We start from the raw sequence: 144,179 nt of genomic DNA, 5'->3' as shown, positions 1-144,179 counted from the left end.
AAAACTTGCAGATGACACAAAACTTGGAAGGGTAGTGAACATAGAATCATAGAATCATAGAAGTTACAACATGGAAACAGGCCCTTCGGCCCAACATGTCCATGTCGCCCAGTTTGTACCACTAAGCTAGTCCCAATTGCCTGCACTTGGCCCATATCCCTCGATACCCATCTTCCCCATGTAACTGTCCAAATGCTTTTTAAAAGACAAAATTGTACCCGCCTCTACTACTGCCTCTGGCAGCTCGTTCCAGACACTCACCACCCTTTGAGTGAAAAAATTGCCCCTCTGGATCCTTTTGTATCTCTCCCCTCTCACCTTAAATCTGTGCCCCCTCGTTATAGACTCCCCTACCTTTGGGAAAAGATTTTGACTATCGACCTTATCTATGCCCCTCATTATTTTATAGACTTCTATAAGATCACCCCTTAACCTCCTACTCTCCAGGGAATAAAGTCCCAGTCTGTCTAACCTCTCCCTGTAAGTCAAACCATCAAGTCCCGGTAGCATCCTAGTAAATCTTTTCTGCACTCTTTCTAGTTTAATAATATCCTTTCTATAATAGGGTGACCAGAACTGTACACAGTACTCCAGTGAGGAGGATAGTGATAGACTTCAAGAGGACATAGGCTGGTGGAATTGGCAGACACATGGGAGATGAAATTCACTGCAGAAAAGTGTGAAGTGATACATTTCAGTAGGAAGAACGAGGAGAGGCAATATAAACTAAAGGGTACAATTCTAAAAGGGGTGCAGGAACAGAGATCTGGGGGTATATGTGCACAAATCGTTGAAGGTGGCAGGGCAGGTTGAGAAAGCGATTTAGAAAGCATACAGGACCCTGGGCTTTATAAATAGAGGCATAGAGTACAAAAATAAGGAGGTTATGATGAACCTTTATAAAACACTGGTTCGGCCACAACTGGAGTATTGTGTCCAGTTCTGGGCACAACACTTTAGGAAAGATATGAAGGCAGTAGAGAGGTTGCAGAAGAGATTTACTAGAATGATTCAGGGATGAGGGATTTCAGTTACGTCCATAGACTGGAGAAATTGGGGTTGTTCTTAGAGCAGAGAAGGTTGCAAGGAGATTTGATAGAGGTATTCAAAATCATGAAGGGTCTGGACAGAGTAGATAGAGAGAAACTGCTCCCATTGGCGGAGGGGTCAAGAACCAGAGGACATAGATTTAAGGTGATTGGCAAAAGAACCAAAGGTGACATGAGGAAAAGCTTTTTTTACACAGCGAGTGGTTGTGATCTGGAATGCACTGCCCGAGGGGGTGGTGGAGGCAGATTCAATTGTGGTTTTCAAAATGGAACTGGATAAGTACTTGAAGGGAACAAATTTGCAGGGCTACGGGGATAGGGCGGGGGAGTGGGACTAGCTGGATTGCACTTGCAGAGAGCCACCACGGACTCGATGGGCCGAATGGCCTCCTTCTGTGCTGTAACCATTCTATGATTCTACGATTCTAATGAGGTACAGAGCCATCACTATCCCAGGAGTTACTTGATGATGACATCCATCAACCAACCACCTCACTTCCTTCACCCACTAGGGTAGCATCTAGAGGGAGCTCTAAATCAGACACACTCACCATACAGTCATACAGGGGTAGCACTGGGTGAAAAAAAACTAATTTAAAAATCAACAATCACTATTAGGGCAATAAATTATTTGACCTCTGGTTACAATTTATTCTAAGAGTTCATTTGTACAGCAGCCAATTTCTGCAGCAGGAGATGAATGGCTGCCATGCATTATAGATGAGGTCAAGTAGAAAACGATGGTAGCCATGGTGCTTTGAGGGCCAGTTTAATGACAACATGTTTTCAGTAAATGTTCGTCCTGGGCAAGTTTGTCGATTTTACATTACTGGATTCATCTCCTTGACTGCGGCTCGAGTGCAGCCTTCAACTTTTCAGCCTTGGGCTCACTATCATCCTCCTCAAGGACAGTCTGACCTTCCTCTTCCCTCCTGTTTTATAGGGTTGTAGAACAACACACCCCTGGACGTGTCCAAGGAGATGAACCTTTGCTTCAGTATGCCAGTAGTATACCCTATTTGTATTCTTGTGGAGACATGTGCCTCATTATTTCTGGTTACAACCATGGTTCATGAATTTCAAACTGGCATCATGAGCTGTGGTTCAAGAGGGTGCCCTTAGTCCCCAGAATTCATCAGTCTAGTATAGATAGTCCATTAAATAATGGTGGCTGTGTCGACTGATGTAGGATAAATGCATGGTGACAGATTCCAGCATGCCTGACATCCTCCTGCATGATGTGGTGATGATGTATTAATTTTAATTGATTGGGACCCCTTCCTATTCAGAAGGAGCCCATCTGCTTCTGGTGGTTATCAATTAGGAAAGCATTAGTCCTGGCAGACAAAGCATCAGTCACCTGATGTATTCAGTAATGCGGTGCTGACTGGTCGATCTGACACATATCACCTAAGGCAGCTTGAAAGGAGCCAAGTGCTTAGAAGTTCAAGGCAGTATTGACTTTCACGGCCACAGGAACAGCCATCCCACTCATAGATGAAGCTTGTACGTCAGACTTCAGGAGACAGCAACATTCTAAGACTGCCCTTCCCAGTGAAGCTTACACAGCAGAGACATATCTCTACTGACATGCCCAAGTAACTTTGTCAGGACTTGTCTCCTTGGGTAACAGTGGCTCAGGACAGATCTGCTCTATGTGTAGTGATGAAACTCCAGCAACAACTGCACAACCCCATCGAAAAAACTGATCTGAGCAATCCTAGTGCTGAATAGGCACAAGGCCATCTCCCAGGATTTTCTGACCTCCTCACCCCTCCCCCCGCCACTCCGATCAAGCCTTAAAAGCTGATAGCTAGTGTTCTCAATAAGTCAACGAGGTAATCATAACTAAAAACCAGTGGTAAACAGGTGATGACTTTTCTTGTAGGCACGTGCTTGACACTTGCAATAATGGACGGAAAACGCTATGGGATCTGCTGACCTCTGCACCCGAGTTCCTGTTATGTACTCCCGGCGGGCGAAGCACCGTTAGTAGAAACTTGTAAAATTCTCCCTATTGTATGTTGTACACATGAGAATTTGTACAGTCAAGTAGATCTCACAGACTAGTTGCCCATCAAAATTTACCCACTACTCTCTTGGATTATAAAACCCAGTGCAGATGTTTCCACATCATAAAGCAAAACTGTACCTCAAAAAAAGGCACCAAAAAAGGCAAGCATGTGTTCACAACAAAAATCGGCACCTGCTCACAATTTGTGCTTTAGTTATGACTAATTTACTGAGGGAAACGTAGTAGGTTTAAATGATCTGTGACAACATGTTGTTTGAATTAAATTCACTTTGTTAGCATAAGCACATACACAACAACTAAACAAAGGAAGCACATGGTGCAACTTTGCAAAAGAATAAACATTCTAACTTGATTGGGTTTTTAAAACAAGCTGTGTATTGTCAACTTAGGTTCTTGAAGCTATCTAACATGACATGGTCTAAGATGGACTGATCTCAGTGGGAAACATATGAATTGTTTTTATCTAACAGTGAGTTGTTCAAACAACTCACTGTTAGATAAAAACAATTCATATGTTTCCCACTGAGATTGCTTCAAGTGCTTCAGGTTGTGAGTTGTTCAAACAACAACTCACTGTTGTTTGAACAACTCACAACCTGAAGCACTTGATATTGGTCCATGGATCATTTTAAAGGCAGAAAAATGTATGAAGTGGTATAACTTATAGGAGTAGGTTGAAACCTGTTCAGAGGTCTGTAAGCGATAGATGTCTGAGAAACTGAATGCTCGGGGATGGTTAATTAAGGAGACTCCATGCTTCCAAATTTCTTCAGAAATTGGACAACAGCCACATCACAAGATTCCTGTTTAGCACAGACAGTACAAGGGAAATTCAGGGAAGTCTAGAATCATAGAATCATAGGAAATTTACAGCACAGAAGGAGGCCATTCGGCCCATTGTGTCCGCATTGACTTTAGTGCTTATCTAAGAAAGAAGCCTCTTTTTTAGATAAGTACTAAAGTCAGCCCCTATATACGACTATACTATTAAGGCCTGAAAATTCTCAAACAACCTACTAGCTACTGAATTAAAAACTAGACATAATGGCCCCGAAAATACATGAGCCACGATCCAGACCCCAAGTTATACCAAAATCACATCCACTGGAGTTTGCCGGGCCATTGGGGTGCACCTCATTTGCATGAGATGCCCAACCACTATGGACAGATCGCCGGCCTCTGGCCACCATCATGGGAAGGATAACCAGGCTCCTCACCGCCCCCACTCCCCCATGTATTCCCACCGTGTAAGGGGGCCAACTCTAAATTTAAAAAAAACTTTACCTGATCTTCAGGGGTTCAGGCCACTCCCTGGATGGAGTCCGCTTCTGCCTTTCTGGAGTCCAGGCTTCAATACGATCTCAAGAACAATTGGGATTTCCCAACTAAAGTTATGGCTTGGTGTATCTAGGTCCCAGTCTTTTTCTGACCAGCTCTGCTGGATTTCTGCTGAATTTACCATGGGAGTCTTCTCAACAAGATAATTAGCCGAGTCTCTGCTGAAAGGTCTGTTACTAAGGTAGCACTGGAGATTAGCTATTGTCAGGACTGCTAGGTGCTGATGATGTTGAAGCCTTTTGATTGCTAAGGTTGATACAATTTTTAAAGTGTATAAATTGTATTAGTGACTTAGTAAGATATATAAGAAAGTAAAAGAGATTATTTATTTTTTAGCCAGTGAAAGGCAGAGACCCCCAGAAAGGACACATAACATGGAATCATGGGAATCCAATGAACATATGCGTCATTTCATTTTTACAAGCAGAAGCACCTGAAAACTTTGATATGAACGCTTCCTTAGGTTGTCCAGGTATATCTCATGAACTAGTTGCACAGATAACCTATAGCCATTGTTTAGATAACCTATAACTATTGTACTAAACTCTGTGTAATCAGACATCTCTCACACTGGAACACATTAAGCCCCATCCTTTCTTCTGGCTCTAACAATACATCAATTAAAAATCCAAACTGCCGGCATTTTTACCTAACCCACAACATCCAGGAAAACTCACAATGGGAGAAGGGGGCGATCGCAAATATGTACATATGTCTGTGCAGAAGAGATATTTTGCTTTGTTTAGCAAACAGGAAGCCAGACAAATGAGGGTATCCGAGTGTCCACTTCAAAGTGAAAACATTGTTGCGCACTAAAAGTGTTGGCTTAGTATCAAGTTCACTAATGTGCACTGGATACAGCAAAGGCTATGGGCCCCGACAACATCCCGGCTGTGGTGCTGAAGACTTGTGCTCCAGAACTAGCCGCATCTCTAGCCAAACTGTTCCAGTACAGCTACAACACTGGCATCTACCCGACAATGTGGAAAATTGCCCAGGTATGTCCTGAACACAAAAAGCAGGACAAATCCAATCCGGCCAGTTACCGTCCCATCAGTCTACTCCCAATCATCAGCAAAGTGATGGAAGGTGTTGTCGACAGTGCTATCAAGCAGCACTTTACTCACCAATAACCTGCTCACCGATGCTCAGTTTGGGGTCCGCCAGGACCACTCGGCTCCAGACCTCCTTACAGCCTTGGTCCAAATATGGACAAAAGAGCTGAATTCCAGAGATGAGGTGAGAGTGACTGCCCTTGACATCAAGGCAGCATTTGACCGAGTGTGGCATCAAGCAGCCCAGTAAAATTGAAGTCAATGGGAATCAGGGGGAAAACTCTCCAGTGGCTGGAGTCATACCTAGCACAAAGGAAGATGGTAGTGGTTGTTGGAGGCTAATCATCTCAGCCCCAGGACATTGCTGCAGGAGTTCCTCAGGGCAGTGTCCTAGGCCCAACAATCTTCAGCTGCTTCATCAATGACCTTCCCTCCATTATAAGGTCAGAAATGGGGATGTTCGCTGATGATTGCACAGTGTTCAGTTCCATTCGCAACCCCTCAAATAATGAAGCAGTCCGTGCCTGCACGCAGCGAGAATATCCAGGCTTGGGCTCATAAGTGGCAAGTAACATTCACGCCAGACAAGTACCAGGCAATGACCATCTCCAACAAGAAAGAGTCTATCCACCTCCCCTTAACATTCAATGGCATTACCATCACCGAATCCCCCACCATCAACATCCTGGGGGTCACCATTGACCAGAAGCTTAACTGGACCAGCCACATAAATACTGTGGCAACAAGAGCAGGTCAGAGGCTGGGTATTCTGCGGCGAGTGACTCACCTCCTGACTCCCCAAAGCCTTTCCACCATCTACAAGGCACAAGTCAGGAGTGTGATGGAATACTCTCCACTTGCCTGGATGAGTGCAGCTCCAACAACACTCAAGAAGCTCGACACCATCCAGGACAAAGCAGCACGCTTGATTGGCACCCCATCCACCGTGGCTGCAGTGTGTACCATCTACAGGATGCACTGCAGCAACTTGCCAAGGCTTCTTCGACAGCACCTTCCAAACCCGCGACCTCTACTACCTAGAAGGATAAGTGCAGCAGGCACATGGGAACAACACCACCTGCACGTTCCCCTCCAAGTCACATACCATCCCGACTTGGAAATATATCGCCGTTCCTTCATCATCGCTGTGTCAAAATCCTGGAACTCCCTTCCTAACAGCACTGCGGGAGAACCTTCACCAGACCGACTGCAGCGGTTCAAGAAGGCGGCTCACCACCACCTTCTCAAGGGCAATTAGGAATGGGCAATAAATGCTGGCCTTGCCATGATGCCCACGTCCTATGAATAAATAAAAAAAAGTAATATGTTGCCTGTGTAACAAGGTAGTGTGAGTCGAGCATTTTAGTTAAGGATTTGATTTAAAATTTAAAAAAGGAATTAATGTTGGAAAGCTTACACTACTGCTGGGACAAAGTACAGTGCATGTGCACTCGATCAGAGCGAGTTACCTTTGTGCACACTCACAGTTATCTGCCTCATACCGAGCCCACACAATTATCTATCCGTCCACTGTGCTTCAGACCTGGGTATTTTAGATTTCCGAACAGCAAGTGCATGACAAGAAAACTGAACTAATCCCACAGTACTAACCTTCCATCCAAAGCACAATTACCGCACGCACCAGTTTGTTTCCGTCAACAGCATTTGGGTTTAGCCAGTCATCAAGTCTGGAATGCATCAAACTTTCATCATCAGATCTGTGCACAGCCTTTGTCAGTACCACATACTTACACTAAATTCTGCCAAGCAGTTAATTGTAATGAAGGTTGCACTCATACCTGCTTGGCAGTAATGGAGTGAATTGAGCGGAGCACCGTGGGAGAGGCTGAGGAGAAGGTTTAAAGAGCAGCGGCAGCAGAATCAACTCCCTATAAAAAGGTGAAAACAAAAACAAAAAACAAACAAAAAACAGTCAAGGAGTGACGTTCCAGGAGAGCAGGTAGGTAATTGGTTGGTGAGTGTTATGAGTATTACCGTTTCTCTTTGCTTTCTAAGCTCGGGCAGTGGTTTAAACTAAGAGCTGGGAAACGATAACTATTACTTTATTAAATTAATAACTTAAACTAGATAAACTAATTAGTTAATAAAACTAAAAATATTGAGTGAATAAAAACTTTAACTAATTAAATATATAAAACAAGGTTAGATAGGGATGGCAGGTCAGGTGGTGCGTTGTAACTGCAGCATGTGGGAGTTGATGGAGACCAGCGAGATCCTGAGCAACCACATCTACAGTAAGGGGTTGATTTTAGCACCCGCAATCGGGTGCGTTCCTGGCAGGGGGGCTCCGAAAATCGGGGATTCTGGGGCGGGTCGGTAGCCCGGCTCCAACCCGCCCACATCCAGGTTTCCCACAGACACGCTGACATGCGCACGCAGCCCCCGCATGTGGGACTCCCGCCGGCAATTAAAGCCGACGGGGTGCCACTTAAAGTATTTATTTTGGTACTTCAGGTCGTTTACAGACCAGCGTCGACAGCGGCGGAGGAGGAGCCTTTCTTTCTCTCTCCCACAGAGCGGTCGGCAGCGGGGAAGGAGGAGCGGACCTGGTTGGAGCGGCGGCGAGTCGATAAAGGGAGCAGCGGAGGCCTGAGGTGAGTAATTAAACTCACCTACGTGAGTCTTTTTCCCCAGCGGGGAAGGAGCTTCGCGGCTTTTTCAAAGGCAGGGGGCGGGGCCAATTCATTGGTACCCGTACATAGGTGGAGCGGTTGCTAAACCCGAGACACTACACTAGTAGTGACTCCCACCCTCCCACCTCCTCTAACCTTTTGGGGGGTAGAGGGAATTTAAAGGGTAGGTTCGATTTTATATTTTGTTTTCAGGGACTTAACTCCTGGACCTAAGATAAATAAGAAGCAAAAAGTAATCCAAGTGGGAAGTCACCAAGGAAGTGGTAAGTGATTGGCTGGTGAGTATTTTCCTGCTGAATTTGTCTAAGGTTAGAGTTTGTGGATTCTCGGGTCTCTGTTGTGTAGTGGGGAACTGTTCAGCAAGGGCCCTTGAGTATACCTTTTAATTGAAGTGAAATTGGTGGGATTCATTTAATTTGAATTAATTAGTTAAAGGGTAAGTCATGTCAGGACAGCCCAGCCCCGTGTTATGCTCTTCCTGCTCTATGTGGGAAATCAGGGACCCTTCCGGTGTCCCTGACGACCATGTGTGCGGGAAATGTATCCAGCTGCAGCTACTGACAAACCGCATTGCGGCACTGGAGCTGCGGATGGATTCATTATGGAGCATTCGCGATGCTGGGAACGTCGTGGATAGCACGGTTAGTGAGATGGTCACACCGCAGGTAAAGGTTGTACAGGCAGGAAGTAATTGGGTGACCACCAGGCAGAGTAAGAGGAGCAGGCAGGCAGTGCAGGGGTCCCCTGTGGCCGTCCCCCTCTCAAACAAATATACCGCTTTGGATATTGTTGAGGGGGATGACTTATCAGGGGAAGGCAGCAGCAGCCAACTTCCTGGCACCAGGGGTAGCTCTGCTGCACAGGCTGGGAGGAAAAAGAGTGGAAGAGCTATAGTGGTAGGGGATTCTATCGTAAGGGGAACAGACAGGCGTTTCTGTGGCCGTAAATGTGACTCCAGGATGGTTTGTTGCCTTCCTGGTGCCAGGGTCATGGATGTCACTGAGCGGCTACAGGGCATTCTCAAGGGGGAGGGTGAGCAGGCAGAGGTCGTGGTCCACATTGGGACCAACGACATAGGTAGGAAGGGAGATGAGGTCCTGCATCAAGGATTTAGGGAGCTAGGTAGAAGATTAAAGAGCAGGACCTCAAAGGTTGTAATCTCTGGATTACTCCCAGTGCCACGGGCTAGTGAGTATAGAAATAGGAGGATAGAACAGATGAATGCGTGGCTAAAGAGTTGGTGCAGGAGGGAGGGTTTCAGTTTCCTGGATCACTGGGCCTGCTTCTGGGGAAGGTGGGACTTGTACAAGTCGGACGGGTTGCACCTGAACCAGAGCGGGACAAATATCCTTGCGGGGAAGTTTGCTAGCACTGTTGGGGGGGGGGTTAAACTAACTTGGCAGGGGGATGGGATACAGAGTGGAGCTACAATAGGGGGTGATGTGCAGCCAAATATAGAGAAAAAAACAAGTCAGCTTGGAAAACAGGGCAAATATGTAAGGGCAAGACTGGATGGCATCTATTTTAATGCAAGGAGTCTTGCGAATAAAGTGGATGAACTGAAGGTGTTGATAAACACATGGGAGTATGACATTGTTGCTGTCACAGAGACATGGTTGAGGGAGGGGCAGGACTGGCAGCTCAATATTCCGGGGTACAGAATCTTCAGGCGAGACAGAGGGGGAGGTATAAGAGGAGGGGGGGTCGCAATATTAATTAAAGAATCAATTACTGCCATAAGGAGGGATGATATATTAGCAGGTTCCTCTAATGAGGCCATATGGGTGGAGCTTAAAAACAAAAAGGGGGCAAGCACTTTGATGGGAGTGTACTATAGGCCCCCAAACAGTCAGGGGGAGATAGAGGAACAGATATGTAGGCAAATCTCAGAAAATTGTGCAAATAATAGGGTAATAATAGTGGGGGATTTCAACTTCCCCAATATTAACTGGGATACTCAGAGTGTAAAAGGCTTAGAGGGTACAAAATTCTTAACATGCATCCAGGAGAGCTTTTTGAGCCAGCATGTAGAAAGTCCTACAAGAGAGGGGGCGGTACTGGACCTAATTCTAGGGAATGTGGCCGGCCAAGTGGAAGAAGTGCTAGTAGGTGAGCACTTTGGTGAGAGTGACCATAATTCGGTGAGATTTAAGGTGGTCATGGAAAAGGACAGGGAGGGGCCGGAAATAAAGGTTCTAAATTGGGGGAAGGCCGATTTTAATAGGATAAGGCAGGATCTGGCCAAAATGGACTGGGATCAGCTGCTTGTAGGAAAATCCGCATCGGAGCAATGGGAGTCTTTCAGAAGGGAGATTGAGACCATACAATGGCAACATGTTCCCGTAAAGGTCAAGGGTGGTTCCAAGAACTCCAGGGAACCTTGGATGTCAGGGGATATACGAGAATGGATTAGGAAAAAAAGGAGGGCTTTGGCAGATACAAAAGGCTAAAGACGGAGGAAGCCCTAGAGGAGTACAAAAAGTGCAGGGGGATACTTAAAAAAGAAATTAGGAGATCAAGGAGGGGCCATGAAATAACACTGGCGAGCAAAATAAAGGAAAATCCTAAGATGTTTTATAAGTATATTAAGGGTAAGAGGATGACTAGGGAAAAAATAGGGCCCATTAGGGACAAAAATGGCAATCTGTGTGTGGAGCCGGCAGATGTAGGAGGGGTTCTAAATGAATTTTTTGCATCTGTTTTCACTATGGAGAAGGACGTTGTAGACATAGAAATACGGCAGGGGGACTGTGATATACTCGAACATATTAACATCGAGCGGGAGGAGGTATTGGCGGTTTTAGCAGGCCTAAAAATGGATAAATCCCCAGGCCCGGACGAAATGTATCCCAGGCTACTGTGTGAGGCAAAGGAGGAGATTGCGGGGGCTCTAACACATATATTCAGAACCTCTCTGGCCACAGGGGATGTGCCAGAGGACTGGAGAACCGCTAATGTAGTACCATTATTCAAGAAGGGGAGTAGGGAAAAACCGGGGAACTATAGGCCAGTGAGCCTAACATCAGTGGTAGGAAAATTATTGGAAAAAATTCTGAAGGACAAAATTAGTCTCCACTTGGAGAAGCAAGGATTAATCAGGGATAGTCAACATGGCTTTGTCAAGGGAAGATCATGTCTGACTAATTTGATTGAATTTTTTGAGGGGGTGACTTGGCGTGTGGATGAGGGTAACGCAGTGGATGTGGTATACATGGATTTCAGTAAGGCCTTCGATAAAGTCCCGCACAGGAGATTGGTCAAGAAGGTACGAGCCCATGGAATCCAGGGTGCCTTGGCACTTTGGATACAAAACTGGCTTAGTGGCAGAAGGCAGAGGGTGATGGTCGAAGGTTGTTTTTGTGACTGGAAGCCTGTGGCCAGTGGGGTACCACAGGGATCGGTGCTGGGTCCCTTGCTGTTTGTGGTCTACATTAACGACTTGGATATGAATGTAAAAGGTATGATCAGTAAGTTCGCTGATGATACAAAAATTGGTAGGGTGGTAAATAGCGAGGAGGATAGCCTCAGTCTGCAGGACGATATAGATGGGATGGTCAGATGGGCGGAACAGTGGCAAATGGAATTTAACCCGGAAAAGTGCGAGGTGATGCACTTTGGAGGGACTAACAAGGCAAGGGAATACACAATGAATGGGAGGACCCTAGGCAAGACAGAGGGTCAGAGGGATCTTGGTGTGCAAGTTCACAGATCCCTGAAGGCGGCAGAACAGGTAGATAAGGTGGTAAAGAAGGCATATGGGATACTTGTCTTTATTAGCCGAGGCATAGAATATAAGAGCAAGGAGGTTATGATGGAGCTGTATAAAACACTGGTTAGGCCACAGCTGGAGTACTGTGTGCAGTTCTGGTCGCCACACTACAGGAAGGATGTGATCGCTTTGGAGAGGGTGCAGAGGAGATTCACCAGGATGTTACCAGGGCTGGAGCGCTTCAGCTATGAAGAGAGACTGGGAAGATTGGGTTTGTTTTCCTTGGAGCAGAGGAGGCTGAGGGGGGACATGATTGAGGTGTACAAAATTATGAGGGGCACAGATAGGATGGATACTAAGGAGCTTTTTCCCTTCGTTGAGGGTTCTATAACAAGGGGGCATAGATTCAAGGTAAAAGGCGGGAGGTTTAGAGGGGATTTGAGAAAGAACTTTTTCACCCAGAGGGTGGTTGGAGTCTGGAACTCACTGCCTGAAAGGTTTGTGGAGGCAGGAACCCTCACAACATTCAAGAAGCATTTGGATGAGCACTTGAAATGCCATAGCATACAAGGCTATGGACCAAATGCTGGAATATGGGATTAGATTAGACAGGGCTTGATGGCCGGCACGGACACGATGGGCCGAAGGGCCTCTATCCGTGCTGTATATCTCTATGACTCTATGACTCTATGATTAACGAGATATTTTAGGAGGGTTGGGATTTTACAAAAAAGTGGGACTGTTTCCCGTACTGGGGGAAACACTCCCAGTTCAAATGGACATGTTGCAGCCATCAGCCTGTGGCAGCTGCAAAGGTCCATTTCACAGGTGGGGGGGGGAGACCCTCACTCATTGCAGGAGGCCACTCTGTCACTTTGGACAAAGTTTGGCCTCCACCACCCTCCTCCTAACAATAAAATTCACCAACTTGCACACTTACCCCGGTGTCCAGACACATGTACCAACTTTGCGGACCCCCTCAGATGTACATCTTCTGGATTGGGGCCGCCGTAGCTGCAGTCATGACCTCCTCGGAGGGCGAACAGCATCACCAGCCGCGCCGGCCACGCCGTCCACCTCTGACACGTGGAGCTCCACGACACAGTGCTGTGACACATCCACCTGCACAGCAGGAGGGAGGGCAACCGCAGAGAGAGATGCGTCGCAGAGGGCACTACCCTCGCCACAGGGTCCACAGACCGAGGCTCAGCTTCCTGGACCTCTCTGAGCAGCAGTGCACACGGAGGCTCAGAGTCACTTGACATGTAGTCGTGGACATCTGCAGCCTCCTTCATGCCGAGCTGCTCCCGGCTGGCCCGAGCACCATCTTCTTACCTGTCGCTGTCAAAGTCACCACTGCCCTCAACAACTTCTCCTCCGCATCCTTCCAGGGTGCCACCGGGGACATCGCCGACATCTCTCAGTCGTCTGCACAAAAGAGCCCTGCAAATACACCTACACCCACTCTGCAGTGACACAATGGATGGCATCAGTTGCGGGTCTTCATTGTGATCCTCAGGAAAGGGCATTATTGCACAAGCCAGACAAGATTCGCAAAGACATGGCAGTAGTGGTGCCAATATAATATGTAATGTGAGTTGGTCAGAAATTAAATTTAAGTAAAAACCATAACAAACCCTCAAACACCCTTCTGCAACCCCTTCATGCTCACGACACGTTTGCTTTACGCTGCCTACTGCACATATGTGATGCATGCCCTGTGGCTGCAGCACAGGTAGTGGCAGGTTGAGTGAGGCTGACCGTGAAAGAGATGCATGAGAGGGTGAGGACGAGATAGAGCCATGAGATTGTATGAGGATTGGGTTGAGTGGTAGTGGCGGGATGAGTACTGGCGAGGTGAGTTCGTGCAGGTAAGATGAGGATGAGGTTTGAGTGGGTATGAGGGGTGATGTGACAGAGTAGTGTTGGCAGTGCAGAAGGAGATGTGGAGTGGGGGCGGTGATGTGGCAGACGGAGTGTAGGGGAATGAGTAAGTGTACTCACTTTGGCTGACCTGCTTAGGTCATTGGAGCGCCTCCTGCACTGTATGCAGGTGAGCGATATGTTGGTGGTTCAGGTGACCTCCTCTGCCACCTCAAGCCAGGCCTTCTTGGTGGCAGAGCCAGGCCGCTTCCTCCCGCCCGCCAGGGGGAAGATCTCTGTCCTCCCCCTCCTCCTCACCCCATCCAATAAGAGCTGGAGTGAGGCATCATTAAACCTGGGAGTAGCCTTCCTCCTGGGCTGCTCCATGCTGTAATTTTTCCTATTTCTTGCAGCATCAGTCAGTGGAGGACTGCCCCTTTAAATAGAGCTCCCCCAGCTGACAGACCTTACTGCACATGCTCAGTCCGCCCACCGCGCAGCTTAGCATCGGGGAACCCGGAACAAGAGGTAAGTGGATCCAATCAGCCTGCGATTGCGTTTGGGGCAGACTGATTCCACCGGGCACGTTACCCACGCGCCCAATCGCCGCCCCGCCCTGGTAATATTGGGCCCTAAGTGTCTACAACTCGAGGAACTTCGGCTCAGAGTTGTTGAGCTGGAGTCCAAACTGCAGACATTGCGATGCATCAGGGAGGGGGAGAATGACTACTTCCTGGACACTTTGATCCAGGAGGTAGTCACACTCCTTAGGTTAGATAGTAGCTTAGATTTGGGCTGTGGTCACGGACAGGAGGAGGTGACTGTGACTCAGGCAGGTATGGGGACCCAGGATGCAGTGATGGAGGAGCCTCAGCCTTTGACATTGTCTAACAGGTACGAGGTACTTGCTACCTGTGTGGATGAGAACAAAGACTGCAGGGAGGATGGGCAAACTGACCACGGCACCGTGGTACAGGAGGCCATTCAAGTGGGGGGATTAAAAAGGAATATGGTAGTGGTAGGGGATAGTATTGTCAGGGGGATAGATAGTGTTCTCAGCAACCGTGACTGGGAGTCCCGAAGGCTGTGTTGTCTGCCCGGTACCAGGGTTAAGGATATCTCCTCGCGGTTGGAGAAGAACTTGGAGCATGAGGGGAAGGATCCAGTTGTCGTGGTCCACGTAGGAACCAATAACACAAGTAGAACCAGGAATAAAGTTCTGCTGATGGAGTTTGAGCAGTTTTTTTTATTGATTGATGGGATGTGGGCGTCGCTGGCAAGGCCAGCATTTATTGCCCACCCCTAATTATCTTTGAGAAGGTGGTGGTGAGCCGCCTTCTTGAACCGCTGCAGTCCGTGTGGTGAAGATTCTCCCACAGTGCTGTTAGGAAGGGAGTTCCAGGATTTTGACCCAGCGACGATGAAGGAACGGCGATATATTTCCAAGTCAGGATGGTGTGTGACTTGGAAGGGACTTGCAGGTGGTGGTGTTTCCATGCGCCTGCTGCCCTCGCCCTTCTAGGTTGTAGAGGTCGCGAGTTTGGGAGGTCCTGTCGATGAAGCCTTGGTGAGCTGCAGCAGTGCATCTTGTAAATGGTACACACTGCAGCCACTGTGCGCTGGTGGTGAAGGGAGTGGATGTTTAGGGTGATGGATGGGGTGCCAATCAAGCAGGCTGCTTTGTCCTTGATGGTGTCGGGCTTCCTGAGTGTTGTTGGAGCTGCACTCATCCAGGCAAGTGGAGAGTATTCCATCACACTCCTGATTTGTGCCTTGTAGATGGTGGAAAGACTTTGGGGATTCAGGAAGTGAGTCACTCGCCGCAGAATACCCAGCCTCTGACTTGCTCTTGTAGCCACAGTACTTATGTGGCTGGTCCAGTTAAATTTCTGGTCAATGGTGATCCCCAGGATGTTGATGGTGGGGGATTCGACAATGGTAATACCATTGAATATTAAGGGGAGGTGGTTGCACTCTCTCTTGTTGGAGATGGTCATTGCCTGGCACTTGTCTGGCGTGAATGTTACTTGCCACTTATCAGCCCAAGCCTGGATGTTGTCCAGGTCTTGCTGCATGTGGGCACGGACTGCTTCATTATCTGAGGGGTTGCGAATGGAACTGATCATTATGAATCATCAGTGAACATCCCCACTTCTGACCTTATGATGGAGGGAAGGTCATTGATGAAGCAGCTGAAGATGGTTGGGCCTAGGACACTGCCCTGAGGAACTCCTGCAGCGATGTCCTGGCACTGAGATGATTGGCCTCCAACAACCACTACCATCTTCCTTTGTTCTAGGTGTGACTCCAGCCACTGGAGAGTTTTCCCCCTGGTTCCAATTGACTTCAATCTTACTAGGGCTCCTTGGTGCCACACTCGGTCAAATGCTGCCTTGATGTCAAGGGCAGTCACTCTCACCTCACTTCTGGAATTCAGCTCTTTTGTCCATGTTTGGACCAAGGCTCTAATGAGGTCTGGAGCCGAGTGGTCCTGGCAGAACCCAAACTGAGCATCGGTGAGCAGGTTATTGGTGAGTAAATGCCGCTTGATAGCACTGTCGACGGCACCCTCCATCACTTTGCTGATGATTGATAGTAGACTGATGGGGCGGTAATTAGCCGGATTGGATTTGTCCTGCTTTTTATGGACAGGACATACCTGGGCAATTTTCCACTTTGTTGGGTCGATGCCAGTGTTGTAGCTGTACTGGAACAGCTTGGCTAGAGGTGCAGCTGGTTCTGGAGCACAAATCTTCAGCACTACAGCCGGGATATTTTCGGGGCCCATAGCCCTTGTTGTATCCAATGCACTCAGCCGTTTCTTGATATCACAAGAAGTGAATCGAATTGGCTGAAGATTGGCTTCTGTGATGGTGGGGATCTCGGGAGGAGGCCAACATGGATCATCCACTCGGCACTTCTGGCTGAAGATGGTTGCAAACGCTTCAGCCTTGTCTTTTGCACTCGCGTGCTGGGCTGTGCCATCATTAAGGATGGGGATGTTCATGGAGCTTCCTCCTCCCATTAGTTGTTTAATTGTCCACCACCATTCATGACTGGATTTGGCAGGACTGCAGAGCTTTGATCTGATCCATTGGTTGTGGGATCGCTTAGCTCTGTCTATAGCATACTGCTTCCGCTGTTTAGCATGCATGTAGTCCTGTATTGAGCCTCACCAGGTTGGCATTTTATTTTTAGCTATGCCTGGTGCTGCTCCTGTATCCAAATGAATGAACAGAACCTCAAAGGTAATAATCTCTGGATTACTGCATGAACCACGCGCAAATTTGCATAGAGTCTAACACATCAGAGTGTTGAATGCGTGGCTGAAAAAGTGCTGTGGGAGACAGGGGTTTTGATTCATGGGACACTCGTACCAGTACTGGGAAAAGAGGGAGCTGCTCCGTTGGGACGGCTCCACTTAAATCGGGATAGGACCAATGTCCTGGCAAATTGAATAACTAGGTGGTAGATAGGGCTTTAAACTAAAAAGTGAGGTGGAGGGTTCAGGTAAGGGTAAATTTATTAGTCTGAAGAGAAAAGTCAAGGCCGTAGAACATTGTAGCGATTTGGGTAAAGATAAGCAGAGTGTACCAGGAAGGCACAGAGAATTTAACAGTAATAGTGCATCAGTGAATAAGGTCAAATCAGGGAAAAATAGTAAAAAAACTAAAATTAAAGACACTTTATCTCAATGCACAAAGCATTTGTAGCAAGATAGATGAATTAACGGCACAAATAGAGATAAATGGGTTTGATTAAGTAGCCATTACTGATACATGATTGGAAGCTAACCAAGGTTGGGAACTAAATATTCCAGGGTCCTTGACTTTTTGAAAAGACAGACAAGATGGAAAAGGTGGGGGTGGGGTGGCGGGTAGCCCTGATAATAAAGGATGAGATAGAGACATTAGTGAGAAAGGATCTTGGCTCAGAAGATCAGGAAATAGAATCAGTATGGGTGGAGATAAGAAATAACAAGGGGCAGGAAACATTGGTGGGAGTAGTTTATTGGCCTCCTGACAGTAGTCATACTGTTGGACAAAGTATTAATCAAGAAATAAGAGGAGCTTGTTAGAAAGGTAATGCAATAATCGTGGGGACTTTAATCTTCATACAGACTGGACAAATGAAATTGGCAAAAGTAGTTTGGAGGACGAGTTCATGGAATGCATTCGAGACAGTTTCCTAGAAGAATAGGGAACAGGCCATTTTAGATCTTATCTTGTGTAATGAGACAGGATTAATTAGTAATCTCACAGTAAGGGATCCTCTGGGGAAAGTGATCATAATATGATAGAATTTCACATTGAGTTTGAGAGTGACGTATCTAAGTCCGAAACCAGAGTCTTAAACTTAAACAAAGCCAATTTCGTCGGTACGAGGGGCAAGTTAGCTAATGTTGATTGGGAAATTAGACTAAAAGATATGACGGTAAAACATTTGGCGAACATTTAAAGAAATATTTCATAATTCTCAATGAATATACATTCCATTGAGGAATAAAAACTCCACAGGAAAAGTGTTCCATTCGTGGCTAACTAAAGAAGTTAAGGATAGCATTAGATTAAAAGAAGAGGCCTATAATGTTGCCAAGAAGAGTAGTAAGCCTGAGGATTGGGAGAGTTTTTCGGCCAACAAAGGATGGCGAAAAAATTGAAAAAGAGGGAGAAAGTAGAATGACAGTAAACTAGCAAGAAATACAAAAACGGATTGTAAGAGCTTCTACAAATAGGTAAAAAAGAAGAGAGTAGCAAAAGTAAATGTGAGTCCCTTAGAGGCTAAGACAGGAGAAATTATAATGGGGAATAAGGAAATGGCAGAGACGTTAGTCAAATATTTTGTATCTGTCTTCACAAGAGAAGACATAAAAAACATACCGGACGGAAAAGGTGGAGAACCAAGGGTCTAATGAGAGTGAGGAACTTAAATAATTAAAATTAGTAAAGAAAACGTACTGGAGAAATTAATGGGACTAAAAGCTGACAAATCTCCTGGACCTGATGGCCTACATCCTAGAGTTCTAAACGAGGTGGCTGCAGAGAGGGTGGATGCACTGGTTGTGATCTTCCATAAATTCCCTAGATTCCAGAACGGTCCCAGTGGATTGGAAGGTAGCAAATGTAACCCCGCTATTCAAGAAAGGAGGGAGGGAGAAAACAGGGAAATACAGGCCAGTTAGCCTGACATCAGTAGTCGGAAAATGCTGGAATCCATTATTAAGGATGTGGTAACGAGGCACTTAGGAAATCAAAATATGATTAAACAGAGTCAACATGGTTTTATGAAACGGAAATCGGTTTGACAAATCTACTGGAGTTTTTTGAGGATGTAACTAGCAAAGTAGATAAAGAGGAACCAGTGGATGTAGTATATTTGGATTTTCAAAAAGGTATCCGATAAGGTGCCACACAAAAGGTTGTTACACAAGATAAGGGCTCATGGAGTTGGGGGGTAACATGGATAGAGGATTGGTTAATGTTTAGAAAACAGACAGTAGGAATAAATGGGTCATTCTCAGGTTGGCAGGCTGTAACAAGTGGGATGCCAGTGCTTGTGCCAAGGATCAGTGCTTGGGCCTCAGCTATTTACAATCTATACTAATGACTTAGATGAAGGGACTGAGTGTAATGTATCCAAGTTTGCTGATGACACAAAGCTAGGTGGGAAAGTAAGCTGTGAGGAGGACACAAAGAGTCTGCAAAGGGATAGAGACAGGTTAAGTGAGTGGGCAAGAAGGTGGCAGATGGAGTGTAATGTGGTTATTCACTTTGGAAGGAAGAATAGAAAAACAGAATTTTTTTAAATGTTGAGAAACTATTGAATGTTGGTGTTCAGAGGGATTTGGGTGTCCTCGTACATGAAACACAGAAAGTTATCACGCAGGTGCTGCCAGCAATTAGGAAGGCAAATGGTATGTTAGCCTTTATTGCAAGGGGGTTGGAGTACAAGAGTAAGGAAGTCTTGCTGCAAAATTGTACAGGGCTTTGGTGAGACCACATCTAGAGTACTGTGAACAATTTTGGACTTCTTACCAAAGGAAAGATATGCTTGCCTTAGAGGTGGTGCAACAAAGGTTCAGTGGATTGATTCCTGGGATGAGAGGGTTGTCCTATGAGGAGAGATTGAGTAGAATGGGCCCATACTGTCTGGGGTTTAGAAGAATGAGAGATGATCTCATTGAAACATATAAGATTCTGAGAAGACTTGACAGGGTAGATGCTGAGAGGCTGTTTCCCCTGGCTAGGGAATCTAGAACTAGGGGACATCGTCTCAGGAAAGGTGGTCGGATATTTAGGACTGAGATGAGGAGGAATTTCTTCATTCAGAGGGTTGTGAATCTTTGGAACTCTCTCCCTCAGAGGGCTGTGGATGCTGAGTCATTGAATATATTGAAGAATGAGGTCAATAGATTTTTGGACTCGAAGGGAATCAAGGGATATGGGGATCAGTCGGGAAAGTGGAGTTGAGGTTGAAGATCAGCCACGATCTGATTGAATGGCAGAGCAGGCTCGAGGGGTCGTATGGCCTACTCTTGCGCCTGTTTCTTATGTTCTTAATGGATGATAGTTACAGTGGGTTACCAGGCACAGCTGTGCTGCACCTCCTATCGCTCTTCATATACTTGATTCTGAATGTCAATAGATAATGCATTATGGTCATGCAGTATCATGGTTGTGTACTGCAATACAGGACATGTTTTGATCATCCCAAATTACAAGTACATTATCAGATGTGGGTCCATTAGTGATGTCTTTTCGGACCCTGCAGTTCCTCAGTACATCACAATTATTTTAACTCACAGTTTTAAAGAGGAGTAATTCAATAAAACCATCTCTAAATATGAGGTCAGTTGAGGTCTTATATTTGAGTTAACTTTAATAGTGGTCAGTCTAGAAATTGAATTTAAATTAGCTGAGGAGCTGACAGGTACATACCTGTACATATACCACTTCCTTAGCAAACAGAAAACGATTCAATTCCATGAATGTGCAGAGGTCTGTGACCAAAGATGCAGAAGCCCTGCTGTCCTGGCAAGTGCCTCACTGGCAGCGGACCTGAGGTAAGTCTTGGAAGGAGGGGAAGAAGATCAGGTGGGGTTGACCAAAGTCAGGCAGTGGCCCTCAGGAGTGCTGCGGAGCCTGGAGAAGCACGCCTGCTCCTCCTGGCTCCATAAATAGGTAAATATAAAAACAACCTTTTTTGGTGGCAGCCGCTTGTTAGGCTGCAGCAATCCCACCAAAACCTAATCGGAGCAGGCCCGGCATTTGCTCTGCTCAGCGTTGACGAATTTTGCTGAGGGGTTCTTAAAAAGACGTTGGGCCACTCATTCGCATATGCAAGGGGCCTAATGCCTGATTAAGACGGCCATTCAAGATGCCTGAAACTTTACCAAAACCAATATGGTGCCAGACGTATTTCAGGAGTCCTTGGGGTGCAGGACATAACCCTGCAAAATTGAGCACTTTTGCCCCTGTTATGCGTTTGGAAAACGGGTGCAATGAAGACCAATTTCTACCCCACAGAACCCATTTCTATCTAGGATAGGAGAGATTTAAATTTTAAACATACGACCAAATACTGGGTTATGTTATTTTTGTGGCCCATGAAATCTGATGCACTAGAGCTGCCCTTTTCCCCTCCTTGGCATAATGAATTAAATGCTGAAGAGACATTAAGGAAAGGAGGCAAGTTTTGACTCTTAAACATAAAAGCATGTTTGCCATAGTGCTAATAAAGTTATATTTTATCACTCAGTGTGCTACTTATGTGAGCCACTAACTGAAGTGTTATACAATGATGAGAAAGTCAAAGTGAAGAAATTAAATTTGAATGATGTATGCAAGTGCACTGCTCACCACCGATAATGGAACAATACTAAGCTTTGCCAGGGAGATCGATAGAGTTCCCTGCCATCCTGGAGAATCAAACAATTTAGCAATAGGTTCATGTTGGTGTCAGCTTGGCTCAGTGGTAGGACTCTTGCCTCAGATGTTGTCGGTTCAGTCCCTACTCTGGCCTTGAGTACATAATCTAGAGTGACATTTCAATGCAGTACTGAGGAAGCGTTACATTATTGGAGATGCTGGAGGTGAAATTAGGCTTTGCCAGTAGTGCGAATCTGCAACTCGTTTTACACCATGCCCGATTTTCTTTTCCATTAACATGGTGTAAATCGGGCTGCCAATTCGCTAGGAGCCTGTTTCGTGCAACTAGGGAAGACCAATTTCATCCACTGCTGTTTTTCAGATGAGCTGTTAAACAAGGGCCCCACTTGTCTGTTCAGGTAGATGTAAAAGATCCTGTGGGACTATTTGAGAAAAGCAGGGCATTGTCCTGACCAACATCCGTCCCTCAAACAACACCACCAAATACAAATTAGCTGGTCATTCATTTATTTGAGGCTGATGGGAGCTTGCTGTGCATAAGTTGGCTGCTATATTTGCCTACCTAATGTACATTTGAAAAAGGGAAATTCATTGGCTGTGGAGTGCTTTGGGATAGCCTGAGATCATGAAAGATATTATATAAATGCAACCTCTTTCCATCTATCTGTTGTAAGGTAAGTAAGGAAAAAAACTGGAGCCAATTTATATTGAGTTGCAGCATGAACATACTTTTATTTCTGATTTCTGTAATAACTCTAATTGTGCTTCAACAAGTTTGATTCCAGACTGACCCAAGTAATTTGTCTCTATTTTCCACACCTACTTTTAATAGCTTGAGTTTTATGATTTGTTGACTGAAGGAACAAATGGGGGAGTTTATGATGAGTTTGTCAGTGCCTGAGTGCAGCTAGAATGGACATCTTTTGCACACACATTTTAAAATAAACTCCTCATGAAAGTGATAAGATGTTTACACAACCCTATCTTGAACATGCCAAGAAGCACTTAGTGGCCTTTGCTGCTCATTAACATTTTTTTCACCAAAAGCTGGAGTAAAGATTTTATATTCCTATTCTGTATCTATAATTACAATCAAATAAGTAGATCATTGTATAGTCAAGTGATCAGAAAAAGTGTAAAGTCTTACCAATTAGCCTTCTCAGTTGCTCATACATGGTTGATAAGATGAATTATTTTCAAGTTCACTGAATTTAAACCTGAGGAGGCAGGTGTTGTATAGTTGGATGCTAGTTGAAGTTATTCAAATTTGCCTCACTAGTAAGTAAAAATAATTACTTCACCAACAAAAATGGATGTGACTTATGCTGCTGCTGGTGAACAAAACCTTTGTACAGTTCACAGAAAGAGGGTTCTTTGATAACTATTGATCAGAATACAAGGAAAAATGAAACATGATTTTTTTGGGAAACAAATCTAGTAACCACAGGGAACCATTGAAAGGCGAGTCTATGACTGCCAAAAAAGTACAGGGAATTGCAGCAGACTGCAGAAAGAGAATAGAAATCTGAAACATGGGGCAAGATGGAAGTTTAGCCACAATTAAAAATGTTCTGCCGATGACAAAAAGGGGAAAAACCAAGTTTCTGTTATGATTAATAAAACTGATTCTCCAATGGCTCAGTATAAAAATACACAACTTAACATGCAGCTGAAACATATTAAGTGCATAGAATGCAAAAGCAAGGAGAGTAATGTTGAATTTGTACAAGATCTGAGGCTGTAGTTGAAGTATTGTGTGCAGTTTTGGGCATTCCATTATAGGAAGAATATAGAAGCAATGGAAAAGGTGCAGTGTTGATTCACTAGTGTGTTACCAGAAAGAAAGAGATATTTGAGAAGTTGTTTTTTTTCCCACTAGATCTGAGAAGGTTAAGGGATGACCTGATAGAGGTATTGAAGATTATGAAATGTTATGGTAAAGTAATTAAGAACAGATTGTTTACACTGTCCATGAGACATTAACGAGGGAGCACAAATTTAAGATAACCATAAAGAGTGTTAGAGGGGAGGTTAGAAAAAATATCTATACACAGATGATTAGAATGTAGAATTATTTGTTGCAAAAGTCAGTTGAAGCAGAGTCCATTCTTTTGAAAGGAAATTAGATAGTCACTTGAAAAAGGGGAATATCAAAAAGCATGGGAATTGAATGGAGAGTGGGATTAGACTTGATGGTTCATGAAGAAAACTCCCGGTGCAGATTCGATGGGCTAAATGGCCTGTTTCTGTGCTACAAAATTCTATGGAACTAGGCTCAATCCTTGCTCTGCGTGAATTAGCTGATCTCAGCTGAGATAACATTGAGTGTGAAACTTTTTCTCCAGAACATGTTTGATGTGAATTTAGTGCTAAACTGCATTGAGCAGATAAACTATCAAACTAAACTACTATATGTAAAAAAAATGTTTCTGTTGCATGTTTTGAAGTATTCCGGTAAGAATCAAACCATCTTGATACCTCAAAGCAAACAAACAGCTTTATAGATCACGAGGGAAATGGTTTCTCTTGAGAAAAGCTATTTTTGACAAACATTAATTAAAAACTTCCTCTTGCTGCTTCGTGACTGGATTCACTATGCAACAGATCATTCTAAAGGAAGTCACAGACTGGGAAAGGAAGGTAAACTGGTGCCGAAAAATTCAGTAGTTCTGATATTTATATAAAACTCTTGACTGTTCACACGGATATTTAATTAAATTGCTAATCTTGTCAATTTACGAAAGATTTGGATCTACTAAGTCGACCAGAATTAACTTGTTGAACAGACCTGAAAATTTAGATGTGCACTTTACATTGTATTAGATAATGTTTACAGCAGAGAAACAGGCCATTCAGCCCAACAGGCCTAAGCCGATGTTTATGCTCCATATGAGCCTCCTCCCACCTTACTTCATTCCACTCGATCAACCTTATCCAATCTCCATGCACCTCGGCATTCTACAAAAACAAATTTGACTTTTACATGAAGAAAAGTTAAAATTAGTTGGTACAACCTTCATAAGCAGGCAGTTTCCTGTAAGGTGGATGCTACAATTTCATTTATTTTGTCACTTTCATAAGTTGGCTTCTGGATTACAAAAAGGAAATACATTCACTTGGAAACAAAAGTAGGTCATGGTTTGAACATTTCCATTTTGGGTGGACAATCCCATCTAAAGCTTACTGAAGAAAGTTAGTATAGATTTTTAGATTATTTTGACATAAATATTATACAGATTCGCATTTTGGAATTTACAAAAGCTTTCTTGCTTGTCAGGAAGCCATGAATGTGTTAAAAGTGACTGTAAATCTAGCTAAAAGAGAGAGGCAATTGAACATTTTATTTTTGAGTTTTATTTTTCTTCTGTTTAGCTCACAGTTTATATTTATCCAGGTATTCCTTTCCAGGCCTTTGTCAGTGCCACTCTGCATGTTACTAACTTTCTTCAGTAAGCTTTAAATGGGATTGTCCACCCAAAATGGAAATATTCAAACCATGAACCTACTTTTGTTTCCAAGTGAATGTATTTCCTTTTTATAATCCAGAAGCGGACTTATGAAAGTGACTAAATAAATTAAATTGTAGCATCCACCTTACAGGAAACAGCCTGCTTATGAAAGTTGTACCAACTAATTTTAACTTTTCTTCTTGTAAAAATGTTACTGTTTGAAGGCTTTCAAGAGTAGCTCTGGATGACCCTTCTACATATTTTCACTCCCATTCCTTTGAAGAAGCAGTTGGAGTCCACTTGACATCTCCATGATAGGACAGCTAAAATTGGGAGCTCACATGTGAGGGATTATGGCTATAGAGCTACGGCCACATGGTGCTACACCATCACACTCTTCAGAAACAGGATTCTTTTTATGCAAGCTGCGGCTTCTGAACATTCCCTTTTGTGGGGCAAATATTTTTGGTACATGCTCGACAGCCCATTTATTATTGTTCCATATTCTGGCACAAACTTCTTCTTAACATAGAATTATTCAATACCAAACTAATGTCCATTCATTCTTGTATATGATTTCGGTACATTTCCTCATGACACATTGCATCATGTTTTCGGCCATCACTTTTTCAACATTAGAACTCCTCAGTAAGGCCAACTACAAACATGTCATAATACATGTGCTTTCATGATTAACAGTCTATCTAATTACGTATGTGAATTGCTTTAGAATGTTTCTGAGGGATAGAACCATGGTACCATAGAAGTTTGCAGTGCTGAATGAGGTTATTCGGCCCATCATGTCTGTGCCAGCTCTTAGAGCAATTCAAAAGTAATTATACTGCCCTGCTCATTCCTCATTGCCCAATTGCTCTGTTTCAAATATTTGTCCAACTCTCCCATAGAAGAACATGGGCATGTTCTAACTGTAAAAAAGAAGGTTGAGATGTGATATGATTACTGGTTTTAGGATTCTAAAGTGACTAAATAAGGTAGATCATGACAAGCTATTTCACCTTGTCCAGAACAGTAGAACTGGGGGTCATGGCCTAAGCTTGAAGCGGGATAAATTCAAAACTAATTGGTCAGTTTATGGAACAGACTCCCTAGGGAGACGGTGGAAGCAGATAGCATTGATTAATTTAAATGCAAATTAGATAGATTTCTTTCTGAAAATAACATTTTGGGATTCAGTATGAGTAATTTGAGACATGACATGTGGTAAGTGTAGCATGCTTGGCAGGAATAGGTGACTTTGGACCTATGGTTCCCAAAACTTTCCACCACTGGGGTTTTCCTCACCTTGGGGGTTAAATTGGTTAACCCCCGAATCCGGGCACGGGCATCGCGGTGCGCAATTAACCCCTTCCCAGTGGTACCGATGCAGCCAGCACGTTAGATTGGTGCTGCAACTTCATTTACCTGATTGATACGCAGCGTGGAGCCCGAGCTGCGTTCGCCTCTCCATTTTCTCCGTTCTCTCCACTTCTCACCAGCAGGGGGCCCAAATCTCGGGTGAGTTGCTCGCACCTCTTCAAGGCAGGTTGCACCTCTTATTTGCAAAAAATAAGATATGGGTCCACGCGAAGTCTGAATGCCAACTAGACATTGCACATGTAAATCACAGATGTAGGTCCCATCCCTATATTTACAAACTATTGAGTTATGTTAAAACATTGAATAAAGGTTGCGCACTATTAAATCCCACATCCTCCAATCTGCACACCAGACCTCACCAATCTGACGATCTGAGTTTGTACCAGGCTTGTGAGAGAGCATGAGCCAAGGTTCTCTGCTGATGCACTAGAGGCCTTGGCGCAAGAGAGCAGGAGGGGCATCCTATATCCGTAGGAGGCCTCGAGGCCCTCCAGACACATACTCCCGAGGCAGTGGGAGGTAGTAAACTAAATTACAAAATATTCAGCCAGATACAAATAGTGCCCACAAATAAAACAGAACATTCAATTCAAGCACTTTACTGGAGATTAATCTTATATTTTCACCAAAGGATAGGATCTGTGGATCTTAACCATTCTTTCATATTTAGGCACTGACTCAAATGCTATGGTAAATTTTCCTAAAAAATTATTGTAGGCTTGTATCCTTGTGTGTAAAAGGGAAAAATAGGAGAAAAATTAACTACATTTTTTACAACTGCAAGGCAAAAATCCATTAATGCTGCTGCTATTTTAAAATATTTCTAATGTAAATTCTGTTAAACTTGCTGCTGTTCCATCTATCCTAAGGCAGACCAATAACCCACAATCCATGAACTACGTACAGACAGCATTGATATTGTTTCTTTGACTAAATGTGATATCGTAATAGTTCATAGTTCACTACGTCTTATCAAAAACTTTTCCTGAAGACGTGAAACTAGGAACGGGAACAATGGGGTTTCTGTACCACTGGAGTAGACTTTATGCTAAAATTTCACTTAATTGTAATAGATAAGATACGGCTGCCACAGTTACACGCAGGAGAATTCACTTTAATTGAATCTAGTAAGTGGCGGCAGTATTAGCTGTAAGTATTCCAACACTGCAGCATTCTGCTTCTACATCTTATCCAGTCACTGATACTCCTCAGCCATTTGGGAGCCATTTCACACTGATTCTAATCTCTGATCAGGAAAGAAACCACTTACATCTAAATCACAGGCTCCAGTACAGGAAGGTTTGTAAGGACGTTTACGAATTGTTAAGGAAATACTCGGGTCAACTCAGAAAAAAAGCTAAAGTAGCCATTAAAAAAGTTGCAAGAATTTACTTTGTAACCTGAGTTACATAAAGGAGGATGCTGCTAATGAAAGACAAGTCAATAAAGTCCACTGTAAAAAGTCAGACATTTGACTTCAATCAAATATTTCCTGTTACAATTTCTAAAAATCTATCAAAAAATTGGAGATTTCAACTAGCACTTTCCAGGCTATCTGGTTAACTGTTCAGTCAGTTTTTGGAGTAAGTAACTGGATACTGTAGTTCATATCATCATATAGTTCAATATTAAATCTTACTCACGTGTGGGCCTTGACAGTCAATGTTGGCACAGAGGTATCACAGCCAAAACTAATCCTATTCTCACCCAATGGGGTGGATCTTGACTTTGTGCGAAAGTGTAAAACGGGTGATAGCAAGTCGGCAGCCCATTTTACATCTCTCTCTATTGAAGTCAAAGGAAATGAAAATCGGGAGAGATATAAAATGGGCTGCCAACTCACTACCACTTGGTTTACACTATCGCACAAAGTCAAAATCTACCCCAATGTTCATGCAGGTGCACTTACAGGGCTAGGGGGGAAAAGCAGGGGAATGGGACTAATTGGATAGCTCTTTCAAAGAATAGGCACAGACACGATGGGCCGAATGGCCTCCTCCTGTGCTGTACCTACTATGATATTATGATACTATGATTAACTCAGAGGTGATGAGGACAATTATAGTTGCGTGCTCCAACTGAATGTAGCTAACTCAGAACAGACTGTGAATCTAACCTGGGACTTCCCTGCACCATATGGTTCATTTACTAAGCAATACTTGGATATCTGTCCAATGGCATGGCAAATAACACAACATGAGCTTTATACTTGTAGTACAAACTTATAAGGGAGATTTTCCTGTTCTGTGCCTAGGTGCACTGATCATCAGGGTGCAGCAAACATTGGGAAATCAGATGGGTTCCTTTACAGGCATGTCCTCCAACCTGCCCAATTTTCCAATATTTGCTGAATCCAGGTGATCTAGTGCACCTAGGTGAAGAAGCAGGAAAGTCTCCCCTTATGTTTTCAGATACATTTATGATGAGTTCTCATCTTCAGCTTGTATATGAAGTAGTCACTGAATGTTGGTGGAACAATTCCCTGTAGTAGGGTAAAATAATCTAGAGGACAAGTCAGCCCAGGTCTTGCACAACTCCTAGTGGCCTGTGCAAGTTGTACAGGCTTATACATCTCCTAATGGTTTAATTTCCTCTGTGTTCTATTTTTAGTGTACCAGTTAACATGTCTGCGTAAATTTCTGCCTGTGCTATTTTAACATAGTTGTTAGTTCACCTATCTGAAACAGATGAATGACTGTATTAAAATAATGCAGACTAAATGTATACAAACATATTAACTGATGCACTAGAAATAGAGCACAGTGGAAATTAAACTCACTAGGGCTGGTTGGTCAAATGAATCCAAGTCTTGCACAGCCCTGGTTGCAAACAAGCACTGGTATAAATGCTGGGAGAAGATCACATGCCCAACTTATAGTGCTGCAGGCACCCCCCGAATCATGCGGAATAACTGACCACCCCGACCTCAGTGGGATCAGGAGCAGAGGTCACTAACTGGTGCTCCCCAACACTTATGCCAGTGGAGCGGTCCTATGGATTTTCGGGGCCAGTGAGCTGAAGGAGATAGAACCAGGTATGGAAACATTCACAGGAAGGAGGAGCAACCATTTGTGGCAGAGGACAAGTGGGCATCTATTGCTCAGAAATTCAGCATGGATTTTGCCTCTCCTGTGGTGCATAGGGATTCTGATCTCACAGGACCTGTTTATTAAAGGAGATTGTTGTCTGAACAGGAACATTTACCAAGAACCATGAGTCCATGAAAAATACACAGCAAGCTCCAGCTAGGAATATGGAAGTCTATTAGTTGAATCTGTTTGGTCATGGATGATCAATTGTCTACTCTGCAAGCTATCGTGGGAGAATGTTGTAATTCAACAGAGCCCTAGTTTCACAGACCCTAAGCACAGTGGGAGTATCTCACACAAATGCTCCGACTGCTGCTGTACAGTCCTTGGGCTCCACTTCATTTGAGGCTCCATTGTCTGGCTTCGACACGCTGGTTGATCAGATTGAAAGAACGTTGAAGCAGGCATTCACCTTGTTTCTGCCGACAGATCTGTCCCCATTGCAGATCAGCGTCCAGCAGCAGTGGCATGGCTGGAGTAGGTACCGATAAGGCTGCAGTCTTCTGTGCGATGCTAAATGCAACCGTTCCAACCTCCTTGTGCAAGTGATAGTAGATTATCAGAAAGCAGGCTGAGCCAGTTAGCCTCAGCAGCAGCAGACGTGGCAGAAACAGTTGCAGGTCTGTCTCATGAGGCAATCCAAGCGCCAAGTTAATCACTGTAAACCTGCAGCTAGCCAATATGCTTACTCCTTTCACAGAAGAAGCACTTAGAAGAAGTCATAGGTCAGAGGTTAGATGGTGCAGACAATCTACCAGCACTAAAAGGAAGGGCCATGTGAAAAGAAAGTCATGTAGAATATAGAAATTACATCAGTGAAGGAAGCTTTTTCATCCATCATCCCTGTGCTGATACCAACTCTTTAACTGGAGCTAACCATTTTAGTCACATTCTGTGCCCTTACCTTATATATTTTACTTTGTTCCTTTTCAATTATTTATCCAATTCCCCTTTAAATGATCATTCCTGGGGGTTTCTGATTTGCCTCATGAGGGGTGAGTAATCCACTTGCTCCTTTCAAGGCAAATGATGTCAAGGGGATGGCCCAGGCATGGGGATTTCACAGTCATTGGCCCCAAACAGGTTCCGGCATATCTGTGGGGGATGGTATGTCCAGTGAGGTAAGGTGTGCTGGCCTCCACATGGACAAATGTGGGCCAAACATTTCTAGATCGACTCCTTATTCTGGGGGCCAAGTGACGATTGGGATGGGAGTGAGGTCTGAGCAACCCAATCCCAATGGCAGGCAGATGCCAGAGTTTCTGACAACATGTGGCGGGCACGCCCTGGGGATGTGCCTGAAGTGGACCCCGTAAACTCTGGTGGATCAGCACTGGAGATGTCAGGTCTCAAGGAATTTCAGCCCCACAATCCTTGCCTCGATAATCACTTGTGGTAAAACATTCTTCGGTGTGACTATTGACACCACTGTGTCAGCCAATGAGTTGGAGGCAGGGCAGGACTTATGGCAGGACCTACAGTCAAACAGTGAATTTTACAGCAAACAGAACAAACAGCAAAGCAAACAATGTTTATTTACAAAGTCTATTTAAAAAGAGTCTCCACGAGCTGCAGCAAATCGTCCATAAAATCCATCCCAGTCACTTACAGCAGTGCGTTCTCCAGGCGTGATTGAGGGGGGAATCACCCAATCATCTCCATTCTGGCTGGGAATAGTGGTGTCACTTTATGCAGATGACATTCTTGGCTGATCTTCTACTCCTCGTTCTGGAGTGGAAAGTTGGGCAGGAAACTATTTTGCTGGCTCCCCATAACTTGCCTCCACTTCAGGGATGTTCCACTTGAAGTGACTGCAGGCACTGGATATGTGCATGCACATTCAAATAAGGCAGGTGGGAAAACTTCATATAACACATTTCTTGTCGTTAACAACGCTGAACGCAAGAAATGCTGGAGGTGAGTGTAAAATTTAAATCCCCAAAGGCGATTTCTAATTGAATGCAGGAAAATAATGATTTTGCCTTCAGCTGACCTGAAGGCAGCTGGCCCCTATCCATTGCTCCAGGTTCTCACGGCCAGTTGCACTTGACCTTTCAGCCAAGGTTAACACCAATTCTTAACCATTTACTATTGATTTAGACCTGAAGATGAAAGTTGGGCCCAATGTTTCTTTACTGAAGGTCACATTGATGTTCCATGATTCTTTGAACGTTAACTTAATCTTTAAAATGTGAACATGACCATAGCATCTTCCCTAATTACCTGCCATCATCTACACATCTCCCTAAGTGTTATCTCACCAGAAAATAACTGCTTTAAGTGTACACAACTCTGAATATTTAGGTCCAGTGTTACTGTAATTCTGCTTTGGTGCTTTCAGTACTTTTGCTGTAACATGACAGCATCACTTTACAGATGAATAAAAAGGAACAAAATGTATTTAGAGACAATGTGGCCTCTCGAACATCCAAAATGGCGTCTTGTCTGTGCACGCACGTTTTCAGCACGACGTGCGCCGAACGCCATCTTGGTATAGGAGTTAGCCCATGCAAAAATACCGAACAACAGAAGCATGTAAAGGAGGGAGAAAATGCGTGCAATCAGTGTGCAACGCTGATTTAAAGTAATAGACGCCATATTGGACCTTAACGCTCATCTCAACGCATAGTCTTAACCAAGCACACCTGAACATTTAGTGTGCCTGGACACCTCCTACCAGTGTTATTTAAAGGGATCATGCAGGATTTACAGGTTAGTTGCTGGATTATTGCTTCTTGCTGCTGGTGGAATAGGAAGTGTTTTTTGAAGCTCCCTTTATATTTACTGAGAGTTCCTAGTGTACATCTGAGAGTGGTTTAGCAGGTACTGCCTTACGGTTCGGAAAGTTACAACCGTGGCTGAACAACATTCCTGGAAACCATGGACGGTCTGCTAGAGCTCCCACTGGGAGCACGACTGGGAGCATGCAGAGAGGCCACGCACAGCAGGTCAAGCTGTGAGGAGACAGAGGACGAGGATGCGCAGGGCACTGAGCAGGAGGCCCTACCCAATGAGGGCCTTCCGGGACCAATTCTCTATCCTCAACATGACCGAGGAGGATTGCATCCGACGCCTGAGGTTCACCAAGGAAGCCGTGACCGAGATCTGTCAACTGGTGCGGCCACAACTGCAGCCTCAGAACAGGGCGAGGACAGCATTGCCTGTGGCCGTGAAGGTCACCGTGGCACTGATTTTCTACGGCTCAGGATCATTTCAGGCCTCTGCTGGCAACATGTGCGATATCTCGCAGTATGCAGTGCATTGTTGCACAAGGGAGGTCACAGATGCACTGTACCAGATGAGGAACAGGTTCATCACCTTCCCTCTTGACAGAGACAAGCAGAACGAGCGAGTATGGGGGTTTGCTCGCATTGCTGGCTTCCCCATGGTGCAGGGTGCCATTGACTGCACGTACATTGCCCTGCGTGCCCTGCATATCAACTCAGCCATCTTCATCAACCGAAAGGGCTTCCACTCCCTCAATGTGCAGCTGGTGTGCAATCCTGGGAGCAGTCACGATGCCTTCGTCATGTGGCAGTCCAATGTGCCAGCTATCTTTCACCCGCCTTGGCAAGTCAAAGGCTGGCTACTGGGCGACAAGGGCTATCCCCTCAAGACGTGGCTTATGACTCCGGTCAGGAACCCACGCACACGTGCACAGCAGATTGGTAATGAGAGCCATGCTGCCACACGCAACATCGTGGAGCACACCATAGGTCTCCTCAAACAACGCTTCCGCTGCCTGGATCGGTCTGGAGGAGCCCTGCAGTACTCCGCTGAGCAGGTGGGCAGATTTGTGGTGCTCTGCTGCATGCTGCACAACCTCACCATCATGAGGGACCATCCTTTGCCACCAATGATCGGAGAAGGCCCTGAGCCAGAGGTGGAGGAGGAGAAGGCCGAGGAGGAAGAGGCTGAGGAGGAGGAGAAGGAGGAGCCGGAAGAGGAAGTGGAGGAAGACGCAAGGGTGCAACAGGGACCACATGCCTTGTCTGCAAGTGCTCTGTGTGCTCGCCTGATCCATGCCCGCTATCAATAATATGAATTACATCCCCCAACTCACCAACAGTCCAACTCCCCACCTTTCTGCTCCCACAAAACAATCAAATCGTCTCCGTCTGATTGCATGTTGGTTTCCCCCTCAACTCATCGCACAAATAAAAACCACCACCAAATGCAAATTCAAAGTCTCATTTATCAATGAATAAATGAAATTATGGAAACAGAACAGAACAATTCACCCTTGTGCATTCCCTTAGTGCCTATTGTTCGTGTGCCTTTACCTATCCTAGTGCTCCTACGAGGTGCTTCCCCAGTGGCTGGAGCATGAGTGGTGGGAGGCTGCTGGCCTCGGAGGATGACCTTGAGCAGCTTTGGGCCGGGAGGGCCCGGCTTCAGACTGCATCATCTCAGCAAGGGCTGCAGCAGTCTGGCCTGGCTGGCTGATAGGCAACAACAGTGGCACTGGCGAGTGGCAGGGGTGGGAGCAGGAATGCTGTCATTCTGAGAGAGGACAGCAGGTCCGACTGCCATGGCGCCACTGCCACTCTCCCGGGGCGGCGCCTCGGCAATCCTGGTGATCAGCTGGAGAACGGATTGCTGGAGTGCTGTGACGCCCTGAAAGCCCCGTTCCACAGTGATCCCCAGAGCCACGATAGCAGCAGCCTGAGCTTCCATTGCAGCCGTCTGAGCAGTAATCGTAGCTTGTAAACCTTTGATGACATCGGTTTGTGCTGCAACAGAAGCCGCTACATCAGCCATCAGACGCTACATGGCAGGTTCCACAGGTGTGCTGATGGAGGTGACCACCCATTCCATGTGGGTAAGGATGGGTTCCAAGTTCTGCGCAAAGCCCTGTGCCAAGTTGGAGCTGGACTCCTCCATGCCCCTTCTCATTGTGCGCAGGCTTTCCAGTACCCCAAGCATTTGGTGGTGTACGCATATCAGCCATCTTCTGTAGCCTGGCCCATCGAAATCCTCATCTGACTCCTCTGCAGCAGAACTAGTGAGCGACCTCATCCTCCGGTGAGCTGGTATCCGTTCCTCGCGCCCCAGCTCCTGCGCATTTGTGCCTGGTGTCTCACCACATGCAGATCAGTGAGGTAAGAAAGGATCTGGTTCAAATTAGAGGGGCAGAAAATTAGTAAATGGGTCAATGGATCCACAGTGGGATCCAATCCCATCAGCGTCCTGCCGGGTGGGTTAGGTTAAAATTACCCTCAATGAATGGGAGTACTTGCTGAATGGAAAGATGGTGAAGGGTGGGAAGGAACAGAGCGATCTCGGGACATAAATACGTAATTCCTTGAAAATATGAATGTCAGTAGATAAAGCCATAAAAAAGGCCAGTCCCATTTTTGGGTTTGATAAATAGGGTCATAGGCTACAAGAGCAAAGAGGTAATAATAAATTTGTACAATTCTTAATTTATCATGGGAAAACCAGGTTTCTCTCTGAATCACACACTATCCTTCGTTGTCACTGGATCGATATCCTGGAATTCTCCACAACACCACTGTCAGAGCAACATGGACTGCATCAATTCAAGGAGAAGGCCCATCACCTTCTCAGGACAACTAGGGATGGGCAATAAATGAAGCCTTGTCAGCAATGTCCATGTCCCAAGAACAAATTTTTAAAAATGTACAAGGCAATGGTTAGGCCACAGAGTACTTTGTGCAGACAGCGGCATCCCATTACAGAAAGGATATTAAAGCCATAGTGTACAAAGTAAATTCACCAGGATAATACTGGGAGTAAGAAACTATAGTTATGATTATAAACTTGAAATACTTGGACTATTTTCGCTGTAACAGTGGAGGCTAAAGGAGATTTAATAGATGCTTTTAAAATTATGATCGGGTGAATAAGGAAAGATTACTTCCCTCATTGGGCATCAGTCATGAGGAATCATTAATTTAAAACTTGCACTGAGAGTTAGGAGAGAGACTTTGAGAAATTTCTTTACATAGAGAATTGTTGGAACATGGCATCCTTTTCCACAAAGAATAGTTGAGGCACAAACCATTGCATCTTTAAAGGGACGAATATATGAACACTTGAATCAGAAGAAGATATATGGCTAGGGAGAGAAAGTAGGGCAGTGGAATTAGTTTTGGATTGCTCTAGCTAAGACTCTGGCACAGACAACATGGGCCAAATGGCCTCTTTCTGTGCTGTAAAAACTTTTATGATTCTGTAGTTCTATATATTCTGCTTGAAACAGGATTTCTAGTTAATTATCATAGTATCATATTATCATAGTTGGTATAGTAGGTATAGCACAGGAGGAGGCTATTCGGCCCATTGCGCCTATGCCGGTTCTTTGAAAGAGCTATCCAATTAGTCCCATTCCCCTGCTCTTTCTCTGAAGTCCTGTAAATTTTTTCCCTTCAAGTATTTATCCAATTCCCTCTTGAAAGTTACCATTGAATCTGTTTCCACCATCCTTTCAGGCAGTGCAGTCCAGATCATTACAACTCGCTGTGTAAAAAATGTTCCCTCATGTCGCCTCTGGCTCTTTTGATGATCACCTTAAATCTGTGTCCCCTGGTTACCGACCTGTCTGCCACTGGAAACAGTTTCTCCTTATTTACTCTGTCAAAACCGTTCATGATTTTGAACACCTCCACTAAATCTCCACTTAACCTTCTCTGTTCTAAGGAGAACGTCCCCAGCTTCTCCAGTCTCTCCACATAACTGAAGTCCCTTATCCCTGGCACCATTCTAGTAAATCTCTTCTTCACCCTCTCAAAGGCCTTAACATCCTTCCGAAAATGTGGTGCCTAGAACTGAACACAATACTCCAGCTGAGGCCTAACCAGTGTTTTACAGAGATGTAGCATAACTTCCCTGCTTTTGCACTCTGTGCCTCTATTAATAAAGCCCAGGACCCCATATGCTTTTTTAACAGCCTACTCAACTTGTCCTGCCACCTTCAAAGATTTGTGTATGCACACCCCAGGTCTCCCTGTTCCTGCACCCCCTTTAAAATTGTACCATTTAGTTTATATTGCCTCTCCTCTTCCTACCAAAATGCATCACTTCACACTTCTCTGTGTTAAATTTAATCTGCCATGTGTCTGCTTGTTTCATCAGTCTGTCTATGTCCCCCTGAAATCTACTACTATCCTCCACATTGTTTACTACATTTCCAAGTTTCGTGTCATCTGCAAACTTTGAAATTATACCCTTTCTAACCAAGTCCAAGTCATTAATATATATCAAAAAAAGCAGTGGTCCTAATACTGACCCCTGGGGAACACTACTGTATACTTCCCTCCAGTCTGAAAAACAACCGTACACCACTACTCTCTGCTTTCTGTCCCCTAGCTAATTTTGTATCCACACTGCCAATTTGGTGTAATTAAGTATTACATCAAATGCAATAAGCTTATGGGTGTCCTTGTCACTAAAATTGAGACCATCCATTCAGCTGCCTCTGCTGCAATCCCCCTTACCCTTGTTGTCGCCTCCCAAGTCCGTGCCCATCTTTACCGCACTCTATGTCTGAACCTCTCCAATCAGGCTTCCACCTGTGCCACATCACTGAAACGGCCCTAACCAAAGTCACAAATCACATCCTCTGTGACTGTGACCATGGTGCACTACCCCTTCTCATCCTCCTTGACCTGTCTGCAGCCTTTGACATGTTCAACCACATGAACCTCCTCCAACCCCATTTCACCATTACCCAGCTGAGTGGGACATGCCTCGCTTGGTTCCATCCTTACCTATCCAAATGTAGCCAAAGCATCTCCAGTAATGACTCCTCTTCCTGCCTCATACCATTACCTCTGGAGCCCCCAAGGATCTATCTTTGGCCCCCTCCACTTCTTCATCAACACATTGCACCTTGGCGATATCATCTAAAGGCAAGTTCTACATGTACGCTGACGACACCCACCCATCACCAAACTTGACCCCTCCACTGCCTCTGTGTTGTCAGACTGTTTGGCATCCAGTCCTGGATGAGCTGCAATTTCCTTCAGTTAAGCATTGTAAAGACCATTGCCATCTAGTTTAGATCTTCCCAATACCCTCCAAACACATGCATTTCCTTACAAACCCTGTTTTCCACACATCTGGCGAAGTAACAGCAGCGGAGCTGAAGTAGCTCCAAGGAATTTCCTAGCTTATGTATTGACTTAATGGTTAATGTGGTGGCCTGATGTCTCATTGCTCCAATGCATTGTGCCACTCAGTGGAAGGACATTGGAATTGTACGTGATTCCTTACTCTCAGAATTCCTGATCTCAGTTATACCATCATGAGACAAACAGAGGCCAGATGATATTCCAAAGGCAGGTAAATAAAATCAAAGACACAATTACCTCAGGACACCCTAGCCCACCTCTGGCAGGTAGGTTATAGAACAATATTGGATGAACATGGGATTAGGTCATCTGTTCACCTTTAATTGAGGATACTACATGAGTGGGAGATCAACAGAAGATTAGGGGCAAAAATAAGACATATTTTGCAAAGGATAAAACATAGCCAATCTCACTATAAAAATAGATGCATTATTCTTTATGAGATTCAAATATGTTGAGAAACTGGATCGTAGCTTATTTTGTTGCAGTCCAATTTTTAAAATTCTTTCTTGGGATGTGGGCGTTGCTGGCAAGGCCAACATTTATTGCCCATCCCTAATTGCCCTTGAGAAGGTGGTGGTGAGCCGCCTTCTTGAACCGCTGCAGTCCGTGTGGTGAAGGTTCTCCCACAGTGCTGTTAGGAAGGGAGTTCCAGGATTTTGACCCAGCGATGATGAAGGAACGACGATATATTTCCAATTCTTATTGAAATCCTTAAAAAGGTTATCTTGTCTGTGGGTATCTATGTTTGGAGTTATTTTATTGTTTTATGACCAACATAGCACAATAGACCTGATTCAGGCAAACTATCAGTCAATACCTGTAGCTTCCTAAGTTGATTTTCACTGATAGCATTACTTTAAAAAATAAAATAGATATTGGTATTAATGTATCTGCCTGTCCACAATTCTACTGTTGTTACAAAATGAGAACCAATTCTGTGTATTCCGTGTATAATTTGTCATTTCTGAAATTTGATACACTTTTAACTGAAATCCATTTTGCATGCCTATAAGCTTTTAGTCAGTAATGATTTATTGGATAACGTCTCCTGTTCCACCTGGCAGCTGGTCACAGGATTTCTGCTAATGTGCAATAACAGCAGCAGTATCTTAGGGAGTAATTGCTTGATGTTTAATCACCTTTTTATATTCCAGGCACAGTTGTCAGACAAGGGCTGTTCCTTTCTTCGACAATGACTAGAGCATTTTGTCATCTCAAAAGAACTTTGGCTTGATATCTTCTGTGGGGTAAAATGAAATGTTATCATAACTTTGTACACCTGGTTAAATGAAATGAAATTCGCAAGATCACAAAGTAGATACAGATGAAGGAAGCCATTCGGCCCATCTTAACTCATCCACCCAGAATAAAAAACTTACATTCGCCCACGCATCAAATCTTCTGTCTCTTGAATGAGTCTAAAAACAGAGCTGCAGCTGGAAGGCTAGCAAGGGGAATGAGGCCCTTACTCTCCCACCTGAGTGTATAGGCCTGAAAGAACATACCTACAGTTCTCCAGGGAAGCACTGACAAACTTGTGTCACATCAAACAAGAAGATCTACAGCCAGGCCTGTTGCAGTCCAGATTGCTGCAGCACTGAACTTTTTTGTCTCTGGCTTTTTCCAGGCTCCCCATGGGGATATCAGTAATGTCAGCCAATCCATGTTAGTATTAAACAGACAACTGATGCTTTGTCTGCTGGAGCAAACACATTTTCCCCATCAGCATCTGGATTCAGCAAAATAGGGCTCTGAGGTTCACAGAGATTGCAGGAATCCCCCACATCAAGGATGTCATTGACTGTAAGCATATCGCCCGGTGTGCTCCTGCCCACAATGTTGTGGCTTTCATGAATCACACAAATATACAATTGGTCTGTGATGACCAGCGGTGTACCATGCAAATCTGAGCCTGCTTTCCTGGTGTTTCCAGAGTACATGTGGTACCTGACCCCATGTCTTCGAATGATGTCGCCAAGGGCACCATATAGATGAGGAAGAGGAGGGAGCCAAGGATAGACACTTGGAGGGACTCCAGAGGTAATGGTGTAGGGGCAGGAGAATAAGTCATTGCTGGAGATGCTCTGGCTACGATTGCATTGTTAAGAATAGAATCAAGTGAGGGAAGACCCACTAAGATGGACAATGGAGAAGAGGTGTTGGAGGAAGATGGTGTGGTCAACCGAGTCAAGTGCTATAGAGAGGTTGAGAAGGAGAAGGAGGGATAGTGCACCATGATCATAGTCACAGAGGCTGTCATTTGACTTCCTACATATAAAAGGCATTTCATCTTGAAACCATCTTGACAGCAAAGAGATCACTTACTCCCCCGCCCCTCCACCCCCCAGCTGTCCCAGCAGGATAGTCACTAGCTCATTATTAGACTGGCCCGATTCCAGTCCTTGCTACCTTGCGGAACAGGGTTGATGGACCAGCTGGTCTTTTCCTGCCTGTCAATTTTGTACGTTCATATATTAGTATGCATAGCAGATACCAGAAATTCTTCACGATAGACATTCATCCTATCCATTGAATAAATGGTGTTGTACGGCTCTCTGTTGCATAACCTTTATATCCAAAATGTGTCCCCCTACTGCCATGTGTCAGATCATTCAGAATCATGTAAGATATTTATAAGTATCAGAAAATGTTTTATAGAACACAACTGACAAACTTTCCATAGTACACCTAAGTGAAATAAATAGTCTACAATATGGTGGTTTCAAATCCTACAGTACTTTCTATAGGATATTATTTTCTATATAAATACACAGGGTTTTTCTATTTTGTTTACATATAACAGATTTAAATACAGATTGTTGGATGTTTCCTTAGCCTTCATTCCCAAGAGTGCAATCTTCAAGACAAGGAGCAATACCTCTGAGTTTATTTTGAATTCCAATCTGCTTAGGGCAAAGACAACAGAGGCTTTGCAGAGGTTAATAAGCAAGTATTCTAATATAAGCCATGCTGAATCCATATAGCTCTCTGGTCAGGCCACATGTTGGCTACTGTGTTCAGTTTTGGTCACCGAGGCACGAGGGAAGCCAAGGTACAATTCCTGTAAGTGGTGCAAAGAGGGGCCATGAAACTTACCCCTGCTGTCAGGAGACTGAGTTATGGTGAAAGTTCAGAAAAAATTGGATTCTTCAAGCCTGAAAGGAGGCGAATGAGAGGAGACCTTATAGCGGCAAATATGATACTTTTTTTATTCGTTCATGGGACGTGGGTGTCGCTGGCAAGGCCAGCATTTATTGCCCATCCCTAATTGCCCTTGAGAAGGTGGTGGTGAGCCGCCTTCTTGAACTGCTTGATACTAAGGGGGTAAAATTCAATTTCGGTGGCGAAAAGAAAATCAGGTAGGGTGTGGTATACGGCCGATTTGTTATTTCCCTTTTTGTGCCTCCTGCTGAAAGTTGAATTTTGTCCCCTTAAGTGGACAGGAAAATGTTAATCCAGAGCATTATTTCAATTTCAAATCATGACTGCAAGATAAGGGGTCAGAGGCACGAACTGGTTAAAGGCAACTTAGGGATGTCAGGAAGCATTTCATGTGGAGTGATTCATAGAGTGATCTTCCAGGTAGGGCAGGATAGCGGAAGCAAAAACTCTGGAAACATTCAAGAGCCAGTCAGATGCTGTGAAGGGAGCACTGTTGGTTTTTAATGAAGAATATAAGTTAGATGAGCCGAAAGGTCTCCCTTCCCTGTGCTTATCTTTCATATACTTCAAACTTTATCCATTATATTGTGTTAGCTTAGTGATGAATGAGGAATGAACTTTTGATGATTAACATTACCAGTTTAATTTCAAGTCTTTATAGAATCATAGAATCACAGGAAATTTACGGCACGGAAGGAGGCCATTCGGCCCATCATGTCCGCGCCGGTCGAAAATGAGCCACTTAGCCTAATCCCATTTACAGCACTTGGTCCATAGCCTTGAAGGTTATGGCACGTCAAGTGCATATCCAAGTACTTTTTAAATGTGATGAGGGTTTCTGCCTCTACCACCATTTCAGGCAGTGAGTTCCAGACCCCTATCACCCTCTGGGTGAAAAAAAAATTCCTTAGCTTCCCTCTAATCCTTCTACCAATCATTTTAAATCTATGCACCCTGGTGATTGACTTCTCTGCTACTCAATCTAGGCTCATCATAATTTTGTATACCTCAATTAAATTTCCCCTCAGCCTCCACTGTTTGAAAGAAAACAACCCCAGCCTATCCAATCTTTCCTCAGAGCTAAAATTCTCCAGTCCTGGCAACATCCTTGTAAATCTCCTCTGTACCCTCTCCAGTGCAATTACATCCTTCCTGTAATGTGGTGACCAGAATTGTATGCAGTACTCAAGCTGCAGCCTAACTAGTATTTTATACAGTTCTGGCGTAACCACTCTGTTCTTACTTTTTCTTTATTCGTTCATGGGATGTGGGCGTCGCTGGCAAGGCCAGAATTTATTGCCCATCCCTAATTGTCTTTGAGAAGGTGGTGGTGAGCCGCCTACTCGAATCGCTGCAGTCTGTCAGGTGAAGGTTCTCCCACAGTGCTGTTAGGAAGGGAGTTCCAGGATTTTGACCCAGCGATGATGAAGGAACGGCGATATATTTCCAAGTCGGGATGGTGTGCGACTTGGAGGGGAACGTGCAGGTGGTGTTGTTCCCATGTGCCTGCTGCTCTTGTCCTTCTAGGTGGTAGAGATTGTGGGTTTAGGAGGTGCTGTCGAAGAAGCCTTGGCGAGTTGCTGCAGTGCATCCTGTGGATGGTACACAATGCAGCAACTGTACACCAGTGGTGAAGGTAGTGAATGTTTAGGGTGGTGGATGGGGTGCCAATCAAGCGGGCTGCTTTGTCTTGGATGGTGTCGAGCTTCTTGAGTGTTGTTGGAGCTGCACTCATCCAGCCAAGTGGAGAGTATTCCATCACACTCCTGACTTGTGCCTTGTAGATGGTGGAAAGGCTTTAGGGAGTCAGGAAGTGAGTCACTCGCCGCAGAATACCCAGCCTCTGACCTGCTCTTGTAGCCACTGTATTTATATGGCTGGTCCAGTTAAGTTTCTGGTCAATGGTGACCCCCAGGATGTTGATGGTGGGGGATTCAGTGATGGTAATGCCATTGAATGTCAAGAGGAGGTGGTTAGACTCTCTCTTGTTGGAGATGGTCATTGCCTGGCGCTTGTCTGGCGTGAATGTTACTTGCCACTTATGAGCCCAAGCATGGATGTTTTTCAGGTCTTGCTGCATGCGGGCTCGGACTGCTTCATTATCTGAGGGGTTGTGAATGGAACTGAACACTGTGCAATCATCAGCAAACATCCCCATTTCTGACCTTATGATGGAGGGTAGGTCATTGATGAAGCAGCTGAAGATGGTTGGGCCTAGGACACTGCCCTGAGGAACTCCTGCAGCAATGTCCTGGGGCTGAGGTGATTGGCCTCCAACAACCACTACCATCTTCCTTTGTGCTAGGTATAACTCGAGCCACTGGAGAGTTTTCCCCCAGATTCCCATTGACTTCAATTTTACTAGGGCTCCTTGGTGCCACACTCGGTCAAATGCTGCCTTGATGTCAAGGGCAGTCACTCTCACCTCACCTCTGGAATTCAGCTCTTTTGTCCATGTTTGGACCAAGGCTCTAACAACGTTGGATTGATCGGAGCCGAGTGGTCCTGGCGGAACCCAAACTGAGCATCGGTGAGCAGATTATTGGTGAGTAAGTGTCGCTTGATAGCACTGTCGACGACACCTTCCATCACTTTGCTGATGATTGAGAGTAGACTGATGAGGCGTTAATTGGCCGGATTGGATTTGTCCTGCTTTTGTGGACAGGACATACCTGGGCAATTTTCCACATTGTCGGGTAAATGCCAGCGTTGTAGCTGGACTGGAATAGCTTGGCTAGATGCGCAGCTAGTTCTGGAGCACTACAGCCGGAATGTTGTCGGGGCCCATAGCCTTTGCTGTATCCAGTGCACTCAGCCATTTCTTGATATCATGTGGAGTGAATCGAGTTGGCTGAAGACTGGCTTCTGTGATGGTGGGGATATCGGGAGGAGGCCGAGATGGATCATCCACTCGCCACTTCTGGCTGAAGATGGTTGCAAACGCTTCAGACTTGTCTTTTGCACTCACGTGCTGGACTCTGCCATCATTGAGGGTGGGGATGTTAACAGAGCCTCCTCCTCCCGTTAGTTGTTTAATTGTCCACCACCATTCACAACTGGATGTGGCAGGACTGCAGAGCTTTGATCTGATCTGTTGGTTATGGAATCGCTTAGCTCTGTCTATAGCATGTTGCTTCCGCTGTTTAGCATACATGTAGTCCTGAGTTGTAGCTTCACCAGGTTGGCACCTCATTTTTAGGTACACCTGGTGCTGCTCCTGGCATGCTCTTCTACATTCCTCATTGAACCAGGGTTGATCCCCTGGCTTATTGGTAATGGTCTATGCCTCGGCTAATAAGGGAAAGTATCCCATGTGCCTTCTTAACCACCTTATCTACCTGTCCTGCTACCTTCAGGGATCAAAAGGAGAGAGCTTGCATTATAATAATGTAAAGTACTTCTGAAACTATTTCCAAACATGCTAAGCAGTTGTGTAAGATAAATTAATGGACATTTGGGTGAATCATTTGAAATTCCTGTGGAACTCTATAATATGCTCATTCCTATGACAGGAGAAAGGACACATACAATTTCCAGTCTGGCAGCTTGGACTGTCTGGTTATCATCTCCATGTGAGTATATTTAGAATGTGTACTAGGTTAATTTCTTTAATGTAAATCCAAAAACTAAAAAGCATTAAGAAGAATATAACCACAAAAAAAAATTCAAATACATGAAAAATGTTTATTAAAAAATTTTACAGAAGTGAACCTTTTACACATGGTACAATTCCCAAGAACTCTAAAACAAAACATAGACAAAACTTTTTTTTACATTCAACATGCATTTGAGATTTGAGTTGTATTTAGTTTGAGAACTTTAAACAGCTTTGTGAACATTACATTTCCAGTTTTAAACCAAGACTGAGTTCAACAAATTATCATGGATTAGGAATGTGCTGGTAATAAATGGGGCAATTAAACACTGGAGGGGGTGGGGTAGATATGAACTTTCACCGCTGGACGGAAAACTGGTGATAGCGGATCCGCCGCCCATCATGCATCTTGCCTGATTTTCCTTTTCATTGAGTCAATGGGCATCACTTGACTGCGGGATTTGTGACAAAACCCTTTGCATGTGATTGCATTAATTCAACTAAAGAAATAAAGAATTATTCATTAAGCATTGGATAGTTTGTTGGCAATGTTTTTAAGGAAACATTTTCTTATGGTTTGTTCCTCATGTAGTAACAGTTTAATCCTTAAACATTAAACATATGCTTGCTACCTAACAAAATCATCCAAGGATTTGTAGCCTCTGAACTATAGTTATTTTCCATGAATGTGGTTTGGTTTAATTCAATTTGTTGGGATAATCTAATGGAAATCAAATTGTTTTATATATATAAAAAATAGTTGTCCGCATTAAACAATATTATTGATTTAAATGGACTGGATAAGAAGGAATGTCCCCATTAAAACACATTGCTTATTAATCAATGTCTGTTATACTGGCATTTTTAGGAGATGTGTGTCTTTTGTGTTCTCATCTGTCTGATAACAGAACAGCTTGTCCGGCAAAGAAGAATTACCATCCATAAGGACGTATGTGAATTCCAAGTACTAAGTTAATGGGTTAGAAGAATGTCAGTGCATTCAGGTCATTGATTGACTGATTAACTATAGAGGAAATATGTGCTTGCCAACATCCATATGTTCCACCTAGAAGTACATTGGCCAACATCAGAACAGGCTGTCTGGGGGAGGGGTAGAGGAGATGGTACATTGAACTGTTTGGTCCTTCCTGAGTTTAAAGGCCTGACCAGCAAGCAAGTTTACTATAACATATCAATTTATTTTTCTTTAACATTACCAAATTTCTCTACTATAAAACATTGATTTTCTATAACATTATTGTTGACAAACTGGATACAAATCTAAGAAATTACAAAAACATAATATATGTATTGTACAACAGTATGAATTGCCTTGAGCAGATGTTTATTAATCTATAATACTGCATGTCTTTCGAAATAATTCACTTTTGGAAGACAAAAGACAGAGAACCAGACAACTAAAATGAATAGCTGCTCAAATACTCTCTCTGTATAAAGTAACTTTGTAATAAAGAATCTTTCATTTATGAAATAATACATTGATCACTTTGGGGCCTGTTCCATGGTGATTGTGCAAACCATAATTAAGGCTCCAACTATTCACGTTCAAAAATAGTAAAAGAGATGTATTTTGATCAATATATAATATACACAGCACAATCCAATCTTTATTAATGTCCAGTTAGATGCTTACATAAGTTTAGTTGGAAGCATTTTATTTTGATTGTCACTGAATGAAAAAATGTATGTACCACCAGATGAACCTTTTATGGTTTTCCTATTTAATCAATCCAACGTTGTTACCACCTTTTCCTTTAAACATGGCAGTAAAGAACATGACTGTATACAGCATGCTCATTCAATGAAAATCTTATTATCTGTGTTCAATATATTATATTTATTTGTGAATCTGCAGACATTCAACACTCAGGTGCTATAAATAGATGCCTATCTATACTTCCTATCTCACTCTCTCTCCGCGCACACTCAAACGTCTAACTGGAGAGCTATCCATCTAACAGAGATAAAATGTACTTTGCAATATAGGATTTATACATTCAGACAGTTTCATTGTCTATTAGGAACTCAGCCTTTGTTACCAGGTAACTTTTAATTGTGCAGTGTTTCATTCAACAAAAGCATCTCCTCAGCCTAAAATTGCTTGAAGTTTAGTAGGCAACTTGATGCAATGCCTCATTCTGAAGTAAATGATGTTGGGCACCAACATAACAGTCAATGTTGCCACTTTTTCCAGAAAGCAGTTCTGACAGCCTTGTTTCTTCCTTGTGTGCTGTGTGATGGAGTCTATGTATTGGACAACCAAGGCTACTGGAGCTGAACTTACAAGAATAGAACAGACTGGAGTTAGCTGAAGGACTTGGCCTGACAAATTGCTCATCAATGAAGCTAAACAGTAGATATATTATTGGTTGCAAGTTACTCCACTGCCCTTATCTGCTATATAAAGGTACCTAGTGTCAATATTAATAATATTTCTATTGGCTTGAACAGCCAAAGTTCATATTTTGACAATATTTTAGGTAACATATGCGGTAACTTTATACAATTAAGGCTTAGGTGAATTTGCTACAAGATTACATCCTCTGAGTTTTGTATGAAATTCTTAAACAGGTGGTGCACTGTATCGAATCACATGGTTGTAATCAGCTGGTAAGGTGCAGTAACTTTCCTTTGTTTCTGCTTCTTCATTGGTATAAGGAACTGTGTCAGTGTCATCAGAATGGTACCCTGATTGGTAGCCACTCGTCTGGTTGGAGACTTCAGATGTCACAGATTCTTTACTTTTGCTAGGAATTAATGCACTGTAGATAAAAAGAAAATATATTTTATAATTTATAGAATCATAGAATCTTACAGCACAGAAGGCGGCCATTCGGCCCATCATGCCTGTGCCGGCTCTTTGAAAGAGTTGTCTAATTTAGTACTACACCTCATCTTTTTCCCCATAACCCTGCAAATTAGTCCTCTTCAAGTACATGTCCAATTGCCTTTTGAAAGTTCCCATGGAATCTGATTTCACCACCTTTTCAGGTAGTGCGTTCCAGATCTTAACAACCCTCCATGTGAAAAAAATTCTCCTAGTTTCCCCTCTAGTTCTTTTGCCAATTATTTTAAATCTATTACCTCTGGTTACCAACCCACTTGCCAGTGGAAATGGTTTCTCCCTACTTGCTCTATCAAAACCCATCATTATTTTGAATATCTCTATTAGGTCTCCCTTTAGCCTTCTCTGCCCTAAGGAGAACAATCCCAGCTTCTCCAATCTCTCCACATAACTGAAATCCCTCATCCCCGGTATCATCCTGATAAACCTCCTCTGTACTCTCTCCGAGGCCTTGACATCCTTCCTAAACTGTGGTGCCCAGAATTGTACACAATACTCCAGCTGAGGCCTAACCAGTGGTTTGTAAAGGTTTAGCATGACTTCCTTGTTTTTGTATTCAATGCCCCTATTTACAAAGCCAAGTATCCCATACACTTTCTTAACCGCCGTATCAACTTGCCCTGCAACCTTCAAAGATTTATAACTATGCACCCCCAGATCCCTCTGCTCTTGCACCCCCTCAAAATAGTACCATTTAGATTACACTGCCTTTCCATGTTGTTCCTCCCAAAGTGCATCACTTCACACTTATCTGCATTAAATTGCATCTGCCATTTGTCTATCCATTTCACCAGTGTTTCTATGTCCTCCTGAAGTCTGTTACTATCATCCTCACTATTTACTACGTTGTATCATCCGCAAACTTCAAAATTGTACTCCCTATATCCAAGTCCAGCTCATTTATGTATATCAAGAAAAGCAATGGTCCTAATATGTATAAATGGAATTTTCCACCATTTAGAAATATTGTGGACACAAAAAGCTTGGGGTAGCATTCTCTGCTTTCATTTCTGGGGGTTAGTTTTGAATCCAGACCAAACTGGATGAAAGTCTCCTCTATCTGTTGGCTATAAGAGTCGTACATGAACTGGATTGGGTGAGTGTTGACCCACTACCAAATGGGTGTAGGCCTAAATGCAAAGCTACCTTTAAATTGGCACAAACAGGCAGAAATTTATGTATGGCAAATGACTTTAGTAAAAGCCTGCTGTTACTAGGAATTTAATGCAGCTGCTTGGAGAGCACTCTTGATCTGGCAATCAGATGGAATTTTTCACCATTTTATTACAAATAGCTTTGTGATAACACCTTTATGACCCCTCTGAGATATAGCAGAATAACACAATTGCTTTAATATTTTACGATTTAAAAATCCATTTGATACTAACCAACAAAAGATGACATTGACTCCAAACAGAGCTCATTTTAATTCCATTGGGAAGTATATCAGATATTAAAGATGGTTGACTCATCACAAAACAATTTCCTCAACATAATACTAAAGCTGCCAAAATAAATCCACATTTGTCAGTTTTTGTCCAGGTTCTAAACTCCATCATTAGTAACGACTGAATGATTTATTTAAATTTTGTTATACTCCCATAGGGAAATAATTTTCAATCTGTTTATTGTAAAGGGGCAATGCAGCCAAACCACTAAAGGAAGATACCCCAGGAATGAAAATACAGAACAGCTTCTTGTTAGGGCTGTATGTGTCCCTGAAATTTGAAATTTCACAATGCTGGGGAGGGGGTGTGGCTTATGAAATTTGTCAATGTCCCCCCTAAAATCTATGACACTCATCGATGAATTTCACAGGGGTTTGCAGAACTTTAGGTACTCCATATAAAAAGCATAGCCTGTGAAAAACATGCAAGCCTGCTTGTGTAATGCATGATATAAAATTACATGCTTAGCTGGTCAAAAGTTCACGTCAGATAGAAAGATAATTGTGATTGCGATCCTTTCTTGAGCTGTCAGGAGACATCTGTGCTCACTGTGATTGTATAATCAGTCAGTGCTTAAAGCACTTCTGAGGCTAGAAATTACCATCGGTTATATTAGCAGACGGATGCTCACTCTGGAAAAGAAAATCAGGCAAGGTGTAAAACGGGCTGGTGATTCCCAACACCTGTTTCTCGCTTGGCGATAAAAGTTAAAATTAGCCTCACTGGGGTCATTTTCACCTTCACCGCTTGGGTGGTAAACTGAAATTAATGGAAATGAAAGTAAGGTAGGTTCGAGAACAGGCGGGAGATCTGCTCCACCTGTTTGCCACCCAATCAGTGAAGGTGAAAATTACCCTTTCTGACTCGGGCTAGAAAATAAAACCACCAGTTGTAACCAAAAATAAACTGGGCACATGTAAATTCCAAGCAGAGTAATTGTTAATACCCATGAGGAAGAGCAAAATAAAAGCATGAATCACTGCGGATCATTATGCTTTTCTTCAGTGTGTGCACTTTCTATATATCTATGAAGAACAATCACAGATTGGAAGAGATAAAATAATTTTCAACTTTAACTGAAGCTGAAGTTTCCAAGAAGACACCGAGCTGAATTTCTTCATCTTCTTTTGGCATAATAATGACGTCCTCATGGCAGGTGGAGGTGTAAATTGGAGCAGAACCCATTACAACAGGCCCCCACCCTTTTTTCTGCCCTGCAAATTTTCCATACCAATTTGGGTGCTGGTGCATGCAAATGTGGGAATGACGTCAATTCTGCACTTGTGCTCTTAGCAACATCAGATGCAAGCGATGCTTGTTCACCATTGGCATCCACCATTACCAACAGCATCAGAGGCCACTGCATTCATTCAATCAGTTGCAGCACAAAAAACAGCTTATTCAACAAAATCAACAAATTTTCTTATTGAACTTCTTTGTGTCGGCCCACTAATGTTGGAGCTGGCCCCACTCTGAGTTTCCTCAGTTCTCCATTTATGAAACAAGTGCCCAACCAATACATTTAGATGCCCCCCATACCCTGGGATTTGGGGTGCCTCCATGGGGTGACTGCAAGTTCTGCCCCACGCCAGGCATGCCCCTGAAAGGTTTCCCAAGCATATTTGGGGCCACTATCTTCATGAAATAAAGTGTGGCAAAACTTTTTGAACTTGCTTTCAAACACAAGTGCGATGAAGCAAGTCTAACTGAAATGCACCACTGCACCATTCATGTGTATCATCCTCATGACAAAATTAATACACGGCTCTTCTGAATATCTTCTCCCTTCCCAAAGAAAACATTTTCTTATGAAAACAATTACTATAAACCACCATGGATGATGACAGCTTACCTAAATGCCAAAGTCTGACTCTGCCTTGATTCCAGCGTTTGAAGTTCCTCTGATGCAAGTATCATGCCACTGTCAGTCTGGTTATCCTAGTCAGGGAAAAGTACTCAGTTAAGACAAGTAACACATTCTTCTGAAGCTCTTCATAAGAAAGCATGGAATGAAAAAGATCCAAGCAGTTCACTAAGCCTGCTCCTCCCACAGGCCATGTGTACGATATTCTATCATGGACTCTACTTCACTCATTTGATCCCCTAAGGGAAAGTTCTATGTAAAATGCATCCTGATTCCCAAAGGCAGTTCAGCAAAACCACAGAATATTCATACATAGTGATACCTCCAGTATTGAATCCTAATCTGCTGTTCTACAACCCACTCAATCAGCCCACTCACCACTCCTCATTCCCTCTCTTAGTAGCCCAGGAGCCATTGTATCCCCTTGAGTATTTGATCTTATCGGTCTATATAATGTTGTCCCTACAGCCACTAATCCTTGTTCTGAAGCAGATATTTATTTATCTGCTTTTCTAAGTAGTTCATTAATTCAGCCTCAATTGCTTTTTCTGGCAGCCTGTTCCATACCCTCATATCCACTACTTTGTGGAATGTTTCCCTTAACCTCTAGTCTCACTTTTTTTATTTGTTCTCAGGATGTGGGTGACCCTGGCAAAGCCTCATTTATTGCCCATCCCTAGTTGCCCTGAGAAGTTGATGGTGGGCTTTCTCCTTGAACTGCTGCAGTCCTTGTGCTAATAGTGCTCCCACAATGGTATTAAGCTTGTTAACTTTGAACCTGTTCCCTCCAGTGCTCATAGCTCTAACTCAAATTGCCTACTTACATCTGCATTATCTATGCCTCGATTTATCTTAACAACCTTAATAAAGAAATAAGAATGCAAATCTGTGTCTTCTACTTGGAAAAGTAAAACTTCATTTTATGTGTCTATATGTACCTCTTGTACAATGATAGTTGTTTGTTCCACTGGTACTTCATCAAATGTTTTAACGCTCTCAGGCCTGCTTCGCTTTTGATTGCCATTAAGGTATCTAGAAAAAGAAACAAGGCAGAGCATGGTAGACAGTGCTAAAAATAGATGCTCTGAAATACTTGAAAGGATTTATTTTCCAATAGATGCCATTGTAGCAATGTCATCGGATAATACATACAATTCTTGCACAAAATAACTCATGTAAGGAGCGATTTTGTGATCCAGAACTCCCAGCAGGGAGTGGCACTCACAGGGAGTGCATCTCAGGATAGCGCCCGTGATTTATGAACTAATGGGCCTCAAATTTCCCAAGATTCACTTCCTGTGAGCACTAGTCCCCGATGGGAGCACCAAATCATGGAATCAACTGTAATCCTTTGGGCTTCACAGACCTACTATTTGTAATAGTAGTAGAAATCAGTAACTCATGGAATAATAATAAAAGAAACTCAAAACACAAAGGAATATTACTAACAGTGACCAATTTGCACACCTTTTATTGGAAAAACCTGTGGTGCAATAGAAATGGTAGCTTAAGAAACCCGTGCTGATTTTACATTGAGTTACATCGAAACTACAGCACAGAAACAGGCCATTCGGCCCAACTGGTCTATGCAGGTGTTTATGCTCCACACGCGCCTTCTCCCTCCCTACTTCATCTAATCCTATCAGCATACCCTTCTATTCCTTTCTCCCTCATGTGCTTATTAGCTTCCCCTTAAATGCATCTATGTTATTTGCCTCAACTACTCCTTGTGGTAGCGCATTCCACATTCTTACCACTCTTTGGGTAAAGAAGTTTCACCTAAATTCCCAACTGGATTTATTAGTGACTATTTTGTATTTATGACCTCTGGTTTTGGACTCCCCCACAAGTGGAAACATTTTCTCTACATCAACCCTATCAAACCCTTTCATTATCTTAAAGACCTCTATCAGGTCACTCCTCAGCCTTCTCTTTTGTAGAGAAAAGAGCCCTAGCCTGTTCAGCCTTTCCTGATAAGGATATCCTCTCAATTCTGGTAGCATCCTTGTGAAACTTTTTTGCACCCTCTCAAATGCTTCTACATCCCTTCTATAATATGGAGACCAGAACTGTGCTCAGAAGTGTGCTCTAACCAAGGTTCTATACAAGTTTAACATAATTTCTCTGCTTTTTAATTCTATCCCTCTAGAAATGACCCCAGTGCTTGATTTGCCTTTTGTATGGCCTTATTTACCTGTGTCGTTACTTTTAGTGATTTGTGTATCTGTACCCCGAGATCCTTTTGCTTCTCTATCCCATTTAGACTCTTATTTTCCAAGCAGTATGTGGCCTCCTTATTCTTCCTAACAAAATGTAATACCTCACACTTATCTATATTGAAATTCATTTGCCAATTACATGCCCATTCCGCAAGCTTATTAATGTCCTCTTGCATTTTGATGCATTCTTCCTTTGTATTAACTACATCCCCCAATTTGGAGTCATCCGCAAATTTTGAAATTGTACTTTCAATAACTGAGTCATTTATGTAAATGGTGAACAACAATGGTCCCAGCACTTGAAAATCCAAATATATTACATCTACTGCATTACCCCTGCCTATTCTTTCTGTTACTTCTTCAAAGAATTCAATAAGGTTGGTCAAACGTGACTTTCCCTTCTGAAATCCGTGCTGACTATTCGTTGTTATATTTTCATTCTTTAGATGTTTTTCTATTACATCTTTGAGTAAAGATTCCATTATCTTTCCTACCACCGACGTTAAGCTAACTGGTCTATAGTTCCCTGGACTTGTTTACCTCCCTTTTTAAATATGGGAATAACATTAGCTGTTCGCTAGTTCTCTGGCACTATTCCCTTTTCTAGTGAATTATTATATATATGTAATAGTGCCTCTGCTATCTCCTCCCTAACTTCTTCTAATATTCGCAGATGCAATTCATCCGGATCAGGGTCTTATCCTCCCTTAGTTTGATTAGTTTATCAATTATCTCCTCCCTTTCTATCTTTAATGTTTTAATATATTTTTCGACCTCTTCTTCTGATGCCCTGCCTTAGTCTCCCTTGTAAATACAGAGGCAAACTAACTATTCAATATTTCTGCCATTTCGCTGTCATTACCTGTGAGCTTATCTTGCGCATCCCTTAGGAGCTTATCTTGCGCATCCCTTAGAGACCCTATCCATATTCTGATTTTTCTTTTGTTATTTGTGTGTCTGTTGAATACTTCTTTTTAATATTCCTTCATAATTTAATCTCATAGTTCCTCTTTGCTTTCCTAATTGTTTTTTTGACTTTTTTCCTAACTTCTTCATATTCCCTTTTGTCATCCTCTCCTATTGTTTATCATACTTCGAGTATGCCTTTTTCTTTAGTTTCAATTTTACCCTTATCTCTTTATTCATCCATGGTGTTTCATTATTGGCTAGTTTGTTCTTGCTTTTTAGAGGAATATATTTCTCCTGAACTCTATTGATCATAGTTTTAAATATTATCCACTGCTGTTCCATTTCTTTGTCTGTCAACATTTTTTTCCTGTTTACCTGCCCTAGTTCCACTCTCATCCCCATAAAATCAGCTTTTTTCCAATCTATTACTTTGATCTTTGTTTTACTTATGTCTTTCTCAATCATTATTTTAAACCTTATTATGTTATGATCGCTATTGCCTAGATGTTCCCCTACGCTTACTTCACTTATCTGCTCCAGTTCATTTCCCACTACTAGATCCAGCAGTGATTCCTCTTTTGTTGGACTTCTCATATACTGAGTAAGAAAGGAGTCATTTACACACAATAAAAACATTTCTCCTTTCCCTTTTATTTGGGGGTAGTTGAAATCTCCCATCATTATTATTTGATGTTTTTTACTCATTTCATAGATTTGTCTATATAGTTCATCCTTCACTTCCCTTCCACTATTAGGTGGTCTGTAAAATATACCTATTAACGTGATCGATCCCTTCTTATCCTTTGTCTCAATCCATACGGATTCTGATACTATCTTAATGTTTCTTATGTCCCTTTTTTCTATTGCCATTATGTTGTCTCTAATGAGTACAGCTATCCTAGCCCCCACCTCTTTCTTCCCTGTCCTTTCTAAATACATTATATCCTGCAATATTTAACTGCCAGTCCTGTTCTTTATGTAGCCATGTTTCAGTTATCCCTATCACATCTGGCTCCTCGCTATGAATTATTGTCTCCAGTTCCAGCATTTTGTTTCAGATGCTGTGCACATTGCTGTACAGGCAATTTAATTTGTTTTTCGTAATTGTTCCCCTCCCTTTGTTTTTAAACAGTTATTTTGCACTTATGTTCTATAACTGTATTTGTTCTCTGACGGTTTATATTACCCTTATTTCTTAACTTGTTCTGACCTTTACTCTCATTTCCTATTTCTTTTTTTTTCAGACTTATGTCCTCTTCCCCAGATCCCTCCGCAGTCTTACTAGTTTAAAGTTCTATCGACAGCCCTATTTATCCTTTCCGCTAGGACACTGGTCCCACTTCGGTTCGGATGGAGCCCGTCCCAGCGGTACAGCTCCTTTCTGTCCCAGTACTGGTGCCAATGTCCCATGAAATGGAACCCCTCCTTCCCACACCAGTCTTTCAGCCACACATGCACCTTCCTGATCTGTCTATCCCTATGCCAATTAGCATGTGGCTCGGGTAGTAATCCTGAACCACGTGCAATGCCGTCAACAAGATAGCAGAAATTCAACAAAAAGTTTCCAGTGGATATTTTCTTTGTTAAGGTCAAGTTTTTCTCCAGCAATCTCTGCTAGACCCATAAGATGCTTATTTTCAGCATTTTCTCCTTTTTTGGGGGACTTCTTTCCCGATATGATTTCAAAGAAATGTAGCCAATGTTTGCAACTGAAGGAGAAGGTAACTCTACACATAGATGCTATTCATGATAAACTTTCAAAAAAATCATCCATTTATTGTAGCGCCAAAATGGAGCTGGGTGGAGGTTCATATGACAAAAATACACCCGAATGCAAGTAGTCCCCATAGACACTGCTGTCAGTGCTTCTGAGTGGACTCACTGCAAGGAAGTTTCCTTTCCCTAAGACACTGCAGTGGCTGAAGCAGTGATCTCTGCACCTCTGTGAATGGGATTATTTCATTTGTATTTTTCTGCCCTGTTTTACACTCCTTCTGGATGCACCATATACTTCCTACAGTAGAAAGATTGGGCAAACCACTTGTTCCTAATCGTCTATGCCATTCTTCAGATAGCCAATGGAAAGTGTGTAAAGCATCCAATTGATAACTCACCCTCCGGCAATCTCTGCTAGACCCATAAGATGGTTATTTCCAGTATTTCCTCCTTTTTTGAGAGACTTCTTTCCCAGGATGATTTCAGAGAAATGTAGCCAATGTTTGCAACTGAAGAAGAAGGTAACCCTCTTTGCTCCCTGCACAGAAAGTTCTGGCCTCTGCTCAGTGTCATTGCACAATGAGGATGCTGGGACTGGGACTTCATCAGACTGAGAGAATCAAAACTGCATTTAACTGCGTGGCTCCTCAAAATGTTGCTACAATGTGCCACTATGTCCATGTAAATCGTGGGGCTGAGGGGAAGGAATTCCCACATCGGAAACTTCCTCAGACTCAGCCTTCATATCACGACTGACCTGGAAGGCAGAATGAACCTGGCATACCGGTTCACTCAGTGGTAGAAGTCCACCAGGGAATCCAGACCTGGAAGAGCCCAGAAACTATCTCTCCCATCCAGGGGGCTGATCCACTTACGCAGGGAGCACACCGGTGGCACCCGCCAAGCAGCTATCGATGGACTCAATTCCTGCTGCCCCTCCTCCAGGAAGTGCCCACAGGCACTCACCAGCAGTACTCAAAACAAATGACCCCCATCCTGACCCCGGATACACCGCGGGGTCAGGAGTAGAAATAATGTGTGCCCATTCTGCTGCACATTCACTGGTGAAGCAGGGCCGAGGATTTACAGCCCTGCGATATTTTAAGGTAACTGCACCAGATATTAACTATTGTTATTGTAATTAGCCATCTCGTGAACTCTGAAGTAACCATCTATTTATCTTATTCACTATGAACTATCAGCTAATTATTTTATTATCTATTATCAGTTATAGCAGCTATCTGATCAACTGGTACATTGTTTTATCTCTCCACTACTTTTAATACCTTGGATTTCATCCACTATTGGATTTTTTCCATTCCATTCACTGTTCTGTGTTATATCCCTACAACTTTTAAGTCTAATCCTCTGATCTGAGCTACAAATCAACTGAAATGGCTCAGCAATGTTTCCTCTTATTTTCTTTGTCTTCACAGACACATAAAGGCTGATTTCAGGAATGGTAGGATGTCCATCAGATAATTACCGTATTCCTGCTGTGTTGTCGTAATGGAATTTCGGATCACACCCTTCCTCTTCCTCTGTACAGGAAGCAGGTGAAGTTGGTAGAGAAAGCCCGGAATCATCTTCTATAGTCAGTGACATGTTAAGCGGAATATAATCTTTGCCATCCTAAGAAGTGCAGAAAAGAGGATAATGTTTGTTATATACGCTATTTGCAGAGATAAATGACAGAATTCAGAATGACAGATTTTATCTGTTCTCTGATTCAAACCTCTTTTACGGTTTGAACAAGCTACATTCCAGGCGCTGTTATCTTTGATTTCCATATGCCCTGTTATCTACATTTATTTAACAGTAAATCAGAGTTCTGCAACATCTGTGAATTGCATGGAATTTAATTTAGCAAAAATAATTGCAATTAATGGGCAAAAATATCATTCAGAGATAACACCACAAAAGGTATGACTCAGAGCATTCTGACATGAGGAGAACTGGCTGTTGGAAAGATTAAACCAACGCGTGCATTTTTATTAAATTCATCCTTAGGATGTTATTGGACTTTTAGTATTCCTTAAAAGCGTCCAAGAGCCTGCATCAAACTGGACATGGCTGCAGTGTTTCATATTTATCTCCGAGAAATGATCCTTTACACATCGGAAGCGTTTTTAACCAGATGCTTCTAAATATAAAGGCAGAGGGGTGAAAGTTCCAGAAGCCCTGCTGCATCCCCAGCAGTGTGGTTAGGCAGGACTTCCACACCCATCGATCTACTCTTGACATGTCCCCATTGACAGGAGGCAGGATAATTTGAACAATGGGAGCATTAATAGCCCATGATTTGCACTATGTGCTGCCTGTGTGTGAGACTCCACTGACGGCATACGGTCTTGCATAAGTTACACTACAGATATCATATGATGGCATGAAATTTGCTCATAATCTCAATACATTTTCAGCAGAAAATTATTTAAATGAGTTTTCTGTAAGATTTTTTGGTCCGCCCAGTACCTAACATATGTAGAAATCTATCACAATGTGTAAGAGTCTCCAAACCAAACTACTTTTATATATAGTTGTTGTTTGTCTAATGCTAAGTGCATGCTTTTCCCCCGCAGTGACATATCTTTCAACTGATTGCCATAACTTCGAAAACCCCAATAAAAAGGCGCACACGGCATTTACGCTGTTATTCCGGGGTTTTCATGGCCCTCCTGCGAAGCTACAGTGGACGAATGGGAAATCCCTTGTGGAATTTCACTCCTTAAGTGTGCAGCTCCCAAGCACAGACCACCAATAATCTTCCTACTAGTCCAGCTAGGATCACCCTCAGGAGCTTATAGAGTTTTCTAAAGATGAGTGGGAAGAATCCAGCTTCAGTGATTGGGCTTCTCTTCCAGGTCCCATTAATGACCCAGAATGGCATACTGTGGAACTGTGTTGTTCAGGTATTGGACTGTTGTTCTAGTAGCCCAAGAAAAATAATTGAAACTATTTTGTAATGTATATACATTTTCACAAGCTTACCTGTTGAGCATTTGCCTGCAGTAAATTTCCTAGGTGCTCCACTAGTTCAGAAAAGACAGGCCTCACTTTGTGGTCCCCATGCCAACAGTCCAGCATTGTCTGATAGCTGATGGGACAGAACAATTACCATGTTCAAAATTTCTTTGGCTACAGTATGAAGTAAATAATTTAAAGAGACCTGTTCATATCATATGGGTCTGCATGTGAGTATATATGTGTATGTGTGTGTGTGTGTGTGTGTGTTTGTGTCTGTAGACAATAGGTAGAGGAACTAAAAACAAATAAGAATTTTATAGGAGCTTGTAAGTTGTTTTAGGTGTCAGTCTTGGCCCTTTCACCTAAGTCAGAAGGTTGTGGGTTTAAGTCCCACTCCAGAGCACATAAACTAGACTGACATTTCAGCGCAATACTGAGGGAGTGCCATCTTTTTGGATGAGATGTTAAACGGGGGCCCTGTTTGCCCTCTCAAATGGATGTAAAAGATCCCAAGGCACTATTCAAAGAAGAGAAGGGAAGTTCTCCCAGGTGTTTTGGCCAATGTTTATCCTTCAACCAATACCACTAAAAACAGATTATCTAGTCATTATCTCAATGCTATGTGTGAGACCTTGCTGTGTGCAAGCTGGCTGCCATGTTTCCCGACAGTGACTACACTATAGTGCTTTAGGATGTCCTGAGGTTGTGAAAAATGCTCTATTTAATGCAAGTTCTTTCTTCTATTAGATTCAATACAGTGATTCATGATGTCCTTCTGGTCCACCCTTTTACGTCTCTCATTAAAAATTATTTTCCTTCCTAATTTTTTTCTGTACTTTTAAATTTACTTTATTTTTCCCTCCCTTTATTTAAGTCTCCTTGCCACCAGGTCTCTGTGTATGTCAGTCTTGAGACAATCTCTGGGAGGTTCCAGTCTCACCTACCACTTTTTTCTCCCTCCCAGTGGGAAAGCACTCTGCACTGTGACTCTTTCTTATGTCATGGCTAAGGTTTGATCTTGATATGTGGAAAATTGCAAGCATTAAATTATGGTCTATCACTGCAAAACAGCACACCTGGGGCAGCAACATGCTTTGCAACAATTCTTGAATTAATATCAGATTTCACAATATTGGCTGAATGGCTTAATTTATCAATGGATCATAGTCAATAAAACCAGAGGGGAGATGGGGAGAATTTTTCTTACACATATTTATTCCCTAGAGAAATAAAAATGCCACGGGAAAAGTGATCCAACTGTGGCTAACTGGAGAAGTTAAGGATAGTATTAGATTAAAAGAAGAGGCCTATAATGTTGCCAGGAAGAATAGTAAGCCTGAGGATTGGGAGGGTTTTAGAAACCAGCAAAGGATGACCAAGGAATTGATAAAGAGGGAGAAATTGAATATGAGAATAAAATAGCAAGAAATATATAAAGAGATTGTAAGAGCTTCTGCAATTATGTAAAAAGGAAGAGATTAGTGAAAGTAAACAACAAATCCCCTGGCCTATGTCCTAGAAGAGGTGGCTGCAGAGATAGTGGATGCATTGGTTTTGATCTTCCAGAATTCCCTGGATTCTAGAATGGTCCCCGTGGATTGAAAGGTAGCAAATGTAACCCTGCTATTCAAGAAAGGAGGGAGAGAGAAAACAGGGAACTATAGGCCAGTAAACAGAAAACATTTTCGGTTTGACAGGCTGTAACTAGTGGGGTGCCGCAAGGATCAGTGCTTGGGCCTCAGCTGTTTACAATCTATATCAATGACTTAGATAAGGGGACCGAGAGTAATGTATCCAAGTTTGCTGACAATACAAAGCTAGGTGGGAAAGTAAGCTGTGAGGAAGACACAAAGGGCTCGATTTTAAAATGGAACTGCGGGTGCATTGGGGGTGGCGGGGGTGGGGGGGCATAGAAAGTCGGGATTTCCAGGAGCAGGCAGAAATCCCAGCTCCAACACGCCTAAGAACGCGCATGAACCAGAGTCATCTGGGAGCGTGCGCCGTTCCTGAACCCGGAAGTCCTGCTGGCAATTAAAGCCGGTGGGATGATATTTAAACAATACTTAAAGTACTTGAAATGTACATAAATCTAACTAACAGTGAAGGCAAGCGATTTCAACGCTGCCTCAGCATGTTTCCCGTGCTGTGTAAAACACGCCATGAGGAACGAGTCTGGCAGCCAGGGAGTCACTCATATGTGAACGGTTCTCGTAAGATCAGAAAGTGAGAAGAGTCCAGTCCTCACACCACTTGGAAAGACCAGCACCAACACCAACCCCCCCCCATCTCCCTGAACAAAACAGTCCTGCAACTACGCACACACCCACTGTAAAGTGACCCATTGGGTGGCATCAAGTGTCGCCGTTCATGATGAACCTCATGAAAGGGCCCTATCACAAAAGCCAGTCAAGAATGGGCAAGACATGGCAGTGGTAGTGAGAATGATCACATTTAATGTGAATATAACAGAAAACAAATATAAATGAAAAACATGACAGTCTGTCAGATGCCCTTGTGCACACCCTTTGTGCTCACAAATCTTTAGCCTTTCTCTTCCTGCCTCTTCTACGTGGTGCATCCCCTGTGGCTGCAGCAGAGGTAGTGGCAGGTTGCTCATATCCATGGCCAGACTGCTTAGATGCTTTCGGCCTACGCCCTCTGGGTTTTGGAGTCGGTGAGGGCCCCTCCAAAGATTGCTCCACCTGCCTTGTGCAGGCACAGACTCAGCCACCTGGAAAGGAGGCAGCATTGCGGGTACTGGTTGAGAGGGGGGCAACGGGTGAGACGTGGGACCACCTTGAGTGGCGTCCCCACTCCCATGTCCCCTTTCGCCATCATCCCTCTCCTGGACCAGGCCCACATCACTCCTAGCACCTTGCTGGAGAACGGTTGGAGGACATGTATGATGCCTTGGAAGCCCAGTTGTTATGTCTGCCTGTTTAAGGCTGCAGAATGTTGTTCACTGTGCGTCCGAATGGCTGTTGTCAGGGCCTGAATGGACTCATTTGTGAGCCGTGCTTGAAGGCCAACGGAGGCTAGCCTTCTCTCCATCGTAGACATCCCCTAACTTACCTGCGACACTATCTCAGACATTTCCACAGTTATCTGCGACACTATCTCAGACATTTCAGCAGTTATGTGTGACACTATCTCAGACAGTTCCTCACGTCCCTGTGACACTATCTCAGAGATTTCCTTCCATACCTGTGCCACCTTACCACTAATGCAGGAGTTGGACTCCTCCATCCTCTGCGCTATTGTTGAGAGTGCACATGGTACCTGTTCCAGTACCTCACAAATGTGCTGCTGTCCCTCGATCATTCTCCTTTTAAAGGATGGTCCCCGGGGTTCAGCATCTGCGTCCAGCTGAGCAGAACCTGGAGAGGAGTGCGTCCACCGACGCGGACTCTCCACATCTGCCCCTGCCATGTCTGCTCATGCTCACTTGCGTGTGGTGACTCACCAGGTGCCAACCCAACTAACTGACTACTAGGACCCACCGAGGTGTGAGTATCTGTGCTGGTGGATGGCTCACTAAGATGTGACGGTGCGCCCTCAGTGACTAGGAGCTCCTATGAGGAATCGCCCTCTCCCATTACTGCGGTCATTGAAGGACCTGTAAGAGAACAGAAGGCAATATTAAGCATCATCACAGATGTGTCACGTTGTGATGAGCATACTGAGGTGTTCAACATGCCAATCATTGTTAACATCAATTCACTTGTGAGATGAATGTTGAAGTTGTGTCACCAGATGTTTGTGGGGTGCCAGTTTCGGTGTCCCCGACGGACAGGCACTAGAGGGTGTGACCGATCTCCAGGGCCTCCTCCTCAGTCTTTATGAGGACCACTATTTGTTGTGGCCCCCCCTCCAGTCCTCACCCTCTCACGTGCATTTTGCGCTCTCTTCTCCTAGAAGGGGAGAAAGTACAGACGTGTGAGTGAGTGATGGTGAAGTGGTCAGTCGATGAATGCATTGCTTTGGGTGAGGCTGACAGTGAAAGAGGTGCATCAGAGGGTGAGTATGAGACAGAGACATCACATTGGATCAGGATTGGGGTGAGTGGTAGTGGTGGGGTCACAAATGGGGAGGTGAGGAAGTGTTCAGGAAGTGAAGGTAAGTTGAGGATGAACCTTAAGTGGGTGTGAGGAGTGATGTGATGGAGTAGTCTCGGCAGTGAAGAATGAGTTGGGAGGGGGGTCCGTGATGTGGAAGACGGAATGTAGGAGAATCAGTAAGTGTACTCACTTTTGCTGACCTAGTTAGGTCATTGAAACGCTTCCTGTACTGGACTCAAGTGCGGGAGATGTTGCTGCTGCTGGTGACCTCCTCTGCCACCTTGAGCCAGGCTTTCTTGGTGGCAGAGGCAGGACACTTCCTCCTATTGGCTGGGTAAAATAGTTCCCTCCTCCTCCTCACCCCGGCCAGTAGCAGCTGAAGTGAGGCATCGCTGAATCTAGGAGCAGCCTTGTCCCTGTGCTGCTCCAATGGGTCTTCTTGCTCTTTGCTCCAGCAAAATCCATTGGAGCAATGGCCCTTTAAATCTAGACGCTCCAGCTGACAGCCTGTCATGCGGGTGTGCAGTCTGCCCGCTGCGCTGCTTTTGGACTGCAAACCCGGAAACAAGGTTAAGGGGCACCAATTAAGTCGCGATAGCATCAGGATCGTTAAGTTTTTAAAATTCACGTTTGCCACGCGCCCATTGACTCCCCCTGCTGCCATCCCGTCGCCCTTTCAAAATCGAACCCAAAGGGTCTGCAAAGGGATATAGGCAGGTTAAGTGAGTGGGCAAGAAGGTGGCAGATAACCTATAATGTGGGGAAATGTGAAATTATCCACTTTGGTAGGAAGAATATAAAAGCAGAATATTTTTTAAAAGGTAAGAGACTAAGAAATGTTGTTAGTTAGAGGGATTTGGGTGTCCTTGTACATGAATCACAGAAAGTTAACATGCAGGTACAGCAAGCAATTATGAAGGCAAATGGTATGTTCACCTTTATTGCAAGGGCGTTGGAGTATAAGAGTAAGCAGGTCTTACTGCAATTATATAGGGCTCTGGTGAGACCAAACCTGGAGTACTGTGTACAGTTTTGGTCTCCTTACCTAAGGACGGATATATTTGCCTTAGAGGGGGTGCAACGTAGGTTCACTAGATTGATTCCTGGGATGAGAGGGTTGTCCTATGAGGAGAGATTGAGTAGAATGGACCTATATTCTCTAGAGTTTAGAAGAATGAGAGGTGATCGCACTGCAACGTACAAAATTCTGAGAGGGCTTGACAAGGTAGATGCTGAGAGGCTTTTTCCCCTGGCTGGAGAGTCTAGAACTAGAGGTCATAGTCTCAGGATAAGGGGTCGGCCATTTAGGACCGAGATGAGGAAAAATGTCTTCACTCAAAGGGCTGTGAATCTTTGGATGTTCAGTCGTTGAGTATATTGAAGACAGAGATCGATAGATTTTTGGACACTAAGAGAATCAAGGGATATGGGGATGGGGCGGGAAAGTGGGGTTGAGGTAGAAAATCAGCCATGATCTGATTTGAATGGCGAAGCAGGCTCGAGGGGCCTTATGGCCTACTCCTGCTCCTATTTCTTATGTTCTTATGTTATTATCTGGAATGCACTGCTTGAAAGAATGGTGGCAGCAGATTCAATAGTAACTTTCAAAAGGAAAAGTTTGCAGGGCTATGAGAAAAGAGCAATGGAGTGGGACTAATTGGATAACTCTTCTAAAGAACTAGCACAGGCACGAGGGGCCAAATAGCCTCTGACTGTGCTGTAAGATTCTATGAAAACTACACAATCTTGGGAGAATGAGCAACACTGCAGGTATTCTTCATATATACAGGATCACAGAATTGTCTGATTGAATGAACTTTGGCCGAATGCATTTAAAATGCCATAGCTCTATTAGTAAGAATCTGTAGAGCAAAAAATGGTGTGGAAATACTAAGACTTACATTTCTGCCGTTGCATATTCAGGACATCGCATCCGTGTGCCTTCTTTGAGTCTTTGACAAAATTCTTCATCAATCTGAACGCCAGGATATGGAGAGGCACCTGGGAAGTGATCGGTAGGAGTAGGAAGACACATCAGTTTTGCTGGGAAAGTGATTTCTCTTCTTCTTCACATTCATTACAAACATTTTTATGATCATTCAATGCCAAGAAAAAATAGCTGGAAATACTCACCCAATGAGAATATCTCCCACAGTAGAACTCCAAAAGACCACACATCACTCTGTGTTGTATAAATTTTATCAAAGATGGTCTCTGGTGCCATCCATTTAAGAGGTAGTCGTGCCTAGAAAAGAATATGTTATTAGTTTACGATACAAATCCTTACCTAAATATTCCATAGGATGGCTTAAGATTGCATTCTTTTATATCCTAAAGGATAGTCATAAGGTTTAGGAACAAACATATAGGATGCATGAAGTTAATCAGTAAATTTAACAAAATCGTACTTATTAATTCTGTCTTATTGATCTATAGACAGCAAAAGCTCTTCATTAAAGGCATTACTTCCAAGAGGTAATTTGAAACTGCACTCCTGGTGCGGAGGCCTGGCTATCGGGAGGGCCTATTATAAATTTAAGGGCACAGCCCCCATGTGCTTTGCCGTGGAACCAAGATTTCATAAAATTTTACAATTTTGGGTCTGCCTTAAAAATTCTCATGTTCAGCAGCACTGGTCACTCCCATCAGTGGACCCAGCATGGTAAATTTTAGTCTTTAGTGCACAGACAGTAATGGAGTGGATCACTCATCCATTATAGAACCAGCCCAATTTTCACTCCATTGATTTCAATGGAATTAGAATCAGACAGGTTCTATAATGTATGGGTGTCCCACTTCACCATTATCATTAATTACCATCATTATTACATTTGCATGCCATGATTCACTTAGTTCAGATTACTGAACTGCAGCTTAAAGACAATGCTGTACTTGTATGATTTCATTTTCATATACTTACATCTCCTTTTCGAACATAATCTGGGTCCTTGTAAACATCCCGAGCCAAACCGAAGTCACAAATCTTCACCACATTGTTCTCTGATAAGAGTATGTTGCGTGCAGCCAGATCCCTGTGGATGCACTGAAAATAGAAAAAAGAAACTCATTGCTCTTGCCCCGTTTTCTCTTTCTCTCTCTTTCTCATGAGGCAGCGCGGATCACCTCGCCATCTGTGCAGTCACTACACTGGTAGCAGGCAGCAGCCTCACTGGGTCTGATAGAGAAAACGACTACAGGAACCTCATTGAAGTGCCTGAGAAGAAACTTTTGTTTGCAGGAGAAGGAGTTACAGCTGCTTATAAAAGAAGCCAATGAACAGAATGGGGTAGATCTTTGACTTTCTGCGATAGCGTAAAACGGGTAATAGCGAGTCGGCAGCCCGTTTTACATCTCTCCCCTTTTTTATTTCGATTGGGAGTCAGGTTTAAAATAGGCTGCCGGATCACTGTCACCCATTTTATAGTATCGCACAAAGTCAAGGTCTACGGCAATGTATTTAAAAGGCAGTGCTCACAGTTATAAACAGAATGGACTCTAAATTGGGCTGCGTAGTGCACGTTGTGTAGATGCTACGCGGACTCCTAAGGACCCAAAATGGCATCCGGATTGCGCGCGCACACTTCTAGTGTGACGTGTACCAGATGCCATCTTGGTAAAGGCGTTGGTGCATACGCAGGTGACGAATGCCGGCGCCATGTAAAGTAGGGAAAAAATGGGGTAGATCAATGTGCAACACTGATTTAAAGGGACAGATGCGATTTTGGAACTCAACACTCCAGCCAACACATTGAACAGGTTGCAAATAGCATAAAGGACCCCCCTCACCAGCGCTATTTAAAGGGATCATGCAGGATTTACAGGTCAGTTGCGGATCATTGCTTCTGGCTGCTGATGCATTTGTATCTGTTTTTCGAGATCTCCTATACTTGAATACTAGGTCTAGGGGACATAGCCTAAAAAGTAGAGCCAGGAGTGAAGTTAGGAAACGCTTCTACACGCAAAGAGTGGTGGAAGTTTGGAACGCTCTTCTGCAAAAGTTGATACTAGCTCAATTATTGATTTTAAATCTGAGATTGATAGATTTTTGTTAACCAAAGGTATTAAGGGATAAAGGGCTAAGGTGGGTATATGGAGTTAGGACACAGATCAACCATGATCTCATTGAATGGCGCAACAGGCTCGAGGGCCTAAATGGTCTACTCCTGTTCCTATCTTCCTATGTGCCTGTAATAAAGTTTCAATACTCTACAAGGAATTGGCTGGCTAGCTGACAGGCAACAGCAAGGGCACTGGAGGAGTGGCAGGGGTGGGACAGGAATGCTGTCATCCTGAGAGAGGACAGCAGGTTCATGTTCCATGGAGCCACTGCCACTTGCTGCCTCCTGTTATGCGCCACCTTCTCCTGCAAGAAAGCAGGACATGTATCGGTGAGTGTCCTGCAAGATGTTTGGGTGATGTGGCTGTCATGGGTGATTAGCTGCCAGTGTGTGTGAGCTGTGAATTGTTGGTGGGCAGCTTGTAACAGTGGTAATGTGTGAGGGTGAGAGGACGCATCTGATTGGAAGAGTTGAGTACTGATTGAAAGAGTTTGTTGGTAGGTGGGTGATCATAGAATAGAATCACAGAATCATAGAAAGTTACGGCGCAAAAGGAGGCCATTCGGCCCACTGTGTTCGTGCCGGCCGATGGGAGGTGATGGGGGGTATAATGAGTGGAGCAGTGGATGCGGCTAGTGGTGCCGTTGGTAGGAGACGCCACTTGACAGTTGACCTCACTCACCTTGACCACTCGTGTCAAAGTATTGAACTTCTTTCTGCACTGCATCCATGTTCGTGGTGCTATGCGCCTGGCATTGACTTCGTCCCCTACTGCATCCCACTGCCTCAACAGCATATATCTGGAGGGCCTCTTGCCCCCCTCTGCATCATCAGAGAACCTAGGAGCATGCTATCTCGCAGGTCCGGTACAAACTCAGATCGGCATATTGGTGGGTTCTGGCGTGCAGATTGGAGGATGTGGGATTTAGTAGTGTGCAACCTTTAATCAATGTTTTAAAATAACTCAACAGTTTGTAAACATAGGGACGGAACTTGCATCTGCGTTTTACGTGTGTGATGTCTGATCTCCGTTCAGACTCCGTGCGGACCCCTATCTTATATTTTGCAATAAGAGGTGGCAGGCTGCCTTTAAGTGGTGCTAGCCACTCACGATATTGGGGCCCCCTGCTGGTGAGCAGCCACTTTACAGCGCAGCAAGGCCTGGCTGCTCACAGCAGTCAAGTAAATTACTAGGCGGTATGAATATTACGTGCTGCCTGCATCTCAATGACTGGGCACGGGTTAATCGCGCACCGGTTTCATGGTCATCCAATATAACCCCCAGTGTATTTACAAAAATGATGTGGAGATGCCGGTGATGGACTGGGGTGCACAAATGGGGTGCACTCACTCACCTGACAAAGGAGATAATCTCCGAAAGCTTGTGATTTTCAAATAAAACTGTTGGACTATAACCTGGTGTTGTAAGATTCCTTACATATTTACAAAAAGGCAGTGCACAATTAGTGAAGGTTCAACATTCTGAGATTTTTATGGGAATGATGTGTATGTGAGATTATTGAAAGGTGAGGGCATGTTATGGTTTCTTACCTTTCGTGATGCCAGGAACTCCATCCCCCTGGCTACCTGGTAGCTGTAAGAGATAAGGTCCTCCATTGTCAAACAGTTCTTGTAAAGGTCATCCACAGCTGTAAGACAGAAAAGAAGTGTGAGGCGATAGAGCTGGGCCCGAGGAGCTGTTTCCATTTGAAGGCACATTTATGTGCCATCATAAGAACACAAGAAATAGGAGCACGAGTAGGCCATATGGCCCTCGAGCCTGCTCTGCCATTCAATAAGATCATGGCTGATCTTCGACCTCATCTCCACTTTCCTGCCCGATCCCCATATCCCTGGATTCCCCGAGAGTCCAAAAATCTATCTATCTCAGCCTTGTACATAGTCAATGACTCAGCATCCATAGCCCTCTGGGGTAGAGAATTCCAAAGATTCACAATCCCCTGTGTGAAGAAATTCCTCCTCATCTCAGTCTTAAACGGCCGACCCCTTATCCTGAGACTATGCCCCCTAGTTCTACATTCTCCAGCCTTGGGAAATAGCCTCTCAGCATCTACCCTGTCAAGCCCCCTCAGAATCTTGTATGTTTCAATGAGATCACCTCTCATTCTTCTAAACTCCAGAGAGTATAGGCCCATTTTACTCAATCTCTCCTCAAAGGTCTACCCTCTCATCCTAGGAATTAATGTAGTGAACCTTCATTGCACCGTCTCTAAGGCAAATATATTCTTCCTTAGATAAGGAGACCAAAACTGTATGCAGTACTCCAGGTGAGGTCTGTACAATCGTAGTAAGACTTCCTTACTCTTGTACTCCAGCCCCCTGCAATAAAGGCCAACAAGCCATTTGCCTTCCTTATTGCTTGCTGTACCTGCATGCTAACTTTCTGTGTTTCGTGTACAAAGACATCCAAATCTCTCTGAACACCAACAATAGTTTCTCACCATTTAAAAAATATTCCGTATTTCTATTCTTCCTACCAAAGTGCATAACCTCACATTTCCCCACATTGTACTCTATCTGCCAGCTTCTTGCCCACTCACCTAACCTGTCTATATCCCTTTGCAGACTCTTTGTGTCCTCCTTACATCTTACTTTCCCACCTATCTTTGTATTGTCAGCAAACTTGGATACATTGCACTCGGTCCCTTCATCCAAGTCATTAATATAGATTGTAAATAGCTGAGGCCCAACCACTGATCCTTGCGGCACCCCACTAGTTACAGCCTGCCAACCTGAAAATGACCTGTTTATCCCTACTCTCTGTTTTCTGTCTGTTAACCAATCCTCTATCCATACTAATATATTACCCCTAATCCCATGAGCCCTTATCTTGCATAACAACCTTTTATGTGGTACCTTATCAAATGCCTTTTGAAAATCCAAATATCCGCTGGCTCCCCTTTACCTACCCTGCTAGTTACATCCTCAAAAAACTCTAATAAATTTGTCAAACGTGATTTCCTTCTCATAAAACCGTGTTGACTCTGCCTGATCATATTATGATTTTCCAAGTGCCCTGTTACCACTTCTTTAATAATGGATTCCAGCATTTTCCCGATGACTGACGTCAGGCTAACTGGCCTGTAGTTCCCTGTTTTCTCTGTTCCTTCATTCTTGAATAGCGGGGGTACATTTGTTACCTTCCAATCCGCTGGGGCCGTTCTAGAATCTAAGGAATTTTGGAAGATCGTAACCAATGCATCCACTATCTCTGCAGCCACCTCTTTTAAAACCCTCGGATGTAGGCCATCAGGTCCAGGGGATTTATTGGCTTTTAGTCCCATTAGTTTCTCCAGTACTTTTTCTCTACTGATATTAATTACTTTAAGTTCCTCACTCTCATTAGCCCCTAGGTTCCTCACTATTTCTGGTATGTTCTTTGTGTCTTCTACTGTGAAGACAGATACAAAATATTTGTTTAAACATCTCTGCCATTTCCTTTCTCCTATTACAATTTCTCCTGTCTCAGCCTCTAAGGGGCCATCTTTTTCTTCTTTTTTACTTATAGAAACTCTTACAATCCATTTTTATATTTCTTGCTAGTTTACTTTCAAATTCTATTTTCTCTCTTTTTATCAATTTTTTGGTCATCCTTTGCTGGTTTCTAAAACTCTCCCAATCCTCAGGCTTACTACTCTTCTTCGCAACATTATAGGCCCCTTCTTTTAATCTAATTTCTTTAGTTAGCCACAGATGAATCGCTTTCCCATGGAGTTTTTATTTCTCAATGGAATGTACATTCGTTAATAATATTGAAATATTTCTTTAAATATTTGCCATTGCTTATCTACTGTCATACCTTTTAATCTAATTTCCCAATCAACCTTCACCAACTCACCCCTCATACATATGTAATTGGCTTTGTTTAAGTTTAAGACTCTAGTTTTGGTCTTAAGTACGTCACTCTCAAAGTCAACGTGAAATTCTATCATATTATGATCACTCTTCCCCAGAGGATCCTTTACTGTGAGATTACTAATTAACCCTGTCTCATTACACAATACAAGATCTAAAATAGCCTGTTGCCTGGTTGGTTCCATGCTGTATTGTTCTAGGAAACTGTCTTGAATACATTCCATGAACTCATCCAGACTGCCTTTGCCAATTTGATTTGCCCAGTCTATATGAAGATTAAAGTTCCCCACGATTATTGCATTACCTTTGTTACAAGCTCCTATTATTTCTTGATTAATACTATGTCCAACAGTATAGCTACAGTTAGGGGGCCTATTAACTACTCCCACCAGTGTTTTCTGCCACTTGTTATTTCTTATTTCCACCCATGCTGATTCTACTTCCTTATCCTCCAAGCCAAGATCCTTTCTCACCACTGTTCTTATGTCACCCTTTATTATCAGGGCTATCCCCTCCTTTCCATTCTGGCTGTCTTTTCAAAATGTGAATTACCCTGAAATATTTAGTTCCCAACCTTGGTCACCTTGTAACCATGTCTCTGTAATGGCTATTAGATCAAACCTATCTTTTGATGCCAGTTGAAACACTTTCAATCATTTTTTCAATATAAGCCCTCATTTGAAAATGGATCCATCCAAAACTACAGCAAGAAGCTTTTAAATACACAACTGCATCAACATGGAATGAACATTTATTCATGAGTGGGGTTTCTTTTCTTCATCAAAATTTCAGAAATTAAACAAGGATGTCCCACCAAAGATAAACTCGTCGAAATTGAAATGAGGTGTGACATCATTTTACCTTCCTCCTCTTCTACGTCACTCAGTGATTTGTCTTCTGCAAATCCAGAACTGGTGGAGCTCTCACTACTTGCGATGCTGTCCAAGCGTCGTTTGAACTCACTCTCCATCTCAGCAGGGTCCTTCTCTTTTATCTGCCTTGACTTCAGTGCTTTACTCTGCAGCAAGGGGAGAAGAAGAATGCAAATTATAAGTAAGTAAATGGAACATTTTTACAGGATGTATACAAAAATATTTGAACTGCAAAATTATTATGTAACACATATAAAAGTATTATAACCTAGCAAACTAGTATAACAATAGGAACAACTTGGCTTTAATATTGAAAAAAAGTGCCAAGATGTTTCACAGGTGCGTAATCAGACAAAAAATGGATGCAGAGCCAAAGAAGGAGATATTAGGAGTGGTGACCAAAAGCTTGGTCAAAGAGGTGGGTTTTATGGAGGATCTTAAAGGAGGAAACGGAGGTGGAAAGGCCAAGGAGTTTAGGGAGGGAACTCGGGAACATGGAGCCCAGATGGCTGAAGCCACAGCTGCCAATGTTGGGGTGAAGGGAAGGGGATGCACTAGAGGGCAGAGTCGGTGGAACAGAGAATTCTGGGGGGGGAGGTGGGGTTGTCAGACTGGGGGAGGTTACAGAAATAGGGAGGGGTGAGGCCATGAAGGAATTTAAACACAAGGATGAGAATTTTAAATTGGAGGCTTTGGAGGACCGGGAGCCAATGTGGGTCAGCAGGGACAGGAATGATCGGTGAATGAGACATGCTGTGGGGTAGGATACAGGCAGCAGAGTTTTGGATGTATATCCTATTTTGCAATAAATCATTCTCTTCCAGACATTTGACAAAAACATCAATTTTATTTTTTAGTAACCCTCCCGAGGTAAGGTCATAATCTTGTACAAAAATAATTTATAATGTCTTTCTGTCAAATTACCCAAAGATGCCCATTGTTGTTGCCTCATGTTAACATCACTCTTACCATTTAACTGTCTCCTGTTTTCCACTTAAGCACTTTGCAGGTCATTCTATTTCTTGAATATATGTGTGTGTTTTCTCCCCTTTCTCTTTGTTTAGTTCCTTTTTAAATGGTGCTCATCCATAATATCGTCTAGTTCTGACAAAAGGTCCACAACTGAAATGTTAACTCCTCTGTTCTCACCACAGATGCTGTCTGACTTGCTGAATGTTCCCAGCATTTTTTGCATTTGTTCTGGATCCTTGGGGAACTCCGAAGTGATAGTGAAGGGGTGGGAATAGAAGCCACTGGCAGAGATCCTCTGGCTATGATCAGCTAGGTAAAAGTGGAACCAAGCTAGGGCAGTTTCAGTAAACTGGTCAAGGGAGGGGAGATATTGAAGGAGGATGGTGTGATTAATCATGTCAAAGGCTGCAGAGAGGGCGCAGTCACAAAGAATGTCATGGGTTGGGAATGCACAATTTCCTGCTATTACTCCCACCAGGTGCAATTCTGTGCCAAAGTGGAAAATCTTTTTGTTCCTAAGAAGAACATCGAGATATAGTGGTGGGATGGGGGGGGGGGTGCAGTGATGATGGGGGTTAGGTAAGTTTGCCTGATGATGTATCATGAGTAACCATGGTCTCCTGAAGCTTAGGGAGTCAAGGAGGAATTTCCATGAGCTTTTCCTAAATTGCCCACAGTTGTTTTCCCTCTATTTTTTTCCTTCCCCTGGGAGTTGGGGTGGGCGGACATCGAACACATAGGATGAACACTGGTGGACCTGATGGTCTTTTCTCAGCCTTCTTTTCATATGGTGTGGGGAACCTTGGACAGATCCAGCTGCCCTGCTGCCTGTGAACCCCTCTCGGTCCCAAACTGTCACACGCAGGATCATAATTGATTATAATTACTGAGCACTTGCAGAAAGTAGTGTCAAATTTATATGGTGCTAAAGATTTGCCACCATTGTTCTGAGGCTGTAGTCTTGTCATTTTAATGCTATCTTCTGACATGACTCAGTCACATAGGAATTCTGTTGGCAGTTTTAATTTCACTGAAAACAATAGGATCATAAGAGGGCAACAAACACAGGGTAGTGTGGAAACATTGTCCGTCTGTGCTCTGCTCCCATTGTTTTCAATGGGGGAATGCCAACTGGGTTGTTGTAACTCTAACATACAGCCTGTTAGGTTGACAAAAAGGAATCTCTGTCTCCTTCATTTATTTTAATGAATTTGTCCTTTTTTAATTATTAAATGATACAATAACGATGTTTTCTTAACAACAACAACTTACTTTTGTATGCCACCTTTAACGTAGTAAAATGTCTCAAGGTGCTTCACAGGGGCATTTTCAAACAAAAATTTGACACCGAGCCACATAAAGAGATATTAGGACAGGTGACCAAAAGCTTGGTCAAAGAGGTAGGTTTTAACGAGCGTCTTGAAGGAGGAGAGAGTGGTAGAGAGATGGAGAGGTTTAGGGAGGGAATTCCAGAACTTAGGGCCTAGGCAGCTAAAGCACGGCCGCCAATGTGGGGCGAAGGAAATCGGGGATGCACAAGAGGCCAGAATTGGAGAAATGCAGGGATCTCAGAGGGTTCTAGGGCTGGAGGAGTTTACAGAGTTGGGGAGGGGTGAGGCCACGGAGGGATTTGAACACAAGGATGTGTTCTTTGCTAACCTACTTACTATTATAGCACTGGAAGAGTTTCTTACTGCTCTTTCTAAATTGCTCTTATTTTTAGTTCTCTTTACTCCTCTGATTGCCCTTTTGAACATTTTTGGAGGTTCCTGTATTCTTCCCAGTAGTTTTGCAACTCTTCAACAGATAAGTTCATTCAATCCATCTGAACTACTAGCTAACATGCTAGGAAACTTTTAAATTTTCCCATAAGCAAATGGTGCCACAACAGCAAATTCTCCTCCCAGACAGACCAGCTGCCTTTTGTGGTAGGTGTGAACTAAAAACAAATTATGGTTTTGTTATTCAGAAATGAACTTTTTAAATGTTTTGCATAGTACACAGTGAAAACCACATGGCAAATGATTTTTCTCTTCGGTCAGCATGTTAGTCTTAATACCCATACAGGGCAAGAGATGAATGTCACTTACTCAATAATGGGCTCATTCTGTACCATTAAAACCCCACATTTCACTATGGAATCTGATTGCCTGTTGCTTAAGTCAGTCTGTGTGAGACTATTGTACAACAGTGTCAGCCTGGGCTCAGTGGTAGGACTCTTGCCTCTGAATCAGAAGGTTGTGGATTCAAGTCCTACTCCAGAGATTTGAACATATAATCCAGGCTGATACTTCAGTAGAGTACTGCACTGTAAGAGCTGCTGTCTTTTAAATGAGATGTTAAACCGAAGTCCTGTCTACCTTCTCAGGTTGACGTGAAAGATCCCATGACACTATTCGAAGAAGAGGAGGGGAGTTCTCCTTGGTGCCCTGGCCAATATTTGTCCCTCAACCAACATCACTAAAAAACAGATTATCTGATTATCTCATTGCTGTTTGTAGGACCTTTCTGTGTGCAAATTGACTACTGTATTTTCTTTACATTACAACCGTGACTACACTTCAAAAATAATTCATTGACTGTGAAGCACTTTGGGATATTCTGAGGTTGTGAAAGGCAAAATGTAAGTTCTTTCTTTCAATTAGTCTAGAGTTGGAGGACCTACTGTGAGCTATTGGGAAACCTTATACCACAGCACAGTAACATGCAGTACAGAGCAACATAACCTTACCTTGTAGGGAACATAATCATTTCGCTTGCTTCTCAAGTAGTTTGACAGGTTCCCATGCTTGCAATATTCAACAATCACCATCAGTGGTCCTGGAGAATAGAACAGCAGGATTAATAGTATTAGTAGCTGCCAGAAATGTACAGTTACAATGGACAAAAGTAGCTGGCCACTCTGTCGTGTTGTAAGAACATAAGAAATAGGAGCAGCAGTAGGCCCATCGAGCCTGCTCCGCCATTCAATAAGATCATGGATGATCTTCGACCTCAACTCCACTTTCAAACCCGATCCCCATATCCTTTGATTCCCTTAGAGTCCAAAAATCTATCCATCTCAGCCTTGAATATATTCAATGACTCAGCATCCACAGCCCTCTGGGGTGGAGAATTCCAAAGATTTACACCCCTCTGCGTGAAGAAATTCCTCCTCATCTCAGTCTTGAATGGCCTCCCCTTTATCCTGCAACTATCCCCCTACTTCTAGACTCTCTAGCCAGGGGAATCAATCTCTCAGCATCTACCCTGTCAAGCCCCCTCATAATCTTATATGTTTCAATGAGATCACCTCTTATTCTTCTAAACTCCAGAGAGTATAGGTCCATTCCACTCAATCTCTCTTCATAGGACAACCCTCTCATCCCAGGAATTAATCTAGTGAACCTTCATTGCACCACCTCCAAGGCAAGTATATCCTTCCTTAGGTAAGGAGAACAAAACTGTACACAGTACTCCAGGTGAGGTCTCACTAAAGCCCTGTACAACTGTAGAAAGACTTCCTTACTTTTGTACTCCAACCCCCTTACAATAAAGGCCAACATTCCATTTGCTTTCCTAATTGCCTGAAATACCTGCATACTAACTTTTTGTGTTTCTTGTACGAGGAAACCCAACTCTCTCTGAACAACAACATTTAATAGTTTCTCACCATTTAAAAAATATTCTGTTTTTCTATTCTTCCTACCAAAGTGAATAACCTCACATTTCCCCACATTATACTCCATCTTCCACCTTCTTGCCCACTCACTTAATCTGTCTATATCCCTTTGCAGATTCTTTGTGGCCTCCTCACAGCTTACTTTCCACCTAGCTTTGTATCATCAGCAAACTTGGACACATTGCACGTGGTCCCTTCATCTAAGTCATTAATATAGATTGTAAATAGCTGATGCCCAAGCACCGATCCTTCTGGCACCCCACTAGTTACAGCCTGCCAACCTGAGAATGACCCGTTTATCCCTACTCTCTGTTTTCTGTCCTTTAACCAATCCTCTATCCGTGCTAATATATTACCCCCAACCCCATGAGCCCTCACCTTGTGTAACAACTTTTTGTGTGGCACCTTATTGAATGCCTTTTGAAAGTCTGAATATACTACATCCACTGGTTCCCCTTTATCTACGCTGCTGGTTATATCCTCAAAAAACTCTAATAAATTTGTCAAACACGATTTCCCTTTCATAAAACCATGTTGACTCTGCCTAATGATATTATGATTTTATAAGTGCCCTATTACCATTTCCTTAATAATGGATTCCAGCGTTTTCCTGATGACCGACGTCAGGCTAACTGGCCTGTAGTTCCCTGTTTTCTCTCTCCCTCTCTTCTTGAATAGTGGGTAACATTTGTTGCTTTCCAGTCCACTGGGACCATTCCAGAATCTAGAGAATTTTGGAAGATCATAACCAATGCATCCACTATCTCTGCAGCCACCTGACGAAGGAGCAAAGCTCCGAAAGCTTGTGATTTTAAATAAAGCTGTTGGACTATAACCTGGTGTTGTACGACTCCTTACCTCTTTTAGAAGCCTAGGATGTAGGCCATCGGGTCCAGGGGATTTGTCGGCTTTTAGTCCCATTAGTTCCTCAAGTACTTTTTCTCTAGTGTTATTAATTGTTTTCTAGTTCCTCACTCTCATTAGCCCCTTGGTTCCCCACTATTTCTGGTATGTTTTTTGTGTCTTCTACTGTGAAGACAGATACAAAATATTTGTTTAACGCATCTGCCATTTCCTGATTCCCCATTATAATTTCTCCTGTCTCAGCCTCTAAGGAACCAACGTTTACTTTTGCTAGTCTCTTCTTTTTTACATACATGTAGAAGCTCTTACAATCCGTTGCTAGTTTACTTTCATATTCTATTTTCTCCCTTTTTATCAATTTGGTCGTCCTTTGTTGGTTTCTAAAACTCTCCCAATCCCCATGCTTATTATTCTTCTTGGCAACATTGTAGGCCTCTTCTTTCAATCTAATACTCTCCTTAACTTCTTTAGTTAGCCACGGGTGGATCACTTTTCCCATGGATTTTTTATTTCTCAGTGGAATGTATACTTGTTGAGAATATTGAAACATTTCTTTAAATGTTTGCCGTTGCTTTTCAACTGTTAAACCCTTTAATTTAATTTCCCAATCTACCTTTGACAACTCACCCCTCATACCTATGTAAATGGATTGATTTAAGTTTAAGACTCTAGTTTCTGACTTAAGTACGTTACTTTCAAACACAATGTGAAATTCTATCATAGAATCATAGAAAATTTACATCACAGAAGGAGGCCATTCGGCCCATCGTGTCCGCGCTGGCTGAAAATCAGCCTCCCAGCCTAATCCCACTTTCCAGCACTTGGTCCGTAGCCTTGTAGTTCACGGCACTTCAGGTGCACATCCAGGTACTTTTGAGGGTTTCTGCCTCTACCACCCTTTCAGGTAGTGAGTTCCAGAACCCCACCACCCTCTGGGTGAAAAATCTTTCCTCAGCTCCCCTCTAATCCTTCTACCAATCACTTTAAATCTATGCCCCCTAGTGATTGACCTGTCTGGTAAGCGAAATAGGTCCTTCCTATCCACTTTATTTAGGCCCCTCACAATTTTGTACGTCTCAATTAAATCACTCCTCAGCCTCCTTTGTTCCAAAGAGAACAACCCCAGCCTATCCAATCTTTCCTCATAGCTAAAATTCTCCAGTCTTAGCAACATCCTCGTAAATCTCCTCTGTACCCTCTCTAGTGCAATTACATCCTTCCAGTAGTGTGGTGACCAGAACTGTACACAGTACTCAAGCTGTGGCCTAACCAGTGTTTTACACAGTTCCAGCATAACCTCCCTGCTCTTATATTCTATGCCTCAACTAAAAAAGGAAAGTATTCCATTTGCCTTCTTAACCCCTTACCTACCTGTCCTGCTACCTTCAGGGATCTGTGGACATGCACTCCAAGGTCCCTTTGTTTCTCTACACCTCTCAGTATCCTCCCATTTATTGTGTACTCCCTTGTCTTGTTTGCCCTCCCCAAATACATTACCTCACACTTCTCCGGATTGAATTCCATTTGCCACTTTTCTGCCCACCTGACCAGTCCATTGATATCTTCCTGCAGTCTACAGCTTTCCTCCTCACAACCAACCACACGGCCAATTTTTGTATCATCTGCAAACTTCTTAATCATGCTCCCCACACTTAAATCCAAAATATTATGATCACTCTTCCCCAGAGGTTCTTTTACCGTGAGATTACTAATTAACCCTATCTCATTACATAATGCAAGATCTAAAATAGCCTGTTCCCTGGTTGGTTCCATTATTCCATTTTACAATAAATTCTGTTTATTGTATTACACAAATTACTAATGAAATGTACACGATAATCTGATCAACACACACTTAGCATAGCTGTTAAAAACAGGATTATTCTTTTTAGTATTACAGACTAGTCTATCAATAATTTATCATTGCAATTATTGGGCCAGAATTTGCTGTCAAAATAATGGTGAGGCTAATGGCGCTCACCATTAATTTATGGTTAAATGGTACAGCAAGTTCAGACGAGGAGCAGATGTGTGGTTAAACGCAGATATCCAAAAATTGCTGTCCGAATTGCGCCGCTCCACCATTAGCTTCGCGCAAACAGCATTTCACTCTCTGCCTCACCATTGTCATGCATTGAATGTCATGAAGTTGCTGTATTTACGCGGTAGATACGAACTAAACCCGCTGCAGATATTTAGGGCTAGTAATTAGTAGTGTAAGTATCCTTTTACTGACGTGATAATTGTTAATTACTGCCAATCAACCTCTCTGGCAATTAAAATTAACTATTATAAGTGATTCCTTCTCATTCCTTTAGGTTTTGAACTTTTCAGGGCGATTTTAAAAATGTCAAATTTTAAATTTTAAATGTTTTTTCTTACTTTTCCTTTCTTTCTCTTTTTTTTCCTCTCTCTCTTGATCCAATCTTTTTTTCCCTCTCTTTATTTCCCTTTCTGTACCTGATTCGACATTGAATTCACTCCCTTTAATTCACCCTCCTTCTCAGTCCTACCGGTGTTTATTTCCAAATCCTTAAATCTCTTTGGTTAAGGAGATATCCTGTTGATTGCCCTGTTCACTCAGGTCCCAGATGCCCTGTTACCCTCGCTGTGCTGTTATCAGATCGCACTTTCAGCAACTTTGTGGGCTAAATTTTTTTGAGCTGGAGGGTGCAGGGGCAAATCTAACTAACAGCAAAAGCCGTTAGATGCCCTGCTACAGCAAAATCTGGCCCAATAACTATTAAAAAGACATAAACAACTTGTCAAGCACTATTAATTTAATGGTAGAGGTCACTGGTTCACAATCCTATTGTCAATGGTTTGAGGCCTACTGAAGATTGGCACAGAAAGCCACAGCCAACTGGAAACAGCAAGCTGTTGCTAGTTGGCACTGACTGCAATATCTTGCAATGTGTACAGTACTATCCATGCTTTTGCCATTAGCTGATCTGTAGGTTTTTGCTTAGCTGTGTTCTGTATTGCACCTATAGTCACAAAGCTAGGGTTTCATGTAAAACTTTAAACTTACCAGCTACATAACTAGTATATGTAACACTCAGCGTTGTTAAGGCAGCTGAACAGTGCACAGTTCTGGGCTTCTATGGGTTAACTGAGCACAAATAAAGCCCAATTTACAGACAAATCTCTGTTGAAACTTATAAATGCAATCTTGAAGAAAAAAGGAGTCTTTTCGGGTCAGCGGGAATCAATACACCAGAGTGCCTGGCAGGAAGAGAAATGGTATGTTCTCAATGACCCCAATCATGAAAGAGGTTAAGAAGAAGTTCAATGACTTGTGTAAAAGTATGAAAATAAGCCAACACTGTTCTCCTTAGAGCAGAGATTTAAGGGGAGATTTAATAGAAGTGTTCAAAATTATGAGGGGTTTAGATGTAGTTGGGGAGAAACTGTTTCCACTGCCAGAAGGGTTGGTAACCGGAGGACACAGATTTGAAATAATTGGCAAAAAAGCCAGAGGGGGATGAGGAGACATTTTTTTTTTACTCAGTGAGTTGTAATGATCTGGAAGAACGGGGGAAGAAGATTCAATAGTAACTTTCAAAAGGGAATTGAATCTGTACTTAAAAAGGAAAATTTTGCAGTGCTATGGGAAAGAGCAGGGGAGTGGGACTAATTGCTAGCTCTTTCAGAGAGCCAGCACAGACATGATGGGCTGAAAGACTTCCTTCTGTGCTATATGATTCTATGATTCTATATGTAAAGGAAAGATCATAATGCGGATATGGATTTTGAGGTCATCTGTGGCAAGCTGGTTATAATGGAGAGGGATAATTCCTTGATCGGAGAGGAGCAGTGCTCATAGCTGTTGCTGGTCAGGAAACCACAGGCCCATAGAGCCTAATTCACTTCAAAGTTACTTTCTTTGCTATCAATATATAGATTTAAAAGAATTATAGAATGATTTTCATTATACTTTAACCTTCTTCACTTGTTCATATATCTCCTAGTCATAGCAGAAGTGTTTAGTGATTCTGAAGATGTAATTTGCTGGGGTCAGACAGGGGAAGAGCAATAATTAACACTGTCATCACAGTTAAAAGCATAGGACCATAAATTGGTAAAATCTATCCGCATGTGTCCATTGTCATAGGCATTGGGAGCACTGAGGAAGCCCACCACGTATTTAACCATTCTCCCAAGTAGACTCAGGGCATGTGGAGTTGGTATAAATGAACGATACTTAACAGAATAGTGGAGAAGTAAGGTGTCCACATGACCTTCACATAGCTATTTTGTTAAAATCTGTGCCTGGGTTATTGCCTTCCTGTTTTCCTAATCAAACATAATCCATCTTTCATATGGTGATGGCCAAATTTGGTGAACTCATTTCTGAGTTATTTTAAGATTCATTTTCCAACTTTGAGGGAAGCACAAGGTCGAACAATTACTCCTCCACTACCTTGCAAAGATAGTCAGATAAACTGGATAACCCCTATGTCATCGAAACCATATGGAAGTTGGACAATAATATAAGTAGCTGCCACCATGATTTTTTAATTTTATTTTTTCATAGACAAGGACAGTAAGCAAGCTGTTGTCCTGAAAGTGGTCAGATGGTAAAGAGATTATATGGACTCACCTCCCACTTTTGTGCAGGCTCCCAGTAGGTTCACCACATTGAGGTGATGGCCAATGTGAATAAGAATCTTCAGTTCGGACATCAATGCTCTTTGTTCACTGGATGTTGCTCCATCTAAAAATAGCAGTCAGATAATTGAATATATTCCTTTCTATCAAGTACAGAGGACGTGCACCCATTCATAAATACAGGTAATGTAATCACATTTACATGTAATGATACATATGTACAGACATGTGCATAGAATGTGCACAGAAATTTAAGCAGCACAGCAAGAAATTTGGTGCTTGTGAAGCTTTAAAGAGCTCACTTTGTATGGGATTATTTTACGCTGACTACATTATTATGTTACCTATTTTGAGATTATGAATTAAAATAACTTGGAAAATAACAAGGTTAAAAGAATTCATTTCATATGCTGCAGTTTCATCTTTGAAGTGATGCTGTTAAGTATCTAGTTATTAAATATGCTTATACACTAATGAATATTAGTTATATGACAGAATTTGACTGGAAAATAGTAAAAAAGAATATAATACCATATTTTTTATTAACAACCCTCGATGAAGGGTCAAGCCTATAGTGCAGGAGATCACCAACATTGAAAAGCCATGATAAGTAATGAACTAGTAATCACATAAATGACAATTAACTTTAAAATGGATAGGCTCCGACAATCCACGGCTGTTCCAGTATATTCCACCGCTTGCAGTGAACATTCAAAGACGGCCTTCCGAGGGAAGAGTCTCCGCCCGCCCCTTACAAGGACATTGTCTTAAAGGGGGTGGGGGGGGCGGGATCAGGGGTAAAAACCCGTCCCTCGAAGGGACCTTTGTAAAGGGGATGCTGGGAGCATCTTGTTTCCAGGTGGGCCCAAACACCAGCCTGGCCCAGGCACCTACGCCAGATTTTCCAGCTTCTTTAATATAGTGGGCACCCTAGATCTGCCCCTAGTGGTGTGGATGCCGACCATTTGCAGGTCAATTAGGGAACCTTCCCCCTAAACCCATAAAGTTTGTCAGGGCGAGTAGCGAAGCCCCGGTGGGCACAATCCCGATGTAAACATTGGTGGGGGCATAATGTTCAAAGGTGTAAAACGTGGAACATATATCTTCAAAGTTATTGTCAACTTATGTTCTCCCCATCAATAATGTTGCCGTCTGAATTTCAGCCATGCTGCTGTCATAGGCTAGATTTTGTGAATTTACACTCTCAATACAGAGCTTCATGCACTCGGAATGGTCATCAAGAATTCGGGCACAAAGGCCTGCTGGATTTTAATGGGTAGAAAACCCTATGGAGCCTGGTGACCTCGGCTCCCAAATTCTTGATGTATGCTTCAGGTGCGCAAAGATCCTGTTAGGTAGAGGATTTACTTTCATCCAAAAATAATTAATTTTTCATCTATCGGCTACTCTAAAATGTTGTAAATTGATTGAAATTTGGAAACATGTTCGTTTAGAAAACTAGCCACGAAAGGTTCAACAACCTCACAGTCCATTTTTTAGAAAGGAATCTTTCAGCTATTTTTCTAACTTTCATTTACCTTTCAACATTTTGACAGCAACAGTTTTGCAAGTGGAGGTTTTCTCCATATTAAATGCGGCTGCTTCAACCACTTTGCCAAAAGCTCCACGACCCAATGGTTTGCCTGGTTAAAGAAGTAAAAAAGGACTTTTAATTATGAATATTATATGAAATAACAAATCAATTACTTTGAATGTTCTTGGCGAATACCACACTTATAGGGAATACACACTGGACTTTTTCAGACAATGGGGAAAAACATTAAAGAGAAGAGTTCTGACGAGAGGCCTTCGACCTGAAACGTTAACTCTGTTTCTTCCTCCTCAGATGCTGCCTCACTTGCTGAGCTTTTCCAGCATTTTCTGTTTTTATTAAAGAGAAGAGGTTTTGCTGAGGACAACTCAGCTGATGTGGTGTTATTAATGGGATTGTTGTCTCCTGAAGAACAGGTCAATATTATGATCAATGGATAAATACAAAAATTCAATACAATTGCAGCAGCAAGAACAGATTTTAGTAAATTCTTATTGACTATAGTGATATTACTGCCGCTGAAATTTAATAATAGGAAAACACGTATGGCACAATAAAACCCGGCTTTATCCCAATAAAGTGGCTTCAGTTACAGATTTTTAAATCCTCAGCAAAACTTGCGGGCAAAAGATTTTTGAGTTCCTAACACAGAACAAATTATATCCCAGTGTCATATCAACAATAAGCGTTGTATGGAGTTCTCTCAGGTCCAACCCTGACATTGTCATTAAACCTGCTAAGGGTGGCGCTGTTGTTGTTTGGCAAACAAAGCTTTACCTTGCGAAGGCTGAATGCCAACTCACTGACACCTCCTCCTACCTCACCCTTGACCACCGAACATTAAGCCGTTGTTTCCCACACCGTCACTGACCTCATCTCCTCTGGAGATCTTCCCCCCACGGCCTCCAACCTCATAGTCCCCCAACCCCGCACAGCCCACTTCTACCTCCTTCCCAAGATCCACAAACAGGACTGCCCCGGTAGATCCATCGTTTCAGCCTGTTCTTGCTCCACGCAACTTATTTTTTCCTATCGCAACTTTATTTTTTCTCCCCTCATCCAGTCTCTTTCAACCTACATCCGCGACTCTTCTGATGCCCTCTGCCACTTTAAGAGTTTCAGGTTTCCTGGCCCTAACCATCTCCTTTTCACCATGGACGTCCAGTCTCTCTACACCTCCATCCCCCACCAGGTTGGTCTGTGGGCCCTCTGCTACTTCCTTGAACAGAGGCCCAATCAGTCTCAATCCACCACCACCCTCCTCCACCTGGCTAAACTTGTTCTTACTTTGAACAACTTCTCCTTTGACTCCACTCAATTCCTCTAAATAAAAGGTGTCGCTATGGGAACCCATATCGGTCCTAGCTATCCCTGCATATTTGTGGGATACGTGGAACATTCTTTGTTCCAGTCCTACTCAGGTCCCCTCCCTCATCTCTTTTTCTGGTACATTGATGACTATATTGGAGCCACTTCCTGGTCTTGCCCCGAACTGGAAAATGTCATCAACTTTGCTTCTAATTTCCACCCTTCCCTCACCTTCACATGGTCCATCTCCGACTCTTCCCTTCCCTTCCTCGACTTCTCTATCTCCATTTCTGGGGATAGGCTGTTAACCAATATCTACTATAAGCCCACCGACTCCCACAGCTACCTTGATTACACTTCCTCTCACCCCACTTCCTGTAAGGGCTCTACTCCATTCCCCCAGTTTCTCCATTTCCATTGCATCTGTTCCGACAATGCCACCTTCCAATATGTCTTCATTTTTCCTCAACCGAGGATTCCCCTCCACTGTGGTTGGCTCCATGACTGTGTCCATCACATTTCCCGCACTTATGCCCTCACCCCTTTCCCTCCCTCCCAGAATCATGATAGGGTCCCCTTTGTCCTCACCTTCCACCCCACCAGCCTCCACAATGGATCATCCTCTGCCATTTCCGCTACCTCCACCGCCAAACACATCTTCCCCTTCCCTCCCCTCCCCTTTCAGCATTCTGAAGGTACTGTTCCCTCCATAACACCCTGACCCACTCTTCCATCACTCCCAACACCCGCTCTCCTCCCCACGGCACCTTCTCATGCGAGTGCAGGAGATACAACACCTGCCCCTTCACCTCCTCCCTTTCCACTGTCCAGGGCCTCAAACACTCCTTCCAGGTGAAACAGCGATTTACTTGTACTTCTTTCAATTTAGTACACTGTATTCGCTGCTCACAATGCGGTCTCCTCAACACTGGGGAGAACAAACACAGATTGGGTGATCGCTTTGCTGAACACCTCCGCTCAGTCTACAAGCGTGACCCTGACCTGCCGGTCACTTGCCATTTTAATTCCCTGTCCCACTCCCACTCTGACCTCTCTGACCTCGGCCTCTTACACTGTTCCAATGAAGCTCAACGGAAGCTCGAGGAACAGCACCTCATCTTTCGATTAGGCACTTTACAACCTTCCGGACTCAACACTGATTTCAATAACTTCAGATTATAAGCACTGCTCCCATTTTTTCAGACAGAAAGTGCTGGTAATGGTTCTGCTGTTGCAATTTACAGCTCCTCTAGACCCATCTTTTGTTTCTTTACTTGTCCCATTACCACCCTCCTTGCCTTGCACCTTCATCCCTTTTGTCATTTAATCACCCCCGCTCTCCACCCTAACACAGACCTTCCCTTTTGTTCTTTCCACCCCTTCCCCCCCTCCCTTCCCTTTCCCTGGCTCTGTATTTGCTTAAAAACTGTTAAATCTTTAACTTATTCTAGTTCTGATGAAAGGTCATCGACCTGAAACGTTAACTCTGTTTCTCTCTCCACAGATGCTACCTGACTTGCTGAGTATTTCCAGCATTTTCTGTTCTTATTTCAGATTTCCAGCGTCTGCAGTATTTTGCTTTTACTGGGTGGATTAATGATCAATTCAGAGATTTTGTATGTTGGTTTTATTCTAAAGGGGGGAATATAAATGACAGCAACATGGGGGGAGGGGAGGGGGAGGGAAGTCTAGGGGAGGGTAGGGAGTCTCACCTAATTTAAGTCTATCCCTGGGAAATTCCCATTTACTGGCATCATACGACAGCCGTTCACACTGTTCATCCATAGGTACTTCATCAGGGTCCATGATGATTGACAGGTAGCCTGCCTTCAGTTCTGCATCACTGGGCTGGAAAGGAGTGACAAGTCAAGTTACTTTAACTGCCTGCTCTGTGTTCACAGAGTGGTCATGCTCACTTTAGCGATTGTTGAGAAAAGACACAGGACAGTCAATGATCCAGAATTAAATGTTGCCAAACAAACAAAAGCGCACATCACACCCGCTAAGCTGAACATGCATGCCTAGCTCGCAATTACTTCAGATTTCATTGTAATACACGAGGACGGTCCTGAGCATGCAGCATTGGGCAACAAGGCTTTTTTTCCCCATGAATGGCACTTCTAATTAACACACATTAGTCAATCCTTCGTTAAATCATGCAGCAGGATTACGGAAAGAAAGAAAAAAATGTGCGTGTTGTTTTAAACACAAAGGAAAGATCAACATGAAAGGGCTACAGTCAGTTTTAATTTGTCAGGCAGTGTAAGTTCCCGTGGGACAATGGTGGGATTGTTTTATTACCCGCTTTATTGTTCGAATGATGATTATTAGAAGCAACCAAAAGAACATGGCGATCACTCCGGTGCCAACCAGGATAATCAGCTCGAGGTTTGCCTTGTCTTCAACTCCTGGTACAGAAGAAAAAAATCTTTTCAGTTTTGTGAAGGTGTATGTGCTCATAGATAGGTGGGAATTTATAGAGGAATAGATAAATAGACAAATATGCAGATAGAACCCTATATAGTTCCTGAAACAGCTGGAAAATAGAAGGAACAAGATGAACAACATTTGTAATAAACAAATTAGATTAAATAAAAAACAAAGTGTCACAGTACAGTACAATTCAGTATCCAGATGATTTATTACCTCAAGAAAATAAAGACAATATTCTTTATATTACAGAGAACTAGTAATACATAACATATGTCCAAAGTAATGCAGTACAAATCTTTATAAAGCACAAGCAGATCTCCTGTGTGTTGCTCACAGCTAGTCTGGGGTTCTGTATTCATGCAATCTGCTGGAAGCTTGTACATGCGGTGGGGAGTAGGTATGCAGAGGTTCCTTGGATTTATATTCCAATTATTTGGCACAATTCTTCAGGCCTGCAATGGGCTATTTTTAAATATTATGTTGTTCTTCCATGGTGTTACTTATTCACAACACAACCTGCATACACATAGCACCTTTATCATGGGAAAATGTTCACAGAGGTGGAATCAGATGAAATCTGAATGCTGAGCCAAAGAAGGAGATATTGGGAAGGGAGTCCAGAAGCTTCATCAAAGAGGTTGGTTTTAAGGAGCGTCTTAAAGGAGGAGAGGGAGGTGGAGAGGTGGATGAGCTTAGGGATTGAGTCCAGAGTGTAGGGCCTAGATGGCTAAAGGCACGGCTGTCAATGGTGGAGCAAAGGGGGGAGGGGGACACACAAAAGGCCAAAGTTCAGGGAACACAGAGTTTGGGGGAGGGGGCATTGTAGTGATGGTGGAGGTTACAGAGATATGAGGGGCAAGACCAAGTGATTTAAACATGAGGATAAGAAGTTTAATTTGAAATACTGGCGGACGAGGAGCCAATGTAGATCTTCAAGGAAGGCAATAAAATATAGTTCAAGTTGTGAGTTCATAAACTAATTTCATTATTAATTGCAATGAGAAGCTCATTGATTTATAGTAAAAACAGAAAATGTTGGAATACACAAGTCTATCACCAACTGAAAAGTGAAAAGGCAGGTTAATATTTCATGTGTAGATTCTTCATCAGAACGGGTCTTTACCCAAAATATGAACTTACCCTTTCTATTTCCAGTAATTTCTGCTTTAATTCCAGATTTCTATCATTTTCATTTTTAAAATTTTTATCTGATTTATAAGTGCACGAAGTATATGGATTCTTTAGATTTAGTCAATAAATAAAATAATTATAAAAATTACTAAATTCAGTCAGTAATTAATTAACTTCAATTAGTAATGTGATTCATCATTGGATTCAGACAACAACTTAATTTAATTATTATATTCAGTCACCAGTTAACTTAATTATTAAATTGTCAGTAACTGAGTTATAAATGCACATGGATTTACAATTTGTTTGATAGCACAGCATATTTGTTGCTTTCTATATATAGTACTATTAAAATGGTGTATGTTACATGATATGTGGATGTTAACAGTTTGGGATATGGATATTAGGAAGATTGTGATGTGAATAATAAGGGCTAAGATGTGAACATTAAGGCTTAAATGTCTTAAAACAAACCTTTAGTACATCAGTGTATAAATACCCTTAGTTCTGCATAGCAAAAATAAATATATTTCATGTAAATCCATGTGCATTGATCATCTATAGCATCTGCATATTGCAAACACTAATAGCAAATGTGCGATATCTTGTGTCATTACAATCTTACAACATGGTCAAACAATTAGAAATGCTGCCTCTTCACTGAGCACTATATCATATTCCAGTTCCAAGCCACCCAGTTGTTGTTCTGCCTGAAAATCTCTATTTATTCTTAACAGCTTCTAACCTTCCACAGCGACCGCAGCGTAAGTCTCCACACAGCCCTGCATGTTACAAGCCTCACACTTGTACATCCCTTCATCTTCCTTCTTCAATCTCTGGATGGTCAAGGTCCTGTTCAGCTCCCCTAGAACAATGCCTGGCAGGACACATACACATGGCGTTAGGTCAGTGAGCTACCATTTCCTGCACCAGTCACAATATTACAATTCACAGTTTGGACAAAAAACGATGGGATATGCCAAAGAACACGGCAATAAAAAAGAATAATAGTAATCACACTGCCAAACACATTTTCTTTTTCTTTTACAACTGCATATTGAGTATTGTATATTATCTGAAAACTGTTACAAATTTAAGTGTTAGCTTTCTGCATGTTCTGTGAAGCAATGAATATTTGTTGTCGGTTTCAATTTGTATCAATTTTTAAAAGTTTTTTTTTATTTTTCTCCTCCACTCCAATTTTCTTCCCACCCCTCCTCTTCTCAAGATAATGTTGGGTACATCTGCACAGCAATGGACATTCTCCATTACCTCCCCTGGAGTGCTTATTATTGCTACATGAGACAGTGAGTGCTGGCTTGTATGTGACCGCAGGAAGAGCCAAATTCTATCTTCACCCAGTGTTGTATACTTTTCACCAGGAATCACCGGGCAGCGATCAGAAACAGGAACCCTGGCTGTTTTTTTTTAGATTAGGAAAAGTAGGAATTAACAGAACTCAGTCTCCTTAAAGGAACTGTCGTAAGAAAATTGCAATAGACACAATGGGGGTAATTTTGACTTTGGGCAATAGTGTAAAATGGGTGATATCAGATCAGCCACCCGTTACACATCTCTCCCGATTTTTATTTCAATGAAAATCGGGGGAGATGTATAATGGCTGTCTGATATGATATTGCCCGTTTTAAACTATCGCCCACAGTCAAAATTACCCTCAATGACTGCCATCATGTTGGATACCTCTGGTTTAGAGATTTTGTCTTCCAAGACAGATTTGAAAGATGGTACTGTTACTTTAAGCATATCTTCAACAGAAGTATAATACTAAGCAACTATAAGCACCCTACCTGACATTTCCAGAATCTGCTTGTCATTTTTATACCATGTAATGAGTGGGCTCGGTGCCCCGTCCACATCACACTTCATCTCAATGGAAGAGCTCATGTTCACTGTTTGGTCTGTCAGATTCTGAAGCACCTGTGGAGCCTGTTGAGCTGTAATGAAGATCAGAAGAAATTTTAGTAAACCAACGTCTTTGAGAATTGTCGCACACAAATAATTTTTAGAACTGTTAAATGATAGAATGACATAAATAGCATTGAAAATTGAACTCAGGCAGGTAGTTAATGTTTTGGACCATGCCTAAAATATGTTTCTGATAAATATCATTATTTAACACTGAATGAAGATGCTGACAGTGGCTGTCTGAAATCAGAAAATGCTCTATTTCCCAATATCAACCTTCCTCACTGCGATAAGCACAAGTATTCACCAAAAAAAGTAGCAGCACAATGGTTATATGTGATACAACCTATCAGTTTCTAGTATTTTTTTCTCACCTGTTACAGAAAGAGTCTTCATCACACAGTGCTTTTCACCTGTCTTTTTATTTTGGGCTTCACAAAGATAGACTCCTTGATCTTGAAGAGATACATTGTTAAAGCTCAGTTCGACAGTGATATTCTCAATCATGTGGCCAGAAATCACCCTCCAGGTCATTTCTTGTGCATCACGTTGGAGGTGCTCACAAGGGAGGATGGCTAGGGTACCACGGTAGCTTTGGAGGATTGTGGGGTGAAGCCTGTACCACTTTAGGTTCTTGTATGTAAATCTGTCTGCTCTGCACTGAAGAGTTACATTGTCCTTTTCAATGGGATGGTCAGTAGGCTGCAAATTAATTTCAAGGCCCTCTGAAAAATCAAAAACATAAATCCAATCAATTATTTAGTTTCTATAAGATGCCAAGAAACACTGATTCAAGAAGCACTAAATGTACCGCAATTTGCACATTCTCTTCCAGAGTTTTAGTAATAACCATTTTCTGTCTTTTACTGATGAAAACATAATAGTTACAGTTTTTCTTTTAAAATGCACGTATATTTAATGTTGACAAACATAAGACACGACAGATATATTTTAGTGTTCAAATATCAAAATAATTACAGTCTTAATTATAAAATTATTTTCCTCTATTTAAATTCATTTGTTTCTTTTTTTATGAAGTGCACAGAATTAAGAGGCTTTAATTAGAAGAGATTCTGCTTGGCCTGGTCAGCCTAGCCAAAACTATTTGTGGGCCAAATATTACAGCTGGCAGTATAGTAAATATCCTGAGCTGTAACCAAGGGGTGAAAGCAATATACTGCACCTGGGGGTTTTCAACTACTACCATTCGGTTAAAAAAAATGTTTAAATGAGAACCTGTTTCCCACTATTTGCATGTAATTTTAACAATTGCTCTACATTATACATAAAAGCTGGAAAGAGGTTTGTAAGGAGATTGTACACTAAACTAAAGAAGGCCAGGGTGCTGTGCGGCATAAACTGCCCTGCACACATATATATACATCTGCTAAAAGATCGATAATACTCACTTCATTAAACAAAACTTTAGTAAAAGGGAACTGCCTCTTCAGCAAAGACTGGTTTCCGAAGCCTAATGAGGTCACATGAAATTGTTTTCTATGCAGGAAATAAAGAGCTTCCCGAACAGTTCACGCACTGGATTTTGACGGGAAGAAATTATTTAAATAAAAACTAACTCAAATCCAGTGAGACTATGAAAAAAATTAATTCATTAGTCAGAATCTTTTACAAAAGGTGATTAATGCTCACGAAATAAAAGAAAAGCAGTGAGTCGTGAGTCACTAATACTGTAAGCATGACTGTATTACTAAGCAAATCAATTTTTTATCCATCTGTTTTGAAGAAGTCAGTTTTTAACTTTCAAGTTGGTCAAGAACACCATGGAAGGAATGTAGAACATGACCTGTTATTGGGATAGTATGGGTTTCAGATTGTTAATAATTATGGCCAGTGTTTCCATCTTGCTGTGACTACTACAAAGTACTTATTGCAGTTAGCTATGATAGTGATGTATGTTGCTGCTCATTCAATGGAAAACAATATGGTTTGATGGCTGGAATATTGGTTTAGCCAATAAAATGTTCACAATTGCTAACAGTAGCACGATAAGCACATGCATAAAATAATTTGGGAATGTATTATTTCAGAAGTGAGCTCATGCTGCACATTAATCACCAAAACCCAGCCAATTCAAAATATATATATTTTTAAAGTTAATAAGAAATTTAAGAGTCACTGATCTAGAAATTAGATTGCACTGTGATTTAAACGGGTACCTAAGGGTCCAATATGGCACGGGGGGCATGTGTGCACTCAATCTGCACCGGAAGTGCGCCGTCCAACATTTGGTTAGGGTTCCTTCTTAGGTGTCTAGGGTGTGTGCCTGAAACTGGCATTAGGCCCATTGCATATGGGAATCGGGTGGGGGGGGTGCTTACTGCCTGTTTAAGGCCCATTTGCCAAATAGGACTGCAATTGATCACAGGATGTGCCGTGCACACTGTGGTCAGTTTCTTCAGGCGTTCGGCAGCCAAACCAGCGATCCTGGTGACGCTGGAGGCTGCCACCAGAAGGGTAAGTTAAAAACTCTATTCCGTAGCCACTGATTCCATCCTTCTCCCTGGTCACTGTCTGAGGCTGAACCAGACCGATCCCAACCTTGGCGTCCTAAGTGACCCTGAGATGAGCTTCCGACCACATATCCACTCTATCACCAAGACAGCCGACTTCCACTTCAGTAACATTGCCCGTCTCCGCCCCTGCCTCAGCTCATCTGCCGCTGAAACCCTCATCCATGCATTTGTTACCTCCAGACTGGACTATTACAATGGTCTCCTGGCTGGCCTCCCATCTTCCACCCTCCATAAACTTGAGCTCAGTTGTAAAATCTCGCTAAAAAAAGTCACAATAAGACGGACCACCCGGCATCGGACCACTAGGCAGCGGACACGACAAAGGCAAACAAAGCTCAGTCGACCCTGCAAAGTCCTCCTCACTAACATCTGGGGACTTGTGCCAAAATTGGGAGAGCTGTCCCACAGACTAGTCAAGCAACAGCCTGACATAGCCATACTCACAGAATCATTCCTTTCGGCCAACGTCCCAGACTCTTCCATCACCATCCCTGGGTATGTCCTGTCCCACCGGCAGGACAGACCCACCAGAGGTGGCGGTATAGTGATATACAGTCAGGAGGGAGTGGCCCTGGGAGTCCTCAACATTGACTCTGGACCCCATGAAATCTCATGGCATCAGGTCAAACATGGGCAAGGAAACCTCCTGCTGATTACCACCTACCGCCCTCCCTCAGATGATGAATCAGTCCTCCTCCATGTTGAACACTACTTGGAGGAAGCACTGAAGGTAGCAAGGGCACAGAATGTACTCTGGGTGGGGGACTTCAATGTCCATCACCAAGAGTGGCTCGGTAGCGCCACTACTGACTGAGCTGGCCGAGTCCTGAAGGACATAGCTGCTAAACTGGGCCTGCGGCAGGTGGTGAGCGAACCAACACGAGGGAAAAACTTACTTGACCTCGTCCTCACCAATCTACCTGTGACAGATGCATATGTCCATGACAGTATTGGTAGGAGTGAGCACCGCACAGTCCTCGTGGAGATGAAGTCCCGTCTTCGCACTGAGGACACCATCCAACATGTTGTGTGGCACTACCACCGTGCAAAATGGGATAGATTCAGAACACATCTAGCAGCTCAAAACTGGGCATCCATCAGGCGCTGTGGGCCATCAGCAGCAGCAGAATTGTATTCCAGCACAATCTGTAACCTCATGGCCCGGCATATTCCTCACTCTACCATTACCAACAAGCCAGGGGATCAACCCTGGTTCAATGAGGAGTGTAGAAGAGCATGCCAGGAGCAGCACCAGGTGTACCTAAAAATGAGGTGCCAACCTGGTGAAGCTACAACTCAGGACTACATGCATGCTAAACAGCGAAAGCAACATGCTATAAACAGAGCTAAGCGATTCCACAACCAACGGATCAGATCAAAGCTCTGCAGTCCTGCCACATCCAGTCGTGAATGGTGGTGGACAATTAAACAACTAACGGGAGGAGGAGGCTCTGTAAACATCCCCATCCTCAATGATGGCGGAGTCCAGCACGGGAGTGCAAAAGACAAGGCTGAAGCGTTTGCAACCATCTTCAGCCAGAAGTGCCAAGTGAATGATCCATCTCGGCCACCTCCCGATATCCCTACCAACACAGAAGCCAGTCTTCAGCCAATTCGATTCACTCCACGTGATATCAAGAAACAGCTGAGTGCACTGGATACAGCAAAGGCTATGGGCCCCGACAACATCCCGGCTGTAATGCTGAAGACTTGTGCTCCAGAACTAGCTGCGCCTCTAGCCAACCTGCTCACCGATGCTCAGTTTGGGTTCCACCAGGACCACTCGGCTCCAGACCTCATTACAGCCTTGATGCAAACATGGACAAAAGAGCTGAATTCCAGAGGTGAGGTGAGAGTGACTGCCCTTGACATCAAGGCAGCATTTGACCGAGCGTGGCCCCAAGGAGCCCTAGTAAAATTGAAGTCAATGGGAATCAAGGGGAAAACTCTCCAGTGGCTGGAGTTATACCTAGCACAAAGGAAGATGGTAGTGGTTGTTGGTGGCCAATCATCTCAGCCCCAGGACATTGCTGCAGGAGTTCCTCAGGGCAGTGTCCTAGGCCCAACCATCTTCAGCTGCTTCATTAATGACCTCCCTCCATCATAAGGTCAGAAATGGGGATGTTTGCTGATGATTGCACAGTGTTCAGTTCCATTCGTAACCCCTCAGATAATGAAGCAGTCCGAGCCCACATGCAGCTAGACCTGGACAACATCCAGGCTTGGGCTCATAAGTGGCAAGTAACATTCGCTCCAGACAAGTGCCATGCAATGACCATCTCCAACAAGAGAGAGTCTAACCACCTCCCCTTGACATTCAACGGCATTACCATCACCGAATCCCCCACCATCAACATCCTGGGGGTCACCATTGACAAGAAACTTAACTGGACCAGCTACTGTGGCTACAAGAGCAGGTCAGAGGCTGGATATTCTGCGGTGAGTGACTCACCTCCTGACTCCCCAAAGCCTTTCCACCATCTACAAGGCACAAGTCAGGAGTGTGATGGAATACCCTCTACTTGCCTGGATGAGTGCAACTCCAACAACACTCAAGAAGCTCGACACCATCCAGGACAAAGCAGCCCGCTTGATTGGCACCCCATCCACCACCATAAACATTCACTCCCTTCACCACCGGCGCACCGTGGCTGCAATGTGTACCATCCACAGGATGCACTGCAGCAACTCGCCAAGGCTTCTTCGACAGCACCTCCCAAACCCGTGACCTCTACCACCTAGAAAGACAAGAGCAGCAGGTACATGGGGACAACACCACCTGCACGTTCCCCTCCAAGTCACACACCATCCCGACTTGGAAATATATCGCCGTTCCTTCATCGTCGCTGGGTCAAAATCCTGGAACTCCTTTCCTAACAGCACTATGGGAGAACCTTCACCACACGGACTGCAGCGGTTCAAGAAGGCGGCTCACCACCACCTTCTCAAGGGCAATTAGGGATGGGCAATAAATGCCGGCCTCACCAGCGATGCCCACATCCCATGAACGAATGAAAAAAAATCTGTTGCCCCTATCCTAATTCGCACCAAGTCCCGTTCACCCATCACCCCTGTGCTCGCTGACCTACATGGGCTCCCAGTTCGGAAACGGCTCAGTTTTAAAATTCTCGTCCTTGTTTTTAAATCCCTCCATGGCCTCGCCCCTCCCTATCTCTGTAACCTCCTCCAGCCCTGCAACCCTCTGAAATCTCTGCGCTCCTTCAATTCTTTCATCTTGCGCATCCCCAATTTTAATCGCTCCACCATTGGCGGATGTGCCTTCAGCTGCCTAGGCCCTAAGTTCTGGAATTCCCTCCCTGAACCTCTCCACCTCTCTACCTCTCTACCTCTCTTTCCTCCTTTGACATGCTCCTTAAAACCTACCTTTTTGACTTATCTTTTGATCATCTGTCCTAATATCTCCTTATGTAGCTCGGTGTGAAAGTTTGTTCGATAATGCTCCTGTGAAGCGCCTTGGGATGTTTCACTACGTTAAAGGTGCTATATAAATGCAAGTTGCTGTTGTCTTTAAGTGTTTTACTCACCTTATTGTGGAGACAGGCGAAGCAGGAGCGCTTCTCCCGGCTTGCACCCCCTCCCCCACCAGATTGCCTCCCCCCCTTCCTGGGCTCTTCTGAGGATCTTGCCCTGGTCCGAGCCGACAGATCTTGCTGCTCCCCACCCCGCCCACGACCAGCAAGCTGTCTATGGGAACTCGAATAACACGCGCTGTTCGTCGGTACTATCCTAATGAGGCCAATGGGCCAATTTGCCGTGGTCCTGCTGCCGACCTCGTTTGGCGCGTGCACTTGGATTGCATTCTGATTTGGGTGTGATCCAATTTCTAGGCCACTGTTTTCAATGTGGATGGATGAGCAGATTATGACTCTGAGTTTCAGCTCAGCCATAACCTGCTCTTGTCTCCCAGGCTACAACTGGAGCAGTGACAGATTCGCTTCATTTTCTATTGCATCTACCACTCCAAATAATAATAACAAGAGGGAGGTGAGTTCAGGTGGGTTACAGGTCCCCTTCATCAATATTATCAAAAATATGTGTGATAAAATATATTTTTATATATTTAATTAATATTAAATATATAAATTTATATAAATTATTATTTATATAAGAATAAATATTACTATTTCAATTCTTGCCAATACCCCCCTTCCAAAATATTTTAAGATTGGACTGATGACCCTTATCTCATTTTAATCCCATTGTTTAAACCTTTACGGTAGATTTTACAGATTAGCACTTCCGATGCAGAGCTTCAGGCAAGGAGATCAGTGCAACGCAAATGATCTTCTATCCATTAATTTTAATGGGTGAAAAATCATGTAGGGTTGCTGACCTCCAATGTCCAAAGCTCTCATGCCAGGATCACTAATTTGTGAAATCTGACCCTTCATTATTTTGATTTATTAGAATGAGCTTAAATAGATGGAAATGATACATTCACAATTCATTTACAAATTTAGAATTGTCTATTGTAAAGTTATTTGGGACAAAAAGCTTATTTACTGTACGACTCAATCCTTGATCCATCAACAGCAGCTTCTTCATGAGTTGGGGCAGCTGCACTGTTACCATACAAGTTAACTTTGTAATTATATAGTTCTCAAATCTCAAAGTTCAAGTCTGAGCAGACCCTTCAGTCTCTCCATGGGATTTGTTTTAATGAGATGCTGCAGCAGACATGCCATACTTACTGGTTACATGAAAGAAGATAACCCTCTCATCTTGTCCCACTTTGTTAATAGCCCGACATCTGTACATAGCGCAGACACTTGCTGCCTGAATCACAAGGGTACTGACCATCTAGTAGGAAACATCAGAAAAAGGTAGCATAAAAATAACAAATGTACAGAGATGAGTTCAGATATCAGTATGTCTTCTGACCAAAAGAGTACATACAAAAAGAAACACTTGTAAGCATTGAAATTTATATATATAAGACTCAAAACATTAGTTCAATCTTACTAGTGCTTAATGCTAGCTAAATGTCAGATTGCACTATCAAGCATTTTAAGACTACTGAGGAAATATCACTGTTTAACTTAATATATTTATTGTATTAATTGCATATAGTATTCATTGTGTTTGTTTAGCCACGTTTGTTAATAGTTAATTCACCTTGTGTTTCCCTTCAAGAAACACAGTTCGAGGCTCTGTACTTTCAATCTTGTTGCTGCCAAAATTGTCTGTAATGTTCTTCCAGTTTTCATTTTCATACGACTTATTGGGGTATTCCAATTCTCCTTGATAACTATTGGAAAGAAATTGACATCAATGTATCTTCATCAAATCATGTTTCCAAATTAAAAAAAGACGTGTGTGTGTTTCTTACAAATCATGATTGTGTTCCCCCACAACCTCAGTGGGAAAATGTGATATGGAATTATGCAGATCAACAAAGCCCTCATCTCTATCCTAGGTCTGTGCTATTAGCAGATCTCAGATGGGGAAACAATGCAAGTTTTATAACTGGCCTCAACACTCCTGGAAAAAAAATAAGCAGGATTACCCTCCTGAAAGCTGTGTGGATATCAGAGGTGGTCAGGATTGGACTTGGCGGTGATACTCCCTTGGCTCTCACAGTTAAATAGCTTGTTGGCACTCGCTGTCTGGCCTCACATACGAAATGTTACCATGTGAGTGAGGCGCCAGAGAGCTGTTAGGGCTTGTGAAACTGTACTCCAACCAAACCGAGGAGGGAAGAAAATCAAAAAAGAAAAAACAAATTCTGAGTATTTTATACAATTAAACCAAATGAGGATTAAAGTACAACCCAAAAAATACAGTTTCAATGTTTTTATTTTCTGCACTTGAAATAAAGGATTTTTCTACATACTTATCCAATTCTACTTTATCATTGGAGGCTAATATTTAATTTGGAGATGCTACCTGAAAGAAAGTAAGCTCTTGGATAAATGAGAACGTTTTTAGTGCTGAACAAGTTCATAAAAATGTATTTTTGCTACTGTAACTAGACAGTATTTGAAAATATCCCCCTCACACTGAACTAATCAGGACATTTTGTTGGCTTGTAAGTTGGATTTAATATTGCACTGATGAAGGGAAAAAGCATCTGTAAACAATTGAAATAAGGTTTGCCAAACAAACGGTGCAGTAATGTAAATTGAACTGGAATGCATTATTGGGTCACTTGCAAGTATTGTTACTGCAATAAAAATGAAACACATCTCTTCTAGCTCTTCTTTTCCAAACCAAAAAATGGTTTACAAACCTTTTTTGTCATAAAGACAATGGACCTTTAAAATATATTTTATATAATATCTATGTATATTATATATAGACATAACAAATATAGAAGAAAATCTCAAAATATTATTCAAACTCCTTAAGTGATTTACAATTAGGATGCATAGAAGGAAATAGCTATTTTTGGAAGCAAGGCTTTGATAAATGAAGTTTGTTGCCAGAGATAATTCAACTTCTAAGGAAGATAAGGAGACAGAGAAACCTCTGCAGTCCTCAATAAGATCCTTGCATCCGCAATTGGAAAGGGAAAACAATGGGGGTGGTGGAGGAAAGACCTAGTGGAAGTTAGTGGCCAAATAAACAACAGGAAAGCAGATTGCCCAGGATTGTCATGCAGGAAGTCTACCGGACCTTCTGCTGGGCCAAGATAAGAGAAGTCTCTTGGGCCTGGTGTGGGAGGCTGTCACTCATTCTGAACATCAATCAATATACTTCCTCCAGAATGAATACATCTTGCACAGACACACAAAGTCAGTTTTTTAAATATATTCAATTGCTGTATAACACAAGTTACTGTTTCATTGAAATACTGGATGTGTGTCTCATGAAGTACCGAAGGGCTTGCAGCACCTCGCACTCAGTTTTCAAATACTTTATTAGATTTTATTACATCAGTAAGTCTGTTGAAACTATTCCTCATTGAAATACATTGACTTTCCATAGCACTGTTATGATATATATATCACACATATAAACACACATTAATGTTTCATTTTAGAAACTTCTGTTTTGCTTCACAAGAAACATTTGCAATGATCGCAGAAGTTGATAAATGGAAAATATATGACCCCCAACAACGGAGTCTTGCGAGGTACAATGCATCAAGAACCATAGTCTATATGGAACATGCATTCAAATATGTGTGTTTTTTAATCTTAATAATTAGATGTAATTATTAATGACATTATATTATTAATTACTTACTGGTAGAAGAAGTTACAGTTCTCTGCTGGCTGCCATTCCCAGATAATCCTGTCGGGAGCAGGAATGCCATAGACAGTGCAGGTCAGAGTCTGTCTGCTTCCATAGTTGTAGAAGTCAGTGTCTGTGGCCACTGCTTTTTCATGAATCTTTGGGGGAACTGCAAAATATTAAAATCACATTTGTAGAAATCACTTCAAAATGCTAAGTACAGTAGCCTATTGGGTGTAGTACTGAATAAGCAACCCAGAAGTTCTGAGTGCAAATTCCGCCATAGCAAGTTATGAAATTGAATTCAATAAATTTGTTAATATGTGGACTAGTACCAGGAAAAATAACCACAAAAGCTGCTAAATTACTATAAAAGCCCAACTGGTTCACTAATGTCTGTCAGAGAAGGAAGCCTGCCTCCCCTAGCTGGTCTGGTTTACATGTGACTCCAGTCCCATGCTATGTTGTTGATTCTTAATGCTCTCAGGGCAACTTGGAATGGGCAATAAACACTGTCTTGCTGGTGTTGCCCAAATCCCAAGAGCAAATTAAAAAGTAGTTTAAATTGACCCACTAAAAACAGAGAAAAAAGTTGTGGAATTTATATATACACGTGGAGATCCTTTTCAAAATGAAATAATGGGGTGGAATTCAACTTCAGCGAGGGCGTATATGGATGGTGGTGGATCGGCCGCCCGTTATACACCATGGTTTTCTTCTCCATGACTTCAGTGGAAAGGAAAATGGGACGGAGTGTATAACAGGCAGTCAATTCGCCATCGCCCTTAGGTGCCCTCGCCAATGTTGAATTCCACCCCCAATAAGTTTTAAATCTGGTGTTTTGTGGAATAAAAATACAGACATATAAAAATATCGACACATAAACATTCGATCGAGCCATAAATCCAAGTCTATCCATCAGTTTTACATCCAAATATGCATTCCCAACACTTTTTGGAACCTAAATAAATATTCTCGTTAAGTTGCCTGCCACAAGCAGACCTACCTATTTCCCTTCCCCCACCGCATGTGTGAATATATATGCCAGAAAGAAAGCATCGGTACCACATCAAAATGATTATACGCACTATGAATATTATAGTAAAACCTTCGCTTCATATTAAATTGGTATGGTGAAATCTCATGGGCATGTGTCAGTATAATGAATTCCAATGCATTTAAAACCATGGTGAGAAACAGCTCAATATATCTGTGCATGTAAATCATCTTCTGGTCTAACTTGATCTCAAAACCGTGGAGCTCCTAACCTCTCTCTGACTTCCCTTCCTCCTATAATCTACAGGCTTCAAAAAGCTCAGCAAATCGCTACTTTCTGATATACCTCATCTTTTCTACCTTGGTGGTATCTTGCACTGATGGTCTTGGCCTTTCACATAAAATTCTTCAATAAAAAAAAAACTCAGTAGTTTAAAGCAATGTAAAAATTGCCAGTTATTACAGAATTTCACATTTCTTACCATTTACTATGAGTTGGACTGTGTGACGCTGCTCTTCTTTTGTCACTGGATTCCTGAGTATAATTGTGTAATTCCCTACATCCTTCTCAGTCACATCACTGATCATCAATGTAAATCCAACTTGCTTTATATTGTAGCGCACTTGATCCTTACTAATCGGCTTTCCATTCTTAGTCCTATAAAAACAAACCATTGGAAACTGTTAGGAAGCACTTTGGGATTTCAATACACTGTATTTATGTCAACAAAAAAAAAAAAGTCCTTTTAGGAACATAGGAACAGTCGTAGGCCATTCAGCCTCTCCAGCCTGTTCTGCCATTCAGTGAGGTCAAAGGGATCTGTATTCTTTCAGGTATTAATAGAGCAACCATTAGAAAGTGTCCAATAAAATGTGTGTAGCATTATGGTAATAATAAACATTCAAGTGTATTTGCCATTGAAAAAGGGATTGTTGACTGATGCATTAGAAAAGGCTGGAAACTTTTATTATTTTCTTTTGTAATAATGGTAATTTTAAGAATGTGTGTTTTACCATGAATTAAGGTTCACTGTCTGTCCAGGCCATTTGTTTCATTTAAACTACCTAACAAAGAGGAATAATGCACATTGATATTAGACTCATCTAATCTAATATCTGATATTTGGGGCATGATGCCGGTGGGAGGAGTGCGGGGTTGGGGGGGGAGGGGAGGGATTTTCGGATGCGAAACCCGGAAGGGAAGTGGACAAGTCGAAATCTGTGATCGCGACCTTAATGAGGCCAATCGGTGCTTCTTCCAGGTTTCACGCCCAGCAGCCAGCCTGATTGATAGGCTGGCTGCCTGTCGGCAGAGAGGAGCTACACATTCGAGAAGTGAGGGAGGGATAGAGAGAGAGAGGCAGACCTCATTGGCTGTTGGTAGAGAGATGGGGGTGAGCAGGGAGACATTGGAGATCAGGGGAGGGGGGGGGTGGGTGGTGGGGTCCAGGTGACACGGAGATCATGGGGGGAGGGGTGCAGCCAGCATTGGAGATCGGGGGGGGGGGGGTGGTCCAGGCAACATCAGAGATCGGAGGGGGTTGTCCAGGCGACATCGCAGAACGGATTGGGGGAGCGGTCTAGGCTTTAAGGTATGTTTGTTAACTTTTTTTACAATGGAAAATGCTATTTTATTTAATTTATTTAGTGCATATTTCATTGATCCGGCCTTTCCCATCTGCTTTCACCAGATGTGAATCAGAAGCAATGGGAAAGCCACCCAGGTAATGTTAAAATCGTTTTTAGTGATCCATACACAAAATATAAAGTACCTCAGTACATTGTCCCTTTAAGTATCAGCCCGCTGGATTTAAGTGGGGGCGGGACTTCCTGGTGACTGATGTGTGCACGCACAAAGAGTTGCCTGAGTCTAATGCAAAAATGGGCGGGTTCTAGCCGGGATGTCTGCCTGCTCTCAAAAACATTGATTTTGTCTGCGCTCCTGCCCCAAACCCACCTGATCTTGGGGGCTAAAATTGAGCCCTTGATCTCTGAAATTCTTACAAAAATTATTATTGATAGTCTTGTGCATACTATTGGTGTACTGTGCCAAAAATGTTCACGTCTTGGAAAGCAGGAGTACACTGTTCAATTTAATACACTCTGATTCAGCATTCCAATTGCTAAAAGACTCTCACCAGTTAATGAAAATATATGTCAAAATTAATTCTAAAATTGACAATTATATGTAGTAGAATAAATGTAAATAATGCTTTACTGTATACAACTGAAAATTATAACAATGTATATAGAAAGTTGGTTCCTTAAAAGTAATTGTCATTATTTCTTTTTGTCATTTATTTAGCAATTACCATTTCATTTCTGGTTGGGGATAGGCTGTAACCTTCACTGGAATTTTGACATTCCTTTCTTTCAGCACTGTCTCGACTATCGACCCGGCTTTGTGATCTATGAAGATGAAGGGTTTGTCTGAAAGCACATAATGAAAACAAAGTCAGATCCATAAAGCTAATGTTCTTATTGAAAACATGAGGCTTGGGAATCTCTGAGCACCAAAAGAACTGACATTGTTTATGTAAGGCAGCATTCTTCATTATATTTGTATGAGCAAGTTAGGAAAACAAATGTTAACGTTCAGCAAAAGAGTGTGAAAATTAGGCTTTCAGTGTTGTCAAAATAATGTGAAGAGTGCTCAGTCATCACTAAAAGGAACATTTATTTTGTCAGGAATGCCGTTTTCCAAGCAAGCTCTGGATGCCTCACGTGGTGCCTAAAAAGCAAATTTTTCAGTTAAAGCAACATAAGGTCCTTCTCTTTATTTCTCTGTCTTCCGCAGTTGAGGGGAAATTAAATTCCAGATTAGGGCGTTTTTTCCCCTTCTTGCTTTTTCTGTCAATTTTGCCTCATCCCTTCCCCATTTCCTGATGACACTGACTACTTGCTGGGGTACAGGTCTATGGGCATCAGTCCCTTTCAAGTCACTCAAGTGGCCATTCTTCATGTGTGAGTCTATATAGAGAGTATCCACAGGCTTTATTTAGGGAGAATCACAGCCAAATCCAATCCAGACTTCACGAAACATCCAAACATGCATACTTTCAGTGAGGTATATGGATAGTGATCGGGAGCAAGAACTCTGACTAATTTTCCCCTTACTAGCCCAGGAGCATTGAGGCCAATTGAAGCGCCACACCGCCATTCTGGCTGAGATCAGCTGATTCAAGACCTTCCTCGATAGTAACAGATTAAGTGAATGGGCAAAACTGTGGCAAATGGATTTCAATGTAGGCAAGTGTGAGGTCATCCACTTTGGACCTAAAAAGGATAGATCAGAGTATTTTCTAAATGGTGAAAAGCTCAAAACAGTGGAAGTCCAAATAGACTTAGAGGTCCATGTACATAGATCATTAAAATGTCATGGACAGGTACAGAAAATAATCAAAAAGGCTAATGGAATGCTGGCCTTTATAGCTAGAGGATTAAAATACAAGGGGGTAGAAGTTATGCTACAGCTATACAAAGCCCTGGTTAGATCACATCTGGAGTACTGTGTTCAGTTCTGGGCACCACACCTTAGGAAGGATATATTGGCCTTGGAAGGAGTGCAGCATAGATTTACCAGAATGAGACCTGGACTCCAAGGGTTAATTTACGAGGTGAGATTACACAAACTAGGGTTGTATTCCCTGGAATTTAGAAGAGTAAAGGGTGATTTGATCGAAGTTTTCAAGGTATTAAGGGTAACTGATAGGGTAGATAGAGAGAAACTATTTCTGCTGATTGGGGAGTCTAGGACTAGGAGACGCCTAAAAATTAGAGCCAGGACTTTCAGGAGTGAAGTTAGGAAACACTTCTACACGCAAAGGGTGGTAGAAGTTTGGAACTCTCTTCCACAAATGGCAGTTGATGCTAGCTCAATTGTTAATTTTAAATCTGAGATTGATAGATTTTTGTTAACCAACGGTATTAAGCGATATGGGGCTAAGGTAGGTATATGGAGTTATGATGTGGAGATGCCGGTGATGGACTGGGGTGGACAAATGTAAGCAATCTTACAACACCAGGTTATAGTCCAACAGTTTTATTTGAAAATCACAAGCTTTTGGAGCTTACCTCCTTCGTCAGGTGAGTGAACCTCACTCACCTGACGAAGGAGGCAAGCTCCGAAAGCTTGTGATTTTCAAATAAAACTGTTGGACTATAACCTGGTGTTGTAAGATTGCTTATATATGGAGTTAGGTCACAGATCAGCCATAATCTCAGTGAATGGTGGAACAGGCTCGAGGGGCTTAAAGGCCTACTCCTGTTCCTATCTTCCTATGTTCCTAGTATTTATACCGCAGCTACTCATTCCCTTAACTAGCTGAGCCTTCAGGGGAATAAAGATCATCTTTTTTGTAGAAAGTCTGTTTTTTATTGATTCAGTATGAGAGGGGATAATAAGCATTATATATAACATCAGAGATTGTAATTTTTTGGCAAGTGGGGGCTCTATGTAATTTCCTTTTAGGTGCAGGAGTACATATACAGGACATATGAGAAGACCATGGTATTGCCTTTTTCAAGAATTACTATCAAAAGGTTTGAGTGAAGCATTGAAACATTTTACAAATTTTATACGCCTTCAACTGTGTTGAATGTATAGTTCAACAAAATATATTTCTTTAAAAGAGCTGGGTTAGACACCAGTCTTTTACCTCTGGGACCTGGGTGCCAAGCCAGCCCAGGCCAATGGGATAAAAGTCTCCTCTGTCACTGCCTATAGTGGTCCAATATGAAATAACTCATCACAAAACTCTCCCTAGTTGGCAATCTCTTTTTTATATTTGTTCAGGGATGCAGGCAACATTGGAAAGGCAACATTTATTGCACACCCCTGGTTGCTCTGATGCCATTCAGAGTCAATGACATAGTGTGGAACCGGCGTCATATGTAGCCCAGGCAAATGGGAGCAGTTTTTTAAAATTTCCTACATCTACAAATTTTCAAAAATACTGTTTTACAACCTGCTATGGTGGGATATGAATTCATAAACTATTAGGTTGCTAGTCCAATACCATAACCACTAGGCTACTATGCCACTTATATTACTCAGAGAAGGACATAGGATGACTGGGGTGGCAAATGGGGAAAACTGTCATGCTGCTGCAGGTAGGGGTGCTGTTCTGCAGTTGGGCAGAGTAGATGGTGCTTTACTTTGCATCTGACTATGCTATAGCTGGCCTGAGAGGGCTTGATGTTGATAATTGAATAGCTAAAAATGGACAAGAGTTTCATTCCTCAGCACTAACACAGCTCATCATTTTGAGCACAAAAAATTTAAATGATTGGATGATGATATTATCAGTAATTATGGTTTCGGTATTAAAACTGAATACACTTTATATTGTAATGAATGATTCATGCAAAATATATTGGAGGAATTCAGAGATTCACATTACCCAAAAAGTATCCATTTAACACATAAAATTAAGATACATTTGCCATAAATCTGAGAACAAAAAGTGTTTATCTATATTTCTGTGGATTAGGATTGAATTCAAGTTGACAGATGATAAGAACATAAAAACATGAGAAAATAGGAGCAGGAGTAGGCCATACGGCCCCTCGAGTCTGCTCCGCCATTCAATAAGATCACTGTTGACCTTCTACCTCAACTCCACTTTCCTGCCCTATCCCCATATCCCTTGATTCCCTTAGTGTCCAAATATCCACCAATCTCAGTCTTGAATATACTCAATGACTGAGCATCCACAGCCCTCTGGGGTAGAGAATTCTAAAGATTCACAACCCTCTGAGTGAAGAAATTTTTCCTCATCTCGGTCCTAAATGGCCGACCCCTTATCTTGAGACTATGACCCCAAATTCTAGACTCTCCAGCCGGGGGAAATAGCCACTCCACATCTACCCTGTCAAGCCCTCTAAGAATTTTATATGTTTCAATGAGATCACCTCTCATTCTTCTAAACTCCAGGGAATATAGGCCCATTCTACTCAATCTCTCCTCATAGGACAACCCCCTCATCGCAGGAGTCAATCTAGTGAACCTTCGTTGCACCCCCTTCTAAGGCAAGTATATCCTTCCTTAGGTAAGGAGACCAAAACTGTACACAGTGCTCCAGGTGTAGTCTCACCAGAGCCCTATATATCCTATGAGCCCTGTGTATCCTATGAGCCCTTTATATCCAGAGCCCATGAGTTGTATAAATCCAGGCTATTCTTTTTAACAAGCGAACAAGTTGAATTTTGAAATGACAAAACACGTTCTTTACACTTTCGCTGGCCAGTTGATTCGTGTAGAAACTCTCAGTTCAGCACTACATTTGCCAGTGACAGTCATCAATGAATGTCTATCTTTTCTTTTAATTGTTAACAATAAAGTGCTTTATAAGTTTTAAAGAGTCTCCCCTGAGTTGTGCTCCTGTATTTTACAGCACATCATATAGAAGATCTCACCATAGATGATGACATCGGTTCTGTTCTCCAGTGTCATGGTTCCACTGGAAGCTCTGCAGAAATATTTGCCTTCATCTCCTTTTGACACATTATCTATGATCAGAATGCTTGAGAGTTCCAGCTTATTGGGTAAGTCTCGTTTCATTGTTTCGCTGAATAAGTGTGGGTTCTGCTGTAAGTAAAAATAAGTCATGTTTGTAAAAGATCCATTATAATAGGGTAAATTTTAGTCCCACAAACGGATGGGTTGGGGGCAGATGGGAAGGGAAAAATCGTAAAAAAGTAAAACCCAACCCTAACCCTCACTTCTGGTTTTAACGGAGGCGGGTCAAGGGGTGGGTGACCAACCCGCTCTCAGGAGGCGGGTTGGTCAGTGAAATCTTTTAAGGAGGCCACGGACCTCCATTTTGACAGGGTTTTTATTTTTAACTCCTGGGGACCGGGATTCCTGGGCCTTCAGCTTCACGCCACGTAAAAGTAGGCAAGAAGGCCCAGCTCAGCACATAAGTGCCTTTATTGCACAGCTTGTGGGCCAGAAGGAGCAGGAGTGTTTCCTCCAGGCCCAACAAGCCTACCTGCCGCAATCCCATGCTGCGATCAGCCGACCCCTTCCCGTGTCTGACCCACCCCCACCATCTTCGACACCCTCCGCGATCTCCGACCCTCCCGATGTCCGGTGTCTGACCCCCATGATGTTCGACCCCTCCATGACTGAGCCCCTGATGACCCCTATAATGACTGCCGACCCCGATGACTCCCCCCCCCAAATACCCCCAACCTCCCCGATGACCAACCCCCAATGACTCCTGACTCTCCGTGACCCCTGACCCTCCCGATAACCGACCCCCCGATGAACCCGACCCCTCCCGCTGACCCCCGACCCCGATAACTGAGTCCTCAATGACCCCCATCCCCCCGATGACCCCTGATACCCCCCCGATGACCGACCTCCCTCACCATCTAAGACTTACCTGCTGAAATGAAAGACGGCCATGTGTCAAAATCATAAGGACGTCCGGGAAACCCGTACTTCCGGGTTTCCCGTCAAGAATTCCCCCCTCCCCCGCCCTCTTCCTGGCTCACTTATAAAATTTACCCCAATGTGTTTCAAAATCTACTGGATATATTCTGAAGTGGACTGCATTAAGTGGATACTACTTGTGGTGTGCCAGCTTGGCTCATTTGGTAGCATTCTTACCTCTGAATCAAGTGATGTGAATTCATGCCCCAATCTAGGACTTAAACTGCATAATATATTGCTTCAGTATGATGCTAAGAAAGTGCTGCATTATCATAGCTGTTGTGTTTTGTATGGGGCATTAAACTGTCCACCTGTTAAGATGTATGTAAAAGATAAAGAGTAGGGTGTTGTTCTGGTGTGCTGGCCAACATTGCTCCTGCCACTAAATCAAGTTAACAGGTCATTTATCTCACTTGCTATATGTGAAATCTTGTGGTGTATAGATTGGCTGCCACGTTGCCTATATAACCACTGTGATTACATTCCAAAAGTAATTTGTTGTTTGTGAAGTGTTTTTGGGGCATCCTGAGAATATGACAAAATTCTATAAAAATACAAGTTCATTCTTTCTATATTGAGAACAAAGCAAAGCAATTATGAACCATAATAAGGTCCAAATTTTTAGGCAATGCACAGAAATTCAAAATTAATCCAATGAAATGTTTATGATAACATTGAGATTATGCCCTAGATTTATTAAAATGATTCCAGGAATGAGTGACTTCAGTTACTTGGATAGACTGGAGAAGCTGGGGTTGTTCTCCTTGGAACAGAGAAGTTTACAAGGAGATTTGATCGAGGTATTCAAAATCATGAAGGATCTATACAGAGTAGATAGAGAGCAACTGTTCCCATTGGCAGAAGGGTCAAGAACCAGAAAACATAGATTTAAGGTAATTGGCAAAAGAACCAAAGGCGACATGAGGAAAATCTTTTTTACATAGCGAGTGGTTAGGATCTGGAATGCACTGCCCGAGAGGGTGGTGGAGGCAGATTCAATTATGGCTTTCAAAAGAGAATTGGATAAGTACTTGAAAGGAAAAAATTAGTAAGGCTACAGGGATAGGGCGGGGGAGTGGGACTAGCTGAATTGCTCTTGCATAGAGCTGGCATGGACTCAATGGGCCAAATGGCCTCCATCCGTGCAGTAACTTCTCTACGAATCTATGTCATATTCTGCTAACTGTAGAGAATTGTACTCCCAACTTGAAATCTCAACTAATATTCAAACTAAGTTTTTCTCTCGGTAACCAATCAGTATAGTTGTCCTTTAGAAAAGAGGGAATACAGTTCAGGAAGAAGAGATGGGGGTTCTTTCCAGCACTGGTCAAACTCACCTCCACGTTAACTAACCAAAGAATGGTACTGATGTGGAAATATCTGTTTATTAACCCATCTCGTAGAAACATAAAGGGGGGTAATTTTAACTTTGGGTGATGGTGTAAAACGGGTGATATCGAATTAGCCGCCTGTTATTCATTCCACAGATCATGAGTGATTTACCCTACTCTAATGGACCCATTTAATTTCCTGAGGGAAAATTTCCCTGAGGTCATCAAGTAAAAGCCCAGAATATTCATCGTCCTCAAATTTATACTGTTGAATTCTGGCCAGCTGCCCTCCTCAGACAACATCGCTGTCACCTGACCCAACACCAAAGGAAAGTGTCCTGTGGAGTATTTGATCATCTCAGTCTATACCTACCCCTACCTAAGAGCTTTTGGAGTTTTTCACCTCTGTGTGTATGGAGCATAAGAAGGGTTCACTATCAATTTTATTTCATTTGGTACTGGTTTGCTATTTTACACTTTCCCTGTTCAACACATTCACATAGAATAGAAGTGCCTCCAGTTAAACATATAAAAGGTGTACACTTACGACTATCATGAGATTACTTCCTCATGCCCAATTTTCTCCTCTTCATTCCCCTTCTCTAGTGAAGGCATTAAACTTATGCTTGGGGTATCAGAGACTGAACCCAGGACCTTTCTGGTCTGTATGGATTTGTCCCATAGCAATATTTACTTTTGCTGTTCCCAACTAACTAAAGTCGCAAGGTTTTCATATGTTATACCTTCATGCCAGGATACGTCCAATGGAAGTTCAGCCTAACGTTGACCTCAGTTCTGGCAGTGCAGTTGAGTATCAAGCGTTCCCCCACCACCAACTCGACTGGGGATGGAGGGTTCAATGTAAGCTCATGAATCTTGGTTCCTACAGGAAGGAAAACAAACATGATCTAAAGATGTTATAGTTTGGTTGGTGCTACCATTTTGAAGTATATCTTTGGGCTGAAGCAAAAGGATAAACAACACCATTATGCATTATATGATGGCACGATAATAAATGAAATATATTACGAGTCCTAAGAAGTGTGTTGAGGGATGCAGATAATATTACAAATTGAGGGGATGTTTTCCTTCGTGTAACAAAATTTAAACCTGTTTTGGAGATGATCTCCAAAAGCACACTAGAACATCACTTACAATTTCACTACACATAGCGCACGAAGGAAATCTCCCTGTATGTGCCGCAAGGATCAGTGCTTGGGCCTCAGCTATTTACAATCTACATTAATGACTTAGATGAAGGGACCGAGTGTAACGTATCCAAGTTTGCTGATGATACAAAGCTAGGTGGGAAAGTAAGCTGTGAGGAGGCCACAAAGAGTCTGCAAAGGGATATAGACAGATTAAGCGAGTGGGCAAGAAGGTGGCAGATGGAGTATAATGTGGGGAAATGTGAGGTTATTCACTTTGGTAGGAAGAATAGAAAAACAGAATATTTTTTAAATGGTGAGACACTATTAAATGTTGATGTTCAGAGAGACTTGGGTGTCCTTGTATAGAAACACAAAAAGTTAGCATGCAGGTACTGCAAGCAATTAGAAAAGCAAATGGCATGTTGGCCTTTATCGCAAGGAGGTTGGAGTACAAAAGTAAGGAAGTCTTACCACAATTGTACAGAACTTTGATGAGACCTTACCTGGAGTACTGTGTACAGTTTTGGTCTCCTTATCTAAGGAAGGATATACTTGCTATAGAGGCACTGCAGCAAAGGTTCACTAAATTAATTCCTGGGATGAGAGGGTTGCCCTATGAGGCGAGGTGAGTAGAATGGGCCTATACTCTCTGGAGTTTGGAAGAATGAGAGGTGATCTAATTGAAATTTATAAGTTTATGAGGGGGCTTGCCGGCGTTGATGCTGAGAGATTGTTTCCCCTGGCTGGAGAATCTAGAACTAGGGGGGCATAGTCACAGGATAAGGGGTGGGCCATTTAAGACCGAGATGAGGAGCAATTTCTTCACTCAGAGTACTGTGGATGCTGAGTCGTTGAATATATTCAAGGCTGAGATAGACAGATTTCTGGACAGTAGGGGAATCAAGGGATATGGGGATCAGGCAGGAATGTGGAGTTGAGGTCAAAGATCAGCCACGATCTGATTGAATGGCGGAGCAGGCTCATGGGGCCCTGTGGCCTACTCCTGCTCCTATTTCTTATGTTCTTTTGTTCTTAGCATATATCATCTAAATCCCTGACATTGTCTGTATTGAACATAGACCTAAAATTGTGTATTCTTTGTGACACCTATACAGTCTCCCATGTTTTCCATTTATGAGTTTTCCAAGTTTTGCTGTTGGAGTCCTGACTTCTGCCAGTGCTGCCAAATGTTCCTTTGCCCCATCATTATGGCTACTAGGTCTCACCATGGAGCTTTGATATTCTTATGGCATTAAAAGTTTGTTTCTAATATTAGGTTTTGGGTTGAAACTGCACCAACTGGCAATCAGAGTGTTGTACTGACAAATAATATATTCTCTTTTGGCAAGCTTGTAGTACAAGATTTTAATCAATGTAGTCCAGTACAAAAATATAACTCAGTAGTTGCTTATTTCTGAGTACCGTACAAGTATCTAATAAAGAAATGCAGCCTTTTCAAAACCACATGAAGTCAGCAGATCTTTTTTTTAAAGAGTTCCCCATTAATTGTGTTTAGAATTTACCTGTCGGAGGAGGCCTTGTATGTTTTAAGATGTCTGATTTAATTCAGGGTTTAAACAATAAGGGAGGTTTTGACCTCATCAACTGTACAGATATTTTAACACAAACTATAACTGTTACACACAAACTGTGAATACATAAATCATACGAGTCACAATCAAGGATGTAAATATAATTTTGGACTTTGATTCCCATCGAGACCCTGGCATAGAATTGCACAAAAATTGCAACATGGTCATTTGGCCCAACTACTCCGTGTGATATTTATTTTCCACATGAGCAGGTGCCCACTCAGTTCTCATATCCCTTTATCCCCCTTTCCTTCAATTACTTATCTAATCTATTCTTAAATGTTGACATAGTCTCAGCTTCAGTCACAATTTTTTAATACATCCTAATTTCCCATTTTTTTGGGTACTAGGGAACATTATTTGAACCCAAAATTATTTCTAAGAAAAAACGTTCAACAAAAAACGATTTGTGATGCGGTGCAGAAACACAACACAATGCACCGCAACAGGCTGAAGGGTCGCAGGGAGGCAATCACTGAGATTACTCAGATGGTGAATTCCTACTGTCAGTCATGCCACCATATTTAAATGCAGGGCAGAGATCGGGACTTTATCCAGAGAAAATGAAAGAAAATCAAGTGGAGAATAAGTTCAAGCTCTTCCTAACAACAAGTTACAGCGTGACGCTGACATTCTAACCTTGCCAATCAGGCAACTGTCTGTGGCATGAAGAAATGTGAAGAAAACAAATGAAATACCTTTGCTGGGTGTAGCTTCAACCAATTACAATATCAATTTCATGCCAAATGAATTTGGTATGGACTAAATTCTACAATGAATTGGCTGTGTAAAAGCAATCAAATTATTTACTGGAGGAGAGCTAGGTTTCCTGTTGACAGAACTGGAGACACAGTAGTGTAAACGATCCCCCAACCCAAACCTCTGTCCCAGCAGGCAATAAGCATTAAATCTTAGTGAAGTGACATCCTACTGTCTGTAGCTGTGCTCAGGGTTATCAGCCAGCAGAGCAGCCCCACTGTGAGAAGCAGTATAAACTGGCCAGCTCTCATTAACTATTATCTCAGTACACAGATTGCACTGTAGTACTGTTAAAGTGAGATGTATATGGGCCACGGTACAGACGTTTCATTTTATAGGCTGATAAACATCCCTATTATTTTCAGCAGGGAACTATTTAGACTATGCATTAGAATGTCTCCCCCAGTCACTGAACTGTACTCTCACTGTTATGCTGTAACCATATCCTCTTGAGTAGAAATTGTGCAGAAAAAACTGGGGGCGATTTTCGTGTCCCTACCGCAGCATTTGCACTTCAAAGCAGGGTGGTTGAGGGACCAAAAAAGTGTGACTGGTTGAAACTTGGTTCCTGCCTGCTCCGATGTTTGGGTGGATCTCAATCTAGAAGACTGGAACACCCTCCGGAAACAGGCAGGAGCCTTATGAAAATATGTTAATCAGGGTCAGATGACGTAGTTACGACCCCGATAGCCATTTTTTTTGTCTCTGCCTGATTGATTACTACCACTTCCTGCTCCCGCCCACTAAATATGGATGGTAGAAGTTGCGAGGCAGCCATTTTGAGTGCACATTAAAGGGATCCTCAGCTGCTGTCAAGTGAAGCTGAATGCTGGCTTGGGATAATTTTTTTTGTGCCAGTTGCTTATGGGTTTTGAGGCATAAAGGTTTTCACCATTAATGCCTTTGCTGCTATAAGTGCTACAAACATTTTGACTGCTGCTCAAAACTGGTTTCCTCGTTTCACTCCTGACACTTCCAACCCCTCCTCTTCAAGGACCCTTCAAAATCAGCCACCCCACCAAATATCCCACTACCAGGTCGGCGAGCCGCCTAAAGGGAGCATCTTTCACACTGGCAGCTCGCCAAATTAAAGTGCTCGAGGCCTGGCCTCAAAAATGCCACGGGTCCCCGTGACAACTCCTTCGGGCAGGCGCAGCACAAGCCCCATCTTTCTCAAAATCAAACAATTGTTCTGTACTAAAATTTGAAGTTTAGCCTCTTCGATATAAATGTACAAGATGTGCCTTACCTAAAACTACCACCACATAAATATTGGAATGATAGACACTTCCATTTACTGTTGTTTCACACTGAACCAATCCTGCATCACTGATCTTGTGACTCAAAATAGTGAAACCTTTCTGATTGTCCCAGAAAGTTGTCATTCCATCAGGAACAATGTATTTTTCCGGATATTTCTGTTCAAACATTAAACAGGAATTATTTAACGGACTAAAAAATGTAATACTAATATAATAATTGATAACGATTGCTATGATTATCTAATATGATTATTAAATGATTATTTAACAAATACATTATAAAATATGCATAGTAATTTACAATAAACTAAAGTGGTAGATTTAACAGAGGATTAAGATCCTTCCCATTTCAGGGAGGTCTCCAGTTTTCTAAAATGCTTGCAAACAAAAAAAGAATCCTCAAAGTGATCACATAGCCAGGGGCTACTTACAAAATTACATTAGACATATATGTAGATTCATAACTTTAATAGTGTGGCTATTACTATGCAAACTATACTTTAATATAAATTAGGCAAATTATATGATGCAGAAACATAGATAAGTAATTATATTTACCGCACGTAGAGTCACGTTAAGATCCGGCATGGAAACCTTGCATGGAATGACCAGCGTCTTGGTTTCAGTTATGTACACAGCTTCTGGTTTATCGGGATGGAAATTCACAAAGGGCATTTGATAATCTAAAATGCAAACAACAAAAGTGAAGTGATTTGTTATAACCTGCAGCATATATTGGGCTATCAACAGATGCTGGTGACCTAGATTAAATCCTTGGAGTAATATATTTGCAAAGTCCTTTAAGACTTTGCCTTCATTGGACTACTCTTTTAAAGCAATGCCAATGGTTCCTGATGAGGTTAAGAGTAGAGGTCCATTTGACTTCATGACACCAAGACTAAATGGTAAGGTTCAAGGTGTATTTTTCTTTTGTTGCTCTACTGGTGGAAGACTGGTGTTCATTCCGGAGATTCAGGATTCCAAGCCAGCCTTCACTGGCGAACCAACTTAAGGAGAAAGTTTTGCCATTTTTCATACAGTTTCATCAAGAGCATCTCAAGATTGTGATGCAGTTCATCTCAGGGAGGAAAAGTCAATAGTTCCTGCCTTCCAAAGCATGCATGTGTTGAATGAAAGGGAGTAAAACTGGCTACAGTGGCCAAGAGATCCATCCATCGCTAAGACAATCCCTATTTCTCCCTCTTGATTTGAAGGATGGCGCCATAAATTCAGGAGTATTGAAAAAGAAAATAGGTTAAGTGCTCACAAATCTGCGGGCAGTGATCCCGGCAGTTATACAGTGATTGCGCCCAATGGTGCTTTCCAACACTGACCACACAGAGTCAGCGGGCGACCACCTAATTTGCATTGAGCCTGCGTGCACCCGCGCCACTACAGGCACATCACTGATGTCTGCCTGCCCCAATCGGCCAGAAAATCTGGTTCCTGCCCACCTTTGGGAAAGGGGGTGGGTATTTGCCCAGGCCTCCCCAGACCCCTTTGTGCACCCCCTCAGTCCCCTGTGAAAAAGGTCCAATGCAGATTTTTTTACTTAAATTCCATTCGTCGGATGCCCAAAGTCACTTCCCTGACCTGTACTGCATTGTAGGGCCCACTTCGGCACATCTGGAGGCCAGTGTGCCTCATCTCTTTTCGCATACTGGCCTCTAGTTCTATGCCGGGTTCCAACTGAGACAGTAAACTCCTAGGGTAAGGAACCCCCCCACCACCACCCGCACTGGGCCACCTCCTGACATCACGGGCCTTGCAAGTGGTGTGGAATGGTTCCTTGCATGGCCATCTGGAAAATCCCAGAAACGGCGGGGACCACGCAACCAGGTCCCTGATGTTTTCCGGAGGGTTCTGCTGGAATCCCACTGGAGTTATGGCAAGAGTCAGCAGAACTTCCATGGAAATTCAGGGCCTAAATCCTTTCATTCATTTTTTTCTTGCAATTAGAGTTTTACTGAAACAATTTCCATATGAAGCAACGTCAAGTAATTACAGCATTATTTGAGTACCACACCTATAGTTCGGTGACTATGATGAGGTAATTTGCCATCCATGTTTGATAAATGTTTGCTTGCCTCCTTTCAACTTTGATACAGATTCAAAATACACTGTAGATGTACAAAAATGTCAATATTGGGGTAAAAAGTTCCCAAAGGCTTGTGAAAGACTGTATATATTACCACTGAATAAAATGACTTTGCAGCAAGGCAGATTTACAAAAAGTCTCTGAGGGAACTTTGTATCAGCCCGAACACCTACAGCCACGTTAACAATAATAAATCAATCAATATATTTTATTGCAACTTCTATGAAATCCAGTGAAACATTAAAAGTTCTATAGCTCGAGGGCACTCAAAATTGCTCAAAAATGTGATGTTAGCCAATCAATCTTTTCAGCATCCCATCAGCTGCAATGGAGTGTTCCCTTATTATTGGTCCTGCAACTAAGGTACAAGCTGAAAGAAAGTCAACATATGCCAGAGGCCAATATTTGGGCTTTCCCTCGGACTGTTTATATTAAATTCAGATACAGTACACAAAGACTTTCCTTATTTATATGACACTGGTGGATTTGTTGTCTGTTTTATTTTAAAATCAGCTACCTTACAAAATATTTTAGTAAGTGAGTTGCATTAGGTATGAATAAGATTCTCGGCCAGCTAACTTTAAATGGAGCACACGTTTTTTTTCAATACATTTCTGAGGTGCTTTTCAAAAAGTATCATTTTGTTAAGCATTACAGTTCTAGGCGGATCACAATCCTCTATATAAAAGTTACTATTTGAGGTTGAGTCACAATTACCCAAAGTATAATAGCACGACTGACATAAAATGCACGGAGTCAAGGACACCAATCAGGAAATTGGTTTGTTTTCTCATTATAACTCTGTCTGATCGGTAAGACAGAAGGAAGTGCTGGAGGCACTCTGCATTTAACCACATTGCTTTGGAAGTCAGAAAACAGGAACCCTATGGAGGTTAACCCCAGCATGTGGTGAGCTTTAATGTGGCTACACTGCTCCAGTTGAAGCAAAGGTGATCATTTGTACAGCCTCTGATAAGAATCTGTATCTGGTACCACAAAAGACGCATTGCCGTGAGATCAAACAGTAAAAGAGAATGAGTACACATGCTGCAGGAAATACAAGTTTAAATTGAAATACTACTGGAGAACATTTAACCAGTTGAAATCGAGCTCTAGTTGTGTGTATTTGCATACGCTAATATGGAATTCATTTGGTATTACTCCGACTCTCACTTGTGCTATAACTGACCAGCGAACGATGTTATGAAGATCAAAAAATTGTTGGCTGTGATATTTTTTCTTCTTTATTTGTCTTTTAAATCACTATATTGGAATATTTCGATCATACTAAACCGACAGAAGAAATAGCCACTGGGGAGTAATGACAATGGTGAAGTGGAAATATTTGCTATTTTCTTTAATATACACAACAAATTTATTTCCAAAGACTATGTAAGTCAAATAACTTCAAAAATAAATTAAAGTTTTCTTACCCTGAACAAAGACATAGATACTTGCAGCTACTTGGACCGGAAAGTACTTGTGGAAACACCGGTATGTTCCGGTATCATTTGCAATGGTTTTTGTCAGAATGAGAGTTTTACAAAACGAAGTCCCTTCGGTGCAGTCCCTCAATGATATCCTGTGCTCCATGCTACTTTGATTTCTGGGCCACGACCATTCCAGCGGTCCATGTCCGCTACTGCAAACATTCAGAAGCAACATGCTCTCAATTAGAAAATTAGAGCTCCGTTAAGATTTTTTTTAAATGAATGTAGTTAACCATAAAATCTCTTTTAACAAAATGAAGAGGATAAATGTTCAATTACGAATTTACTATTTTTCCCATTAAATTTCCTAAAAGGAATGAAGACAAGAATAGAAATGACACATTATTTAACCAAATTTCTTTTAGATTAGGGATTTTTCAGGGAAAAATACAATAATCATTTCAAGTATAAGTTAAAAAAGGATAATTACGTAGAGAACATTATAGAGCTCATAGTGATGTGCAGTGAGATTATTTCATGAATACAGACTGCTGCAATATATTTTTCTGGCATCTCTGGCACTGTTTAAATATGAAAATTGTAATGAAAAGCAGCTCGAAAACATTACATTTTATCGAACTATTTTGTATTTATGGAGTAACGCTTCTCGCTGGTGCCTCTCCCCAGTGAGAAGCCTGCAAGATGTATTCTGCTATCGGTAGACCTTGGTTTTCGGGATATCAACATATACTGGGATATTCAGCTTTATGAGGTGAAGTGGTTGCAGGCAATGGGAAGGGGCAACCCGAGGAAGAAATCTGCCATCTCAACTGGATATTTTTTCAAATATTTTAATCAATCTAATAACAATTTTATGTACAAAATGAAGAAATTTCAGCAGTTTTTAAAAAAAAACAATTAGAGTCAAATTCAATGCCATTACATTAAATGTGGATTTTGAGATTTAAAAAAATCATAGTTCAAGTAGGAATTATCTGAACCCATAAAATGTTGTCCACATGCCACCTTTGTTGACAGTGTTACATGAACCATGGACTGTGAATGACATCACATTTTATATTTCACTGCAGTGAAAGATAATTAGAAGTTATTGCAAAATTTCCATAACAATGTATAACCAATTATGATTTTGTAATTGTTGCACTTTCTTTCAAAGTTGTAGCTCATCAATATATTTTAATACAGAACAACTTGAAATGGTGAACAGTTGTCTGTTTGAAGACATGGGATGAACTTCATGCTCACATAGCAAATTATAAACAATACGGTTTGTTATTGATACATTCACATAGATAGATATAGATAGATCGATAGATAGATGATAGATAGTCAGATGGATAGACAGATAGACACAGATAGATAGAAAGATTGTTATATAGATGGATAGTTAGATAAGATAATTCTAGGACTTTAGCTCATGTATAAAAGTTGTTTGTGATATTAGCAGATGAACAATTAATGTGTTCATAAGATATTCCTCTAATCACCATTTTTACTCAAGTGTTAACTTGTTTATCTTTAATAGATCTGTACCTCTGCTAAGATAATGGGATGTTATACAAGTACATTAAGTGTTTGTCCACTGATATCATCAGCAGTAATTTCTAGGTTATAGTTGCTACATAATATATTGTTATCTACATAAAGATAGGTAGATAGACAGACAGATAGATAAATAGGTTGAATGGATACACAGAAATGTACACACATAGATAGATATTTACAAACATACAAAGTAAGTACAAGGATATGTGATATATAATGCATTTAGTTTAAAAGTATTTTCTCATGTAAAATGTTGAACTTCCTCTTACCTGCAAGTAATTATTAAAGTGTCATTAGCATTAATTACATGTTCTTTATTCTGGATGCTAAGACGAGGTGGAGAGTAGGAGCCTGCAAATTAAAACATCTGATTAATTTTAAGGATAAACATCTGTACATACTAAATAGAGTGAATACACCAGTGCAAATTAGTTTAATAATTAGAGACCTGCTGAAGTGAACTTCAATACTGAAAAATCCAAACTCTTGCAGCATTTGTGTGAGAACTGATTTTTGCCAAAATAAGTTGTCTTTGTTTTGCAACACTTGTTGAGTACCTCACTATTATATTAGTTTGATTGAATGGAAACCTATGAGGACTAGCTTCCATGTATCAGTCGTCAATGGACATCACATTATGTATAGTACACAAGGGTGTAGCCAGGGCTAGAAAATGTGTAACTACTGTTGTCGGGAGATAGGAAGGAAATTCTTCCAGGGAGGGTCCAGGGACTGTTTTCCCTGAGGAACCTTGTAAAACTATACTTTAAAATATATTTTTTCTTGTACTTGAGACTATGTCTGCTGCAGTGTTTGAGGGTCCAGATGAAGATTGGAGGTTGTGATAGAAAAATGAGGATGAAGTAGCAGAGTTGCAACGTACACAAGAAAATTAACAGGTTACATAATTGTTATTCTTTTTAAAAAGTCACAGTAAATTTACTGCATGAAGTTGTTATGATAAATAACAGACAAACCTTTCTATCTTGACAGTCTATCACAAATTCTCCAAGAAACAATGCAAATATATACCTATATTACACTATGTTGGCTACAAATCTCATTTATTAATTTTACATGCAAGATGTTCTATTAAATATGGGGTGTGGTTTAGCTGTAGGTTCAATTAATAAAGCCTGACTCTACCGGTAGGCATTGTCTACCTGGACTTTCAGAAAGCCTTTGATAAAGTATCTCACACTAGGTTACTTCACAAGAATCCTGTGGTATCAGCAGAAATTTGACAAGCTGGATGAGGAATTGTCTTCAATGCCGCAGCCAAAAAGTTGCAGTTAATGGATGCGGTTCAGCTTGTTGACATGTTACTAGTGGTGTCCCTCAGGGACCCCTCCTAGACCTGCTACTCTTCATGGTCTTTATTAATCACCTGGACGGTGGTGTTGGGAGTATGGTAAGTAAGTTTGCAGATCATATAAAATCTGTGCAAGGGTTAAAATGATAGCGGAGTGCAATCAAATCCAAAAAGATTTAGATGTGCTAGGGGAGTGGGCCACATATTGGCAAATGGCGTTTAATTTAGATAAATGGAGTGTCATGTATGTTGGTAGGGCCAACACGGAATACATAGAAACATAGAAACACAGAAAATAGGAGCAGGAGTAGGCCATTCAGCCCTTCGATATGATCATGGCTGATCCTCTATCTCAAAACCATATTCCCGTTCTCTCCACATACCCCTTGATGCCTTTTGTGTCTAGAAATCTATCTAGCTCCTTCCTAAATATATTTAGTGACTTGGCCTCCACAGCCTTCTGTGGTAGAGAATTCTACAGGTTCACCACCCTCTGAGTGAAGAAATTTCTCCTCATCTCAGTCCTAAATGTCCTACCCCGTATCCTGAGACTGTGACCCCCCAGCCAGGGGAAACATCCTTCCTGCATCCAGTCTGTCTAGCCCTGTCAGAATTTTATACGTTTCAATGAGATACGTTTCTAAACTCGAGTGAATACAGGCCGAGTCAACCCAATCTCTCCTCATATGACAGTCCTGCCATCCCAGGAATCAGTCTGGTGAACCTTCGCTGCACTCCCTCTATGGCAAGTATATCCTTTCTTAGGTAAGGAGACCAAAACAGCACACAATACTCCAGGTGTGGTCTCACCAAACCCCCATATAACTGCTGTAAGACATCCTTGCTGCTGTACTCAAATCCTCTTGCAATGAAGGCCAACATACCATTTGCCTTCCTAACTGCTTGCTGCACCTGCATGTTTGCTTTCAGTGACTGGTGTACAAGGACACCCAGGTCCCTTTGTACATCAACATTTCCCAATCTATCACCATCTAAATAATACTCTCCCTTTCTGTTTTTCCTTCTGAAGTGGATAACTTCACATTTATCCACATTATACTGCATCTGCCATGTATTTGCCCACTCACTCAACTTGTCTAAATCTCCTTGAAGCCTCTTTGCATCCTCCTGACAACTCACGATCCTACCTAGTTTTATGTCGTCAGCAAACTTGGAAATATTACATTTGGTTCCCTCATCCAAATCATTGATATATATTGTGAATAGCTGGGGCCCAAGCACTGATCCCTGCGGTACCCCACTAGTCACCGCCTGCCACCCCGAAAAAGACCTATCTTTGTTTCCTGTCTGTTAACCAATTTTCAATCCATGCCACTATATTACCGCCGATCCCATGTGATTTAATTTTGCACGCTAACCTCTTATGTAGGAAATACACATATCATTTGCAGGGAACAATACTGAAAGAGGTTGAGCGACAAAAAGATCTCGGTGTTATTGTGCACAGATCACTGAGGTTCATGACCAATGTAGAGAAAGTGTAGCTAAAGCTAACAAAGTATTGGGCTGTATTAATAGAACCATTCCGTATAAATCAAAGGACACCATTTTGACACCAAACTGGTTGCTGGTCAGACTGCATCTATAGTACTGTGCCCGGTTTTGGTCTCCCCACATGGTGGGTGATATAGCGACTTTGGAAAAGGTCCAGAGGAGAGCTACAAGAATCATTCCCAGTTGAAAGAACCTCAGCTACTCAGATAGGCTCAAGAACCTTGGTTTATTTACTTTAGAGCAGTGTAGACTTAAAGGTGACCTGGTAGAGGTCTATAAAATAATTAAAGGGCTGGATAGCGTCCCTATTGATAGATTATTCCAATTTAACAGGTTGGGGAGGACCAGGGGACATGAGTTTAAACTATGGAAGATTAGGAATAGACTGGATGTTAGGCAGTTCTTCTTTTCCCAGAGAATTGTGAACCTCTGGAATTCATTGCCATCTGGTGTGGTGGGTGCTGACTCTCTGCATGCCTTCATGAGGGAGCTGACTAGTTCTTGACTGGGGCAGAGATCGCATCATATAGAAGGTAAGTGTCTTTATAGATAATATGTGATCTCCTGGACTGGTTTCGATTGCGTGATGGAGTCGGAGAGGAATTTTACAGTGTATCTTTTCCCTTATTGGCACTGGGTTTTTTCTGGGTTTTTTGCCTCTCCGGGGAGATTACATGGCTGCGGGGGTGGGAGAGAGTTGGAGGGGAAGGTCGGGGGAGGGAAGAAGTGATTGGCCATGATGGTCTGGCCATCATGATGTGAGGCAGGTATGATGGACCAGCTGGACTTTTCCTGCCCGTCAATTTCAATGTTCGTACCAGAGTGAGGTAGATACATAAATAATGTGTCAAAAAAGATAAAGCAAACTGTTAATTTAATTAATGGAAAATATTTTCAATTGTATCCAATTTGCAAACTACTTTAGCAGAAAGTAACATTTTAAAAAAATATATTCAAAGAGGATCTGCTACATGACAAACATATTTCAGTAGTTGGCATGGTGACACGGAAGCCATTTTTGGAGAATGCTGCTTCTGGCTGCAAAAGGAACCAGGCCTACTATTTAGCTCCTTTATATATTGACAAAATATTGTACTTTGAAGATTCTTCATTAACACAGTCACAGTACTGTGACAATGGGAGTGATGCTGTGTAGATGCTGCCTGCATTTCTAATGCTTTGAGCTGAGCTCACGTTACAATGTGGAGTCAGCTGCTTTACATAATATTGTAGCGCTACCAGCATACACCACATGAAGTAAAATGGGCACCTTAAATGCTGCCCACAGCTCTTGAAAGGTTGCTGGTCATCTTAAAACTGTACTGCTGCTAGAAGGTAGAAATGGCTGCATCAAGCCTAGGATGAGGAACAGCACTCTTCCCAAATGGAGGTTCTGCTGCAGGAGGTGCTGGAGAGAAGGCCAATCCTTTTCAGAGCAGGGGAGCACAAAGAGTGAATGCTGACTCAACTGTGGCCAGATGCTGAGAGCAGGTGAAGAAGAAACTTGCTGCTCTCTGAAAGGTTGCCAAGGTAAGAGTGTTCAGACTTTGCTTAATTTTACACTGTTGTGTTACAATGAATCTTAACAGTGCTTCATTGTAAGTGTGGTGATGCATCACAGAGAGAGAATGCACGGCACACTGGGGACATTCACTTATTTTCCAAAAACATAGGCTTGTCCATTTTTAGCACTGTACTCTACTGCTGCTGTGTCAGTGTGTTTGCTCTGTGGCCAATGAAATGTGGCAAGGAACAAACACCGAGCACACAGCCAACTCAAGGGTACATAAGGGGCCGGCTGCTACTGGTTGAGGAAAGTTCTCCTCTTCTCCACTTGTTCTTTTGAAAGTTAAGGATGCATAAGGCCCACCAGACTTCAATCATCCGGGATACCAAGGCCAATCTGTATTACATGCTTCCTCTGATTCAGCCCTTCCTCCTTTGGAACCAGCAGAGATTGAGAAGTAGGATACCCATAGATCCTAATTGGGCTGAGCTCAATTATAGTACCCTTAGCTAACTGATGGCAGATGAGGTCCAGCTTTAAGAAGGAGCAATAGTGAAACCCACGATATAAACAACCAAAGTCAAGATTTTGCAACTGTCAAATAGATACCTTTAAAGAACTGGAGCCAACATGGTTGAAGGCCCAACCAACCAGCACCTGTTTATTATGGGTGCTGAGCTCCAGCACTGCTGCTCATGTACTGAAACTGTGTTATAGAACAAGGCCCTTAAACATTTTTTGAGATACCAATGACTCTAGCGCAGGCCTGGTATGCTGGCCCTCAGTGCCACAGCTGATTTCCCATTGCATTATCCCCACGGTATGTACAACAGGCCTAAATGCCCCAGCAACCGATGTCACAGTTCACCTGCACTCCACACACATGGGTATTATGGTTACCAGGCATCACATTATTAGACTCATAAGTCAAAATTTTACTTCCCTAAATTATAATTAATGCAGAGGATTTCAATTTATTTTTTGATTTTCATCAGCTGCAGGAAATTGATATGTGCACAATGGTCAGACAGCTGCTTTACTTCCAGTAGTGTTAGTTATGACAAATTGTAAGAGTTTCTGTACAACTTGGCATTTTGAATTTTGATGGAAGACTGAAAGACCAGAAAGTTATTGAATATGTGTGATGTGTGTGTGTTATATATGTAGATGTATTTAAACACAGACACACACACATACACATATATATATATATTTGTGATAAACACTTGAAATGGGCCACCATGAAAGTGGTAGAGGCAAAAACCCTGGATTCATTTAAGAAACAATTAGATATGGGGGAGTGTAGAGTTATTCTGGATAGATGAATTAAGATAGGCCAAATGGCTTTCCTCATCTGTAAGTATCTTGTGATCTTGTGTGACACAGTATACCTTTTGCTGACAAACCAAGTAAAATTTCAAGTACAGATATATTAGGAAAATGAAAAATGCACAATATTCTCCAGTTCTATACACAGCTTCTTCGGTAAAATATAATGATACAGTTACTGTACTTCAGTGTACTTCATCTGATCCACAGAAACACAGCATTCAAAAGGAAATATTTGAATAACTAGGTGAGCACCTCAACAATGGTAGGAACGTACCGATGGGACATCCAGAGTACTTTATTCCGTAATGCAGTAGTTCTAAAATAGTTGCTGACAAAGAGAATACTGTCTCTTCAAATCGCAGTGCGTAGTTCTGCAGCATTTATCATAACAGGATGAAGGGCAGATGGTCAAGCATTAGCTGACTGATTGAAACCTCACAAACTCTGGGCAGAGTTCCGATTTTCTGATGTTGCCCAACTTCAAGGACTTACAAAGGATGTGAAATATTGGAATAAAGTGGACAATCAGCAGATTGGGGAATTGGGGAATTTCAAGGTTTTCTCTAAACTTTTTTTCTTAAATTACATTAACAGTTTTAAAAATTCCAAAGAGGTGCTGAATAATGAAGGCCACCAGGAAGTGATTTGGACATAATGCAATTATACAAACTATTAAAAAAAACTTCTGTTTATTCGGTTCATTATATTTTAGACTACGGTCTTTATACAGAAATATCCCTTATGCCTAGCTATCAGGTCACGATTACTGCCATTAAAATTAATCGCTGTGACAGTTTTAAGTAACGTGAATTGTATAAATATTCTGCTAATATAGTACAGTACAGACATCATCTCCCTATTTCGGAAGGGTGTTGGAGGAATAAATAGTCAGGATCTAAATCGAATTTACCTCAGAGCTACTGGTTGAGTTTAAAAGTGTGTACAGATTCACCTCATTAGAATGACCGCTGTCGGTTCTCGGATACTTGCACTTATTTGCATTGTCTAACAGATTTCCTCTGATCAGCAACTACTCCCACGTCTCCTGCCCGTCTGTCATGAGCTACTTCAGCGAGACAATCCGCGTTGACAGCAGACTTCAGCAACTCGACTTGCCCCCCACTACTACCCGCTCACCTTTAATCAGCTACTGGGTAACTGCAGTGAATTAAAAACCTTGTAAAAGTGAATAATGACCCAGGGTTTCAAAGCCTCTCTGCCCCTGGGCCTTTTTCAATTTCCTTTTCTAGGAATACATGGGAAGACTGGCGGTTTTAATATAATTATTTTGTTCTGGTTTCTTTCTCTCCGGGGGCCAGGTTATGTGCTCCATGATTTAAAAGCAAGGATCACGCGATTAAATTGAAATTTATTTGTAATATTCAGAAAACTGGGGGCTACTATATATATATATATATAGTATGTACGCAGATATGTTATTTTGGACAAGGATCCGGTATGTCTCCGTTGGATCACAAATAGTGGATCTGTTCCAGACTGGAGATATTTGTATTTAGGTGGGAATGTGGCTCGGCCCGTTTTGTACTCAAGCATCGATAAAGATGCTCCTCTGTATTTAATTTTTCTTCTTGTTTTAGCAGGAAAAGCTCAATTTTATTGGTTGTTGGTCAGGCTGTTTTTAGAGATTCTGAAGTGAAGTGCGACCACTAAATGAGACCTCAGTCCGTAACAATGACACCCCTTCCTCAGATCCTGGAGTGAAGTGTAGCCACTAAATGAGACCTCAGTCCGTAATACTGACACCCCTTCCTCAGACCCTGAAGAATCTTCACAATGTGCAGCTGTGGCCTGCAGCAACTTTACGATATCCCGCTTCGAAAAATTGAGGAGTTTTTTTTAAAGTTTGTAATGATCTTTAATTTACAGTACAAGTAGACGCCGTGCACTGGTCAGTTTCACTTCGCGCATGTCTTCCTCTGGGTCCTGCTGTCCACATTATTCATTGTAAGGGCATCGAAAAATGCGCTACAGTGGTGCAGGTACAAATAAAAGATGGACAAAGGGGCGGTGTCCCTTGGATCTGTTGTCCTCTTCCTACTTTCTGAACTGTAGAAATCCGAAATCGCCATCATCCTCCCCCCAGTCACTTGGCCCATCTACACTTTCACATCAGACTTGTTATTTACTCGGCAGTGTTAAACTCGAGCTACTGGAGAGAGCCTTGCTTGGCACTCATTAATCCGACTGATTTTGGTTGCTGTGTTTCCGAGTTGAACAAACGCATTTCTTTGGTGAAATTTGATCACTTCGGTAGAATACGCACGGTGCACTACCGACAGATCCCCACATCATGATCCGAAAGAAGAGTAATTTGACATAATTTTAGCCAATCTTAACATAACTTTGAATTTTGTACAAAATTTCCGGGTCCCGCTCAACTTTCCATCATTTTCAACCTTCTGCCTCAACAATGAATAATGTGGACAGCAGGGCCCAGAGGAAGACATGTGCGAAGTGGAACTGACCAGTGCACGGCGTCTACTTGTACTGTAAATTAAAGATCATTACAAACTTGTTTTAAAAACTCCTCAATTATAAAAGTCAGTTCTTCATAAACAACTGACTATTGTTAGAATTTTCCTGTCCAGGTAATCCAAATATAATCATTTCGATTATCATGAAGATAGACACCTGAGTTCTATCCAAAACCCTGTTTTTTAACTTCCTACCTGTGACCCTGCAATTCGCTGCTATTTACCCGTTTTCAGAGTATGTGAATGTTTAAAGAACTCAGCAGCGTTGCATTACAACAGCTCTAACTAACCAGAACATCGCAAATCGTTTTAAGAAACGGCCTCAGGTCGATCTGTCAGACTGCATCAGCTGGCGAGAAGCTGGACTATGCTTTGCTGCGATCTATTCTTTTAGGCTAAGGTACCAGCTGTGTTTGTTCAGTGGGATTTGAAAAGTAGCAGGTCGGACTCTCCGCTTCTGAATGCTATAGATGTTTCACATAATCAGTTTATATCATCCCAACAAACTACCTTTTGTACTGCCCCTGCTTAGTGTTTAATTTGCATACCCCATCCTCAGGCATCAGTTTCAAATACAATTAAATATCAAATACAATTAAATATCACACGGTTCAAATTCCGATGCAGTTCCGATTACATAACGTTTTCACTAATTTGCAAAATAATTTCAAATTTGCATTACGAAACAATTTCTATATTTGTGGGTTTCCTATTGCGATTCTACTTGAATTGTGTTCCTAATTGCTCGGTTTGAATTTGGTGCCACTAAACATTACACAACAATATTGCTACGTTTGTTTGCAGATAGCCCTTACCGGTTGCATCAGAAATCCCCACCCGCAGACACACCAACAGCGCGAAAACCAATTTTTCCGCCATATCAGAATACGAATCCCAGGATCTAGATAACGTGGTCTCTAGTGGACTATTCGACCTGTCGTTGCTTCAATGCGGCCGTTTTGAATGATTTCCAGCCTCACAGCCACATTCTCTTACTCGCGATCGGAATCGTGTAACGTGAAAGTCACCTTTAATTCACTGGGGCTTAAAAGGTGTCTGCAAAAGTTGCTAAAGTGATAATCCTGTAGCTGTTATTCTCGGTTGTCCTGAAAAGGAAGATGTTGTACTTTGGGTTCGGTTGGATGAGTGTCAAGTTTTGGTCTGAATGGACATGGCAATTTGCTGGTTATATACAGGAGGAGGTCCCAGGCCAGGAAAGTTGATCCACCCGTCACGTGACGAGTGCAGTGGATCCTCAAAAAAAGGGAAAACACCCAAAGCAACCCAGAAAGGAACATTATCGCGAAGTTGAGTACGAAAACTGCAATAAGTGCATGTGGATGTTAGATCGCTCACAAAAAAGCAAGCTCGCATTAAAAACGCATATTGAAAAATGTCTGCACAGAAACACCATTCGCACACAATGTTAACATTAGGATTATATTTAAACGTAGCCGTTATAAAATGCAAAAATAAAACTTTCTAAATGTAATTATGCAGCACTTCAACATTACTGCTATTTTCAGGAAGTGAAAAGAAGTTTTGTCGGTCCCGTGCAATGATACAAATACTGTAAAAAAAACAAAGTTAATTGCACAATGCGGAATGTGTATTAGCTTTTTAAATGGGTGCATTGTTATCTTGGATAAAGGATTGGTTAGCTAATAGGAAACAGAGAGTAGGCATAAATGGGTCATTTTCAGGTTGGCAAGATGTAACGAGTGGAGTGCCACAGGGATCAGTGCTCGGGCCTCAACTATTTACAATCTATATCAATGACTTGGATGAAGGGACCGAATGTATGGTTGCTAAATTTCTGATGACACAAAGGTAGGTAGGAAAGTAAGTTGTGAGGAGGACATAAGGAGTCTGCAAAAGGATATAGATAGGTTAAGGGAGTGGGCAAAAATTTGGCAGATGGAGTATAATGTGGGAAAATGTGAACTTGTCCACTTTGGCAGGAGGAATAGAAAAGCAGTATATTATTTAAATGGAGAGAGATTGCAGAACTTTGAGGTACAGAGGGATCTGGGTGTCCCAGAGCACGAATCACAAAAAGCTAGTATGCAGGTACAGCAAGTGATTAGGAAGGCAAATGGAATGTTGTCATTAATTGCAAGGAGAATGGAATATAAAAGTAGAGATGTTTTGTTACAGTTGTACAGGGCATTGGTGAGACCACATCTGGAATACTGTGTGTAGTTTTGGTCTCCTTATTTAAGAGAGGACATAATTGTTTTAGAGGCAGTTCAGAGAAAGTTCACTCGACTGATTCATGGGATGATTCGGTTATCTTATGAGGAAAGGTTGGACAAGTTGGGCCTGTATACATTGGAGTTTAGAAGAATGAGAGGTGATCTTATTGAAACATATGAGATCCTGAGGGGACTTGAAGGGGTAGATGCCGAGAGGATGTTTCCCCTTGTGGGAGAGACTAGAATTAGGGGCCACAGATTAAAAATAAGGGGTCTCCCATTTAAGATGGAGATGAGGAGAATTTTTTTCTCTCAGAGGGTTGTGAGTCTGTGGAACTCCCTTCCCCAGAGAGCAGTGGAGGCAGAGTCATTGAATATTTTTAAGGCTGAGTTAGACAGATTCCTGATTAACAAGGGAGTCAAAGGTTATAGTAGGTAGATGGGAAAGTAGGGTTAAGGTCACAATCAGATCAGCCATGATCTCATCAAATGGCAGAGCAGGCTCGAGGGGCCGAATGGCCTACTCCTGCTCTAAATTCGTATGTTCTCCAAATTATTTTAATAATATTTTACCACAAACCAAGCAATAAGATGTTTAAAGAGAATGTACTATATCTTGATACAACAAGCACCTATTACCACCTACTGATTTTTGGTTTAAATTGCACTTATTATAGCTTTCTTAACGTTATCAATAAAATGTGGCGTGAAATCTCTTTGCTGTTGAGTTCCGCAATGTGTTCCAATCCAAGCCAGCCTGATGATTTCTCTGTCTCTCTTTCTTGACTGGTCTGCAATGGTCCTGTGTGAAATAGTTTGAGCAGTCTCAGCCTCAGCCTTAGTCGCAGTCCCATTCCAATTCCTGGTGTAGGTGAATCGACAGCACAAAGCTGCCATAATTTGGCATCAAACTGGCAGCTCATGAAAGCCATAGAATGGCTGGTGTAGGAAATGGCAATGTCACCCTGCTGCAGTAGGAGGGTTTTTTTAAGTTTGGGAGTGCAGAGGAGACGGAGCTTCACTTTGCATTTTTCCTGTACTACATCTGACCCATGAGTTACTAATGCTCACACTAGGTGTATAAAATGTAAAAAGTGTCCCATTCACCAATAGAGGCACCTTTTCCCTTAATGAGCACAAGGGTCACCAAACAAATAAAGCAATTTAGACTAAGAGCATTTAATTTCAATTCAATACATCTGCTATCTCCAGACAATACTTTTTGAATTTTATTTTAAACATTAGCAACGCAGTACATTATATTCAGAAAGACTTATGATGCTTTCCTTTCATATTTTACAAAAGCTTTGTCATGTTGGTGACTTGTTTCCTCCCTGCTGTCTTTCCTTTATGAATTATTTTATCTGTACCCATTGGAATTAATTTCAATTCCAAATGAGATTTGAAGTTCATGGCCAAGTGCATGTTTAAGATTCTTTCCTCATGCCCTAACATTTGACCCATGAGCCGAATGCCAGGTGACTGGCGGCCAGCAATAAACCCACTATGAGCAAGGTGGGCAAGTTATTTCAGATTGGAGATGCACTGCATAGCACAAAGCTACCCTTAATTTGGCACAAGCCGGCATTAATTTGCTATCTCATTCAGTGTAGCTATTGGAAAAACTGGGAAAAAAAATTGGTGTGGTTGGGTAAGGTTGATATTGTTGGAGCAGAGTAAAGGTAGCTTACCTGACCTGGTAGTGTTTGTGCTGATACAGGGTGCCTTAAATGGAAATATGTTGCATTTCACCCGCATTGACATCACTCACATTGATGAGCACATAATACACAAAATAGTGTAAGAAAACAGTCATTCGAGTTGTCACAGCCTCACAGGCAGGTAAGACGTGACGAGGTCTTGCTGCAATTATGTAGGGCTCTGGTGAGACCACGCCTCGAGTACTGTGTATAGTTTTGGTCACCTTACCTAAGGAAGGGTATACTTGTCTTAAGGTGGTGCAACGAAGGTTCACTAGATGGAATCCTGGGATGAGATGGTTGTCCTATGAGGAGAGAATGAGTAGAATGGGCCTATACTCTCTGGAGTTTAGAAGAATGAAAGGTAATCTCATTGAAACATATTAAATTAATAGAGGGTTTGACAGGGTAGATGCTGAGAGGCTGTTCCCCCTGGCTGGAGTGTCGAGAACTAGAGGTCATAGTCTCAAGATAAGGCGTCAGCCATTTAGGACCGAGATGAGGAAAAATTTCTTCACTCAGATGGTTGTGAATTTTTGGAATTGTCTACCCCAGAGGGCTGTGGATGCTCAGTCGTTGAGTATATTCAAGAATGAGATCGATGAGTATTTATACACTAAGGGAATCAAGGGATATGGGGATCGGGTTTGAAAGTGGAGTTGAGGTCGAAGATCCGCCATGATCTTATTGAATGGCAGAGCAGGCTCGAGGGGCTGGATGGCCTACTCCTGCTCCTATTTGTTATGTTCTTATGTCCTTATGTGACTTATACCTGCGAAATCCCACAATACTGGGCTCCTGATCTCAGTCATGCTGATGCGAGGAGATGCTGACTTTTTATTTAATTTTGTGGTATATACCATTTGTTTGGACTTTGGATTATTCCACATGTTAAAAGTTTTTAAAACACCTTTTGGCTTTAAATGACTATACAAATAAATCACCAAAGCTTCATTCTGATGGTATGTGCTGCTATCTAAACTACTCAATTGTTTTGGAGACGTACAGTTTCAGTCATCTGTTACCTTGCGTTTAAATGTCAGCTGTCATGGACATTCTCAAGCATAGTATTCGATATTATCTACGATGTGGAGATGCCGGTGATGGACTGGGGTTGACAAATGTAAAGAATCTTACAACACCAGGTTATAGTCCAACAATTTTATTTGAAAATCACAAGCTTTCGGAGGCTTCCTCCTTCGTCAGGTGAATGTGGGAATCCTTGAACGTTTCGCATTTATATTCAGAGAACAATACCTGGTGATTACAGATAATCTTTCCAACTGCCCGTTGTCAAGGCAATCAAAGTGTTCAGACAGAGAGGTGTTACCTACAGGACCACCGAATATACAAACGGCCAGAACACAAAACAGAGAGAGGGAGAAACATCCGAAAGGAAGAGAAAGACAGAGAATGACCCGTTGTATTAAAAACAGCTAACTTTTATTCGCTGGTGGGGTTACGTGTAGTGTGACATGAACCCAAGATCCCGGTTGAGGCCGTCCTCATGGGTGCGGAACTTGGCTATCAATTTCTGCTCGACGATTTTGCGTTGTCGTGTGTCTCGAAGGCCGCCTTGGAGAACGCTTACCCGAAGATCAGTGGCTGAATGTCCTTGACTGCTGAGTGTTCCCCGACTGGGAGGGAACCCTCCTGTCTGGCGATTGTTGCACGGTGTCCGTTCATCCGTTGTCGCAGTGTCTGCATGGTCTCGCCAATGTACCATGCTCCGGGGCATCCTTTCCTGCAACGTATGAGCCAGCAGGCGTCATTATATTCAAGAGAGGAGTATGGAAAGAACATGAGATAGAAAGAACGGAGACACACACAAAAAAAAGTAAAATCCACAGGGCAGTAAAATATACCTAAACGCATAGCAATCTCAGAAGAAAGTAAAAGTTGTCAATTGTTTGTGATTTGAATGCTGATATCCCCAGGACAAAAAAGGATCAGATAAAAATAAAAACAATAGAGTGTGAAAAGGAAGGAAAGACTCTTCATAGGATAAGCACGGTCATTTTTTTCCTGGATAATTAGAAAACATCAGTGGCTGGTGCTCGTTTTCGAACAAATGAGGCGGTGGCTGCCCTTGTCCCGCTACATTGGTTTGATCAGATTGCGTGCGGCGCAGTTTTCGGGACTGGCCCTGCCTGGAGCCGATGTAGATATGTGCGATTCAGCAAATTTTTTTCAGATTTTGTGAGTTCCTCATAAGTTTGAATAAGGTGTAATAACCATTGGGGATGGACTTTTATTTTAAGGGCTTTGATACAATAAAAAGGATAGGGAATCTTCTCTCCTCGCTTCTGAAAATGGGGAAGTGGCCCGATTGATGCAGTATTTGTGTTTTGCTTATCTGTATAACCCGCCAGTATTAACTACCAACAACTAACATAGCGGAAGTCGTTCCGAGTTGATATGGACAAACACTAAATATTTGTCTGCCCTTAAGCGAGTTCTCAGAGGACCCTCCTTTATCACTCAAGGCCACACAATCCCAACACCCCCCAAAGTGGATTCAGATAGAGGTTTTTCCATCAATGTGTTTTGGGTGATTTGAAATAATCCATGTTATGATTTGCCCAATAATTTTTTTTAATGGAACAATGCCCCAATCAATTCCCCCAATTATAAAATATCACAGAAAAAAGTCACATTGGTCACCAGATTCCCTCACAGACCTACCTGTCAAGTTACACATTGCTGGCTTGCTAATTTAATGTTGGGTTTTATTGGTTAACAACGCTGCTCTTGATAACAAAATTAAAAGTAGGAGATCCTGTCTGTGACCGTGAGGATCGTATGTTCCTTTATAGTTTACACAAGGCCTGACTCACGACATTAGATAAAGCAAGCTATTGCAGCACATCGGAAAAGCTGGCTTCTCTTAAGTGCTTTCTTTCCACAATGGGAGAAGACTTCCTGTTCGAAGGAATGTTTTTTTCTCCCTGCAGATGATCTCCTGCAGTCACGCCTGACGAGTTTCTGTCACGATTTCCAATTTAGCAGAGAACCTGCCGGTTTTCTGGCTCTCTGTTAGATAAGGATGAGGTGCACTGTATATCGTCTGTGTACCCCGCTCGCTTTTGCCTGACTCTTATCAACGTAAAACAATAAACTTTTAGTTCACGTGAAGGCCAAGGTGACAGTGCACACAGTACACAGTCCAGTAGTTAATTTAAGTGCCTGCCCAATCTCATTATGGTGAGTAATAAGGAGTCCTTTTCTGACTTTGACAGCGAGTAGCCTTGCCCGGTGGAAATGCATATTGGAAATTCGGTCAGGCTCCACACGATTTTCTGGCCATTAATTTTAAATAATTGGAAAATTATGTGCAGCATGAGCCTGAAATTTCAATATACACTCCAGGCGACGAGGCTTTCCTACACTTTATTGTGTACCAGTGGACAGGAGGGTTCCTTAAATGGCGAGCTCAGAAACTCAGCTGAATGTGTCTTATATAAATGCCTGGCTACACAAGGGTTTCTTCACTGACACCGTCTGGGTCAGTATCTACATTCTCCTATGGTCTTGGTTGCGGGTTGGCCGCCTTCTCCTCCATGGCTGGGCTCTTTTGCATTATAAAGTTATGCAACATACAGCAGGCAACAGTGATGGAGTGGGATGGAGGCTGTAGTGTTACTCACCATGGAGACACCTGAAGCACTGCTTCAAGAAGCCATTGGTATGCTCTGTGATGATCTGGGTAACTGTGGTATCAGAGCTGTACTTCTACCCGTGCCTGCCACAAAGGTACCATTAGTGAAGGCACAAGAGGATAGTTTTGCTCTCTGAGGAGCCATCCTTGTAGTTTGTTTTCACCTCCAAATAACCTGATACAGATGGATATCTCAACAATAAAGGATCCTGTTCATGTAGACCATGGTATTGTGTCATTTAGCCCATTGTACCATGTAGACTGTTCTGTCATGGATTCTATCCCATCAGTTTAATTTCCTGAAAGAAATGCTGCATAAATACTCTCTGATCCCCAAAAACAATCAAGCAAAATATCAGAAAATCTATCCATTCCCACATCTTCCCTATTTAACTCTGGACTGCCACCATCCACAAACAGTACCTGAGCCATCATGTCCTAGGAAGTATTTGATCATCTCAGTTTCTACCTATCCCTATAGCCAATCCCATTGCCAATCAGATATTTGTTCAGCTTCTTTTTGAAGAAGTTAATCAACACTACATCAATTGCTTTGCTTGGAATCTATTTTGCATATGAATCATTTTTTGAGGAAAAATTCTCTCATCAGTTAAGCAAATTCAATAATATTGACAATTTAAAATTGCTACAGAACAAAAGCACTCAAAGTAATTTATTGTATGCAAAGTGTTTTGAGACATGCTGGGTAGAAGCAATGTGAGTACTGGTTGTATAATTTGGGTCTACAGGTATAGGCTTGAGTTGAATATTTGACCATGAAAATTCAACTTTAGAACAACATCAATAGATAACCCATTCTCTGAAGGGCAGGTTTGTCACATCCAGATGTGTCAAATTACAGCAGTTTTGCTCTGTGGATTAGTGTAGACCATCAACATGATGTCAGGGCTTCAATGTGTCCCAGCTATATTTACTGTGACACTTTGCAAATCATGTGAATGTATACAGATTCCTAATTCTTTCATCTGTTGTGTCTGTGGATGCATTTTTGCATCTGTGCAAATAGGATAATTAGTTTTTATTTTGTTGTTCCACTTTGTGTTTAGTGTACAAGTGTTATGCCGGTAGCAGAAATGCACAAAAAATGCAAAGGCCCCAATATCACATTTCCTGAGTTGTCCAAGACCAATATTCAATTCCCTGGCCAGAGGTCATGATTTGATCAAAACTGAAAGGAAGTCAATGTATAAGTCTTTGGTTTGGCCTAGGTCTGGCCCCTAAATCAATAGCAGCCAATGTGGGAAAATTGTATTCCGTGAGCATCATCCTTCAAATTAAGATTTTTTTCGTGGCATTTAAATAAAGTATCACTTTTACTTGTATTCATCATCTTTTGAATTTCCTTTGACAGCATGGTGAGGTGAAGAATTTCTGCTCCTACTTATTTGGGTAGGGCAGTAAAGCTTTATCTCGCATCTTAAATATAAAACATTTTGGCACTGAATTTCCGTGGGGGTTGTCCTCATGTCCTGCTGCAACTTCTGCAGGGGATGAGCAGGACCCATGGAGAAATGACAGCTGAGATTGCTTTTTCTTAGTCTAAACTTTTTTATGTTCTTACACTGGAAATTTCCTCAGGGGTTCTCCTGATCGGCCACTGTAACTTTGGGAGAAACCCTGCTTACATGTGTAAACAGGATTTTCGCCAATCTTCCACTGAAGTTACAGTTGGCCAATGGGGAGAACCCCCATCAGGAAATTTATCCCTTTAGTCTCTAACAGACTAGGATATTTTCGACCATCAACATGCCATGTATGTGGACATTCCACCAGCTCAATATTGCATGAGTGTGGATTTACAAAGAGCTACTTCAAGGATTATTGGAAATGATGCTATCAAATGTAGGTTAGTTGGCAAATCTTCAAAGGAGTATCTACAAATTATGGTGTTCTAAAGATCGATGCCAAAATACATACTGTACTATGTAAGCAACATAGTGTAAGTGTATTTGGCACTGCCACTAATGTTGTTAACAATTTTGTTTAGTATTTTAGGTCCTGTACAATAATTTACAGGTTTTAATTTTGTACTGTTGTTTGCCCTCAAATATAAAGACCTGGAAAGACCTTCAGACACAGTCACAGAAACAAAAAATGCTAGAAATATACAGTGGGTTATTCAGCAACTGGAAGAAATGATAAGTTGATATTTCACTGGGACTTTTCATCAGAATGCTCTGCTGAAGGGTCACACCCCACACACAAACCTATCTTTTTCTTTCAGATGTGAGTACCGGTCTCAAAATGGTATCTCTAGTGTAAATGGCCCCTTTACACTTGCAGAATTAACTGACACAAGCAACTCCTGTTGGTTTTTATTTTTATTTCTGTTTTTCTTTTTGTTCTAATATTTGTTCCTCTTCAATAGAAAACAAAAACAAAACAGGAACAAAAATAACAGCTCAGGTCCATTTCAGACATTTGGTCAGTGAGCGGAGCAGTTTATGGTTTTACATGTAAACTTTCCTTCTACTGATAAGAAACCCTTTGCAGACTATTTTTAGACAGGAAGAGTAGGAAGATAGGAACAGGAGTAGGCCATTCAGCCCCTTGAACCTACTCCGCCATTCAATTAGATTTTGGTTGATCTGTACCTCAACTCCATTTACCTGCCTTAGCTCCATATCCCTTGATACCCTTACCTAACAAAAATAAATAATAAGTACAACTGCTTGGTGAAAGACAGCTGGCCAGTGAGCTTTGTGCTTGGAAACATTACGATAAATTTTGGGGGCCCCACAATGCCCGTAGGCCTCACATGCAGCAAGCACACAGTGGTAAAGCTAAGCATTGAAATCAATAGACAGAAAATCATGCCCATAATTATCTGACATGCATTGGCTACACGAAAGACCTTCCAGTGGCACATGGCCTCACAAAATGTACCTTAATTTAGACCTTTGGAGAAGTGAAAAATTGAAAATGACTTACACAATTGTTTATTTTTGTAATTCTCTTTATCTGACCTGAACTCTTGTAGAATCCTGGCTGCATCTTTTACTTTTATTTCAAAAATAATTAGATTTTATTTTGTGTGTCAGCAAACATTAATAGCGAATAATGTTGCCATTATCCTAAATCCTTTTAATGAATCCATATGGTTTGTCATTTTGAATTCTACAAAAAGGTCACTCATCACTAATGTACAACTAGTTATGATATTCAGCTCAACAAACCACACTCTTACAAATGATGCTTTCTTCCATAAGGTTAATCACATCACTAAGTTTTATTTCAATAATCGAGAATACTTCATGAGTTCAAATGAGGTTTTGGACCCATCACTGAAGCATACAAAAATTATACTTTTTAACATTTCACTGGAGAATGGCCCTTAATTGAACCATTATTATAAATCTGTGTCTTAAGCGAATATGGTTACAACAACAACAACTTGCATTTTATAGCACCTTTAACGTAGCAAAACATCCCAAGGTGCTTCACAGGAACATAATCAGTGTATAGTTTTCATATATTATCAGATTGGTCAGGGAAGGATTCTATGAACAGCAGCCTTATGGTACTTCAGGAGGAGACAAACCCTGTCACTTTCTGTGTATAGATAGTTTGAAAGTTAAAATAGGTTCATCAACACAGAAAACTTAAACCTCAATTTTAACCTAACGTGCCCAGTGAGATCATAAGAACATAAGAAATAGGAGGAGGAGTAGGCCATGTGGCCCCTCGAGCCTAGTCCACCATTCAGTAAGATCGTGGCTGATCTTCTACCTCAACTCCACAGTCCTGCCAGGGCACGTTCGGGTTAGAGTTCCATTTTACATCCTGCCCGGATTTATGCTCGATTGGCTTCAATGGAGCTAGAAATCGGGCGAGGTGTAAATTGGGCATCTGACCCAAACACGCTCCGTTCTTGCGGGGCACATTAGTTTAAAACTGGAGCTTCAATATTTGTTTTTGAGGTATGGACCATTTGCACAGTGACTATTCAACTGAGATATTAACATTCTCAAACAAACTTTTCCACTTGTCTAAAACTTCTCCATCACAAACACAACATTTCAAACTTATAATTACTGTGACTTTGAATTAGTAGTTCCATAATAAAATTGCTCAATTGCTACAGTTCCACAGATTTGGATCTTCATCTACCCCCAGTTTTCTCCTTTTCTCACTCCTTTCTTGAAGACGCTGACTCTTACTGGGGTACACTTTCATTGGCCGTAGCAGGATTCTGGTACCATACCTTAGTGCCCATTCCTCACATGGTAGATTAGACAGTGAGCATCGGCGTGCTATTTTACCTTAGACAGCTGACCCTAATCCTATCCGTGTTCAGCTTCTACACATGCAATTTTCAGCAGGAATCACGGGATAACAATTATAAGCAGAAACCCAGATTGATTTTTCCTTTCCTTAGCCCAGGGGTGCTGAGGCAAATTGCATTGGCCACCAGCTGCTGCCCCAGCTGAGATCAATTAACTCAGCACAGACTGGGGATTAAGCATGGAACTTTCCTGGTCTGTATGTCACCAAGCAGTGCATTTGTCCTATAAACTATTGGGAAAGCTTCTGCTTCTTCCTTTGGCGGCCTCAGAATATGTTCCAATAATGCTACAATACAGTGTATACACCAGAGATAATACTGATATATGTAATAATTATACAATGTACCGATATACATGTACAGATATATCTGGAATGTACCAGACATACATACACAGTTGGCTTCTTTCCCAACTACACTGTACCATAATAAGTAAACTGCAACATGATTCTGAAGTGCAAATCAATATGAATCTGAATGAATGGGATAATTTCAGGTCAATCAGAACATCTCTGATTAGACCAGATTATTCCTTGTGCACTAAATTAGGAGAGATGCTGCTATTGAGGACAATCTGTTTACACTGCTACTGAGGACAGTCTGCTTATGTTGCTACTGGGGACAGTCTGCTTATACGGCTACTGGGGACAGTCTGTTTATACGGCTACTGGGGACAGTCTGCTTATGCCACAACTGGAGAAAGTCTGCTTATACTGCTACTGGGGACATTCTGTTTATACTGCTACTGGGGACAGTGCACTTACACAGCAACTGAGGACAGTCTGCTTATACTCTTACTGGAGACAGTCTGCTTATACTGCGACTGGGGACAGTCTGTTTATACTGATTCTGGGGACAGTCTGTTTATACTGATTCTGGGGACAATCTTTTTATATTGCTATTGAGGACATTCTGCTTATACTTTTACTGAGAAAAGTTGGCTTATACTCTTACAGCGGACAGTATATTTATACTGCTAATGGGGACAGTCTGCTTATCCCGCAACAGGAGAAAGTCTGCTTATACTGTTACTGAGGACTGTCAGCTTATACTCTTACTGGAGACAGTGTGTTTGTACTGTTACTGGGGACAGTGCACTTATACTGCTACTGGGGACAGTCTGCTTATACTCTTACAGGGGACGGTCCGCATATACTGTAACTGCGGACAGTCCGCTTGCTGATACTCTTACTGGGGACAGTCTTTTTATATTGCTGTTGGGGACAGACAGCATATACTTTTACTGGGGACAGTCTGCTTATACTGCTACTGGAGACTGACCGCTTATACTGCTACTGGAGACTGTCTACTTATACTGTTACTGGGTCACTCTGCTTATACTGCAACTGGGTAACGTCTGTTTATACTGCTACTGGGACAGTCGCCTTAACCTGTTACTGGGGGCAGTCTGCTTATACTGCTACTGGAGACAGTTTGTTTATACTGTTACTGGGGTCAGTCTCCTTAACCTGCTATTGGGGACAGTCTGTTTATACTCCTAACAGGGACAGTCTGACTATACTGCTACTGTGCACAGTCTGCTTATATTGCTACTGGGGACAATCTGCTTATGCTGCATTTGGGACAGTCGGTGTGTACTGTTACTGGGGACAGTCCGTGTATATTGTTACTGGGGACTGTCCGCGTATACTGTTACTGGGGACTGTCCGCGTATACTGTTACTGGGGACTGTCCGCGTATACTGTTACTGGGAACAGTCTGCTTATACTGTTTCTGGGGACAGCCTGTTTATATTTTTACTGGGGACAATCTGCGTGACCCTGACCTGGCGGTCGCTTGCCATTTTAATTCCCCGTCCCACTCCCACTCTGCCCTTTCTGCTGAGAGGTTGTTTCCCCTGTCTGGAGAGTCTAGAACTAGGGGGCACAGTCGCAGGATAAGGGGTCGTCCATTTAAGATTGAGATGAGGAGGAATTTCTTCACTCAGAGGGTTGTGAACCTTTGGAATTCTCTACCTCAGAGGGCTGTGGATGCTGAGTCGTTGAGTATATTCAAGGCTGAGATAGATAGATTTTTGGACTCTAGGGATGTGGGGATCGGGCAGGAAAGTGGAGGTGAGGTTGAAGATCAGCCATGATCTTAATGAATGGCGGAGCAGGCTCGAGGGGCCGTAAGGGCTACACCTGCTCCTATTTCTTATGTTCTTATGTTCTGTCCTCGGCCTCCTACATTGTTCCAATGAAGCTCAATGGAAGCTCGAGGAACAGCACCTCATCTTTCGATTAGGCATTTTACAACCCTTTGGAGTCAACATTGATTTCAATAACTTCAGATTATAACCACTGCTCCCATTTTTTCGAACAGCAGGTGCTGGTAATGGTTCTGATGCTGCTATTTACAGCTCCTCTAGACCCATCTTCTGTTTCTTTACTTGTCCCATTACCACCCTCCTTGCCTTGCACCATCATCCCTTTTTTCATTTAATCACTCCTGCTCTCCACCCTATCAGAGACCTTCCTTTTCGTTCTTTCCTCCCCCCCTTTCACTGGCTCTGTACTTGTTTAAAAACTGTTTAATCTTCAACTTCTTCCAGTTCTGACGAAAGGTCATCGACCTGCAACATTAACTCTGTTTCTTTCTCCACAGGTGCTGCCTGACTTGATGAGTATTTCCAGCATTTTCTGTTTTTATTTATTATTGCTTATACTGTTAATGGAGACAGCATGTTTATACTGTTACTGGGGTCACTCTGCTTATACTGCTACTGGGGATAGTCTGTTTATACTGCTACTGGGGACTGTCTGTTTATACTGCTACTGGGGACAGTCTGTTTATACTGCTACTGGGGATAGTCTGTTTATACTGCTACTGGGGACAGTCTGTTTATACTGCTACTGGGGACTGTCTGTTTATACTGCTACTGGGGACAGTCTGTTTATACTACTGCTGGGGACAGTCTGTTTATACTGCTACGGGGGACTGTCTGTTTATACTGCTACTGGGGACAGTCTGTTTATACTGCTACTGGGGACTGTCTGTTTATACTGCTACTGGGGACAGTCTGCTTATACTGCTACGGGGGACTGTCTGTTTATACTGCTACTGGGGACAGTCTGTTTATACTGCTACGGGGGACAGTCTGTTTATACTGCTACTGGGGACAGTCTGCTTATACTGCTACGGGGGACTGTCTGTTTATACTGCTACTGGGGACAGTCTGTTTATACTGCTACGGGGGACAGTCTGTTTATACTACTGCTGGGGACAGTCTATTTATACTGCTACTGGGGACAGTCTGTTTATACTACTGCTGGGGACAATCTGTTTATACTGCTACGGGGGACAGTCTGTTTATACTACTGCTGGGGACAGTCTATTTATACTGCTACTGGGGTCAGTCTGTTTATACTACTGCTGGGGACAATCTGTTTATACTGCTACTGGGGACAGTCTGCTTATACTGCTACAGGGAACAGTCTGCTTAACATGTTACTGGGGACAGTCTGCTTTATTGTTACTGGGGAGAGTCTGTTTATACTGCTACTTGGGACAGTCTCTTAAGCTGATACTGAGTTCTGTCTGCTTATACTGTTACTGAGGGCTGTCTGCTTAGAATCATAGAATCATAGAATGGTTACAGCACAGAAGGAGGCCATTCAGCCTATCGAGTCCGTGCCAGCTCTTTATAAGAGCAATCCAGTTAGTCCCGTTCCCCTGCTCTTTCCCTGTAGCCCTGCAAATTTTTTCCCTTCAAGTATTTATCCAATTCCTTTTTGAAAGCCATGATTGAATCTGCTTCCACCACCCTTTCAGGCAGCGCATTCCAGATCATAACTACTCGCTGCGTAAAAAAGTTTTTCCTCATATCGCCTTTATTTCTTTGCCAATCACCATAAATCTGTGTCCTCTGGTTCTTGACCCTTCCACCAATGGGAAAAGTTTCTCTTTATTTACTTTATCTAAACCCTTCGTGATTTTGAACACTTCTATCAAATCTCCTTTTAACCATCTTTGCTCCAAGGAGAACAACCCCAGCTTCTCCAGTCTATCCATGTAACTGAAGTCCCTCATCCTTGGAACCATTCTAGTAAATCTTGTCTGCACTCTCTCTATGGCTTTCACATCCTTCCTAAAGTGCGGTGCCCAGAATTGGACACAATATTCCAGTTGTGGCCGAACCAGTGTTTTATAAAGGTTCAACATTATGTACTCTATGCCTCTATTTATAAAGCCCAGGGAACGGTGTTTTTTTTAAACGCTTTCTCAATCTGTGCTGCCACCTTTAAAGATTTGTGCACATATATACCCAGATCTCTCTGTTCCTGCACCCCCTTTAGAATTGTACCATTTAGTTTATATTGCCTCTCCTCGATCTTCCTCCCAAAAAGTATCACTTCACACTTCTCTGCGTTAAATTTCATTTACCACCTGTCTGCCCATTCCACCAGCCTGTCTATGTCCTCTTGAAGTCTATTACTATCCTCCTCACTGTTTACTACACTTCTAAGTTTTGTGTCATCTGCAAATTTTGAAATTGTGTCCTGTACACCCAAGTCCAAGTCATTAATAGATATCAAAAAAAGCAGTGGTTCTAGTACCAACCTTTGGGGAACACCACTGTATACCTTCCTCCAGTCCAAAAAACAACCGTTCACCACTACTCTCTGATTCCTGTCACTTGGCCAATTTTGTATCCATGCCACCACTGCCCCTTTTATTCCATGGGCATCAATTTTGATGACAAGCCTATTATGTGGCACTTCATCAAACGCCTTTTGAAAGTCAATGTACACAACATCAACTGCATTACCCTCATCAACCCTCTGTATTACCTCATCAAAAAAACTCAATCAAGTTAGTTAAACACGATTAGCCTTTAACAAATCCGTGCTGGCTTTCCTTTATTAATCCACACTTGTCCAAGTGACTATTAATTTTGTCCCGGCTTATCATTTCTAAAAGCTTCCCCACCACCGAGGTTAAACTACTATTGTGGACAGTCTGCTACTGGGGACAGTCCATGTATACGGTTAATGGGGACAATCTGCTTATACTGTTACTCAAAACAGCCAGTTTATACTGCTACTAGGGGCTGTCTGTTTAACCTGTTACTGGGGATATTTGCTTATACTGTTACTTGGGACTGTCTGCTTATACTGCTACTGGGGACAAT

The 144,179-nt window shown here is 42.4% G+C and overlaps 1 protein-coding gene across 3 annotated transcripts; it reads right to left on the bottom strand.

The window, feature by feature from the left end:
- Positions 1 to 44,438: 44,438 nt before the first annotated feature.
- kdr (kinase insert domain receptor (a type III receptor tyrosine kinase)) lies at positions 44,439 to 128,335 on the bottom strand. Of its 3 annotated transcripts, none has more exons than XM_067987365.1 (30): positions 128,002 to 128,335; positions 119,295 to 119,376; positions 117,463 to 117,671; positions 114,490 to 114,614; positions 113,919 to 114,087; positions 109,911 to 110,050; positions 106,816 to 106,987; positions 102,711 to 102,828; positions 100,881 to 101,056; positions 99,415 to 99,571; positions 97,342 to 97,474; positions 96,918 to 97,026; positions 90,046 to 90,396; positions 89,554 to 89,700; positions 88,491 to 88,622; positions 86,483 to 86,589; positions 85,894 to 86,029; positions 82,860 to 82,964; positions 81,314 to 81,427; positions 74,917 to 75,005; positions 71,203 to 71,359; positions 68,017 to 68,114; positions 65,328 to 65,450; positions 64,541 to 64,652; positions 64,309 to 64,408; positions 58,374 to 58,479; positions 56,872 to 57,017; positions 51,480 to 51,573; positions 50,530 to 50,615; positions 44,439 to 47,146 (listed from the first exon to the last, which is right to left on the bottom strand). In XM_067987365.1, exons 1-30 carry the CDS (start codon positions 128,063 to 128,065, stop codon positions 46,948 to 46,950), a joined length of 4,056 nt encoding a protein of 1,351 aa, XP_067843466.1. In that variant the 5' UTR covers positions 128,066 to 128,335; the 3' UTR covers positions 44,439 to 46,947. The 3 variants fall into 3 exon arrangements, 2 of the variants coding, with proteins under 2 accessions (XP_067843466.1, XP_067843475.1); XM_067987374.1 differs by having other exon boundaries at positions 106,816 to 106,984; XR_010963415.1 differs by lacking the exons at positions 44,439 to 47,146; positions 50,530 to 50,615; positions 51,480 to 51,573; positions 56,872 to 57,017 and adding an exon at positions 61,850 to 61,965 and having other exon boundaries at positions 58,391 to 58,479.
- Between the last annotated feature and the right edge of the window lie 15,844 nt (positions 128,336 to 144,179).

Source organism: Heptranchias perlo, chromosome 1 (assembly GCF_035084215.1).
Source record: "Heptranchias perlo isolate sHepPer1 chromosome 1, sHepPer1.hap1, whole genome shotgun sequence".
NCBI lineage: Eukaryota > Metazoa > Chordata > Chondrichthyes > Hexanchiformes > Hexanchidae > Heptranchias > Heptranchias perlo.
This window is presented reverse-complemented; position numbering and strand designations above follow the sequence as displayed.

Bases quoted from the DNA above. Each gene is read 5' to 3' on its own strand.
- kdr (XM_067987365.1), bottom strand. From the start codon at position 128,065: ATGGCGGAAAAATTGGTTTTCGCGCTGTTGGTGTGTCTGCGGGTGGGG. The intron at 86,030-86,482 runs GTAATAAAACAA...ACTCCTTTCCAG, and splicing joins TCATTCGAACAATAAAGCGG to CCCAGTGATGCAGAACTGAA. The intron at 71,360-74,916 runs GTAAGGTTATGT...CCCTTGCTGCAG, and splicing joins ATGATTATGTTCCCTACAAG to AGTAAAGCACTGAAGTCAAG.